The sequence below is a fragment of the Strongylocentrotus purpuratus genome, unplaced genomic scaffold (genome assembly GCF_000002235.5).
Source record: "Strongylocentrotus purpuratus isolate Spur 01 unplaced genomic scaffold, Spur_5.0 spur5_scaffold_8, whole genome shotgun sequence".
NCBI classification, from domain to species: domain Eukaryota; kingdom Metazoa; phylum Echinodermata; class Echinoidea; order Camarodonta; family Strongylocentrotidae; genus Strongylocentrotus; species Strongylocentrotus purpuratus.
This window is the reverse complement of record NW_022145614.1, coordinates 15,127,111-15,271,289: the sequence shown is the minus strand read 5'-3', so window position 1 is coordinate 15,271,289 and position 144,179 is coordinate 15,127,111. Positions and strand designations below refer to the sequence as shown.

Here is a 144,179-nt window from a genome sequence, read left to right as displayed (position 1 = left end):
CAGAGTTACGGGTCAAAGTCTGGATATGATGCTGAACTAGTGCCCTACCTCTTTACATTGCCAAAAAAATGTGACCGAACTCGCTGTTTGAATCGTTTTCAAAAACAGGCCCTGGACTGGAGCTTCGCCATTGGCGTCAGAGCTCCCTGCTGAAGTTAGGCCTGGATTCTACTTCGTAATATTCACCTCAGTGAAAGTATTAATCACATGATTCCTTATATTCCCCAGGAACTGATTAAGGTTGTCGCCTGGGAAGCTAATGCACGGCGATTTAACGTTTATCTGTTTCTGGCCTGGCTGCCAAAATGCAAGCCAAGACAAGAGCGTGTGTACACGCCATGCCACCCCCTGCACTGTGCAGGCGAACACCGCCCGATTTCTCCTATCGATACTCACCTTGCTCTTAATTTCTTTCAGTCCTTTTGCCCATCTATTGCTTCCATTGAGCATTGTCGTGGATCCATTTTTCGCCATGATGCCCACCGAGTCCCGCATTTGAAGCGGGAAATCATCAATTCCGCAAATTGTAATCCTATTGCTTCCTATTTCCTTCCAAATAGGTAATCAAATTCAAGACTGACAGACCGGTGGCTGTAATAATACACACAATATTTACAGCGATGGCCTTATATGTGACGTCAGATATGGACCCAACGTCCAATTACTTCCGCCAACCAGTCAAGTTGGGATCGACCCCTAATTTTTACCACTATTTTTACTAGTGATTGTAACGCTAAAAAATTTATCAACGTGCTCCTACATAGATGGAATAAATATGAGTGTCTGTCATTTCAACAGTTTCGTTCATTTTAATCGTGAATGCTGTGGGCGGGACTATGTTGAGTCATAATTGACACGCCTTGCAAAACTGCCATAACTGGGCGTACAAAATCGAATTTACAGGTTGCCGTTTTTATGCCGTTGAAAGATCAAGATGGCGCCCTAATTGATTGCTCCCATTTCCACCACACCGCTATTGAAACGTTTGGCCTAAGGCTGTTTGCCTACCGGTATTTCCATCATCATCACCATCATCATCATCATCATCATCATCATCATCATCATCATCATCATCATCATCATCATCATCATCATCATTAATATTATTTCAATTATTATATCATCAATATCGCAGCTTGAACAATACTAGTTTCATCTCGTTAGCATACAGAAGCAACTCAGTCAAGCTACAACCCATAGCTAAGCTTAGGTCTCAAATCCTTCTTGTAAGAGTTTTGCGGAACCAAGTAGAGCTGCTTTCTGCAGAAGTTCTTCTTTTTTTTGGTAACCCCAATCTTCTTCAGAAGTTTAGGAAGATTGCTTGTGATTATGCCTAATGCACCAACCACCACAGCGCGCGACTACACATGTCTTGATATTCCACAGCCTTCCCAGTTCTTTTCGCAGGTCACCTTGAAACTTTTCAATCTTTTCCTTCTTTGTCTCTCCGATCCTGGCATCACAGCTACATAAATGTTGATAAAATGTCTCTCTTTCTGTCCATTAATGTTATTTTTATTTTTTATTTCTTTCATTAATATTGTTATTAATATCATTATTATTATTCTACTGCGACTTCTACTGTATTATTATTATTATCATTACCATATTGCTTTATCAATATTATTCTCATCATCATCATCATCATCATCATCATCATTACCACCACAATCATAACCATCACTACAACATTGTTATGATAGAAAATGATAACAAAAATCGTACGCGTAGGCAATATAAACTTTGAAATGTCAAATTCCGATCATCTAATATCATGATAATCAAACAGACGATTAGCTTGTAAAGTCATGAGACTCCTGCCTGACCTAGCTAAAATGTTTATGACTATATTATGCAACATGAGCTAAATCATAGATTTGTTTTGGATCTCAGGCAAAGTTATATGTACCCACTCCCTTTAAGAATTGATATTGTGACCTAATTTCAAAAGGGAATTGTTTTTGATAACTTTTATAGACATTTTCAATTTATTGGCAAAAGTAGGAATCGTGTTCCATTCTTTGGGTGGTGCACAACACTGACAAATGTGAGAACTATAATAATTGGTCTCCGGAAAGATAAGCAGAATATGTTTATTGCAAATGGGAGATTAATGTGGCAGCTAGGATGGAAAAATCTTTCCGAACAAACCAATTCATAACTGTTAAATATAATAATTTGATGGTAACGACAATTTTTTGAAGTTTTAGTTGTTAATCTTAATTTTACATCTTGTTGAATTGAATTTATTGAATTGATTTTTTTTTTGATGCAACAAACACTAAAAATCAAATCACATTTCAGCGATACAACATATACAACACATAACATTTTTTTCTGAACGTGTAAACAATATAATATTAATAGAAATGTTGATAGAAATGTATAACTGAGAAATCTGCAGAAAAAAATATGATTAAAAACATGGTTGATGGTGATGATGATGAAAATGAAAAGAAAACATGTTTATGTATTATGTCTGACATGGAACACTTATACACCTGTATGGGAGTCACAAAATATAGTCGCAACTGAATGACTTGCACTAACAACAATTTTCCCCCTTAAATCCAAACTTGTGGGAATTTCAATAAATTTGTTTTTTTGTAAGTGTTAAAATCATAAAATCACGAGGAATTGTATTTTTCACACGACAAACAATAAATATGGAAGGATTTTCTTTTCATTTGTTCATTTATTTGTTTTATTTTTTTCCATAACAATCTATAGCAATAACAATTCATATATACATTTAAGTTCTTTATTCACACTAATGTTTTATGCATGATATTTAGCTACGAAATAAAAGCAGGGTCGTCACGAGACAGAATACATTTTGTATGTGGGGGGGGGGGGGGGGGGGGGAGGTAACGCATTTACTATACTAGATTAATGTCAGGAAACTTTGCCCCAGTAATCTCTTGGCCGTGTTGACAGCGTCACAAAAATGTGAGATAAAAACAGGAAGAGGGGGAGAGAGAGAGAGAGAGAGAGAGAGAGAGAGGGGGGGGGGGGGGGGGGGGGGGGGGGGGGGGGGGGGGGGGGGGGGGGAGGGGCGGAAGAGGAAGAGAGAGGGGATGATGATGACGACGATAGTGGTGGTGGAGGAGGTGGTGGTGGTGGTGGTTGTGGTGGTGATGGGGAAGGGGCAATTAATGGAAGAGAAAAACAGAAAATTCTATCGTTTTGTTTAACAGATAATATGATACAAATTTCATGACATTTTGTTGAAAACACACACACACACACACACAAAATAATCTCTATTGTGAGACGCAATAACTGCCGTTGACATTGTTGATAACATATGCATATAGGACTAGCCTAAAATCACAATAGAGGTGTTGATCCCGGGGTGTACGGGGGCAGTTGCCTCAAGCCCTCAAATCAATCAAGTACCAACACTGTTTATCCCAGATTATGTTTCTGATCAATGATATTGAGCCACCCCCCCCCCCCCCCCCCTTCTCATCCGAAAATGGTTTGACGTTCAGCTATGTCGTGAATACATCATTTTAGATGTATAATTATTAATAAAAGTAAATCTTTAAGAAATATATAAATTCTAACATTGTTATATAGAATAAAGCGTTACAATTACTATACTACCAGGCATCGATCATGGCCTATTATTATACGGGTAGAATTTTCACTTGTCATATGAATACCAAAATATCAAGTAATGGCGGGCGACAGGAGTGAGCTATCAGAGGCGTTCCCCTTGAAGCCTTAACGATCATCGGCATGTGACAAAAAAATAAGACTGCTGTGACTGAAATCTATATGATTCGGTCAGTATCAATCGTAAACTGCGTTGCGAGCAAAATAGCCGGTGTACATTTCGGACAGCTTCTCCTTTGATATTCGACAAGCCTGGACAGCGGGTACGGTTCCCATGCGATCAACCCATGCCTTAAACTCCGGTACGAAGTCGTCGATGATGACCGCACCGAGAACGTGCATGCGTTCGATCCACGGCCAGACCATGAGATCGACCATGCCCCACTGGTCACCTGCAAACCACAATAAAAAATAGAATCGATTGTGTATACAATCCATATATTTGTTAAACCTATCTAATTTTGTTCAGTAAAGTATTCTTGATGTCGTGATAAGGGCATACCAAATAAATTATAATGCTTATGATATACATATTGATATGGAAAATTAATGTTTATTTACAGATATTAGCTTTTGACTATGTAATTTTTGCGGAAAATAGCATGCTGGCATGGCATTTGTAAAATCGTATATGATGCATATAGCCTTCTTAACGTCAAATGCATTCAAACTGGTCAATGCAAGCATTAACTTAAAATCACGAGTGAAATTATTGTATACAATAGAAAACTCTATTTGCAAGGCATTGTGGTCCATACACGACTACCACTAATATTATTATCATAGAATGACTTAGGTAACATACAAGCTTCTAATGGAGAGCTTTTAAAAATATTTTATCATTCAAAATCCTTTTTTTTTTTAAAGACTATACGACTGAGCTGAATTTAGATACAGACATAATTCGTATTTTAATGGATCAAGGATAAAATGGGTTATTACCACCGAAGAAGTTTGTCTTTTTCGCTGTAAAGAATGCCTGGTACTCCTTCATAGATTTCCTAAGAGTTTCTTTGGCGTCAGCGTCATCTGGATTATAGCCAACCTTGTAGAAGAGTGAGACGATCTAAGGTTGAACCAAAAATAAGATACAAGGATAAAAAACGGAGAGACGTAAATAACTGTTTATGAAAACGCTACAGATAAAGGCGTCTAATTACGAAAAAATTTTCATTTATTTATTTATTTATTTATTTTTTTATTTTTTTTTTATTTATTTATTTATTTATTATTATTATTATTATTTTTTTTTTTTTTTTTTTTTTTTTTTTTTGGGGGGGGGGGGTTAATTCCAGTCTGGCTCTGAAACGTCTGTAATCCCCATTACTGCACATTTTACTAGATAACAGTATGTATGATTACATTTTACAATGTTCTAATCAAATTTGACAGACGAATAAGAAAAGGGTTTTTACCGAGTCAAACTTTCCAACTGCCAATCTATTCTTGGCCTTCTGAAATGGGTCCTTTGCTTTTAGGGGCTTGTCCGGGAATAGGTCTTCCAGGAGATCACAGATTACGAGGGACTCTGTGACAATATTTCCTTGGAACTCAAGAACAGGAACCGTTCCGGCGGGGTTCCGTTCTAGTAGAAATTCTGGTTTATGGTTCAGGTTGCAGTTGACAAGCTCGTAACTGAAAGAAATAATACACATTTTAACAACATTTTCTCGCTCGGTCGCTACGGTCCCTTGCTTATAGCAATAGCAATTGCTAAACATTGTCACAAATCTGTCTATTGATCAACTGAGCAAATCGTCATGATCAATTAACAAATTACGGGTAACGTTCTTCAAATGAAATCAGAGAATTTCCAAAAATACAATTCCAAAGTATAAAATGAAGTTTAAAAAAAAGGTAATATCGAGGGATGTCGGTAAAATGCAAAGTTTTTTATTTATAAATATACGGTAAACCTTATCTCTTATTCGGAGGTGTATCTCAATATAGATGGTTATCCCGCCCCCTCCTTCACCCCCGTCACCCAAACAAAAATCCGTCACCCAAACAAAAATCCCTGTCCAAATTTCGTTCACTTGTAAGTTGTAACCAAAACTCTGACTGTTACTCAGACATTTAACTGTTGAATAGTACAGTCACAACAAGAACAGTGTAGAACAAGGAGTCCAGTTAATATTGGAGAGTTCTGGGTCAAATATGAAATCCTTACGAATTTAGAAGGTCTTAATTTACCCCCATAGTATTCCACGCACAATTCAAAATCATTAATTTTGAAGTATAAAGCTTACTCAATTCCTTTGACAGCTAGGACCAGGAGTGCTCGTTGGGCGAAGGGGCAGAATCCCATGCTGTATAAACGAAGAACATCGGGCTTCACCGTGGGGTTAGCTTCCCCTGTATAATTGATGGAAAGGAAAACCCATGGGAAAGTGATTTTCATGGATATTATGACAATATTAAAGAAATCATAAAGTGGAATGGATACGTGTTTGTGATTTCCACTTTGTCGTTTCGGCCGCCCAGAATATTCTTTCGACTACTTTTTTCATAGGGGCGTAGCGAGGGTCCATGCAGGCATGAGGGAGGGGGCATTGGGGCGGGGGCGGGTTGACCTAGGTGAATTAGCAAGAGAATCGAATAGTGAGAGTGTGAGGGAGGGGCTCAATTCGTCTCCGTAACTAATTACAATAAATTGATCGAAAGTATACAACACATCATGATCATTAACTTGGCATCCATCTGTTGTTTGATAAAACTTTAACAATTCCTTATTTGCCCATTGCCTTTTGCGGACATGGTCACATTTTAGTTGGAATACTAACGGTGTCATCTGATTAGACGCCTTTTGATAAAACAATATATGCATCATAAACGTCATTATCAAGATAAAATAAAAACGTTAGACCTACCTTGCTTGAGGTGTCTTCGTGACATGTTGCGAATGCAGAATAATTTAATTAAAGGAAACAATAAATGCCTTTGCGATACAAAACTGAGAGATGGGACATGCGACGAAATGGTGTTATGTAATTTATGAGTGCCGCCCTGCTATATGATATGCCACTGTCGTAGCTTTACGTGCATGATTCAGATTCAAAACCCGCCGGTGTACAATATGACAGTGACAAAATAATAGTTCTCGCTGTCGTGTTTACCCACGTAATCTGTTCTTTTGTGCTGAGTCACTGTATGTGCTTTGAGAGGATGTATTCGCGTACAGTATTTCGGACACAAGAGGATCGAGGGAATGGCCGAAGTTGCTCTTTGAGCATTGTTCAGCGCAAACTGTTGAATGCATGAAGAATAGTAATACCAATTCTAAAATGATAATCAGTAGCTTTTTTTAATTTTATTAAGGCTGGTATGACAGTGGTCTAATCTATTTAGGAGACCTTTTATATGAGAGATGGCTTTCGGTCAATAGAATTCAAAAACTATTCTAGAACCGAGCCTGCATGTATATCCTATTCAAATCCATCGCTTTATCCTATTAAAAAAACAAACCAACAACCCACCACTGGGTAGCTACCCCATACAAGGGTAAGGAGCACTATTTTGTTTTGTGTGTGTGCCAAAAAACACAAACAAACAAGCATAAAGACATTTACGTACCCCAGAGTAACAATATGTCCACAAACGATTTTCTGTTTAGCGCCATCTATTGTTCAAGAACCTCTACTGCGATCCGCACAACGGATCTGATTCTGCATACTATTCAGATATCCCAATCAGTGATCCCAAAAGATAAAGCAGTTTCTTCGGGAAAACCCTGGCCCTGTCCATTACCTGTACAAATGTATATAAAGAAATAACATGTTTGAAAAAGAGAAGTTGGAGGAAAGGTGTGGAATGTGGAATTTCGGTATTACATAACTAGTGATAGCTATTCAATTTGGATGACTTTCAAAAGCGATTTTATGTTTGATGTCAATATTGGCAATACAGAAACCAAGAAAAGTTAATAAGTAATAATTATCAAGATGAATATTCATGCCTTGATCTTTCCCTTCCACTTTCTTTTTGTCCTATTTCATTTTATCAGTCTGTTGATATATATATATATTGTAAGCAAATTCTATATGCAATGTTGTTAAAATGCTATATTTAAAAGCTCTTATTACCAATCATGTGAAAGAATATGTTTTGGCTAATACGTGATGATACAAATTTTGTCGGGAAACCGCCAACTAATTGATATATTTGTATATCCGTACTGGATAGATATCCCGTAGTCCCATCTTTCTGTGTACAGTGCTTGTAACTTTACCAAGACTGGGCCAATTTTGTTATCATTTTGATGATTCCAGATTCCAGAACCTTGCAGTACACACCGTCGTATATGCTAGATGATCAACCTTTCTGATCGATTCCACAACGTTTCTTTCACAATGCAATCGCATGATCAGAATCAGAACATTTAAAGCAAAACATGATAATCATATTATTTACATGATTCTAATTTAAGAAAAAAATGGTGGTTGGGGTAAGTTTTTATACAGATCACCCAATAGCCTATCAACAACTCTTTAAAGGCATTGTTCAGCAATGTTCAAATCTGAGATGCATGGCCCTACATGTTTTTGATATGGTGTAATATTGAAGCCCTGACAAAAATTACGCTTCAAAAATGATCATGAAGTGTCTCAAAAAAGTAAAAAATCTTTGAGTGACCGGTTTTACCATACTCGTTTTCCCTAGTAGTCTGTAGTGTTATAAAAACCGTTGGGAAAACTGATTTTGAAATTTCGAATTTCAATCATAAATATCTTGATAATCAGACAGGCGATCGGCTTATAAATGTCATGAGATTCCTAACTGACATCAATAATTAATTAATCATAATTATAATTATGATTGCAGCATAAGCTAAATCTAGGATTTTGATTAGAATCTGAGAAAAGATACCCGATCCCTTTAATCATTGGTGATGAAGGGCCTGAAGCGCTACTAAGGAAAAAGATTTCGGTTTTTCTTTCTTCCCTTCCGCCTTTCCTCTCCGTTCGCTTTCGAGTCCTCCATTTTGGCGTTTTAGGGGATGACTGCCCCAATCGCCCCCATGGATATGCTCCTGCCTTTTGCTAAGAGTTGTAGAGAGTAAAACAAAACAATTCAGGAATCTTCGTCCAGAAGTTCAACGGGGTATTGGAGCTAGTATCTCATTGGTATCTCCTTGTTTATTATTACTAGCCTAGATCGTAATGCTCAGAACTTTGATAAAGTCAAGTCAGTCTGTCAGTCAGTCAGTCATATCAAATAATACAAAGCATAGCATGAACGGAGATGAGCAACACAAACAAGCATTATCACCATTATCACTAATGATTCCACGGTTGTCGAGGGGAGCTGTGTAGTATATATACAGCCCCGGTATCGAGGCGAGATCCTGGGGATTCGCTAGCCTGATGGACAGGCATGATTGACACGCCAAAACAATAGAGGCGTTCAGGCTAGCTGCGGATCATTAATGGAGCCGAAAAGAGCCGCGAACTTTCATGAATTGGAATAGATCAGCTTGAATGAAGATTTAAATGGCTGCGCACAATTATGCAGGCTAGACAGTAGACATTATCCACACTTTGGTTTCTCAAATATGTCACAAGAGCCCCCCCCCCCCCCGTAATTTTAACAGGTTTTAGTCATTATATTTTAATACATAATTAAAGTAGCTAATGCGATTACACAGTAAATGTGTCCTTTTTATAATATGATCAGAAAGTATACCCTATTTCTCCCCCCGGCACAAATATGGTTACGGAGTTGTGGGTGCAAAATGACCTTGAAGTAGTCAGATAGTCTGTCTTTAGTTCTCCATTTTTAGACTAGGTCTGGAGGTCTAGGCTTAGACCTAGACATTAATTCTCTGACTGTATTCTGTCCAATCACGTCATTCTTTCGACTTAAAATACACCCACAAGTGATCATGCTCTATTCATACTCATAGACCTCTCTAGTCATATTCTCATTTATCAGACTGGTACTGCACTGGTCCCTTGTTGTTCACGATCACCTTTGACTGGCCAAGAACCCAAGTTCACCTTATTATAGTTTCAACGCTCCTCTCAGCTCCGTTCCGCCCTTTAATATCTCGCAATCTGACACTATTCACACGTACATCGTCAATCCACGTACCGTACTGTAGAATTGCAATTGCAAGTGTAGAAATCAATTGTCGAATACCAATATAATGTCTCGAAAACTTTAATTTTGAAGCCTTTACTATAACCACATTTTACGTTACTCACGTCGGGTCGATCACAATGTTATTATACAATGATTGCATCCATTCCAATTGTTGTCCAAAACCAAACAAGATCATAAAACGGAAATATGAAGTAGGGAGAAGAGGTTAAAATTCTGTCTTGTTTCCAAGGGTTACTGCCAGTGATTATTCGCGCTTTACCTCCCCTCAAACTTATTGAATTTTAAAAACCGACAAGAGATGGCGCTCTTGCATTAGTTTGGCATCTACATTTCCGGCCCCTTAATTTTCAGAGGCAAGCCGACAGAAAATTACACCTTTTCTTAATTATACTTCCAAAAAACAATAATAACCATATGGCTTTCTCGAATCATTCTGATTAAATCTTATTCCTGTATTATTTTCAAAGTTCCTGCTAATAAAAACTCAAAACCTTTTCAAAGTCAAACTATATACACGTAACTCAATGCAATAAAATATGCATAACTGTGGCTCTAACATGCCACAACACCTACATGACACAAAAAACACCTCAATGCCATCATTTAGAAAATACCAATGACAATTTAACCTTTAACTAGCTTATGAATGTCTATACTCCTGATTATTATCAGTTTGTCAAACAAAACCCAACCAATGTCCCTCTTGTGGCTCTTTTTACTATCTTTGGACAAGAAAGCCCGCTTGTGTCACAAAATGAAAGATTTTTGCATAGGTTAGTAACTTGTAAACTCACTATAAATGATGTTGGCACCTTAAGAAAACACTCTGGAATGCTGCAATGCAGCCCTATCTTAAAAAAGGCAAGTACTGTTGACTCCAATACATAGCACAGATAAACTGAATTTTGTTTTGCACCGATATAATAAAGACATGCACAATGAAATCAGGCCTTAGCTATCAATAGAATCTTGGTAACAATAATATGCTTTGGTCGTAAATCTGTCCAACTCTAAATTCTACTCAAACTACAATAAAAACAATGACAATGAGAGCCACAATATCGCAACAAAGATTTAAAATGGTTAAGAACTAGATTAACCACTACCTCTTATTTTAGGGTGTACACTTTCAAGTTCCACTGAATTCAGAAGTATACTGTGGACTAAGACTATCAAACAACTCTCCTTATCGAAACATGTCATCAGATGACTAGTCTTGATTCAAACTCTTGTCACTGAGTTGAATCCCTTTTTTAACAATGTTCGCAATAATTTTGGACTTTCGTTATTTTCTGTCTCTTTCAGAATTTGTACAAATAAACAACACAATCGAATGTCATGTCCCTTCTAACGAATGCAGTAAAGCATTTCTTTCGTGCAAACTAAGCATGCAAAGTGTCGTTTTATATGTACAGTAGCTATGTAACAACAAAGCAAATGACACGATTTGTTCAAATCATGCTATCAAACACTGCCATTTCTATAAAAGAACTTTCCAAATGTAAATATCCTGACACTAAATCTGAACATAGCAAAATTATTTCACCTCTAATTATATACAACGAACTCATTTGCTATAAAACATTAACGTCTTCAAAATAGTCAAGTGTGTACAGTTCTGCCTTCACTAAGCACTATTAATGCCCGTAATACAATTTTTATCGTCTTGTATAAACTCTTTGAAATTTTGTCTCAGAACCAAAATAGCATCTGCTTTAAAATAACCTGTACACCAAATATTTGCGTCAACACAAATATGCACATTATATACATTCCTTGATTCCTAAAAAATCTTTACATTGTATCCTTCAAAATAATAACCCATTGCCTTTTATAATCATGCACTTCACATAAATCTACACTTTAAAAGCAACACAAAATATGCTTCCAAATATCTCATATGACATTTTAAATACATGCAAGATTTTTCTCTCCTGAGTTCCTGACAAATATTTACCTGAAAAGTGGAACATGACCCAAAGTTTTGTATTTGACTTTTGTTTTCTACTCCCTTTTTTCTGTCACAGAAATTTAAATTTAAATATTCATATTCTAGCAATTACATCATAGATGATCAAACAATAATTCATATATTTTACATATTCAATATTTCTATTATCTTCTCTTTCAACTTCTAAAAGACATCTGTGTCACTGTGCCCACCATTTCAAAGGTACATTGTACATACATTTTACACTCCTCAAATGCAATTCACTGAATAACAAAATATGCTTATGAAACTGTTAGAAATAGCATTCAAATTGGCAAGAATCTTTTCTACATGTATACATAAAATGCATTTTCACTGAGTCTCTGTCTATATCATGTTCAAATAATCTGACTTTTTCTTTTAAATGTCCAAAGTCTGAGTTTATTCCTTAGTCAGTCCATGATAGCCAGATTTTGCACAATAATCAAGTCTTTTAGTCTTTTTCGAATCTGCATACTCTGTGCCTCTGCTGCCATCTCTACGGCTTGATTACGCGACAGAATAGAAGGTGCAGAGTGGTCCAACTTGTGACTCCTAGTGAACAAATTCGCGTTTGGTCCAATGAAAACATTTCACTTGGTAAATACATGAAGTGGCGGCGCTAGGCTCGCACCATATATCACAATGATAATCTTTTCTAAAATCAACATTTTCCAAGCTTGTGATCCAACAATTAAAGGCTTCGCGATTGATCCAAATATAGACTTGAGCTTTATTATGGCGGCGCTAGGCTCGCACCACTTATTACTTCACACATATAATTATCACAAACGGACTCCAAAATTGATTTCCAACTTGACTTGCTCCAAAATTTGATGAGTTGGTCCCGTGAAGAAACTTAAAAGGTGTCTCAATAGCGTATATCTCTTATGGAATCACAATTTCACAAATTCAAAGTGCTCTTGAATCTCCTTCCAAGAGGAGACACAGTTTGCTGATGGGTCGCGAATAGGTGCCCGTCTTGGTCTTCACCTCCGCCCGTCGAACCATTCCCTGTCGATCTGGAGTGATGCCGATGATTACTCCCATGAGCCAGAAGTTACGAGGTGCTGTCTCGTTCACTACCAGCACTACGTCACCAACCTGGATGTTGCGACTAGGATGTACCCACTTCTGCCTGGCCTGGAGCTGCGGCAAGTACTCTCTCAGCCAACGTCGCCAGAAGACGTCTGCCAGATATTGAACCTGCCGCCATCTACGTCGTGCGTAGCAGTCGGTCTGCCTACTAACCGATGGGGGTAACATCGGGGTAGCCTTCAACGTCAGGAGCTTGTTTGGTGTCAGAGCCTCTAGATCGTTAGCATCGTCTGAAACCCTGGTGATGGGTCTGCAATTGATAATGCCTTCTATTTCACAGAAGAGTGTCTGCAAACTTTCATCCGTCATGGTCTGCTGTTTGGTAAGGAAGAAGAGCAGCTGTCGAATCGTCCTGATCTGTCTCTCCCATACGCCCCCGTGGTGTGAACCTCCAGGTGGATTAAAGGTCCACTTGATGTTTACTTGCAATAGTGAGTTGCTGAGCTGGGCCTGGTTCCAGCTCTCAAGTTCTTTTCTTAGTTCTTTCTCAGCCCCAACCAAGTTCGTTCCATTGTCCGATCTCATTTCTCTGACTGCTCCTCTTCGAGCAATAAATCTCTGAATTGCTGCGATACAGGAATCCGTATCTAGTGAATCAGCCTTCTCTATGTGTATGGCCCGAATGGCGAGGCAAGTGAACACTACGCCATATCTCTTGACTGTAGAGCGTCCTCTTTTCACTCCTATCGGCCCAAAATAATCGACTCCAACTCGTGTAAAAGGTGGATCGTCCGGTCTCAGTCGGTCTATGGGTAGGTCGGCCATCTTCTGTTGGATTACCCGCCCTCTTTGACGTCGGCACTTGACACATTTCTTGACGACTTTCCTGATGGCTGAAATTGCACCAACTATGTGATATCGTTGCTGGAGTTTTGCCAAGACATAGTTTCTTCCCATATGTCCTGAGTTTTCATGAATGTGCCGCAAGATGAGTTCAGACACATGTCCTCTCTTTGGTAGGATGACTGGATGTTTTGCTTCTTCAGGCAAGGCTGCCTTGTTAAGTCTTCCTCCTACTCTAAGTAGGCCATTGTCCATCTGAGGGTCTAATTTGTAGATAGGGCTTGATTTTCTGACCCCTGGCTGCAACCTTCCTGTCCTTTGGTTGACATCGTGTGCCTGTTTCCTCAAAGCCACAACCTCTACTGGGAACGCTCTGTCTTGAACGTGTATCAGTATTGCTTCCTCAGCTTGTCTAATATCTTCCACTGTCAATAACATGGGTGGATTCTCTCGTGTGTTCTGCTGACCTTTCATTTTCTCTTTCAGCAGCCCTTTCAATTTTAGTAGCCATGCTACTCCCTTTCTGAGGTGGTACCAGTCTGAATAATGGTTGATCAATCTTTCCAGGACATCATCTTCTTCCTCTTTGCTCACAGCAGTGGCCATACATTTGCTCTCACTGGCCGTTACTTCCGAGACCTCTGTAACGTACATCTTCTTCTTCTTCACCTCGGGATCATTGTTTACGTCGTGTGATGCATTTCTGGGTTGCTTAGGCCACTGGTCCTCTGAAGCTTGAAGAAATTCGGGTCCTTCCTTCCAGAATCTCATTGCTAGGAATCGATCTACCTTGACTCCCCTGGAGCATACATCTGCCGGATTCAGCGAAGTTTCTATGTGGTGCCATTGACTTGATTCAGATCCTTCTTGTATCAGGGCAACTCGGTTGGCGACGAATGTCTTAAACCTCCCTGTTTCGCTTTGGATATACTGTAGTACAGAGGTACTATCAGTCCAGAAGAAGGTCTCATCTACTGGGATGTCAAGTTCTTGTTTTACCATTTTGTCTATCCTTACTGCTACCGTGGCGGCTGTAAGCTCCATTCTCGGGATCGACGTCTGTTTAAGAGGGGCCACTCTAGATTTGCTCAAGAGGAATGAGCATTGGACTTCATCCCTGGTATTCACCATTCGCAAGTATGACACTGTTCCATATCCCTTCTCACTTGCATCTGCAAAATGGTGCAGTGTCACAGACTTTGGGTTTTCATACCCCTCTGGCTTCAAACACCTGGAAAGTTTAAAGTCTGACAGTCTTGGGAGTTCTCTTTTCCATGTTTCCCATTTTTTCAGCAGGTCTGGTGGAATCGTCTCGTCCCATCCTAATCCTAGTCGGCAGAGGGTCTGAAGTAAGTGCTTTGCAGGGAGTAGCACTGGGGAAGCACATCCTAGTGGATCGAACAGGGAGCACACTGTTGACAAGATACCCCTCCTTGTGGCTAGCTTGTCTTTCAGCTGAATCTTGAAACTGAAAACATCTTCATCTGTATGCCACAGCATGCCAAGTGCCCTCTCTGTTGGCAACTTATCCTTGTCAAAGTCTAGCTCCTGCACTGTACTTGCTCTCTCCTCCTTGGGTATGGCATTCAATACTCTTCTGTCATTGCTCACCCATTTTGTGAGGTGGAATCCTCCTTTCTTACAGGCTTCTTGTAGGCCCTCTGATAGCTCTGCAGCTTCCTGGACTGTTGAGCTTGAGTACAAACAATCGTCAACATAAAAGTTGCGCTTGATGATATGTGCCACCTTGTCCTCTGCAAAGTCTTCTGCTGTGCGCTTCAGGGCATAATTGGCACAAGCTGGTGAAGATCTAGCCCCAAACACATGAACAGTCATGCGGTATTCCTCAATAGGTTGAGCGACATTGCCATCTGGCCACCACAGAAATCGATGTAGATCCTTTTCTTCCTTTAGCAGTTTCACTTGTGAGAACATGGCTTCTATGTCTGCCATTACTGCTATGCGGTCTTGACGAAACCTTGTTAATACACCCACCAAACTATTTGTGAGGTCCGGCCCCTGTAGAAGATTGTCATTCAGTGACTTGCCCTTGAAAGAAGCTGCACAGTCATACACCACTCTAATTTTTTGCTTCTGTGGGTGATATACACCGTGGTGAGGAATAAACCACATCTTTCCATCTTCTCTAAGGAACTCGTCTTCTGGTACTCTTTCAGCGTACTGTTTGTTCAGCACCTTATCCATAAACCCTGCATACTCCCTATGGAACTGCGGCTGTCTTGCGAACTTCCTCTGCAGGTGGTTGAGTCTCTGCTCTGCCATGGGCCTGTTGTTGGGCAGGTCGACGTCTCCCTTGAATGGCAGTCCGATTTGGTAATGCCCTTGTGTTAGCTTGATGGATCCTTCAACCTTTTCCATAAATCGTTTATCCTCTTTGGATTCTTCGACTTTATCTTCCATCAAGCGTTCTGAAAACTCAGTGTTGTAGAGATTATTTAGCTGTTGCTGAATATCTTCCATCACGTGGACTCTGTGGGAGGCTATCTTGGACCCACTTCTCTCTTGCTTGCAGCTTCCAAAAACCATCCACCCTATGATAGATTTGCAAGCGAATGGTCCGTCGTTCTGACTATTGATAACCTGCAGTGGTTCCATTGCTTTAGGGACGTTATTGCCAATGAGGATGCCCACGTCTGCATTGATCTCCGGCAAGTTTATTTCTTGTAAGTAGGGCCATCTTGCAATGTCATTCCTTCTCGGTATGTCTGACTTGTCTACAGGGATGGGCTGTATGTAGACGTCAGAAAGTGGTATATATGTGTTCTCATTCACATCAGCTACCTCCAGGTCTTGCAGTATGCAGGTCTTGACCAGCTTATCATCTGTTAATGTTTGAAGCTGGATAGTGCGCGTTCTTCCTCTGGCATTTAGTTTGTTTTTTAACTCTTCTGTGCAGAAAGTTGCGTTACTCCCGTTGTCAATGAATGCGTATGTGTGTACACATTTCCCTGTCTGCTTTGAGCGTACAGTCACAGGCACAATGGCCGGTTGGGAGTCCTGCATAGAAGTGCGGTTGGATAACGTGCGCTTTACGTCTGGGAAATTTTCATTTCCAATTTCTTCTCCTTCTGTTTGTCCTTCCAAGCTTTCCTCCTTCTTCCTATTAGCTCCAACGTCGTCATTAGTACGTTGTTTCTCTGATTCACCATTCCTTTTCACTTGTTTCGATGGTGCCCAATCTCTATGAAGAAGGGTGGGGTGTAACCTTTGACAAATCTTGCAGGTCGTCCTCTGTTTACAGTCCCTGGCAAGATGTGAAGACTGAAGGCAGGCAAAGCACAGTCCTTTGGATTTGCAAAATGCAAGTTTCTCCTCATGAGGTTTCTTTCCTAGGGCCTTGCATTCTGCTGTAAGGTGATTTTCCATGTCACAATACAAACACTTCGCTTCCTCGCTCTTCTTCATGCTGGAGCTGAAGCCCTGTTTCTTCCCTGGAAAGGGTTTTGTCTTTGTCTGCGTTTCTCCAGCTCTGGCAGGTCCTACAATATTGCCATAGATAGGGTTGTTGATTATCCGGGCCTGTTTACTAATGAAACTAACCACGTCTTTGAATGAGAGTGGCTCGTCCCGATTCTGGAGTATGCCGTCGACATAGCTCCTCCATCTATCTCTCAGCCTGAACGGCAGCTTTGATATGACCATCTTCAAGTGTTGTGCGTGGTCAATCTCCTGTTGAAGGTGTAGGTCCTTAGCCAAATTGCCTAGCTCAGTCACAAACAATGAATAACTAAGCAGGCCTCCGGATCCTCACCTCTAATGTTTGGCCATGCCATTGCCTTGATGATCATAGAGTCCAGAACATGATGCTTATCGCCAAACTTGCTTTCTAGCAGCATTGTTGCCTTGTTGAATGCTGCCTTGGAATCACCTCCATACATGCAGCTTCTGACCATCTCATTCGCCTTTCCCCTAGTATATTGTTCCAAATAATATAGTTTGTCAGAGTCCTCCGATGTCTTGGACTCTATTACATGCTGAAAAGCCCTCTTAAAGGCGTGGTAGTTCAGGGGATTCCCGTCGAAAGGCTGAATGTTCCTTTGCGGTAAGGCGGACTTCATATGACATTCTAAGAGCATATACGTAAGTTGGGTTTGTTGTCGCTGCAGCTCTACCCAATCAACATCACTATCAGAATTTGTTCCACTTACTCGTACATCTTGCAAATGTTCTCGGTTCTTGCGTCCTTGCGTTGAACTCTCTTCTGAGCAATCTGCATTCTTGACTTTGTGACTTGTTTGGTTCCTATCACTTTCATGTGTTACATGAGCAAAGGTTGGTAATGCAGGTGGCTGGTGAAAAGCTACCGTATCGTCGAACTGCTGTAATGCTGCTGCTTGGGCTGTAGCTGCAGCTAATTCGGTCTCAACAGCAAGTTGCTCCTTTCTTCTTATTAAGTCCTGCTCTTCTTTCTCGAGCTCCTGTTTCCTTTTTAAACTCTTCAACTTTGCTTGCAATTCTGCTCTCTTCATGGCTGTTTCCATCAAAAATTTCCTGGAATGTGATGTTGATTTGCTTGATACTTGAGATACACTGTCATCTACTTCAACCCTCTCCATCGCTGAATGTTTTCCTGCGTTCATTGAAGGAGAGTCAAACAGTTGGTTGACTTCCATCCATGGGTCTCGATCATGCAGTAACGGGTCCATCCGAATACTAGTAGCTGGATCTTGTTCATCCTGCCCTTCCATGATGATCTGATCCACTGACACAACAATCCTAATGTGGGGCTGTATCCATGACGGCTGCTGTCAACCTAAGGCTTTCAAGTATGCATTTCATGTGCTTATTCTTCTATACCACATTCACTGTTGCAGGTTTTCCAGCCTCTTTCCATATTCTGCACCGCTTGTAACTCAGGCGATATCAGCTGCAGCTAACCGGCATATTTCTGATTTCCAAAAACTTCCTGAAATAGCTCCACTAGTAGTCTAGTATGTATGCCACTAGACTAGACCCTCTACTCTAGCCTTCTGTAATTAAGAGCAGTAGCCAGTAGACATATTCTCCATTCTTGGCTAATCTCTGACTGACATTTGTCCATTCAAATCAACCGTAACATCTGGCCTTCTGGGCATCTAAATATAATGTAGATCTGGTCTAACCTCTATAGACTAGACTGGAGTCTAGAAATCTAGTCTTAGTCACTGTAGATTCTACGTCTACATCTCAAGTAGATATTTCAGGATTCCAATTTCTTTATCCTTTTCAACAGATTCCTGAATGCTAACCAGTCTCTTTATTTAACATCGTTAGGCCTTCCTCTGTTAGCTTGTGAAACTAGAATTTTAACTTAGAATGTGGGTGCAAAATGACCTTGAAGTAGTCAGATAGTCTGTCTTTAGTTCTCCATTTTTAGACTAGGTCTGGAGGTCTAGGCTTAGACCTAGACATTAATTCTCTGACTGTATTCTGTCCAATCACGTCATTCTTTCGACTTAAAATACACCCACAAGTGATCATGCTCTATTCATACTCATAGACCTCTCTAGTCATATTCTCATTTATCAGACTGGTACTGCACTGGTCCCTTGTTGTTCACGATCACCTTTGACTGGCCAAGAACCCAAGTTCACCTTATTATAGTTTCAACGCTCCTCTCAGCTCCGTTCCGCCCTTTAATATCTCGCAATCTGACACTATTCACACGTACATCGTCAATCCACGTACCGTACTGTAGAATTGCAATTGCAAGTGTAGAAATCAATTGTCGAATACCAATATAATGTCTCGAAAACTTTAATTTTGAAGCCTTTACTATAACCACATTTTACGTTACTCACGTCGGGTCGATCACAATGTTATTATACAATGATTGCATCCATTCCAATTGTTGTCCAAAACCAAACAAGATCATAAAACGGAAATATGAAGTAGGGAGAAGAGGTTAAAATTCTGTCTTGTTTCCAAGGGTTACTGCCAGTGATTATTCGCGCTTTACCTCCCCTCAAACTTATTGAATTTTAAAAACCGACAAGAGATGGCGCTCTTGCATTAGTTTGGCATCTACAGGAGTATTTTTTAGTTCAGATTCAGAAGTACTATGCATTTTTTGAGGGGGAATGTAAACAAATGACTTCGTGTGTGTATGTGTGTAGGTGTGCGTTTCTCAATGGAGCCCCACATAGTGTCGCATTGTGAACGAAACCGCATCAGTGAACTCGCTCACACACTACTATACTACACTCCAACACACACACAATGCATACACAGCAATAGTGTTTCTGCTGTTGTGGCCCGGTGTAAGGAAAAACTGAGCGAAGTATCATCAAATCCTGCCGTTTTCAACCTTTCTAGTACATGAATTATCTCATTTATAGCATACAGTGAACTCTCAACTACGGATTTTTACACTTTCAGGAGCTAAAAATATATGGTCAGCTAAAATATACGGATATAAACACTTCAGTTGATGCAAGCTTCGGCGCCAGGTGCACCACCGTACCCGTACGTACGCGCCGTACTGAAGTCGTCGCCTTCGTATCTCCGTCGTGCATGCATCCAGCGCATATACATGTAGCGAAGATTCTACGAGAAAAACTGTGTAGGGGTGATCGAACGGTTTGCAGTGATTTGCCAAGCATTGATGTATTTTTGCTTTTTCGCCCATTTAGTATCTTATTCCAAGCTGCAAATCCCAGGAATACGTACAGGATAATGTATAATAAACATTGATACTGCTTGCATGGTAAAGATTCGTTCATTTTTCATGTTTTACGGAGCTGTGACTGAGCGCCTCAACTTCGAAAACCGACGAAACTTGGGTTGTTAGCTCCACATCTTGAAATCGCTCTTCGCCCGCACCGTAGCAGCCGTACGGCATCGGAGTTAGTACATCACGGAGTTCCTGTGTAGGAAACTGGGTCAGTCATTTTCCACAGACGTTGTAAGACGGAATAGGATTGAATTCACAGACATTTCACTCGACGTCAAACTGTGAAACACAAAATGGGTTATTTGGTGCCACTTCACGTTCTTGTAACGCTGGTCTTAGTGTCTGGGACGGTCTCAACGAATCAAAATGTGGAGACTGGTAAGTTCCTTGCATTTCCACTGGAGGAATCTGCATCATGTAATTTTGTGTGTGGATGGATGTTGCAACTTCAACTGGGAGTATAATGATTGAGAGAGTAATACTGCACAGAATTTTTGTGTACCCGCGCGCATATTATTGCACATGTATCATACATAGCTTTCGACATGGTCATTCTGAATCATCGGGTATAATATTAATAATCAAATAGGCTCTTGAAATTTAACATTTTTTGGGAAATGCATTGAGATGGAAAGATGAGGATGATAGTAAAAAGGGGGAAGGGCAGAACAAGTTTCACTGAATCCTATAATGTTCATGTTTAATTTCGATAGAATTAGAAGTGCATATTAAATACAATTTATATCATGTTTTTAATAAAAGTTTCAGGATGTTATGTTACGCTCTTTATGATTTATAATTGATGTTAAGACTTTTTAATGTTTGAAAGTGGTATTTATTGTTCAACAGAATGGCTCAAATGACTACCACTACATGACTTCTAAATTCTACTAGTACTACTTCTACTTCTACTGCTGATAATGTATATAGTATTACATTTACAGTGCTTACTACTTCTACTACAACTACTACAAAACTACTACTACATTTGCACATTCTAAGCTTTTTTTAAAGTACTGAGCACTACTAATGCTTGTACTATTTCTATAGTTCTACCCCACCATAACTTTTGTGAAGGGGAGGGTCCATATCTTTGCAAGGGGGGGGGGGGGGTTGCAAAATATGAAATATGGGTCATGGTTACATGTACATGTATATAAATACAACAATGAAATCTTTGACAAGATTTGACAAAGTACCTTTTTGTTAACTAAATTATGAGAAGGGTGAGTTAATTTGATGGTACTATAGTATAGAGTATAGGGGGCCTCTAGTGCCCACTGCCTACACTCACTAATGAATCCTGCATGTACTTATATTTCTGCTACAATCAAACATTATCATACATGGAATAGTTTACTTAATGCTTATGGAAATCTGTTATCAAAATGAAATTGCTATAAATTGCCACTCGTGACTAATGACATCCATGGACTTTGCTTGGCACATGCATCACATGGCGGAGAGGGGGGGGGGGGGGGTCATAAATACATTAACTATTAAATCATTTACATGCACTTTGTATTCCATCCAGTGTGTGATATATAGATTAAATTGATACTATCTATCCTACCGGTATGCTAGACAGACAGTAGACATGGTAAAATGAGATAATTTGCCTATATTAAAATGGAAAGGTCAACTGCCAAATTGATTCTTCAAAAAGAGCTCTAACAAAGGTTGGCTCACGCCCGGTCTCTACACAACACTCCATAAAATGGGTCATAGAATTGATACGTTAATAATTATTCACAGATCCAGATCCAGGCCGTATTTCATGTCGCCGCTGGAAGGCTTGGTATAGAATAATAACATGAATGGTTTTATGTGAGTTGCAGAGTAAACTGTGAACATACTGTTAATAGCCTAATGAGCATTCCATATTCATCCTCATGAGACCAGCCCATAAAAAGTTAATCCAAAATGATTTGATATGAAGTACAGTGTTTACCTATTTCAAATCGATCATTCATGGTTGCTTATGCAAATTTGGTCAGGCCCCATTGAGCGAGTGGGCTTTGTTAGTCCGAGGGTCATTATGAATAGGTTTAGCGGTCCTCCTTTTATGTGTGCATAATACATGCGCGTTCAGCAGTGTGATTGAAAATACAAGGCAGTGAATACATAGAGGGGCACGAAGAAGCGATCAGTGCACCCCTCCTCAACTCTACTGTAATGATCCCGTATTTTAAGTATGAAATAATCATGTACCCCCAAAAACATTGCTACATTCTGAATTGAGACGAACGTTACAAAAGTTACGAAACTGATTGACTATAGGGGCATGTGTACATAGAGTTGGTTAGGTCAACGAAATTCTCATTATCCAAGTTTTAATATGATTTGGACCACCCAACATGACTTTGTGTTCTTACAGGTGTATCTCTTTTTACGCATTTTTGTATTCAATTTGTCTCGAAATGAGCGTGTACATGGTCATGTAGGGGGGGGGGGGACTAATGGTCTAGATTTTGTTTATATTATGATGGGTTTACACATTTTGCATATTATCCAAGTATTTTTATTTAAAAAGTGTGCGTGGCGTAATTTTATATAAGAGAGATCTCTTTCTGTTCCAAGCATATTACATGTACACTACATGTACATGTGAAACTCTGCCTGAATTGAATGAACCCCTGGATAGTGAACTTCGAATCGATGTAGGTCTACTTTGAATGACATACACGTATCTCTGCGAGAAGAACCCCCCTTACACAGAAAGGAGATTGTATGCAATATAATCAATCATGAGCTGGCGCCATTGAGAGGAAGATGTGGGGGGGGGGGGGTGAGTGCTCTTGCTGCAGCTCTCACTAATTGACCCTTCAGTGAGGTCAACCAAACAGTATGAAATCTAGAAGTTCCTCGGTAACCAAGCTAAAGCTTCGTTCTTGGTATATGATCTAATTCTTAATTATTATTTACGAATATTGATGCATCATGTTTGATATATTATTAGTGAGATTTTAGTAATATATTTTTATTCGGGCCAATACAAGAAAATATGAATTGATCCTCGGCATGCATCGAGCCCTCTTCTCTTCTGTTTTTATTATTTATTTTCAAATTATAAAAGCAGAAACAATCGGGTTTACCATTCTGCACACAGAAGGACAAAGGATTAATTTGTTTGCCTCGTTTATTGATCTCCAGCCCCGTACTGAAAATGAGATGGATTCTGTCATTCGATATTCAAGCAATTATGGTTTTCGAGTAAAAAAAGGGGGAAAGAGAAAGTTCAATTCCCCGCCGTCTACACTCGCAAAATGAATTTCCAGTCATGGATGCATGGGTCCCTCCTTGATTGCAATGGTAGAGTCATCATAATAGAAAGTGATGGGAAGGTCATCATTTTATGCACCACAAGGGAATGCCTGCACACATCCACTGAATAATTCCATTGTTCATCATCCGTTGTTGTGCTCATCATGGATGAACCGTGCATTTCTCCGGATGAACTATGCACCAAGCAAGCAGGGTTTTTGGAGTAACCAGATACCCGCGGTGTTGTCTCCGGGGTTTCTTGTCATTCCGCGTTGACCCGCGTTCATACATGTAGATTGAGACGCGAAAAATGATGGAATGATCTTCCGGCGGCAATAATTGCTATGGGCTTTTTTTTTTTTTTGGGGGGGGGGGGTTAAAAAATTTAAAGTTAGGGTGAGAGTCGTAGTTTGGTTTTAGGTGAGGGTTAGGTTTGGGAAATGTAAGGTTTGTAGGGTAAGGTATGATGTCTTGTTCAGGGTTGTGGTTGAACTTCCACTTATATGCAGAGATGCCAGATTCCAGGCCATATAGCCTGATCTGTCGCCTCTGGCACCACGCTATGGACATTTATGGCTTCCCAGGCTTCATTTTGTACATCACAATCAGATAGGACTCCAACATGTCAAGTATCTCTTCAGAATTTAGGATTTTTATTGGACGAAACCAACTGGAATCCCTGAGCTTAGGTTAGTGCAGGGAATCACCTCGGAGCAAATGTCGCAGGAGCTCGTGTCGTACATACAGCCCTCGGGATGACAGAGGCCTTTTGTCAACCTAGGTCGTGACCTCTCGATGATGAGTACAATTTTGAATGGACATTATGATATGACGAAGCGAGGGGTACGAATGGGTGCCTATAACCATAGGTCCATGCTATAACCTGCGACGATAATGATCACTCCACTGTATACTGAGACCAGTCAGAGGTCAAGTATTGTGACGTCACTATTCGGTTGTGGTTTTGAAGTTCATTTGTGGACGGACTGAGGTGAACGGTGAACCTACAAATGTACACATGTTAAAGGATGGCGATTCCGTATACATTGTATTCAAGTACTACGTGATTATGACTATTTATACGACACATTTAAAGTGAGCAAGTTTATAGGCAATAATGGTTGCGTTTTAAAATGTTCTTTGTAAGTCTTGGTTTGTCATGCATGGGTAGTGTTAACGTATTGTATAGTGTTCTGTTTACATTACAAGCATGTGGATGTGGGGCGGTAAGCCAATATATTTTACAAGAGCACTTACATCGCAGTTAATGAATTAATCACATGGACACACTCCTCTATATAGAACAGACTTATAGGGTCATTTATCAGTTTAGGAACTGCAGGCATTACAACTGCTATTAAAACAAGGTACTTCGAAACATACCAAAATACAACTACATGACGTGCAGTCGTATTCCCAGATCATGTAGAACTAGATTCTGCTGGTCATTTATATTCTTGTACTTGACAACGTGAAAATGGGCTGCTGTATCGTTTTACAATACAATGCTATAACATAATCGCATAAAACAATCGAGATGCAAAGGTAGACAGACTTACATGTAGATTTACTGGTGCGTGTTGGTCTCAACTATGCCATGCATGTCCCGAAATCTGAAGAGTCATGTAATTGTGAGCTGAACTCTGAAGTGAGAAATTCTTACATGTACATGTATGTTGCTTTTGGCATATGACTCGAGAAAAAAAACTAGGCTTTATTTCAAGTACATCTTTTGGACTTACATATTTGAAGGGTCCTCCACATCACTATTGACAAAATCGATTAAAAATGGGAAAATTGCAATAAATATCCGGAAAACACCCTTGATATTCTTGATATTATTTTCATTTTTTTAAATTAAGTATTGGGTGTCACCTATGCCTGGGATGGGAAAAGCGTATACTGATAATACAATGCAAGTATTGACTACAGTGTAAGTAGTTATCGTCTCTAGTCTGTATATAGTATACAAACTACAAAGACGCCATGCATGATTCGAACAAAAAGACCCTTATCATTATCAATGTGATCTTCAATGTTATATCACAATTTAAGATGTGCTTTTGTGCTATCAAATACTAAATCAAATGCTGAATACAATAGTCTTTTTTTGTAAATTCCAAATCTACAAAAGCATTATATCATAATGAAAATAACGAATATAGGACTTTCTCAAATAAAATTATGACACCCTATAATTGTGCTCAGAAACTTGTAAAGTAAAGAGGATATCAAACATAATGGAGACAACTTTCCCAGTAAGTAAACCCTTGACATTCACCGATGGCTATTCCTAAAATAAGATTGGTAATAATATGTTATGCTGTGGATGCATCTCCCTTCAAATTTAATTTGAAATTTCTTTTTAGAATTTACTGGAGGTGTCGATGATCTGGAGGACGTCAGTGTTCCTCCGATTTCGTGTTCAGCTTGAGAGGGCTCTTTAATTTCAGAATTGGACCCTGGAGCACGATTTGGCAAATTAATTTTAGACAACCTGTCGGGCGCCCCTTCTCTCTCTCCCTCCCTTCATCTCCCACTCTCTTACTCTCTAATAAATATGTTACAGTTACACACGCTCGAACAACCATATGCCTCGTTTTGTAAACACAGCCATGCGAGAAGGAGATCTGCAATCAATCAAGAACAAGTGAATATGACGAAAATGGGTTTGACACGGGGGCACTTGCCCCCCCCCCCACCCCCAGTTGAATGGTAAATGTATATCAAATGAGGAAGAAAGAGAGAGAGAGAGAGAGAGAGAGAGAGAGGGAGAGAGGAAGGGAGGGGGGGGGGGGACGTCAGGAAGTGACATGACCCCATTCGGTCGCTCCGCTTTATCACATGTTAATCATCTTGCCCCCACCCCTACCCCTACCCCGTGATTGTATTCACACACCGCCCTACACCTATCGGTGAGTTATGCTTTTAATGGGATACAGGTGTTTTTGCAGAAGATGAATATTTGATCATAAGCAAGATGCATAAGCCTGGGCCTCATACTATGGAGAAATATCGTCGTGAAAACAAGGACGATATGTGTGCCTTCAATAACACACACTGGTACATTTTATTTAGGCCTAGTAGTAGTTATGGATTTCATGAGAATTTCAAAATGTCAGAGGTTTATCAATATTTTGAAAATGCCGTATAAGACAAAGGCTTAAGGACAAAGGAATATTGCGTCTCACGAACCACCTGTAATCCCACACGTATTACATCTTCCCCTTTCTTCATCATCTTCATCTTTGAGTAACCATTCTGTTGCCATGACGACATGCTTAGTCATCAATGAAATCGCGCTCGGTGGACTCTTCGACTTAGTTAACTAGTCTACAATCAGACTGCTAGATATATTCTCGCTCTAGCTATCGTTTTTATGTTATCATAATTGTTTGAATTGCAGCTCATGCATAAATTCTGTAGGGCTGCATGCTCGTGTACAATGTGATGCCGCATACTCTTGATATGGCGTGCCAAAATGGCGATTGCACATCGCAACATGTGGACTGAGGGCAAACAAAAATCCCCACAAGTCTTGGACGTAGAACCATTGCGGCTAATAGTGAAAGTGACAGTTCTCGGCTAGGACACCGTGATGTGATAGGGTATGGAGGGGTTTATTCATGTCGGGTATTAGGGTCAAGAGTGCAGTGTTACCAATTTGACGATTGGATCTGACGAGAATTATTGAAGAGGCTATAGTGGTCACCCTATCCTTTTGACTGGACCACCCTTTCCAATCACCTGTCCTCTTTAACCTAGGAGTTTAGGACATTGTACATTGAGTCTATTCTATTTCTACAGTATGTATATTAATGAAAAATAGAAAACACGATTGTAATGGGGAGAGGTATAGGGGCCATCGGAGAACATGAATGAAGAATTGGTAATTTGCGCATTCGCACCTTTGAAGTATAATCCGTTGTGAACATTTGCCCCTCCCCCTGGCAAGTAAAGGCCATACATGTACCTAGTGTTGTGCCTCAAGTAGAATCTCTTATGGAAATGAATATACTAAATATTCATCCGGAATGTTGCTATTGTTAGCCCTCAACACCTCTTCCTCACCCTAGTACACCCTTCCCACTCCTCAATCCGCTATCATTGCTCGGAGTTTTTAGATACAAAGCTCCATGTCGGACAAGGGTTTTTACCTGTTCAATCTGGGATACCTACCAACGACGGGATTGGATTTAGCATCAAGCTCAACAAATCAAAAGGGATAGGAGAAGAGGGTAAAACTGGGGGGGGGGGGGGTACCTATAACTGTCAAAGCAAAACACTGTTTTAATGCCCAGCGAAGCAAGCAGTCGGAGTGATGTTATTTTTCTGGGGTTGATTTTCTCGCTCAGGATTTCCGCTCGTCTTATCACGTCTCATCACGCGAAAAATAAATGCACCCGAATGCTAAAAGTCAGGAAGAGACTTTTCCTTCTATTCGTCTGCAGTAGATGTAGAAATGTTCCTCACTGATGTGCCCGACAGAGTGGGAAATACGAGACGATCTTGATTTAACACGACATATTTTTTTTTCCCTTCTGATTCTTTTTCTCACGTTTCTCTGGAAGTGAATTTATATGTTTGTACTGTTTTGCAGTTGTCACCCCTCTCTGTTTGTTATTCAAAATGTGTCAACGTACATGTCATAATACAAAGTTATGATTGCATTTGATTGGACTCAAAGGCATACTGTACTCCTTGTGACTGTGTGGTAAACTGCTTTTAAAGAAATGGTACCTATATTCGCCTGTAGGCCTATTTGAGAGTAGATTCAAATATCTAATACATGTATCCTTAAACTAGAAGTTGGGTAAAGTTTACCCAATATTGGGTAAACAAGGGAACATGAATGTTGTTTGTTTGGTAAATGAGTACCCAATATTTCGTACGATCTAGATCATCTTACCCAGCAAAATTATGCATTTTTCCTTCTTTCGCACTGTTGAGTTAAAGTTTACAAATATCCCTTTTAGAGTGTAACCATGTACTACTCAACTAGCTGTAATGCAACAAAATTTGATACCACACACTATTTAACATTTTCCCTGTAATGGGAGTTGGATACATTTCAGAATTCAGATCCTGGACATATTCACTGAATACAAATATTATAAAAACATGACCATGAGATGCACTTACAACTAATTTCCTCAGTTAGTCCACGATTCAGGCGACTCATGGGTGGTTAATGAGTGATATCATGCCCTTATCTTATCCACCATCACAACGCGGCTTTGCATTTTCTCACCCACAAAAGATCAAATTTAAAAGAAAATGATAAGAATTCGAATGATTCACTCCTGCCAGCATCTACACTATTATCATCTTCCAAACTCATTCAATTCGATCCTATTGAAATGCTTCTTTTGAATATCACTAGATCTCTCTTTTTAATAGAATAACAGCATTCAATCTGAAGAATCGGATCAACATAAATCACCCTAAAATTAACATCGATGCGTTGAATGAAATTCAGTGAACAAGTAGATAAGTCGCCCTTGCTTCCATGAAGCAAACTTACACCGATTTCTATAGGTGGGTTCAACGTAGGACGATTTGAACACACATCCCTTTTCTAAGCTGTAAAGTGGATTATTTTCCTTTCATGAGATACAATTGTGTCTACTTTTGCCATCACTATAAACGTTTCACAATCATTTCCCAAGGCTATTGTACGATATATGGCAACATGTTTTGAATATCCAAGAAAGAAAAAAAATCATTCCGACAGCGTTGGCGAAAGGGGGACAGAGCAAATCAGTATGCATGGAGGTATATTTCTGTAGGGTATTTGGGATTTAGTTTGGTTCGTTCATCATTTGCTTTTAGTTTTTGTGGATGCGGGTCAGTGAACGTGTGTGCCATTATTGATAGCTTTGCGCGTTGATTGTGACTTCTTTTGTATTTTATCGAGTTTTATTGATGATATCTCCTGGCGAAACTTCTGAAATTGGGGAAAATATAAGAATGCATCTCTATCTAGGCCACCATGAATATTTCGTGATATTTAATGCCAGTTTCCAAATATGGAAATCGGTTAAACAAGGAATATCGACAGTGCTTGGAAGATCCCCATTTCATGATGAGTCTTGACAATATTATTGGCCTCTTGACAAGTTTAATGATATGTTGGGTATTACTAATACCATTTTCCACAAATTTTATTTCGATACCCAATGATGAATATCGATCAAATTATGAACATACCTCTGTATGAAAATACACATTTATGCATATGCACCACATCCAAGGAAGATAATATTGTAGTAGAAATATTTAAAATATGAAAAACTTTTCAAGAGCAACACCATCTTCTGTCACATGAAAAAGCTCGCAATAAAAAAAATTAAAAAAAAAAAAAAATTACACTCCTGATTAGGAAACTAAAAATACATAGGAAAACTAGCCACACACAGCGTGATAAAAAGGCGTTTCCTTGTTTTAAAGGTTGTTTTTTAGAACAAAAGTGCAGTGGCAGCTTAGAGTTGTCTTGATGTGCGGAAACTTCATCACATCAAAACACCTCTGTCTTTGACTGACAGTCATATTTTTCCGTAATAGAAAATTGCGGCGCAGATGTTTGCATGTTTGGAAGATAATGAGAATCAATACAATGTGCGTATCTTCACGTCTTTCACTCGCCCGTCTCTATAATCAATGTGAGGGGGATAAGAGGGGCTACTAAATATTGAAGAAGAAGAAGAATGTAATCATTATGAAAAAAATCAAATGAAGTAAGATTCCAATGATAACGATTTTCAAAATTGGTTATTTGGTATCAACTATCACACATGATTGTGTTCATGTTGCATTAGCGCTCATTCATGGGATTTTAGAGCCAAAAATAGCTCTTATAATGTTTTTTTTTTGTGGGGGGGGGGGGGGTCTACCCAACTCTTTCAAGAAATGTTATATTTGTAGTTGGATAGCAATTTGTGGATTCTAGTGGAAAAGTTTGTTTTAAACGCTTTTTCATTCCATGCAATGTCTGTATTTGCGAGCATTTTTCATTTTTCATTAAAACAAAAATTCATCTCAATATTTTGGACATGCCTCACACATAGTACATGTATGTGCTATTTATTTCGCTACTATCAACGCCCGTCATGAAAATAAAGTCATCACGCCATTTTTAAAGTCAGGTACATATAATTATGTCTGAGAGATGAGCACTGATAGGCCTGAAGCCGGGTTATGAAATACTTTATTATCGTTTTTTTTTAATGTTTTTTTTAAGGGAATTATCCGCAGGGTGAAGCGAATCACATAACATATTATTAATGTCAACCCTGTCAATAATGGCATGCACAGCTGTGTACACCCATTTGCAATACTCATTTTTATGCATACCCTTGGGCTCTTCCACACCATACTTGTTTTTGGAATCTCTCTGTTTCCGATTTTGGCTGAACATGAAGGAAATATCGGAATATTTCATATACAGGTACTTCTATTTTTTTCTCTCGCTGGCTTGTGGATGAGCCCCAGGATACCTGTGCAACGAAAAGATGATTAATTATCTATCCAGTGAGCAATGTTGGTTTTTAGTCCGTTTACTTTTATTTGTTGCACGCGTGAACCTTACAGATAAATCACTAGTTAGTATAGAATCTTCCTGTATTACACTTTTATCGCATTTTATTCTGTAACAGACATCGGGCCATCTTATCATATGATAAGTTAATATAAAAGTTTTAAAAATGAAGGCCGGTAGTTCGTTCGTTCGTGTCTCCTTAGATCAAGATTAATGTAATCTTGATCTTCGGAGTAGTTGCTACAACCGGCCGTGTCAGACACGTTGCCCCGGGGTGCGAGATAGGACTCTTGTAGCGTGCCCCCATTTAGGCCGGTAGTACAATTAATAATAATAATTAAAATTAGGCCGGTAGTACAATTATTTTTATTATTATCTATTATTCATTATCTACTGCAGTACATCATAAATATATAAGCATAGCGTTTCGTTGGAAAAAGACGCAGGAGTAAAGCATATGGTAACTAAAAAACAAAATATGTTTCTGTCAATCATCATTTCAAGATATGCCTCATTGATATTGATATGAACCGTTTCGAAAAGTCGAGTCGATTTGCGTCTCTTGAGGCGATTAGAAACACGGCATGCACATGGGTTCAAGTACATGTACGCGCATGGGTAGAAGGGGCGGAGTATTGAATACCTAATGACACATTTTTTCATCAAAAAAAAAAATAAATCTTGACTTGAATTGGGGGCATGGACTTTCAAATGGATTGTATTGTCGTTACAGAAGTCAGCGGTACTCTTTTCGTCGTGTGACGGTTGTGAAAAGTCGTTGTTCTCGAAAGAGGCAGATGATTTTAATTTTCATTACCTGTCTATCAAACTTCAAATGAAAACCGTCAGTGAGTGTCCAATAAACGGCATTGCAGTTTTTTATCGTCCACTAACATCTTCGAGAGTACGTCAATCATTCCTGATTATGCTGATAAAAAATATGAAACTTGAGAGATCCTTTAAAACTGTCATAATTTCACCAACTCTTGTGGGGTTAAGGGTTTTTTATTGGTTTGCTGTGAATCTGTACTCTGTCGCAACTTTACGACGCAACCAAATCTCGAAACATGTAATTAAATCGATGCTGCGATGAAGATATTTTGCACTCATTGGGAGAAGGAATAGGAAAGTGGAAAATATGATGCCCCCAAAATATGGGATTCCAAGACTTGTAGAATCCAAGATAAGTTCACAATTTCAGTTTTGTGGTGAAAGGATGGGTGTAGGCTTGATCCCCCAGTCGTTTTTTCAAATCCCTGATGTAGGAATCTGATTTTGCCTTTGCTCCAATGCTTACTACATAAGGGTCCCCATGGACATTTATCAAGAAAAAGGAAAGAGTGTGTAATGTACAGCTTTCAAACATGAACTAGGTTAAGTGACGAAATAATATCTTTATTACTCCAAAATGCGCAGTGCATCGGAAGATTTGCTCTTTCCTTTGTCGCGTTTAGGTGAAAGTGCGATTCGTAATTCGGAGCCGCATTCCCCAGCGCGATATTGTAGACTCCACACAGGCGCTTCAGGGAGATCAAAATTCACCGCGCTCGAGCGCGAAAAATGGAAAGGCATCGGCGGTAAGTGACTATCATTTTCCATAAAAGTATGATAATATTGCAAAAACTAGAAATGACAAGTCCCGGGCATATTTTGGGGAGCCTTGGATCTCGGATGACACCGCACATTTTTATTCATATCTCCCGTTTCACACGCGCACTTCGGAGTTAGATTGGCAAGGCAGAGAAATTGAGACCGAAGATTGGTGCTGTGCGTACCTTATCAATGAGGGTAAATGATACCATGGACACGTGTCCTGCTCTTGGCTGCTCGCATGCTATTGGAACCAATATGAAGGTGTACAGCCCTCACCACCTCTATGTCCTTTCTCATCATACTTAATGAAAGCGATAACCAAATTAGCCCACTCTTTTTTTCAAGGAAAAGACAGCGACCGAAGGTGCGTCTGCTATTGTGTTTCCTAGAACTTGTAGAAAGAAGTAGAACGGGACACTGCTGTAGCAGATGTGTACTTTGTATTCCGCGTTTATAAAGCCGTTTAAGCTATAGATAGATATTCTTGCAGTATTTTAATTAATGTATCCATTGAAGTTTGACAATACGGGTCAGCCTGTTCCCACCAGAATGACCAGGAAGGCACTACCAAGTTGGACAACTTCAAGCGACAGATCTAGGAGAACTTGCCTGTGGCGCGTAGACAATTGTTCTCCTCGTAGCGTGTATCTGTCAGAGACAGAAGCTATACGAGCTGTCAGGTTATAGAGAGCCAATCACCCCAGGCACAGATTGGTCGCCCTCAATGGTATAGAGACGGTAAAACGAAAAATAGTTCCCCCGGTACAGACGATCATCTTTCTCGAGCAAACATTTTTGATGACGTTGAGGCGCCCCATCTTCTCCAGACAATATTTTCGGAGGTTCTACAGAATGATACAAAATGGCGACAACCATGTCCCCGACAACCCCCTCTCTCCTTCTCTGTCTGTCTTTGTTTTTACTCTGTGGAGAATATTCATGTTAAGCAACTCTTATTGGTATAGCTTGGGCAAACAAAAATCATCAGACGAAGATGTTCATAATTACTCAAATTATTCTCCGCTAGAGACATCAGTGAAATAAAACCCTCCAAAGTCACAGTTTGGACGGTGAGGCACGAACTGTAGCATTTTCCATAAAAAACATGCATGTGTACGTTTGAGGTCTTTGGCCGGTGAAGCACGTATCAGGAATGGATGTTAACGTCAATATTATTCCCTGTTTACAGAACAAATATTGTTTCGTGAAGTATTTTGTGTAATTAAGTGATTTCCCGATTGGTATTTTGAGTTCAACCTGGTTCCATGTCTGAAACTTGTTAGCAAAGTCGGCCCTCACAGACTTCAACTTTCAAAGTTCATTTGCCCTGCATTTCTAAATCAGAAATTCCATATAAATCATAGTTACTGCCTTTACCAAAGTTGGAATATTAGAATCATCACAATATTATGTATGTTTGTATAGTTTTCAACAGTGAACTATTATAGTCGTTTACTTTAGTTTCATCTGAGTGTAGTGATGAACCAAATCAGCACAAGTGACTCGACCGGGCTACACTCATGACAAAGTGTACACCGGTATACGTGATGCACTACCGGTCGTGTAATCAATGGCCACAATCCATACCTTGACAGATGAGGGCATGTGGAAAATTCGGTATGCACGTGATTCTTCTTTCAGTAATTCCCTGATTTCTTTCTGGTTCGATCAGCCGTTCTGTGACCGTAAACCGCCAGTAATTATGATTCAGTCATGTGGCAAACGAGTTTCCAATTCATAAACTCGCTGGTAACAATGTCGGCTTATAGCAGTGTCGCTTCTCACGCGAAGCCAAAGGGATCCTTTTGATCTGCCGTTTTGTCTCCGTGTGCATCGTACTGGGATGGTTTAGCCCCATGTAGTGCTTTCTTCTGCAGCTTTCGTTAGTTACAAGTGATGCCAAATATGCGGGTTAAGTAGGTCCGTGGTTAAACATAGGAGTTCATCCATGCTTTCGAAAGTCACAAAAGTTTAAGATGCAAAAAGGAAAAATAGGAAGAGAGGGGGAAACACCCCGTAAAAATAAGTGTAACACATTGTATCCTAACCCCACCTTTTATTTGTTTTCCATGATATTCAGCATTTATTATCTGCATTTCATTGTATAGTTTGAATGAAGGAATAAGTGCTTTCCAAGACCTCTAGAGGACAGGATACTAATTTCCTCATCCCTTTGCTGTGGGTTTTGATAATTATGTCTTTGTCCCGAACATTTCGATTTAGATTTGAGAGCCGAAAAGAAGATATTGTACCATATTTTCTCTACGTTTAGGTACTTTTGGCCACACCACGTAACCGACTCCACACCTACATGTATACTCAAAGCTGAACAATCCTGGACTTTTCAGGATAATGTAATTTTGTGTTGGGTCTGATGTCGGCCTTGTCGGTGTGACGGACTGTAGGAGTCCTTTTTTGGACATGTGTTGGATGTCTGCAGATTTCTTATAGCGATATGTTTGTATTCGATGCACTGGCTGTTCATTTCCCCTTTAAGCGAGTGTTCCATTCACACGACGCCCCCTTTTGAGTGGCGCTAGAGGGCAAAAGCATTTTGAATTTATCATCAATAATGTCAATCATTCTTATTTTGTAACGATTTTATTGTAGACCCTGTTTGCACTTAGTCCATATTTCGCGGCTTTATGGATGGCTAATCAATTTGAAGATTGTCGTGATTTGCTGAACGATAGTGTTATCGTCATGTTGGTCTCATTGTATTCCATGGACAGTTCGTGGACGCTTCACAAACACATGAGCCCGAATACGCCGCCATTTTGACATCGTGTAGACCCAGACCAAAGTGACCACGATCATCGATTTGAACCTAAAACTGTTGAGTCCTATCCTCTGGACAAAGGGTCGTGTCATTATTTCGGCCAGGTCAAGACCGAAAGTACGTTATGATTTGAGGTCACAATGGATGTGCAATACTGACACTGGTTAGAGACACGGGTAACTTTACTTCAGTTGTCCAAAGTCCTGTTTTAAAACGCTGTAGTGTCAAATTGATGTTCAATAATTGTTTAAAGTTGATTTTGAAGATTATAACCAACCAAGAATGGCAAACTAAATGGGATTCACGTAAGAAATAAGAGGGTGTGTATCAGGTATTTTCCAGGAATTTTGGTGGTGCATCTACATGTGCCGAATCCAAAGCATTTCGAGTATCCAGTTTCTTTCCTCTCAGAATCTTAAACCTTCCAATAGTAGGATCGATTTAGTGTGGCTCTGGAGCCTGGCGAAGATGAAATGAAATCGGCGAATCTGTAGTCTGTAGAGTGCTTGTTTCTCATCGTTTCTAGCCTCTTTTCAGCAGTTTATCTTTCCTTTGAAAGACCTTAGGCTAATTTGTTTGTTATAGTTGACTGGTTCAGATAATTCATAAAGAAAGAATCCCATTGTACCGAGTATAGTGAGAGCAGGTAGTAAAGGTTCAAGTATAATGATATTCAAGTTAGCAAATAGTGTAAAGGTGTCATTACAAATGTTTTTCTTTTTTTCCAACGTGTATAATGTAAGAAACATCGCGGCAAGGAGTGGAGCCTAGACTACATGTGTTATTACTCTTGATGTAGCCGATGTGCTCGGTGGAACTATTTTTCTAGCAAAATTGGAGAGGAGGGCTGTGATCGATTTGGACAGCGAAGTAAAATCCCGATAAACCCGGACGCCTTAATCTGACAGACGACTGGATCTTACGTTGGGACACTGAAGGGATAAGCCACCCAAAGCTTATTACACAATTCAATCTCCTTTCCTCGGGTTCTAGGGGATATTCACGCTGTAGCAACCTGATTAGCATAGTCGAACTGTCTGTCCCTTGACATTTGCAATTTGCATGTAGCGGTTTTTGCCGAAGCCGTTTTAATAGATTATGCCCAACAATTTCCAATAATTTGAAAATTTCTACCGATGATTCTGACAAGTCAATTCTTACCTATAATGAATGACGTATCCCATGCAGAAGATGTCGCAAAACAGTCAAGACGTGTGTGATTTATCTTACTCTCGACAGGTGATGACACACCGGTGTCATTGACCTCGACTAATGGGGTTCACCTGACCCGGGGATGCTTGTGGCGGTCAAGAGCGTCTTATCGACTGTCCAGGTTGAGAAAATGGAGGAATGGGGGTATTGGTTAGGTTGACTTCTCACTTACTGACGAGTAGTGTGATATGTGATAGCCTCAAGGGTTTTATCTGTATTTTGATTGGTGTACATTTTCATGAAATAACCAACAATGAGATATATGTTGCTTATTTGTTTCACGATTCACGAAGAAAATACAACACATTATATTATCCATTATCAGGATACACGCTTGTGTTTAATTTATTCATAATTTTTTCCCAGCAAACCATGCGTTGTTGACCACATTGCTATGGCAACATTGTTGTTCAGTATCGTGACCGTGCACTGTACCTATTTCATTAGGCAACGGGACTCTGAGGAGAAGGCCTTTGACCATGCATGCAGAGTCAAACTTGGTCCACCCATATGTTTGGAATGGGAACTGACCGTAAAGTCGAATCAATGTTGTTCCAATTAATGCAATGGGCCCCTGTTCATAGGGATGCAAGCATGCCTGCTGATTTCCCCGTACAATGTATGCCCGAATATCCGAACCTTCATAACAAGTTGTAGATGCAATTCTATCAAATTAAAAAAATGCACACTCTGTTGTAGCTATTAATCTTCTGTAATGGCCTATGTAGAGGTGTTGTGGACTAGTGGATAAGTCACCCGACTGCAGATCACAAGGTACGGGGTTCAAATCCCGCCGCAGCACTAATGTCCTTTGGCAAGACGTTAATCTACATTTGCCACTCTCCACCCAGGTGTAAATGGGTACCTGATATGCTTGAGCGCTAGTTACTTTGGCAGCTCGGCTACGACCAGGGTAATATGTGTAAAGCGCCATGAGCGTCAGAACCTGGCGGATACCGGCGCTATATAAATAGCCATATTATTTATTTATTATTATTATTCCCATTTAGGTTAATTTTTTGAAGTTTGATGTGATAATTTTTTTATCTGCCAACAGAGATTTAAATGTAATTCATATGTGATTCTATTTATTGATATTTTTGGAATCATATTTATCAAGTTTCTTACTGCACCTCATTTTCTGCGATACCAGATGAGATTAAAAATGATATTTAAGAGGTGTAAAAAGTTGACTTGGTTGATTTCTGTGTTTGTTGATTGATGTTCTACAAACTAGTTACCTCATTTGGAGGTTAAGGGGCATCCCCTCCGCCTTGTTCATGAGTGGTATTTCGTATTCCGCCATAGAATGGCCTGGAGTATACACAATCACATGTCAGACCAGGGAGGTGAGACTATATTTGTCTCACCTCCATGCATGTACGTAGTGCTCTGGTATTAGGCCTAAATAGTATGCCAAACATAACGAGCAATTCATTCTCTCTGCTGGAAGCCGGCTATTCTTACCTTTATGAAAATAATCGGTTTGCAAGTAAGATGTATGGACTCTAAAGGAGGGCAATGTCCTTTTGATTCCTTCCAGTTATTATAGATGATGCATCTTTTAAAACAGGTGGGGTCTTAAAGGGGTGCTTGCCCTAATAAGTAGCTCACTGAAGATCAATGGCCCTCTATTTGCCAACCTTTCTTCCCAGAACAATAACCCGACACCCTCCTGAGCTCAGGTGCACAAAAGAGGGGTCAATAAATAGTGGGTAATGATTATTACCCCGGTGAAAGGCCTCCGACCAAAACATGCCTGTTCACACCGCTTGCATTCTGGTCTTTCTGGTCCTTTATACATAGCCTTTGATCAGGTTCAAACTTACCGACACCTCGTCCACAATATGCCGAGTTTAACCATGGAGATATAAGCTTTATATCTCCATGGTTTAACCTATGAGGGATGTGTGAACTAAATGTTGTGCAGGACAATAAACTTCATGTAAATACTTCCGACTGTTTGTGGGAACAAGCTGCAATCGTGGGGTGTGTACGCACTACGCGTAGTAACGGTGTGTTTACCTATCCGCTCTTTTCTTGGTATTGTCCGTGAAAAGCATCATAAAACCTGACTAAGGTTGAATTACTTATGCAAATTTAGGGTTGTGGGACTGGCGGGAACTGCTCAGATGTTAGGCACATGCTAATTAAAAACTACAGGTACTCGCGAGTTCGCAAGCGCGATTCGGTTTTGACACTTCAAGAGTAAAATAAAGCTCATGATTACTTTATCCAACGGTACAAAGGCTTGACCATGGCATGGTAGAAAGGGCTAAACTAATCTCTCGTCCTCTTACAAGTCCACGTGTATAATTGCATCTGTCGTACATACTAGGTATTCCTGCATTATTTTATGAACTCTAAAACGTTACTAACAAATTTTCTGTACTACAATATATAGGCTATACCTGTAGTTTAGGCCTAAAATATATACCCTACGCGAGTATTTGTCTGTCTTTGGCATTCCATCAAGTTTCATTGAATTTCGAGTCCTGATAAAAAAATTAATAGTTTTTAAAAGAACCTTTAAAGCTATTATGTTAAATTGTCAAAAGTGGAACAAAAACATATTGACGCTAAATCAGGTGATAATTACGGTGTGTAAACTAGGGAATTAAATGACTTGGGAGAGAATGATGAACTCCATCTTCAGATTTCGGGTGAAGTACCTGCTCAATGGTTATTGCTCGTTGCCACTGGAAGTGACATTGACTGCTTATATTATGGACATTCACGGTTATTGCTGATATTTGAGAAAGGTGTACCACACAATATTTCCGCTGTACCGGAAAGATTTACGTACGTCGTAAAACAAACGGCGTGGCGAAGTAAGGGGGGGGGGGGGGATATCGAATACCCGGTATGTCCCTGACCTTAAGATATTCCAATTCGTGTCGATTGCTTTCCGTTATTGCTATCTGGTTTCTTGATTTCTCAGTGGAATTCTATTCGATGCTTGTGCACGAAAAGTGACTGGGAAGTTTGAGAATGGAAGGGGCAAAATGAAGATGCTTTATTCATGGAGGCGCTCAGAAATAGAAAATTATTAGAAGGTATGTCTAAAATGGGGGGAAAGACATATAAACGACAAATCGTGGTACATACCTAATAGAAACAGAGGGTGAAGTACCTGTGGGTCTATATTATTCTCGTGGTATATAATTATGTACATTGCAAATTAGAGGTAGAGAAACGTGTACTGAAGTCAAAAAGCGCACGGGAAAAAAAAAGAAATGACAGAGAGAGAGAGAGGGAGAGGGGGAGAGGATGGCTGTCGCCATATAGCATAGGGAGTCAAATACATGACAATGATGTATTCGTATTTTGGAGGTGAATGATGCCAATTCCCATTCGGCAGCATTTTCATCCTTGTTTAACAGCAATCTATGCCTCGTTATTCCTTGGAGGGGAATTCAAATATATTTGACAAAGTGAGAACGGCACTCCATAACTAAATTTGTCACGTTTCCTTCTGGCATAAATATTTTTTAATGGAGCATCTCACGTTTATCCCTGATGATTTTACTAATGTATACTTTTAAACGACACACTGTATGAATACGAATGTCTTTTTAATGTTGGTAGAACATGACTGGGCAGTTGTAGAACCTTTCAAAAATTGTCGAAATTTTTCACACGATTCTTGCCCGAAAGTTATTCAGTCATCATACTTGGACTACATAATTTTCTCTGTGTGTGGAAACTACCAAGTTGGATGACGTATCTGACTATCTGTAGGCTCGTTCTTTCTGGTGATGGCAGCGTAATGACTCTTTCAAACCAATGCTCAGTCAATGCCACTGCGGTTGAATAAATCATGAATGCACTGTCAACGAATAATTACTCTTGAATCACAAATGGCTCCTCAGCACCGCAATGTTTAAATGTTGTACTCTTTTTGCTCTATCACTTACGATGGTTTGTATGATGCTGATCGTGGGTCGCGAGAACAGAAGCGGGTGATCCTATGTTTCTGTTGCTTTGGGAATCACCGCATGATTATTCATAGTCTTCAATCAACATACCGCTACTGCATTTTCAATTATGTCAAGTAACAGACCCAAATGAATGACAGTGACATTTTCTTGGGTGTCATGAAGGGGGAAATTCCCGCGGCTCTTTTTGGCTTCCGCCTGATACGTGTGAAACATTAGTTTGAAAGTTTTAACTGTCAACATTGTACATTTACTATTTAAACACTCCCTTGACTATTTTGACTCGGGAGTACTTCGACACGTTTCCTTTTCTTTTTTTTCCTTCTCTCTCTTGAGCTTTTCAAAAACATGTTTTCATTAGGACTGTAGTCTTCATGACTGTTTGGCGGGGAGATACAATATTTAGACGGTATGTTAAAAAGTCTGAACATCGCTATCCGGAATGACTTGATGACATTATCATTGACTTTGACAACTTGCCATATGTACCAATGTTAACGCACCGTAACGCGTTGACATTGTCGATTTTCTTTCTTCTCTCTAACTTGTCCCGGTAACAACGATTTACCGCGAGGGGAAATGAAGGTGGCTGGAAATTCGGTAAGCTTGCTTCACTTGAGGAAATCACGAAAGCATCGTGACTTGAGTTGCTTCTTCCTTCTCCCTCTCTGTCATCTCTTATTCATGAGGTCGTTGCATCTCAGAGGAAAGTCGAATTTGGGACCGACGTGACTGATGAGTCATACTTTGTTAAAAGAGGGCGCTTCTTAAAGATCCTCAAAACTTTCCCGAGGACATTGCTGGCTGGATCTTTCTGATGAATCTTTGGTTTCCCATCCCACTCCAAGTCCTCCTCCACTTTTGACACGTTCTTTTTAATTAGAGTGCTCCGACTTTGGGCGAGATGTGAACGTCAATAAAAATACGAGATGTTTATAGGAGGTCCCCAAACTGAATGAGCTATGTCATTGTTTTTCCTCTTCCCCGTTTTCCCTCAACTTCATCTGCTTTTTGTCGTTTTCTTCTACACCGCAGTCACAGGTAAATCATTCTCGGTGTAATTAAAGATATCACCCGGAGCAAAAAAAATCCGAGACCTCCAAAGTCATGAACGAACACAGATCGTTTATAGCAAATTACTTGAAAGTTTCTATTACAACGACTGAGTGGTAATGCTAGGTGTTTTTATGATTGAGATAACCTTAGTTCGTGTACGTCATAAAGGGATTTCTGTACTCATTAATGTATAGAGGATATAACTCAAAGGGGGTGTTAATCATTGATTGAACAACGAGACGATCTTGACAAAGGGCCACATCATGGCAACAAAATAATGAGACTTGTAATCCCATGAGACCAAACTATTTGCATTGGAGAATTTAGTTTTATAATGGAAAAGGTGAAAATGAGAGCATAATGGCTTCATGAGAAACCAGACAGCACTGAGGTCGCAAGGTAGAGGTTCATGAGTAAGGATAGGACTTTCCTATCAAGGGTTCTGCTATTGCGCTGACGTGGTGTTAACCGTGACTAAACTGAGACCATACTTATTTGGTTTTATTTCACCCAGTTGAACAATGGACCCATGCATGGCTTTTACACATCCATTCCTTTCAGATCATTACACATATGTCTTATGGGAAACAATTATTCCTTTAATATTCACGAGGTGTACACATTAAAATGCAGGAGAAAGCCACATTGACCGCAATAAGAAGGGGTTTGGGGATACCTTCCGAGTCCGCAAGGGGTTGAACGACTCTGCCTGCATGTGTGTGTGAGCATGGTGAGTAGTCGTAAGAGACGTTGACAGGATGACGAGTGCTCTCGCCTACAATCTCTTGAGTCCTTCCTACCTGTAACCTCTTATCCTCCGCAGGTGAAAGACATTGGCGTAGGCCAAATATTTGGGAGGGGGAGATGGTGAATTTACATGCAGGTACAAGCAGTTGTCAGTCACAATGTATGTTGTAATGTCGCCTGGGATGTAATACTGACATGTTACGTATACAGTGACTACAGTCGCATGCAAATGTCCATCGAATTGGTACTTGGCTCTGGCTGTCAGTTCAGCTCAATATTTTATACAAACTAGAAAAATTGCTTTTTAAGATACACATGGGCCTTTATGTGGTCAATACACACCTACCTTATGAAGCAAATGTTCTTGCTGTTCTCTGCACCATCGCAATGTCTAATAAAACTACCTTGATAAAATCATCATTGTTCATGCAATCCAGGTTTTTTTAGCATCATTCTGTTTGCAGGCGATCTGGAAAATTTATTGAAAACGTTATTTTGCACTAGTCCCCATGGGATTTTAACTTGAGATATATATATACTCCAGCGTTCTGAACTTTTAAAGAATCTGGTCATCGCAAGGCAATTAAAATATAAAATGGCACGAGGGTTAGGCATTTATAAGCGAAACAAAATAATATGCAACATTTATAAAGCCTTGGATACTATGTTTCGAAGCGCGTAGGAAAACAACAGGAATGAAATGGAAGGGGGGGGGGAAGTATGTAATAATAGATCCTTTAATATTGAGTTATGTTTACGCGTTCGATTTTGATGCTGTTTCAGGAGTTGCGTTGCAAGGATTTATGAATGACGTTCGATTCAATTCAGATATTTGGTTACACACTTACCAGATTGTATACATGCAGCTGTAAAACGCTCACCTTTGGCGAGTGTGCAATGAATTATAAGACAAGATCCCCAAAGGATGTACCCCAGCACTGGATTCATTTGAAGCAATTGCTTTGATGGCAGTGCATGACAACTCGGTTTTCAAATTTTCTTAATTAGTTACGAGAGGGGCTTTCATTCCTTAGGAACAGGAATACCTATGAATGGTAATATTTTCAGCTGTCCCAGATAGAGCGAGAAGAAGAAGAAAGGACGCAACAATCTGGAATACCATTGTGGAAATTCATCCTGGACGACTCGAGGCGAATGTGCTATCTTGTGGATGCCTCTAGTACTGATAGTGAAAACATTCATGCAAATCGATACTTGTAATTAATGGTGGAATCATGGGGGTGTTTATACATGAAATTGTTTCTCTAGGGGTCGCACTGCACGCGCCTGGCGCCTGTCTGCGACAACATAATTGCCGTCACTGCCCCCTCTGTTATTCCCATGCTTTCCCCATGTTCAAGGCAGTCCCATGATTCCATAGTAGGGGACGGGACAAATTGCGACTCCTACATGTCTTGGAGGTGTCTTACTCATTCTGATTTCCGAAAGATGTTTGCAGGGAAAGTTTGTGATTAATTAGTTACATCTCCATGAGTGCATCTTACCGGAAACCCTCGTGGCGTACCTTCCACTCGTGTGACTATACGCGCTCGCGTAGCAGCACGCGCGCCAAACAATCCGGACGCAGGCGTGCACATTCTGTAATATTGAAGGTGACAAAGACAGTAGGCTGATATTTATAGAGTAAACATTTTAAACACGAGCAATCGCGCTTGTAATCTCTCGCGATATTGGTCCGAGGTGAACCCCCGAAGAAGGTGATCGCTCACTCTAAAAAAAAAGAGAAGTGTGAAATTAAGAAGGAACTGTGCTAAGACGACAGTTTTAGACGATTACAAAGATTTGAATTCGTGAGAAAAGATATTCAGGGAAGGTAATTAAGCGTGACCCCACAGGCAATGCCGTTGTTACAATGGTGCTAACGTTTTACACCTTTGTCTTGGCACGTAGTTGATCGTGTCTCTGGGTATAGCAACCGTTGTCAAACGCATTTTTCCTCCTGAGCAATTTTCAATTAAATTTGCGATGGATTTGCGCTACAGTTTAGAGAAAAAGTAACTGAAATAACTGTCGATTCTTAAAAGTACACTATGACACCTACAAAGCAAAATGACTTGACGCCTGAACAGCAATTTATATCCCGTACTATTACAACCGCTGGTGGGATTTTGAAATATTATTGATTGATTTCTCTATGACATTTTGAGGTAAATATCAATTTACAGTTTGCTGGTTGACTTTTGCAAATTAGTGACTGTTATGAAATTCTGAGTGTGAAATTTCACGAGGTATCAGTTGAAAATGATATAGATATATACATGTATATTATTTTATATCGCCTACATGTGTTGGAGTAACATGATGTCTATTTTATTATTGTTTTTTGTATAGTCATGTTTTTGCATCAATGTTCATAATCTAATATACTATATTGATAGAGATGCCACCAATCAAAATTTATTGTAGAAATCATCTTTTGTCACGTTTCTCTGGATAAGGGACAGAGAGGGATTTTGTGTGGTTCCTTCCCTAACTGCTCTTTAGAAATATAAAAACATATTGTTTTAGGATAAATCGAAGTAGCATATCTCATGTCTCTCCTTAAAAGCAGAAATAGGAAAATCTAAAAAAAGCCTTCAATTTATTGATGATGACAGACGTCAATGTAATGGAAGAGAAGAAGAAGAGAAGCGGCTTTAATGAACGTCAAGAAGGAATCGGCGCGAAAGATTATCTACGCTCGGAAGACGACACAGGAAACAGAAGTCGGTCGAAATGCGTGATGTTGGAGGGGGTAATCCAAAATGACAACAATTTTGAGACAAATCTCACGTTCCGATTCTCGTTATTGAATTCTTCGATTTTGCCTGGACGGAAAATGAGAAATTGATAAACTGCCTGTCATCGGGAGTCGTTCATTAATTCTGTGTGTGAGGGTTTTGAGCTTCCGTGATGTTCTTGTGTTCGAGAGTGAGCAAGATTAAAGAAAATCATCATCATCATCATCATTTGCCCATGGCCATGAGGGAAGAGGTAATAATTTGGTTGTGCAAGTTTGGTATTTGTCTTGATTTAAAATCGAGTCATTAAGAAGAATGTTATTGTATAAACCTGACAAGGTTTGTTGTGCCTACATGAAGATGATATCCAGGATACTGTTGACAGGGAATTCGTTTGCCCGTATGGTGATTCGAATTAAACATGTATGTCAATTACCATGTTGGATCTACACGAACGGGATTTTACCTTTTGTAGTCCATTCTATTTAACATAATATGAAATTGCTATTGATCTCCTGTTAATTAAGGCTAAGTTTACTATAGGTTTGAACCATTGGCTTTTAGGGTGACGCTAATGCACAAATACATTCATTTATGTATTCTTCAGGAATACATTTTTTTTAATGCGCTTCCTTTTTTTATAAATCAATCCTTCAGAAGTTGATTGTGTGTTGTATGCAACCCGACAGTATGCTTCTGTTTTCACCTTTGATCATTCGCTCTCAACCTCGCACACGTATCGATAAGACCCGTCAAAGTTTAATGCACTTTTGATATAATCATTGCCAGAGATTGGGAATCGCATACGCCCTCAACCATAAACATTCATCGGAATTCCTTCTCTGCTCATTAAATCAGCTTGGTATAAATAACGCACCGCATCCATGCGGCAGTAATACCCGATTAATGTATCTCATGGTGCCAATACCATCCTCGATAAATAAGAAAAACAAAAATTTATTGGAATTTGATTACGCCAGGGGCGGGAAAATATAATGAACTTGGCAGCCTTCGCCCCTCATCTCTAATGAGATCATGATAGTGCCGAGGCACCCGGTGCCTCAACCTTTTTTTTTAATAGTTTTTTTCTTCAATGTCCTCTCTGGTGGCGATAATTCGAGAGGATGCTGGTTGTTTACTTGCCGTTGAGGGCCCAATAAATGGAACGCCACTCGTGCAGGGGTGGAAAGAAAAACATGGGCAAGATGAGTCACGAATGATTTGAAATAATGCATCGGAAGTAATGTCACCTGCCCATGCGCGCGCTTCACTTGCTAAAAGGGTTAAGATATTTCGCAATTTGTTAATGGGGAAAACAGAATAGATGATTGGTTGAGTGACGTTGAATATGGGTAATTTTATTTTGTTCGTGATTAGCTTTAATTTTGTGAATTGGCCGGGAGGAATTTAAACGAGATGGATATTTGTCTGTTTTGCACTGAACTTGACATAGCTGTTGCATCTCTAGTATTATCGGCCATAAACGGCCATTTTCTAAATGACGTCATGTATTGGTACTGATGGATGGGGGAAAAGAATTAATTATTAAAGATTTACCTATACTTCATGAAGGATCAAACATTTGTTAATCCATTAAGCTGTTAATGATTAGGAAGAGGTAAGGGTTATAAATAACGTTTAATCGAAATTTGCACTTTCAGTATCAGGCTGACGAGAACAAAATATGAATGAATGGAAGCAGACACAAGGGGATGCTGTTTTTCTCCGCCGGCCCCTACCGGATTCGAGGCACGAAAACAGGGTCCCCGATCTCACCTGATGTACTTAAATGTGGAATTTTAAAATGCATTAATGACACCGTTCGCGTAAAACTATGACCTAGATTCCTCTGGTGTAATTATGAGCAGTCTGACCTAAATTCCCTTTCATGTTATGCCCCTTAAGTATGATCTGGCCTCAAGAAGTACTTAGAGTACAGAAACCCCTGGATAAGAAAGACACGGAAGAAGAAGAAGATAAAATTTGTAAGGAAGATCTCCTAGGAATAGGTAATTGAAATGGCACGATTTCCATTCAGAAGTTCTAACTCGTGTGTACTCACTGGGGATTGGGAGGTTTGAATTTCAAATAATGTGCCTTTTCTTGTCATCGATGTGAGCTAAAGCTAGGTAAAAGTGCATAATATAGAATTATGAAATGTTTAATCTGAAACGCAGAAGAAAAAAAATCGGGAGAGGTAGAGGGAGGGGAGGGGGGGGTCAAACTAAACAAGGCCTCTACTATTTATCTATTTTGGGGTATTCCTAGACGGTTCATGTATTCATCATCTACTTCATTTCATTTTAGACTCTTGATGAAACATAGCTATATTACCCGAAGCAAGTGCACCATTATTAAAAGTATCCAAGAGACAGAATTGCCACCACTTTTATTATTCCTTTGATGGTAAGGACCATGCGAACTTCCTTGGGGCTAAAATGTCACTTTTTCTGTAATACCTTTGAGATTATGAATCCTAAATCCTGCCCATTGCTTTTACAAACGCGATACCCCACTTTGATGACCACAGTCGGAATAAATCATCATATTTATGATTATTGACCCTCTGGATCCTAATGTATTTACACCTAGAGAATGTATCTTTAGGTACATCCGTTTAATGTACTGTAATATGTTTTCCTTTACTGTCCAATGTGGTAGTCCCAAATGCATAGGCCTACGTCGTAAGTTTTAGAGTTCATGTCATTTGGATCAGGTATTTCTGGATTATTGAAACCACTAGGTGAATGAAACACCTGGCAAGGATCGCATCCTTCCTCTTGAACCCCCCCCCCCCCGTTTCCATCTCTATTCCTTTGACGTTCCTGTTTCTTTCCTTCTTACTTCTTCTCCTTTCTGTACCCTCCTCATCACTTTTTTTTCTCGCCAAGTACATATCCATGCTTTCTAATTTCTTTTCTTCTACCCAATCATCTCCCTGTCTCGCTTCCAATCCCTTCTGTCCCTCCCTTCATCACTTTTCAAGAGCGGATAAGAGCATTAAGATGCACTCCTCGGGCAAGTTTGGCACTTCCCTGGTGGCGCAATATATTGTTCAATATTTGATGAGAGATTGTCAATAAATAAAATGGTGTCAGTTTCAAGTTTTCCCATGTGCCGGAGAGGGGGTGGTGGGCTTTCCGAGGCCAGCGAAGTGGCTCCTCCAGAAAATGAGCTACAAAGTAACTTTCCAGTTTCGTCGTTCTTCTCCCTCTCCATTTCTTGGCAGGATGTGATATCAGTGTTTACTAACAAATATCTCTTACCTCTGGTGGCTGACAAGGTGTGGGTTCCGGGGATTTATTTCATATATATCCTTCTCTTGGGCATACCTTTAATGAAAATGTTAGAACCATGTCATGGGGAGCAAATATGAAGCCCTCTATTTATTTAGTACATGTGCCTTTTTAATGCCGTTCCACAGCTTCCAACAAGCTTGGTTTCAGCGATTTATGACCTACTGCACGGTCATGGACACCATCTCCCTTTAAAAGAGTTCCTTCGCTCAAGCAAGAAGTTGGCTCAAGTCTTCGTCGAGAATCCAGTTGACTGGTTCGAATTTCGGGCCGCGTTTCACGTTCCCATAATTCGTGGAGTGCTGAATGGATAAAAGGGCGATCAGAGCTCTGTTCAAATCTTTGCTTGACGCGCAACACTCTCCAAGCGTAGAGATCAGAGCAAACACAGCGATTGGATGTCTTACGTGAATCTCGAGCAGGAAGCAGGGTACTCCGTATTCCTCGAGTGCAGAACCTTCATACACAGTTTACCTGGGTAGCTGTATAAGCTTACGCGCACTCTCTGCGATTCCCGTGCAGCGGCGCGCACCCGAGTTTACCGATTAGCGCACGAAAGAGCCCTCGGGGTACTCTTCCCCGCCAAGAGAGAACCTCAGGGTAATGGTGTTCTAATGACCAGTCGATAGCTTACTAATGACATAAGCCTCTTATGTTGTACATGTGGTAGTGTCCAAACTCTTACTACCTGTCAAACGAAGGCGCGGTGGGTTTAGACAGAAGTGTCCAATCTCCTTTCATCGACTCGTCATTCAAGCCTTCTCAACCGCTCTACTGATAATATATTGCGATGGAGAAAGCGATTTGGAGGGTTACTGGACATGGTCGAGGCTGTCCTGTTGATAAAACCATGTAATCTCCGTTATTATATCATGAGAGGTTCATGGGTCATGACCAAAATAAAAATCGAAAACCCTCTTGTCAATCTAGGCAACGCAGTCCCAACTACCTAATTTTATTGTCGTATATTCAGAAACAGTCATGGTATCTTTATTGGTTATAAACATTATGCAGAATTAGTTAATGATTTTTAGAAGAAGGAAAGGTGAGGTAATCAGTGCATGGACCTAGACACCTAGTCCATAATCAGTGGCAGGAGTGTATGTTCAGCAGGAGTTTCGAGTCGAGTGTTGGAAACATGTCTCATGAGCATTCACTACTAAACAAACGCTGTTCCGTCAACTCAGCAGCTCTTCACACTGTGCTGATTAACTTAAAAATAACCCAGTGCAGTTTACACGAAGTAAACACCTACAAATATCTTGAGTGGGGACCAGCTAAAGATCGGTCGTCTGCAGGTGAAGTAGGCAACTCTGCTTGTCATCGGCAAATGCAGTCGTATTGTTCATATTTGGTTCTCTAGATCATGTTCTCTAGTTCCCTGTACTCATTACATAGTATTGGTGATTACATACATACCTAATGGAAACCTGATAAAAAGCAAATACACTGAAAAGCACCAAACATGTTTATGCATGAGTGTAAATAAGGACTCTTACAGTATTTATGTCTTACAGTATATTTTCGAGACTGAACAGAATTACCTCAAAGACTCTTGACCGTGACTCTGTTTTGATTAACATACAGTATGTTTAATCGAACTTGTTTTGCACAATTCAGTTGTAGTCGTGAACATCCAACATTATCTTTTTTAATATTTATTTTTAATCCGTCCATCTATTAATGTGTACTTACTCAGGACAGTTTGTAAGGGTATTCATTATTCAATAGTAAAGGTGTCGCGGTTTAGTAGTTAATTCACGATACTCTCAATCCTAGGTTCGAATCCCAGCCCTGCACTACGACCTTCGGCAAGACATTATTCCACATTTGCCACTCTCCACCAAGGTGTAAATGGATAGTTGGATACCAGGCAATTGCTGGGGGTATTAATGGCAGAGCCCTTGCAATTTGAAATTCGTAATGTTCTCCTACATAAGCACCATGATAAGTTGTATGATAGTTAATGTAGATTTTATAGAAACATACATCGCTTCAGACAATAACTTGTGGAAAAAAAAATCATCCATGCTTCGCAGGTTCTTTGACATATATCTTTAGGAGGCTTTGTTGTCATCTGAATTGCAACCGATAAATAACGAAAACCAATCATGAACTTCAAACCGCCAATTGTAAAAGTAATGATATATATCACAGTGCCCACACAGTCCATTTGGTCTGGGGGCCAAGGGGGCATGTTTTCTAATTTTGCGGTAGCTGGCTCATGTGCACCGACGACAGAAATCAATACGCACGCCTTTTGGCAAGGCTAGACGCGATTGAAGAGGACAGTCACTTTGGAGCAGTATATTGGTATAGATGTTGATGAAGGTGAGAGCGAGTAGAAAGAACAGACATTATTGTGATGTAGAATTGTTTGGGAGAAGATTTATTGGATATTTGTTCGGAGGGGAAATGAATCAAATGCACCGACGAAGCTATTAGAAAAATGGCGTAAGAAAAGGCACCGGCTGATGAAAGTCGACAATGAGAGAGGGGGAAAGGCATCCCTTAGCGCGATCAGGGTAAGATGTGGAGACAGGGGACTCGTGAAATGAGGGGACCCCCTCTTGTTTGAGATTAAACAATCAAGTTGGAATGAGAGCGGCTGCTTAAATGTTGCGCAGGTAGCATTCTATGTAATAGATTGTAAGTGATGAGTTCGTGTTTGGGATAGTCTTTCCGGAGGGATAGCATTTACCATGTTACTCTGAATTCAATTTAAACTCCATTTAAGGCGACCGCTTCGACCCTCTTATATTATCTCCCAATGATTTACACGATGATTTAGTCAATATCAGGCAAGATATCTGGTTATCTGTAGGAATACCCTGAGCAGGCATGACAAGAAGGCCGCCTCGGCATCAGCTAATGAAATTTCAGCTCACCTAATGTCTTTTCCAACGGCTGCAGATAAAAGAGCCGCGCATCCCTCTCCACGCCTCTCTAACAGTGAACTTTTAAGAAATCTTCTCAGTCTTATGGAATCAGGATCAGCTTGGTTATCTAATCTGTTTGTGTACGTATAAGTATCGACTTGATGAGAATTAATACATGAAACGATTAGCCGAGGTTGTGGCAGGTGGATGTAATGGTGGAGACTAACTGTCTGGCTGAGGTAGTATACCTTCGAGATATCCATTCCCGTTTGTCCTAATGTTTCTGTGGGTGATCCTGCAATATTGAAATACAGAAACACCAACCAGAAGACATGCTCTATACATTTCGTTTTATCATGTTTATATTTTCGGTTGAGCGATGTAAAGAAACCTTCAGCTAACGACCGTTTGTCCTGGTAAATAGATGCAAATGATACCACAACCGAGTGTGTGCAACTCCTCAATATTTTCGACAGTTTTCAATATTTTCATTTTCAAGTTTCTTTCTTTTGTTTTGATCTGTTTCGTTGTAGTTGACGAGAGTCTATAGTTTACTCAACCCAATACCATTCAGTAAATTGAGTTTGGAAATTCTAACAATTGTATAACCATTGAGAAGAAGGAAACTGTATAGTATTTCGAGCGTTTCCTCCTCAATGGCAATTAGAACCGGCATCTTTGAAGCTCGGTCTTGTCTTGTCACATATTGGTTAGAGGAGGCTAGCAAGAGTCTCAGGGTGTGCGTGAAGTATACATTAAACGACCGTTACAGAATCTGTGTTTTTTTTTGTTCTTCAGAGAATCTGGCCAGGATAGCTGTCTCCACCTGTGAAACATTATAAGCTCCAAAGTAATCGGCCCTACACCACCGTACATGTCTGAAATCAAAGAAATAAATGAAAATCAAAAATAGTGAATAACAATAGTAATAGAATGGACACAATTGATATGAAATAATAGTGAATAATTTTTAACGGATTTTCCTCAAAATTCGAAATGAGAGCTGTTTTTTGTAAATTAAGGTAAATCGCATACTCTTTGAAGTTGAATGTTGGACTGAGCATTTTGCATCGTTTGCTATACGCAGGTATTGGAAAATGGGAAGTAATGAAAAGAAAAACTACGATGAAAGATTTTTGTTGATGCAACTCATCTCGATGGCATGCACAGTAGTTCGTCCATTATGAATCGGAAGCTGGGCTCCCATCAAGGCATCGCGGGCATCCTGGTGGGATCCCCAATAAGGGAATGCTGTCTTAGGGTCGTACGAGGTCACGTGGGTCAGATGAGGTCACGCATCATTGATAGGAACTGATAGTAGATTTGTATGCATATATCGGTTCCGTTTATTAGCAGTGAGACATGTAACTGCACATTGTTTCAGTGTATTGTTGAAGCAATGAGAACCGTTATGTTACACTTTGTTCTTTAACGTATAACACATCCACTCTGTTTCAAATAATCTTTCATTTTAAAGAGTGCTTTGTCGTTCAGAGTTATCTTTGAGTTATATTTTTGTAACCAAGGTTGTAGAGCAGCAAGCAGATCAAGAAACCGGGGTGTTTTCAGTCATTTTTCAGTGGTGCTATCTACTTTTTTTCTTCAAAAACGGGTAACATTCATTCGCGAGTTCAGTAGTTCAGTCATGTCAGTGATCCCGATTTCAGGGAGCACACACACAAGCTTGGAGACAATCCTTGAGGGAAATCTAAAGTCAGCATGGTCAGTCGTGAGACATGTTACGTGAACCCAAATAAACAAAACAACATCCGTACTCAGTGTGTCAGGTGTCTGTAGAACAGTAAGGTTACCAAAAGATTGTGAAAACTTGGGAATTTTCTTACATCCCACACAATTATTGAACAAAAATAATATTAACATTCAGATTATTATCTGCCATGTTGTGAAAAGTGGCATCTTGTTTCCTTTCCCAATCCTGCCTTTTTGCATCAACATTATTCCTTTTCGTTTTTTCTTACCACTTCGGGCTTCTGTTTCATTTCTACTTCTCATTCGAGACCCAATCAGTGGGATTTAAGTTCCTTCAGGTTCATTAGCCTCTTCCCGTCTAGCACACGTCTGGTATTCTTGACAGATGAATCATTGTCAAGTACAACTCCTTTTCTCCTCTCTAACAAACCAACCACTGCTCGAGCAATATAGCGCCTTACCGCGATACGTAGCTTAGCCCTCAGAGAAATATGTCCTTATTGGTCTCTTTTGTGGTTTTTGTGGTATTTATGAAATAAAGATAAAATCGGAAAACGTTTCATTTTGCTATTTCTTAGCTTGGAAAGAGATGAGAAGGCAGTGCAATCATGGACAGACTCTTTTAAAAGTGATTGACGTAAGAGCCGAAACGAAAGACGAGAGAGTTGAGTGGTGCGGGAAGAATGTTAAAATAACTTAATTACAATTATTATACATTATGACACAATCCCCAATGATAAATGTTCCAATCGAAAATACAATCTGAATAATTACATTCCACGTCAGTCACTTGAGAATTGTGCGATGACTAGAATTGAACAATTTTTTTTCTAAAATCACGGTACATAAACATTGATTATTCGACAGGAAACATTATTTCATCTGCAAGATATCAATATGTGCGCTCTTGGAAAATACATGTACTGGGTAAAGCCGTAATTATGAATACGATCAATATTTTGTCTGATTGGTAGTTGAAGGAAGGAATCAACACGCATTTACAAACTGTATGTGTGTACAAACTACAAAGTACTTCTTCCATACAAAGCACTTCAAGAAATACAATAAAACATTGGTCAGTTCTCCCGTTTTCTCTCAAGCTCGCCGAGTTCTTAGATAGTATGCCTTTTTTTTAGGACGGAAGTGGAAATTTTCTCGCTCATAACTCTCTTGATATGAAATATTTTAAGCGTCAAACCTGCCACCAGCTATTCTGTTATTTTCCCGTCAATGTCTCGACCTAAAAACCACTTGCTGGAAGGAAAGTTTTCGTAAATCTTCCTCCCGCGTATGTTAATGCATCTGAGACTTTTTTCTTTCTTTCTGGAGGACACGAAGGGTTGGTTCTTAAACGCCAAATCCATGGGCGATCATTTCTGCGGTGGAACCACCAGCCCAGGGGGACATTTTGTTAAGTGTTCTGGGCCCAGAGGGACCTGTTAACAACATGAGGAGAGCAATAGTGAAGTTACTGAAGAAGGGTAGGAGAGGGAGTGAAGATTGGAGATGGGGTCAGTATAGGAGGAGAAGGGGAAGAGATAGAACAATCTATGTAGATGTACAGAAGAGGAAGATGTGAAGAGGAAGATGAAAACATGAAAGGAGTTAGAATGGATCTGGGTACTTGGAGTATAAAATCTCTGCCAAACGGGACACAGAAATATAATTCTAACTGAAAGCTGGCTCTTCGTTGGACCATTTTATAAGCAACCTTGATGCACAATTAATGCCTCGTTACGCATTATTTTATTCACCTGCGTGTTAGGTAGGACAAGCCATAATGTTTGTCCTACCTAGCAACAATTAATGTAGGCAATTCGCATTCTGACTATTGAAATACAATTATTCGTAACAGGTGATAGCTTAGGATGATGAAACCATGGACACAAACGAATATAATTTTATGTAGAAGAATTTTGTATGTAACCCCAAAGTAGTCCCATTTACCCATTATGAAAGTAGGTATGGTGGTCGATCTAGATATGACTTAAATGAAATGTATGTTTTCGCCCTTAGAGGAAATAGTGTATTTCCTATGAAAATTTCCTAAGAAGTTGATACTAACTTCATTTTTTTAAAGGCGATCCTCCGGGCGTCCAAGCGCCCCTCCCAGAGCCCCCTCCCAGAGCCCCCTCTCCAAGTCCCACTCTCCTTTATTGTCATGGTTTAGTTGTAGTTATACCAGTACTTCAGCACGAACGAGGATTGAGATGCTTTTACAGGAGGAAGAAAACTATTCAAGGACTCGTAGGAGAATGACCCCTTTTTGCGCTTTGGGTGTCGAGAACATCGGCAAATGATCGGAATACCTAGCACACCTGAGGGTATACATGGTAAAAGAGGGTGTACATGGGATAAGGAGAAGACAAGAGAGCAGAAAGTACCGGAACTTCGAGTGACAGTGATGAAGAGTTGCGTGGAGGACGGAGGAGAGGGAAGGATTTGAAGAGAAAATGTAAATCAGGAAAAATATAAGTGAGCTCGAGGGTTACCCGCAAGGTATCACGAAGCTTTGTATGATAATAATGTGTCATTAGACGTCTGGCGTTCTGGTTTGGGAGAGAGAATATTTTAAGCTCTTTTGCAAGTCTTGGGAGAGAAAGGACCTTGATATAATTTTGCGTGATGTTTGAAATCTACTTTAAGCTTCAATTTCGACCAATAATAAATATAAGACTGTTTTCCAGAATTTAAATCATCCGGGTGTTAAACGCATTGGCCGTATTATTCTTGAAAACATTTAAAATCATTTACACGAATTTCTGCTTTATTAGTCATAAAAAGGCACATCTAAAATATGGAAAAATAAACAATGAAAATCCTATTATTTGACTTAATTCTTGAACATACATAATCTATGAAGAAAAATTGGCGTGGTTTAATGAGTTCAGAACTCGATCTCACATTTTTCATCTGAGGGTATTTTATATTTCTAAATTTCACATTTCGTCAGCTACCCGCAAGAAGGCCGCAAGAGTGCAGACAGTGCATGGCAGTAACGACCTTCTGCCTAGTTATAATCGGCAATGTTTAATTAATCACGGATATAGAATTAACCTAGTTCCCAGTACCTTTGCACAGCGGGTAATACAACGTGAAGGCGAAAATTCCCACTGGTAACACCAAGAAAGGTGAATGCAATGTAAAATACGACGTCGTCAATCAGAAAGTTGCCTTTATTCTCTTGTCTGTTGAAGGGTGGCTCCGTGAGTGAATCTCCCTGTTCCGATAATCCCTTAGTCATTGATTGTCGATGTGATGAGGTTAATGGGGAAGGGAAGTCGGCATCGTGGAGATCAGTGTCGGATGGAGATCAACATGAGGATGACTCAGTGGTTGACGTCCGGGAGTATCGACATCTTTTCTCTAGCGATTCATGTTCGTAAATTACTACACGCCAAGTCATACGTGAAGCTGAGGCTGAGTGTGTTCTTACTTAGTACCTTAATGAGATGCATAGAACAAAGCAACAGAGAGAACCTACCTTCACGATCACAGACTGTAAATTATATGTTGATGAAAGAATGCCATGGTGGTTAACAGGCCTTTTAATTAATTACCTGCGTGCCATCTGTGATCAATGGAGATCATTAACATACAGTCTGACATGGAAGAAAAAACAGTACCACAATGCAAAAATAGGAGAATACAGCGCCTGTGCATCTCCAAATGCAACATGTATTTATGTCCACAGTAACACCAGAAGTGCTAGTTAATGATGTTAATGAATGCATAAAAAATGAGAAGTTACTAAACTTAGGGATTCTTTTCACTTCTTGTTACCCCCTTCCCCCACCCCCATGTACATGCCTTCTAAAAGTTATGGGAGAAGCTTTTGACCTCAATCTTTTCTTTCTGGTGAGACAGAAGTCGGCGGGCTTTATGACAATCTCGTCAGTCGTGAAATCATAGTTACTTCGAGGGGGACAGATAAGGACAAGGGTGGTGTGATATGACTCTTGACCTTAAACCGCTCCATGTATCTCATGAATGTTTGATGAAGCGACATTAAAACGTTCTGTAGGGTTGGAGGCCAGAAGGGCGTATACTCGCAGACACTGAAAACTAAATCTTACATTCGGCGTCGCTCGCTAAATTCAAAATGCAAAATCTCTGAAGTCGACAAAGTGATGAAAAACAATGTTTCCTCCTTGTTGAAGCCATTGAGTTTGCTTTTACCATGTCAATGCAACTGTACGGGTGTGTATGCATGTAGTTCGATTCTAAAATCTCTCCGTGGTGTAGATGTAGTCGGACCCAATGTGCAGGCAGGGCAGAAGCATGGGGGTTAATCCAAGAACGGAATTGAGTTTGTGAATACTTGACCCAAATGTGCGATGCAAGAACCTAATCAGTTAATGGCTGTGAGGGTTGTATCATATTTCTAATAAATTCCCTCTGCAGTGCTTGAACACACTATAGAGATTACATTGTTGCTATTTTCAACTAAATATGCTTTGAAGTGCTCGATTTTGCCGAGTGATAACGCGCATTGAAGTTTATCCCCACTAATCACAGACATTGTGGACGACGTGGAGATTTGCCTATATGTAAAATGTGTTTCTACCATTTTCCCCTGTTCTTGTTTATTTAATTATATATACTGCATCTGTTTGTATCTAAGCAGTTAAGAAAGATGGCAGGCTATTTAAAACATACTGTGTACATGCACGTTTTTGCTAGGTTGGAAGAGATACTCATCAGAATCGAAATGAAACGTCTAGGATTAGCATAGTGAACGTTATTAACATCGTTTTGTTTGTGCATTGCTTCAAGAGAATAGCAAACCTTACGGTTTCCACGACTGTTTTCGGCGCCGAACATTCATTCTTATCCGGAATCTCTTACTTTTATTCATAGAAGCACGATAGAGCGTCGATTTCGTATCAATTCCCACAAATCTTTCTTCATTCATCCCAAATTACACGAATTTCGTATTCCAATCAAGTCAATATCCTTGTTTATGTTGGCATCTTGTTGGTTGTTGGGTATCGGTCCAGCCCCTGCAATTTTGTTTTGGCAGGTTGAAGTACCTGAATACCCGACCAAATTATCCCTAACCCAAGTTACATTGACAGTCGGATAGGTGAAATCTGCCTCCCCATCTCGATTTCAACAACATAATCTGAAATCCACAAGTAGAGCGAAGGAGTATCTTGTCTCTTCCTTATTGGCTTCTAATTTGTAAACCCGAATATTTAATGGGAAACCAGCTATGTGAATGATGTTTTTGAAATGTCTTCGATAAGTGCTTTCGAGTTAAAAGGTCATTTATTTACAAGGTACGGACACCAAGCGATACAGCTTTCCCGTGAGAAAGAGGAACGGAGGTATGAAAAAGGCAGAGACGGGGAAGGAAAATAAACTTTCTTATTTGCAAGATCACATTTCGATTTATTTTTCTGTTGTAGGCTATGTATGCTTCTCTGAAACCTACAATTATAATTAATTTCAAAGCATTATGTCACACATAGTCTCATTTAAGACATACCAATTTTCTAAAAAATGTCCTCTCCCATGTATTTTGAAAAACGTTGAAGGGTTTCTATTGTTCTGATGATTCTTATACGGTGTATTTTCGCTCGGTAATGTTTATAAGAAGTGGTGGAAAGGCTCAGTTTCTCAAGGAGCAAATGATCATGTGGTACTACACGCCGAACAATCTATTCACATCAGTGGCTCCGCTCCGTGAAGGGGTGACGAAGGTCAAGTCCTCGCGGGGTCACTTCGATCTAATGTCCAGTTCAGGTTTCCACCACCTGCCCGCATCCCCGTGGCTTTGCGGGTGCGAGGGGCGTTTGATTGCTTCTTGTGTTCTAAGGCGGCTAATGATTGTAATGAGGAGGTAGGAGGTAGGAGGATGGATGCCTGTGCATTTCATCCTCATCATCCCTCCCATTCACCGTCTTTATTTTCATCTCACGTCGTTTATCTTACTCCCGCTCCTTTGCCATCCACCTATTCAGGAAGAGTCTGTCGGTTTATGGTACGTAGTCTTGAGTTGAGGTTGGCCTACGGAAGTATAATCAAATAGTTTCACAGTAAACAACGGAATCCTACCATTTCTAATGACATTTGTCGAACGAATGTGATAGCAATTATTTTAGGCTGGGATAACAAGCATATAAGTGAAGACAGATGGAGGGATTGGGACCGACACGTCTGTACATTCCACCATTTCCTTTTTTTTCAACGTGTGCACTAATTAGCCAGTGTTTGAAAATTTATTTCGATTTCGCTGTTTCCAGCAACCCTTCATTGTATGGCATGAATCAATATAGTATTTTACGCAATTAATAATTAAAATGACATTTTCCATCGCAATAAAATTCATTACTAGAACTCGCGATTCCTTGTCCAAGCACTACCACAATGTTCTTTAAGACTGTCCTCTCTGTTTTTTTCCGCAAACCCTCGTCATATTTATCCCTTTTTACCAAAGAGGATGATGAGAGACTTTTTGAGTGTTGGATTTTATGTAGCGTTTATCGATCTAATTCGAGATGTAGATGAGCATTGATTTAGGACGTAGCCACTTGTTCTTGCGTTCCTCCCTTCGCACATGGCTGGTGTACCAAGCGTGGCATCTGGCGAGGGTATCTCTCTAAGGTTACGTTACTTCATACATATTTCGTCGCTGCTTTGAATGGAAATTGAATGTGTAGTTCTTGTGGCTATCACTGATTCGTCTATATGTTTCCAATGAAAGTATGCCGAAAACTATCGCAGAAACTTTCGAAAAATCAACACGAGGTCACGAGCATGTGTAATTGAGTTTTTACAAACGTGTAGCAATCAGATAGGATTTTTACGTCTGTGGACCGACCTTTAACGTCAGCATCCGAAAGATGTAACTCAGTTTCGAACCTGCGTCCTCGGCTGAATCAGTTTGTCAGTTTGTAACTTCCATTGTTAGCTGGATTACAGGCGCACGCCACAATGTGGCTTTGTCTTTGTCATCGTTTTGCAGTTATAGTTTCCAAGTTTTTAGTAGGATGTCTTTCCGTTTTACCAGCCCTACCAGGTCCTAGGAATTCCTCAACGAGCGAGAGGCGTTGATAATAATGGCGCTTATGACAACTCATCTCTTTTCTGTCTAGTCGAGATGGTCGTGCTTTCAATGCAAAGACGGCAGAAAATTGCTTCCTCTCTTTGAGCAAACCGAGTGAGGAACTTCTCGCTTTTATTATGAAAATGTCACGTTCAGGAGGTAGAGTTCTATCAGGTAGGAATTTGTCGTTAAAGACACGGTTTTAACATCTGTCGATCGAAAAAGAAGCCGGATTTTTCAGTTTTTATTTCGCCTGTCATGCGTCACAATTTCACGCTAATGCGTTACAAGGTCCGTTCCCATTAACCAAAATAATTCCATCATGTTTCTTGAAACATCCTCCAAAGACTTTTTCTATAGGTTATTGTAGTTCTCTCTTTGCGCAATTACCGTAGCATCATCGTTGTGGCCATATACACTTAAAGAAATTACTCAAATCCAATCTAGTTTGGCAAAGAACCGAGCTTCTTTGAACTTTGAAGTAATCCTGCAAGATACTCAAGTTTTTGCACCACTGCTCGTACATCCTGAAATGAAATCTTTAAAAAAAAAAACGTGCACAGTGTGGAAACGCCCGGGTTACGAGGAAGATGCATTCCGCTTTCGTGTTCTTTAAACTGCTTTAGTGCGCTTTCGACATCGTCTTCCGTGCGAAAAAGAACTCCATTAATTGTTAACATTAAAATCGATCCGAAGGACAGCTTCGTTTCCGTTGGCTTGAAGGGGGGGGGGGGGGGTAATGAATATCTTGTCTTTGAACTTGAGGTGTCTAACTATTTTTGGTCCATGGTCTAACCAGCAGAGCAGAGCCGAACATTGCAATTCCCAAGGTTAAGGTTTCGTCATAGCTGTTGGAGAATATTTCGTGAATGGAGTGAATAAGGACATTACTGTGGCTCTTTCCTTATAAATCCTTTTATTTTCTTCGATACACTGTACATGCAAAGAAGCATCGATCTCATCGTTGAAAACAATGAAAATTGTGAATGGAGAAAAAAAGCATTACTCTGTACACATTAGATAACGATTGATTTGTTGCTGTATGTCAATCAATTTGGATAAAATACTCATGTGTCCATAATGGAATCGCTGTCTTTTGATTTAAGCTTGTTTCTCCCTGGCCCTTTGTTGCATAATTATGAAATGCTAGTAGTAAAGGTCAAACCTCATTCGTATGTTGTGATCATTTCGATTAAAAATGAAGCAATCCCAAGAAAGAGCATGCTGTTCTTTTCCCTGTCTGCAGAAGCCGTTGGTACGCACTGTAAAATGTCTTCGTGTTGCAAAACTGTCAAACTGATTTGTATCTACCGCATTAATGTCAACCCAATCGCGTTCGATCGCAATTTATGTCCAATTACCCCAGGATTACGTCTATTTAACCGATTTTTCGCTCTGTAATTAAAGATCAATATCTCAACTACAAGGTCTCTGCATACGAGAAAGATGGCGATATAAACTTTGTACTATCATGAAGTGTTACATTGCAGTAATATGAGATAACTGCGTCTAGAAATTAGGTGTCGGAGGAGGCAGAACGGGGTCGAAGTGGTGTACAAACTGTCCTTGAAATTGAAATCTAATTACTCATGCGTTCATGTCATATTTGGAAATTGTATTATATTTGTAAATCGTATAATGTCGGAATAAAATCAGTTTCGCATTTTAGTTCTAATGCTCTAAACCAGTGAAAGAAATCGACTTAAATATGTCAAGGAGCGACTTGTCTACCTCCTCCACTCTTAACTTGGCACCACTTATCAATTTTTAGGGAAGTCATGTTCAGTGGAGTAAGGATTGTATAGCATTTCTATGAATAATCATGATGCGGTGTGAGTTACTGTACGGGATTGACTGATGGGCCAATGGTCAGGTATACGATCGAAATGAGCAGTGGACCCACGAGTTCATTGTTGAATTAATGTCTTGGCTGGATGATAATCCGTCACCCTGTATAGATACTTTGATTTCAGTCAGAGATGCATAGCAAGCAATCAACACCGATTATCGCAGGCAGGCGAGGGGAAAGCGTCCGTGGAGATACATGGTTTCGTGTCATCTCGTATCAAGGGCAATGAACGGGGTGGTGCAATGTTTAAGACACAAAAAAGGGAAGTCACTTTGACTTTGCATGGATTAGGAAAAAGCATCTGACGCGAAATAGAAGAGCTCGGAAAGCATATTGGTGTCTTTTAGAAATCAAAATTCACGGAAAGTGATATGCATACAGAGGGTTGGAATGGTGGACATCCTCTTTTGGTGCATTGATTTCCAAGTCATGCACATCGGAGCTTGATAGTCGACGATACCGACATCGAGCTTTCCAGAATTCGCCGTCGCACACTCGATCCGATCATGCAAAGCGAAGATAAAATGCAAATGAGAAATCTCGACGAGCGATCAATGGGAAATTATTGGACGATTTAATGCTTCATGAAGATTCACTCCGGCGACATTAGTCATGGAGAATTGATTTCTCTCACCTGTTTTTTTTTTAAGTGAAAGGTGACGCCAAGGTCGCGTTAGGGACGACATCCCACGTACAGTATCGCCTGCCTAAATTTATGCACTACAGTCCTGCGCGTCCAAATCCCTGTATTGTTTATGACCCTCGAAAATCTTGAAACATGACGTTGAAGAACAAGGAATAGATTTCCCTTTGAAAGGAATCTCCCAATGTTTTATTGACTTACTAAGGAATATTTCTTGAGTCACCCGTCTTGGTCGATTCACTCTCTGCCACCTGATAGCCCCGTCTGTGTGAAAATTTTGGTAGGCTTACAGCTCGCTAACGATTTTTAAAGTCTTTTGTTGGACATGAGCTTTGGTAACTTGATCCCCGCCAACACGCCAAAATATGTAATTCGTGCTACTGTATCTTGCGGCCCTTCAGGCACTCGGTTCGAGTCGCATGGGCCTTTCCCTGTCCCACGCTGAATTTTACTTATCAGCAATCCATTTCACAAGATGGTTTTTAATCCTCACCATAAGCTTCTCATTTTTCATCCTGTCCGCCAAAGATGAAAGAAGTAGAAAGAAAAAAGTAAGACCGGCCAACAGATGAAAGCCGAGGGTGTGCAGGTGCGATCGAGGTTTCCGTCTAGGCTTTTAGTTGAAGAAACCACAACTTTTTTTCATAATTTTCTGGGAGCACATTAGCTGGTGTCAAGTGGAGACCGGAGCAGCTTGTGGACCAAGGTTATTGATCCAATAATTTCTCTATTATGGACATCGGTTGTGGCTTGTCGACAATATCCGATGTGACTTGGAATATCTCAAACGAGATTTTCGTACAGCGGTGTAGCGGATTAATTACCAGAGCAGTAATATGCGGATTATGAGATTTTGTTCTTGTTTAAATCTCCTTGCGATCGTCTCAAACATTGTGTTAGGATACGAGCGAAGGATGAGTCATGTAAGGATGACTTTCTCTTACTTTGGTCTCATTTTTGTTTTATCTTTGATTTTGATTTTTCTCCACGAGGAAACTTTTCGTAGATGTTACCAGATTAAGATTAAGTCACTCTGTGAAAATCACTACGACTGGTTCCTGATAAAAAGAACATTAATAAAGAGCGGAGGAGATGAGGAAGGACATGGGAATCGATTAAGATTAGAAGAGAAAGGCCAGTCACTGTCTTCTCCGATGACGATTCTCTTCTTTCATTAGTTTTTTTTTTTAAGGACTAGGTTGTTATTTTAATACAACAATTCTGGAATGTTCTTTTTCTTTCCCCATGTACCACGCCACGACTATATAGACAGTAGTGATGCGGAATCGTCTATCGAATACTTGAGACATCCGTCATCACATTTCTAGATGGTATTTCCATCAGATAAAATCAGCTAGACATAACGTACATTTTACCCGCCGTGAGTCACGTAATAAATGGATGGACGAATTAACATAATTGCTTAATTAACATTGAGTCGTAAATGCATGTAGCAATTAGCCATTTTCGCGTTCAGATTCCGTGCGTGGTCATGCTTGGGTGTACAGTAACACTCAAGGATGGGGTATTGGTAATTGCTCACAGCTAAACATGGACTAACATCAATGTCATTGATGTTACCTTATCTAAAAGCATTTGGAAGTGATATGGGATATTAATAGAATGATGGTTAATGCAATACGTTAATGCGTGATTCTGCCGGCGGACATCCTGCAAAGAGAGACATTTTAATGGACTTAAATCCACCCTGAAGTAGCCGGTTTGATTTGTTTATCGTGTTAACATAATGGATTTTGAATGTGAATACCACTGAGAATTTCAACATGACCATTATGTTTACTTGATCAAAATTTGTCCAGGTTTTGAATGTACAAACTTGGTTATCAACCTGGCCCACAGTTTTTCATGTCTATTTTTTTTCTTCTTTCGGCAGTTGCACACTCTTCATGAAAACATACGGATTTGACATCAACATGATAGCTCAGTTGGTGACCCGGGTTCGAAATCAAGTCGATGCGCTAGTGCCCTTTGGTAAAGCCGTCGGCCGTCTGGTTGCTTACTTACAAGCATTTGTGCTTTCTTAGCAGTCAAGTAAAATAACCACCAATAACCAAACCAAAACATACTTGGAATCGTCAATGAAATCTTGATTCAACTTATTTGATATCCCAAGCATGCAGATATGATTAATCCCCAACGAAGACAGATTGTCCCACTGACAAACTCCTTCGTATTCCTTCTGGTGATGTACACCCGCGTCCCGGAGACGACAACAACAGGTCTAAATTTAGTCAAATTGGTGACAGAGTGAAACAAATCGTATCTGTTCAGGGTAAAGTGGTCATTCGTCTTCAGGCGTCCGCCGGACTAACGAACTTCGGTCAAGTATACCCATTTACGAAACCGAGATAATTCATTTTGTTTCGACAAGTGGTTACAACTAACAAAATAGAAGTCAAATCAAAGGGTAGGGGGTAGAAGTATAGGTGGCGTTAGTCAAAGGATCTGAAACGTTAAAGAAATTAATTATGTTCGATATAAATGGAATTATCGTACTATTTAAGGACTGAAGTTCTGCTAATCTTTTTTAGTTGGCTTTATCTATATTAATATATAAGAAATAAATAACGCTGGGTGTTTGTGTTGCAAATTATACAACAAAGCAACGATACCTTGTAACTTTTTGTAAAAATGAGAGGTGGCGGTAGGGGAGGGGGCGTGGGCGTGTGTGTTTGGTCGTCTGCGGAATGTGGGATATGTGTTTGTGTTTGAGGAAGGGGGCAAACGCATTAATCAGTAGGATAAGCTTATTTATTATCTGGGTGATTGCCGACCCCCCCCCCCCCCCCCCATCGCCCTAAACGACGCCGCGGGATATGGGGTAAATTGGCTTTCTGAATATGTTTCACCACAGCAGCCTAACACCAAACTACATTTATATGCATTGGAAGAAAATGCAGGACTGTGTCACTTTTCAAGTCTCCATCCATGATCCATCCATCTGTCTTCTGGTAACAACCCCAGTACTTTGCCTCATTCTGTATGCATACACACTTCTCCGACGTTGTCACACTATCACGTTACCACATATTTATTTTCATGTCGGGTAGAAAATATGGAAACCCGTTGTCAACATTCTGACGAATGTGAATCAATCCAGGAGGGAGAGAGAGAAGCAGTTTAGCACTCTCATAGTGCTTGGAATTATGTTCCGACGTTAAACCAGTCATCCAGAGAAGAGAGAGAGAGAAGGAGAGTGTGTGTGTGTGGTGGGGGGGGGGGGGGTGGAGGGGTGGTGGTTATAGACCAGAAAACATACATGTCACAGCATATCGACATAAAAGGGGATGTTATCTTATAGTAATTTCTTGTCAAAGCCAATTCTATATATACTTCTTAAACATTACAAAAAGTAAGAAAGCAAATTGTAAACTCCAACGATCAGGAATGATTTCTGAAAATCAGGCCATGTTTGTGTTTAAGCTGCAGCTGCTCAACTTCAAGGTCGATATCTGGGCTCGTCTCTAAACAAAAATTGTTTTGGTTGAGATAAATTCAAGCCCCTGTCATAAATCATGCACCAAATAAATGAGAACAAACCCGTCTTCATGCACATTCAAGATCAGCCAGATACAGATCTAATGAATGTTTGACATTAATAGATATCTACCTTTGGATGTTATTTTGAGGGAAATATTTCATGTTCATGTCTCGAAAGTTTATTTTGAGAATTTATGGGGGCGTCTTATATTTTAGATATGAACGGCATCGTAATGATTCTAGAGTTCTTTGTGAAACAATCAATACTTACTAAATATTGAGATACAAAAATTCAATATTTGTATTAATCCGGAAAGTTAAGAAAAAAATAGAAGCTGAATTGAAAAACATTACAATCATACAACATCAGGGACACAGACAGGACAGGGAGCGGTTTGCTTAATTGATTAAAAAAATAAATACAAAATTGTTTCCCCGGTCAAATCCAGTGCTTTGTGCGTGTGGTTTTCTTTTATTAACCAGCCCTATCGCTATGCATATAGACCTCGTTTTCAATACTGTTCAAGTTGCTAGAGAAAATACATCAGCGTAGCTTTTGCTCTTTGGTATGTTATTGAAATGGAAGTGAGATGGATATATACCACTGTAGAACTAAACTTCTTCTTTTCTTCAAGATCCTCGACTTTAGATTGAAAGTCAGTATCGAGAGCACACTTGTGTTGAAAGGAAGTGATGAACCTGTTGGCACCCGGGTTCCGCTCATTATCTCTCAATTTCGCACCTGCAAGAGAGAAAGGTAAGGGGGACGGAAGGCGGGAAATCATTGCCCATTTGGGACCTCGTCAGGGTGGTGATGAGGAGATTGTCAAGGAGATTGAAAACGGGAAGGATGAGTGAGAGGTCACATCATGGAAGTAATTCCATTGACAGGTTTCCATCTCGTCTCCCCATGTCATCGCATCAACCGTGCCATCTATCCCCAGACCCGATCGGCTCGGATCGACTTAAGATTCACGACACTCGGCAACGATTACGTTGTCCTCTCAATATCCCCTCATCATGTTCATTAAATAACTATCAACGCCTCAAAGACAGTTTCATGTCGTGGGTATGGTAGTTACCGACAAAAGTCCTCGTTAGTTTGTGTGTTGCACACTTGCAAGCACATCAGAAGGCGGAGACCTACACCTCATCTGAAAATCTCGTCAGCTTTTTTTTTAGGCCGGATTGATCCCTCGACGGAAGATGAAGTGAGGGGTCAAATCGATGCCTGTAATTCTATCAAACGGATTCTATCTCGCAGTCGATCGCGCTTGAAAAGTGCCGATAAGGTCATCGTGAAATCGTGACAAAATGAAAGAGAGAAAACAAAACAAAGTACAATATCAGTTGAACCTTTTTCTCTCAAAATTCAAAGATACAAGCCTTTGAATATTGGACTTCTGATTTAACAATAGTATAATGATATTCGGTTCCGAAAAAAATGAAAAGTGTAACTGTACAGATATGAATTTAAACGGTTAACATCAGTGTTGATCTTATGAATATAATGAGTCCTCTCTGCCAACCGAAATAATAGGATTTCATTTTTCTTTGAAGGCTGGCAAACGGGAAATTGTCCCTGCAGACAACGGATCTACTTGCACTCCATGATGTAGATCTAATCATTCACATCGGAACGAATGTCGTTGTTTATTCTGAACCGAATTGGGGTTTCCGTCAACATTTCGAACTGACGCACATGTATGCAAAGTCTAATAAAAATATTATCTCTCTGAAGATTTTTCATTTCTATCCTTTTGAAAATCTCGTTGAGAAAAAATACGGTCAGATTTGATAGTTGTTCCGAAACGCAATTCCACTTTCCAATAAAATCGAAGTTGCGAAGACAGATCGCCTTACCAATTTGAAGATGGCGGTACGTCCGGGTTTCATTTTAGCACCGAAATTCCGACTTGCTTTCGCAGCTGTGGAAACGATACTCGCCCAATTTTCCCTGGCCCCCTTTCTTCATTATGTACGGGAAGCCTACACCCCTTCGACACCCCATGTCTTCCTTTAAGGTATATTATCTAGGGCTTCACCTGAGTAAGGTGTGCGTAAAGGGGAGGTGATGTTTTAGAGAAAAGAAAAGACGAAAGAAAGAGTTGGAGCTTGACATCTCGGCAAATAAGGACGAAGAACATCTTTTCAGAGGAAAAAAACTCCAGGCCAATATTTGACCTGCATGGTTCATTTTAATGGAAACTAACCTTGTATAAACTGTGTAAAAATGTCAGGGGCGAGGATAGCTTGTTGATTGTTATTATATAGCTATTTTTTTTTATTTATTTGAAGGGATTTTTTAAAATCTTGCAATGAATGGAAGAAAGTGACTTGTGTTTTATGAAAGAACATTTTGTTGACAATTACGATATCAGTGGAAAAAAGGGATTTTGGAATTGAGAAGTTCTCACAATGGGGCTCAGAAACTGCTCTTTCCAAATTCCAAGTTCAATGGGGGCTGACACCAGTTAACCCCCTTGACCCCATCCTGATGGTCATTACCGATCCTCTCCCCTTATCCCCTTTGACGATGGGAGCTCAACCTTCATGCTGCCGTGCTGTTTATTCGCTACCGGCCGCTCGAGGGTAGAGATCAAAATGGGTAAGCCCGCTGAGTGACAAATATAGCTCATTCTGTGCCTTCAGCACTGCGGCGGATGGTGTGAGGAATTTATAATGTGAGAGATTGGAAATATGGCAGTGCGATGTATTAAAGCGGGTGCGAATTGCTGCTTCAATCCCCCCTTTCTTAGTGAAGGGTGATAGGTGATGATATTGGCTTATTTGAATTACCATACCGTTTATGCATGTCAATGTTCATATCTTTATTCTCCATTTAAAAGCTACACAGATGATACATCAAATATAATGGTATATCATTTGAAGTAACTTTCTCGAAATGATATGAAAAATAATGTACCAACATACCTGGGCTTTCTGCCATCATCCATAATACCAAAACCGCATTACTTGGCGACTCTCTACCCTTGATTTGGTGTGTAATAAGCACTATTCTACGTCATATGCATTGAGGCATATATTTTAAGTGCCCTCTGCCAGTTTTCTCAAATCGGTAAAATTCTGAAGTCGCTACTGAAACAAGAGATGTTTGACATTACAGAAATAAATGAATAATTTTTCACAGAGCGAAAATTTAAGTAAACCACTAAGTTTACATCTTCCGTAGATAGTGTATTGGAAATTTGTATTCGAAAACCAATTAAAAAAAAACTCTTTTATCAAATGTCTTTGTTTTTTTCTTGGGGAGGGGTTACATTGTGTCTCACCAGGACATTCCATTTCTCACTTTCCAACTCTCTTTTATCCTCCAACTATATTCGAATTTCGAAACATGGTATGCCTTGATGATGCTTCAGATGGAAAATACGCTGTGACATGTCAGTCGTTCCCTGTTTAACAAACCAAGTTTGCGCTGTGAGTGACTCTGGCATTGCTCTATACCTCAGTCGATATGAAGACAGTTCATTACTAATGACTTGAATGAAAAGAGCCACAAGTCACATTCACTCCAAACCCATACCGGACACGAAGTCAACCGCCAACAACTGTTGCGATGCGTGTTTCCGTCGTACATACACGCATCAGCGTCGCATTAAGGATATTCTTTCCGCATGTTGTCGTTACGTTGTAATGAAGGATGTAAAGCTTGGCAGGAAGGGTGATCGATATAGTTACGGTGGCTGGATTGTAGCATATATTGAATTGAGAATGAGGGGCCCCCCAAACCATGTACGTCGCTTCCGATATTATCATTAAACAAGGCATGGACAGGAGTGGATATATACCTCGAGGTACCTGCGTTGGAGGAACAAAACAACGACAACATTTCATGTTAATTCAGTATCATTCAGTGATGGATAGAGGCATGCATCAGATACACGTACTACAATACATGCTTTTTTTGGACATACTTGTCGTTTTGGGGAAGGAATTAAGTGTGCTCTGTCTGAAGGCTCCCCTTTTCGTGGTTTATTTCGAATGTTCTAATCGTTCTTTGGAACTACATAATTATGTCATAAATTTAGTTCATTACCGCTGTCCAAATAAGAGAATCTGACGTAGATAATACTACATGTACATGCATACACATTGCGTGGAACTGTATGTGGTCTTTCAGTTCTTACTGTTTCGCGCTCTCTTACATGCAATATCAGGACCCCCCCTCCCATTAACAAAGTCATAGAGTATCGGATTGAAAAGCATAGCTACGCTTACATACAAAACAAATAATCTGATTTTCCTGCATTCTCCTACTTTTATTGGCTTGACCTTTCCACTTCTCATGTACCAATTCATGAAGTTTCTGATTAAGAATCAGGAATAAAATTACGAATATCATGAGATGATAACGATTCTTATTTTAAAAAATCACGATAAAGATGAATGGCAGAGGATTCAGTCTAGGAAACTCGTGGAGACAAGTGAGCTTACGCAGTAATTCCACGGTTGGACAGAAGCCGTGGAACTGCCAAGTCCCTGCAGGTCACATCACGGCATTCTGCAAATTAAATAAACAGACATTAACTCTTCAACTACCGTCCTGACTGTACCAATGACGCAGCATATTCTCTGGCATGACTGTTGTAGTATCTCTGTGGTGATATACATGTACATACCGTTGATTATTTCGACGTTATGTGATGGCACTCCAGGCTTGTGACAGCTATAATTAGTCGACATCTGCAGAAATATTGTATTGACAGCTGACTGCAGTTCATCTGGACTGGCATCCTACCAATGAATGTCAACCTTCTGACACATTAACTGCCAGCCAGCTCAGTTCATGGACGTTAGTGTGTTCGTGTTTAATCCAATCGTCGACTTTAGATGATGGAATAAGTTGTTTAGCTATAATTCTTAAACTTATAAATATGCCACAAGGTACAAATTAATGATTGGGCTGTTCTGAGGCACTATGCATTACACTGGGTTTTCAAACTTACATTCTTGGAGGAGTATCTATAATTGGTCTCAAACTATAGTCAGATGGCTTTCGCTCTCGTACTTTTAAACCATTTCCAAGATACCAGACCGTGGTTCAAGACATTCACCCATTCTCAGTCGGTCTCTGCACGCGTCGTTTCCTACCTGATGATTCACATTATTATCAAGACATTACGTTTTCATGCATGTTTATTTTATCGACATCGGTGCAATGTTGCATGAAGCTAAACACCTTCCCGTCTTGCTGGTGGGTTCTTGTGACTTTATTCCCGACTTGTACATATTGTGTTGCTTTGAAGGTACACTTTTCAATGAATGAAATTAAAGGTTCTGAAAGAAAGTGCTTTTAATCGAACAATCGAAAGTCTGTTTTGCTGCTGACCGAAGAAAATCTTTAAAGTTGCGGTCAGTAGCAGGAGGTGTGTTGATTATGCCTCTACCTCAGACTTACAGGCGACGACGTGTACCTCTAAAGAGGAACGAACCCCTGGGCCAGACAATGCCGCAACTTCCGAGCCAGGAGCATTGACCCCTCCCACCCGCACACAGCTCTCTCGTTAACTTGCCATTAAGCAAAGTCTGTTTTCATATTGCTAAAATATCCATAATGCCGAATTAAAGTGACAGATGCCCATATTTTCGCTTCGCTATACAAACATACGGCAATGTATGGTGGACGTGAAGGCCCCATTGAACAACCGTACTTACTGCGATTTTTTTCTCTCTCTCTCTCTCTCTTTTCCTTTTCCTCTCTATTTTGTTCTTTTGTGGCACGATGAAGTGGATGCCAACCTGGGTGCAGATAGAAAGCTGCTGTATCAACACATCATTCACTTCATGTCATTTTTTTGACATGCGGAGTCGTCGGGGCGACTCGTTTTCTATCAAACCGGTTTAAACTCAGAATTATCGTCGTTCGTATAGGCGAGACATAGCAATGATGGCGATATGAGCTGTGATGGGTGGTGTTAACGTTTCCAGGTTATGTGATATCATGCAGTCTACATTCATCCATTTCATGTGCAGAGGACGCAGGTGGAGAAAGACCTAGCAGGGTTGACCCAGTTCGGATAGATTGAATTAGGCCAACACAACGTGTATGCTAATAACATTGATGGTTTATGTTCCTCCATGTTTTTCCCGTCGTAAACGAAGCAAAAAAGCTCCAGAACTTTGCTTGCGTATCGAATAAGCCAGATTATTTTAACTAACCTGAGAGGTACCCGTAGGGAAATGGGCGTTATGAGGGACTGATCAACCATTATCTTTACCAACACGGATTTTAATGGGTGGGCGCGTAAGAAATGAAGCATGGTAGATTCTTGTGGCGTACAGGGAATGAAACGGGGGTTCTCTCGACACACGCAAACGACTCGGGGCAAACTGCCATCACAAGCGAAACTTAGAGGCCTTTGTTGTGTTATGGACAGGTATTGGGTGTTGAGAAAACACGTGAGTCACTTCAATTTCACTATGCCTTCTGACGCTAAATTATTTCATGTCGTAGTATCGAAGTCAAGTGCCAATTTTGGCTTCCCATGTCTCGAGTGTAGTGAACTGGGCTAAGAAAGTACACATGGGTACGGTCGCCTGCGGTTGGACATTACCATCATCAAAACTGGATGTTATTCTTATAAACTGGCGAATTGATTGGGTTTCATTATCCGTTTAATTTGCCTCACCCGAAGTAATATTTCGACTTTTTCGAGCAATAATTGGAAAATGGAATACAACCCAAGACGAGCTATTTTGCCTATTTTTTAACTTGAAATTGATCTAGTTTATCAGTTCGGTACTGTACCAACAAGAACCATTCTATCCTTTGTATTCTGGTCATCGACAAAACAAATGAAACTTCACTCTCAAGACAACACAGACTCGGAAATATCACCATCAAACATGCAAGTTTTTTTCTTCCATTTTCTCTATATTCTCTGTCTCTGTCTGTCTCTCTCTCTCTTCACCGTTCATCCTTCTAGAAAGAGCACATGAATCACATCTCACAACACCCATGCATGTATTAATAAGGATCGCGTTGCAACGGTCATCGTGGAGATAGACAGAAGACTATCATGTTGTTGTATCAACTGCCTATGCCGAAGTTGATCCTTCAGAGACACACTCACACACTGATTTATTAATCAAGAAGAGACTTGAGAATAGGAAACCAAGATTTCCCCAGTGTACTCATGATACTCCTCACAGCCAATTGAATTAAGACGTTTATGGATACACTACTTCATCACAGGCGAATGTCCGGCGTCCGAGTTTTGATGAAGGCAATAGATCGAGAGACTGTCCTTAGGCTTTGCGTGTCTACGCTTAATAAATTGAATGTCCTCATCGGTTTACCTAATTATCTCTCGTCTAATGAGTTGAGATAGTCACAGTCGTTCACTGTGTGCAATCTGCGCGTCTTATATTAGGTAGTCGAAACCATTTAAAGGAACGGCTCAGACAGTCATGGGGAATTCAATGAAAGTTTGGTCAATCGTGCCAGGTATTGGCTCTATGGGTAAATCGTTTCCCTCCAACCAGGGAGTAGTCCAATGCCTTTATCATAGTAGATTCCATGTTTGTACCGTCGTCACGAATTTGGACGAAGGAGGATTTTCTATGAATGGAGTAATTTTCAGTCTGTAGGGTGAGCTTATATTCAGTCCATACGAAAGGCAAACAAATCTATGCATACGACAATTTTCTGTAGTCATCTTTGTTTTTATAAAGGAACTATTAAATAATAATTATGCAAGGGCTGTCGTGAATGTTGACATCTTACTCTGAACCTGCGCATATAAAGTGTCGCCAATTCTTAACGTGATGTGATGCGTTTCCTAATTCAGCGTATCTCGAGACATTAAACATTAATATTTACCCTACCCCCCCCCCCTTTCCTTCCTCTATGCATCACCCTCTCTTCTCTCTTCCACTCCCTCTTTATGTTCTGTCCCTGTCGCTTTCTGAACTTCTGTTCATTCTCAATGAATCAACGAAACATATTTTCCATACACAAACACCCATCTTCTCTTCATGCGTGGCAGCAAACGAAAAGGCCAACAGCAGACAGAAGTACAGAAGAACAAAAATAGGCATATTAATTTGCGAAGACCATATCCAATGTCTGCAAGAGTGATAGATTTACAGACTTGAGACAAGGGCGAAATAGATACCCTCGTAAATCAGGAGGGAAAATTGGGGGCCCCTCATAAAGCGGGAAGGTTTTATCCCATATGGATGAACTTTGAGCTGTCCACGAATATTGGAAGATATGATCGTAAATATTTTAACCCGATTGGTGACTGCGATCTCGAAGTTCACGAAAAATCATTCCTGAAAGATTGTTCTTTTGATATTTTTAATAATGTTCCCTGTGACTCATATCTCATTATCCGACCGACGAGGATAAACGGAAAGATTAGGTCCCGTTTCTCTACGACCGCCCCGTCCGTCGTAAAACTTAGATGAGAGAGAGCGACAAAGTAAATGTGAGAGAGACAGAGAAGAGAGAGAGAGAGAGAGAGAGAGAAAGGGGCGGGTATAGATAGAAAGTGAGAGTGAGAGAAATAGAGAGATAGAAAATTGGAGAGATATCGAAAGGGATGATACGTCATACAAACATAGATGGAGAATTTGGAGAGAAAATTTGATTTGGAGAAAATATGAATTCATAAGTGAAGGATATTTAAAGGCAGATAATACTGAGAATACAAATAAACGAGACTGAAGATTATCTCTTTTACGAGCAATGCCGTGTGGATTGGTCGTATAAAAGACAGCCGTGCTATTTTTTTTAATAGCTTTAATTCCTGCAAGATGCATCATTTCTTACTGAGAAAATACATAGTTCTGAACGTGCACTCAGAATGCAATGGCAACAACTATGTAGGTATTCGTGATTGGCGAATGCAGCGTTTTGCAAAAGGCGACAGTGCAATGTGTGTGGCTAGTCCGTGAACTACGAATTATGAAATATGAGTTTTATGCAATTATGCATTGACCGCGTGGGCATAAGTTGGCGCCGTTATTATGTTTGTGGATATAATGGATGTATTTTAGTTATTATTCACGAGAACATTCACACGTTCTCTGAAATTTATCGCATTTTCAAAATATCGTCCACTGGCCGCCAGAAGGCCATCACACTAAGAGCTATGAATGTCTATGGGGGTAACGGCTTTCTTGCGGGCTGCCAACAATGTATTGCTATTTGAAATTCGTCTCCAAATCATCCATCATTCTTGGGGTTGAGAACTGAATAATTTTGTAGCGGGCAACTTTTTAGAATACGTCGAGTAGTTTCATTCAGATATGGAAGCAGGCGGCCTCTATGCCTCACTGTAGACCACACCACATCGAAGTGATTTACATAATAATCACATGGCCGCGAGGTGACCCTAATATTTCTGCAGCATGAGCGTGCATTTTGTCTCCAGTTAGCTCAACTAGCTTGGAATAAATTTGAGGTCTAACCATCATCCCTCGCAACCCATTTTCCCCAGTCATCAATTCAATTTCCACCCCTAAACTATGCGTCATTCGCCGAATCAAATTTAAAAAAACTACAATTTTCACTCATCCGTGTTTCATTCGCCTTTCAATCTTTACCCATATTCACGTTAATTTACCGATATTAGTTTTATTCACTGCGTTCACTTTGTGTTGACCGCAATATAGCATTTGGGGGTAATTAGAACAATATGATTTTCTGCTCCGCGTGCTCTGTTGTGTTCTTATACACAAATCCACAATGAAACGCGCGTAGCCAGAGGGCTTTTATATGGGGGAGACATGGTGTTTTCCCTGCCCACATTTGCTTCGCCGTATAGAGCATACTTCACCCATTATGATACGGTATACACATTAGAATACGATCCTTCGTAAATGTTACAGTCGTAAAGACGTCAATTTAGATAGGGTAACGAGAAGTGACACTGTCATGAGTGCTTTACATTAAACTTGGCTTATGTTCAACAAATATTCATGTTTGAAAATATCAGACATTAAGGCAGCTTATGATAATTATGATGTAATAATTTTGATGGATTAGAGAAGCGACACGATTTTTTTTCTCTATAATTATGATTTACTTCTTCACTTGTTTTATTTTGCATTTCGAAACAGGATAAGAATAGATCATGAGGATAATCAAATTTATGGAAAGGTTAAGATTAAACAGAATCTTATTTTGCACACAAATCCTGTGGGGCAAAACTTATTAGTTAAAAGGTCCTAAGTAAATTAGTAATATTTTCATTTCGACAATACATTTCGTATCATATAGCTTCCCCAAATTACTCTTTAATTTCGATATGGTCACAATGTTGACGGGCATTGAAACGTGGCGCCGTCACATCATGTTTTCACATGCTGGTAATTCGTATTGGTCGTATTGAGATGGAGGACAGAAATAGAGCCCGTAAAACGTAAGCGTCTGTCTCTGTAAACAATAGCTTGACCAATTGACCGTGCTCTAAACCTTATTAATCATCCTATTTATGACTATGATATGATATGATTAATCTTTACTGTACATAACCCCATTTTTCGGTCGCCATCCGCTGCTATTTTAGCCTTCAGCAGTAGACGGGAATGCATTGCGGGCGCCACATCGAGACTCCCAAGTGAGGCTTTTGTACGCGACCGTATCCTCGCACGCACCATCGCAAGAGTGTGTCTACTTCGTAATGGGCAGTGTGAGACCTCGTGGATGACTCACTGTGTGTAGTGCCAGTGAGTGTGACGGTGTGAAAACTGTCCCCCGGCGAAAATGTCGTCCACGACTACAGCTCAGACAGGAGAATGATGTGGATTCTCCTCCAAAGTCATGTCTGTGGATTGAGTAGCTTCTGACCTTTATGAATAAGATATGAAGAGTTAGATATCGCTGACTGTATGTCTCTGCATGTTGTGGTGATACCATTAATGCAATTGTACAATCTATGTAATGAAAATGTTTTGAATTCATGTCAAGGAAACACAACTGTATTTTATTTCTAAAATTAATTTGTATTGTTTGGAATCTGGAATCAATAAAAAAAACTATTGAAAACAATATATATAGACAGCCGATCTGTAAAGTTGTCAACGTAAGAAATCAGAATGACATGATTTGAACATTTTGGATGCAGTTTCCCCTAAGGAAAAAAAACAACTATCAACTAATGAACAATGGACTTTTCTTGTTTTCAAGCGTATAATGTGTGTGGCATTTCTGCCTCAAAATGCAAATACTGCTTTGATTTTTAAGTCAGTTATTCACTTCAGTGATAACTACTGTCAATCAATCACCATGTCTTAACCTACAATGTCCTACTCTTGATCTCGGACACAATATCAATACCACGGACGTCTTCTCATCCATCTCTCCATGAAGTTAGATGCAGATGCGAATGAAAGACGTGTCCATTATGTGTAAGGTCAGGCAACCCTCTCTGTATTGTCATATGGTAGTTCTATATGGTCACTCCTGTTTGCTACAGGAAGCCTTCAAAGGAACTCGGGAGATATTGGTGTTTGCTTTTCGATTTTCCACGCCATGTACTTCGATGATTAACCTGCTTGTTCTCAAACTCTTCACACCGTCAACTTTATACTTTGCATTTCTGCCCTTCTTGTGAACAATGTGAAAGGGGGCAATGACAAATCTTGATATACTTTAGCTTATATACACATGAATAAATTGTGCATTTTCTGAGTTAAAATAATATATATTTGTTTGCAATAATGAATAATATTGTACAGTTCAATGTATAGACTCTAGCTAGTTATGTAAAGTATACACATGAGTGTTACGTGAACATTGTCTCCCATTCCTGGATATCTACATTCCTCTGAATCAAAGCACGTTTCGTAAACTTTTGCAATGCGAATGATCTTTAAACACACGAGCATCACCTTTTGACACCTTACACCAAATTGTCATATTTGAAGTGACATTAACCTCGCAATAGTTGGGCCAACATCATCATCATCATCATTATCATCGTCATTTTTGACGTCATAATTCAGGGCATGGATAAGTTTAAGTTTCCGTTGTAAGTTTAATGTGCTCTCGACTTCAGTTATAATCCGTACAAACATCTATGGAATGATGTTTTTCTCCTCCAACGCTCCCCATTTTCTTCTACGCCCAGCATCTCCTCTCTCGTCGAAATTTTATACGCAATTACTGCCAGTCATAATACTAATTTAACATCGTCATTTGGCTTACACAGTCATCTTGATAACTGGGGAGAGGTCATGAATGTCAAAAATTCATAATTTCCTCTCCAATACACTCGGCCATGCATCAGTAGTCATTGATGTACGTTCAAATCAGCTAATCATGCAGACGAGAATATATGCCTGATTCGACGATTGGACTCGATCAAGTAAATGAATCGTGATAAATTTCCCCTGCAACCTTTGAGGTTATTATCATAAGCCGCCCATTCTATGCAAATGCCCCTTAGTTTTTTTTAAAAGAAATATTCGTTGGTGAAGTCGCAATGGTTAGTAGTTTGTTGATGGTTCTTCTAAATTATAATTATAACCTTAGAAATTAATCAAACAAACAAACAACACAATGTCAATGCTTTATGCTTGGTCTTCCGTCATAGTTGAATAACTTTTAATCTAACAGGCATTCAAAGCGCTCCCACTTTCCCAACATTTCCTACATTGTTAGTTGACTTAAAAATATTTCCGTTTCTTTCATGTCTTGAATACGTGCATTTACGATAAAGAGACAAAATGACTCATATAATATATGACTTAGACAAGAGGCTACTACCTTGAGACCAGTACTACTACGAAACGTTTGAATTTTGTTTTCCGTTCCATTCATATTTTTCATTTCATTTTTCCTTCAGGACTTTATTCCTACTTTTCTTACTGTTCCTACTTGTTGGCCATCTTTAATGAAATATAATGTAGTTTTTCATCCAGATACGTAAATTGAAACATGGCATTACCCATAATAATCTTGTGATAATAAATTTAATTTCTTTTTTGTCTCTTACAGTATTCATTCAAGACCGTGTACCCTCCCTCCTGTGCATGCCAAAGAACTCGAGTGACTCCGCGGGAAAAGTTGCCTCACATTATGACGTAGAGAACGAGCCGTATGGAAGCGACATGGACTGCACCTTCACAATGAATGCCAAACAAGGACAACGTATAAATATTAGGTGAGCCTTTCAATATTACTTCTCGTTAAAGTTTAGGAGGATGATACAGGGAAAACCCATGAAAATAAATTTCGGCTCCTCTATCTGCTTAAATGCTTTGTCATATTACCTGCTTGTTTGATTGTTTTTATTTTAAATATTTTTTATAATGTATTTCTCTTGAAGGATGGTAATATAGGGGATCAGCCTTGACAGGCCAATGACCTTTGTTGATCCCTTGCATCCACCGCCCTCCATCCTTCTTTCACAGTACCATGTCAATGAATGTTTTTATATTTATATTGTTTGATTTATACTCATTTGTTTGTATATCTTCTAATGTGTTTTTAAAGAGATGTGAAATAAAATTGAATTGAATTGAATTGTATTGAATTGAATCTAAGATCCCCCAAAAGTGTTACATGTATAATTCTTTACCATGCACTTCAAAGGGATCTAAGACCACACAGGAAGTGTCATTGAACTTCGAGTAATAATAGTTTCTTGCAAAAAGCCCTGTCTTAGATGTACACCCTGTTTTGATCATAACATAGGTCTATTACAATCATCATTCCAATTCGATTATGAATATGAAAACCATGTCAACGGCAGTACATAGCAATTATGTCATGTTAAAAGATGAGTTATGTTTCATAAGTTCATAATTTGTTAAGTTATTGAAAGAAGATGATTCTGGAATCTGCATGTGGTAATCTTTTCTTCTTTGCTCGCAGGTTCGACTATTTTGACGTCGCAAGATCGTACGACAGCCGCGAGGGAAGGTGTCGGTCAGAAGGCGATTCATTGTCCATCTACGAGTCTGGAAATATCTTCCTTATCAAGAGTAACATTCTGACGCCAGAGGTACGACTTTGTGGCGGCACCGGCAAATTTCCCGATGACTACCAATCGGTTAGCAACGTGGTCACTGTACGATTCAAAACGGACGAGTACCCGAGTCCAGACAACGGCATCAAGTTCACATATACAGCCTTCTTACAGCCACAAGGTACACTACACTACACAAGTCATTAAGAAAGATTTAAAGCCCCGTCGCACTAGTTTGGCCAGGAGGGATAAGACATCCCTGCATGGTCACTGGCAGGTGGTTATCTCATCAAATAAGCTCTCAATATTATTAACATAAGAAAAAGAGGATCATGGGGGACCAACGCTCACCGATTAGGCATTGTTTGCAATATAGGGGGCGCAATTAGTTATAAGTAGTGCAGTGGGGCTTTAATTAATTGACAAAAAAATGAGGGAGGGTGTAGTTCTTTAAGGTTTAAAAAAAAAATATATATTCAAGATCATGTTAGATTGTTTGGTACATAACAAAACTTTTGACAATAATAGGAAAAGTCATCAATATCATGGCTAGATGATGGTGAAACTGGACCAACTCAAATGGTAGATTATAGATGTAATTGCTAAAGAATTTTTGTTGTTCTGGGCACTGTTTGCTCTCCCACAGCTTTTCCTTTGGAATACTGTTGTTTCTGTGAAACACAAAAGCACATTTTTTTAGGATCAGCATGTAAATCTAGTGGAGTTACTGTAATGAAAAACATGTGAATCGGATGATCATGGATTCATGACTGTGCCCTCATTTAATTTGGCTCTGAATGAAATTTTAATTTTTCTGTTCCCCTTTCCATCACAGAGCGAACTCCAGAGTGTTTCATGTGTAACGATGGCACGATGTGTATAGACCCCTTGCTGACGTGTAACGGCATGCCAAACTGTAATGACGATAGTGATGAGGAACCCAGTAACTGTAAAGCATGTAAGTACATGAAAGGGAAGCATCGAATATCACAGAATACGTAGACCTGTTTACTAACATAGGCAAATGTATGGTTTTATCTTTCCTGGGGACCTATTGAGGAGTTATTACATTAACCTGTTATTAATGAATGAATTACAATACTTAGAATCCAGTTTGCTAACATTACTTGTTGTTATGTCAAGCAAGCCTCGGCAAACTTTTAGGTTGTCAAGAACAACCTTTGCTTAAAGAGTATGTATAAGATTTGAAAATGTTAGTAAATCGGTCTATTATGGAGTATCAAGAGTGTAGTCCTGAGGTTTATTTGCTTCTTTGTCGATGTGGTTAGATCCCAATGCTGATGAACTCCTGTGATGCCTCTTGAATCTTCATAGGCTCATCTACCTATTTCAAGTCATTCCCTCTAGTTTCCTTTCATAACATCCAACCCAAATTACAATTTGAAATTGTACATTTGTAATATGTTATTGAAATTGCAAATTTGTAATATGTTATCTATAATTTCTATGTTGGCGTTACATATGCTCGTGCCTCGCCTTTCTTTATATTTTTATTGTTTATCCTTGATTTGTTACTTGATTTGTCTTATTTGTCCTTATGCTATATTTTTACCAGTCTTCTGAGTGCATCAGTTGGTTGGGCGGAGGGACCTTCACGGTTACAGTAATTAAGTTTGCTCTCTTCTTCCCTGGCCGCCATCTTTTGCACTCAGAATATTGCTACAAAAATTTGTATTTGCACATTTGTTGTCATTCCAATTTTGTATTTACCATGTTTATATTGTTAAATTGTTATATTTCTTGAAAGTGCCGAATAAATAATACAATACAATACAATACAATTGGGTCCTTCAAGTAGGGGGAGTACAGAGTTATAATAGCTGCATTTACACTGGAACCAAAAATCATTGGTTTTTCTCACATGTTGATGTTTCGCCAGCAGTTGCTATGCAACCACAACAAAAAAAAAATCAATATCGAAAAAATCCACCCTAGAGTGTTATTTTTGCCAAAGTCTGCCAAAGTTTCACTGATGTTTGCAGTGTAAATGCAAACTTTGGTGAGATACAATTTTTTGCTCACGTGACTCTACTCGCTTCCATGCTAACACATGCAGAGCATCGATGAGTGGCGCTTGCGCACTACTCAGCCCAAAATCGGTATGAGCAGACTTCAATGTTTTTTATGGGTTTTTCCAGTAGTGTAAATTGTAGTCCAAAAAGTGGATGATTTTTCTAAATGGTGTTTGAGCTTAATGTCTTCAATTTCGTTTGCCTGTAAGAAAGTTTTAAATATGATGAAGTCATTCTCCTCCCCTGCAAACCTTTGCTAAAAATTGCAGTTAAGTCATTCCCTCCCCTACTGCTGTATTGCAGTTAATAGTAAGAGATGTTGTTAAACAGACCTGTTTTCTAATGTTCTGATTGCATGAAGCAAGATCAACTGTAGCAGAAACATTAATACTATTGTTTTTTTTCTCTATCTTTATGTTCTTCTTCTCTTCTATTTCCATGCAGCTACCAATATTTTTGAGAAAGGTATTGAAACGCTAGGTGTACCCGTCATGGCAGCGATAGGTGCCGCCGTTGGCCTTCTGCTTCTATGTCTCATCGTACTATGTATTGTATGCTGCTGCTGCTGCTCCAAACGAAACAACCCCTCAGACCAGAAGGCACAATACAGGGCGCCACCTACGCCAAGACCCGGTTCATATCCTTCCCACAATTCCAACTACTCATCCTATTCATCGCAAGCATCAAACGGCAACACCAACGGCACGGCGGGAAGGCCCTACCCTAACTTTCCACCCGGCTACCCTCCTTTCCACAACGGGGGATACAGTGTAGGGTACAACTACGAGAACGGGAGGATGGAGTTCCCGCAGAAAGTCTAGGGACAGCACCCCTCGGCCATATTATGACTATCACATTGCATAAGAATTATGATGTACTTTTGCACTGTAGCATATATCTAATTTAAGAACTCACCTTTTTCTATTATTTATACGTACGTTCGTGGTGGAAGTTATTCTGTCAATTGGAAAAATGATGAGTTCGTTTTTTTCTCATATAAATGGACATTTTATTTTGTACAGGAACTGCTTGCTCACCATGTAGTACAAGATTAGAAATTAGCGGGATTGACAGCTCACTAACGCTTGTGGAAATGTACATAGAGGTAGCACTCGGCTCAAAGAAGGTAGCTTTTGTATTGATAAAGTCATGTAACAGATAAAAAGTCTATAATACGCTATTTGCTCAGCTTTTTTCATTCAAACAAATTATATTCTACAAATTGCCAAAGATGTAGAATAACTGAGATGTTTTTCTTTCCTCTAAGGCAGGGAAATATCCGTATAAATGCCAGCATCATTGTTTTCATGTGATATTGCTTGTGTATCGACTAGTGTATCACCTAGTGTATCACCAAGGCAAAGGAGATGAAATTTTGCAAACTTTATCAGTTATCGTGGGAAACTTCGTATGTTTTGTACTTAATGTTTACACATGGGACCAAGGTTTGTTTACCTGTTAGTATTTATATGCCTAATGTCATACGCTGTATAGGATCGGATTAATTATATCTCTCTTGCGAGGGAAAACCTTTGAAATGAAAGAATAATAACAAACAAATATGAGGAAAGATTTTAAAGGGGTTTAGTTTCAATGTTTAGAGGTATTGCCAAATATTTGAATCACATATATCGTATCCCACTTTATGGTACAATAAACATTTGTGGCAACAAGGTTGTTGAAATCATAAATGGCTCAATCTTGGGCCAGTGACCAAACTTTGTATTTCATCTGGCTATTCGCACAGAAGCATTCTATCAAAAAGTGTGATGCAATTCGATTGAATCTATGACGCTAGTATAAAGAAAAGTTCTTCTTCCTTATCTTCATTTTTTTTCTCATGGAAATTGATTTTCCAGAAGAGGCGAGCTGTAAATGTATACTGAGCACTGACCAAACAAAATCGTCACAGAAGACAAAAAGTAACAAGTTACATTCATCATTAGCATTCCCTTCGTCTGCACGATAATATCAACACGATTTTTGTTATATCTTAAGACGCTCAAGAATGATACAAACACCATCTTTCATTTCCTTTGAATGATATACTAATGTACTTTGCTGACAATCGAATATCTCTTAGCCGTCTATGGTAGGTTCTGCAGGCTTGTATGAAAAGCGTTTCAAAATAACGGAGTAAGCTGTGAGGAAACCACGTCACGATGTTTATTATTCTGCAGCGCCGCTGAGGCAAATAATTACATCCATCTTACAAAGTATCAATGCGCTGAAGCAGTGGATGATATAAATAGTTTCCATCGTGAAACTCTTCCGGAAATGGAGAGAGGGAACGCACGGTATTTGCACTTTGAAATAGGATTATCGCACACCGCCGCGTCGCATTGTCCAATAAAAATGCGTTCTTTTCTTCTAATTGCATCAAAAGCGTTTTGTGCACATTTACAGCATAATTTGAAAAGACGACTGTCATGTAAAATCCCTTACGGTTTTTCCGACTGAACAATTTTGCACATTAAAAGGATACAGCACACGCGTGGGAACACAACATGCCAATAAAACGGAACCTAATGATGAAAATATTGCAGTCAACCCTGCGATGTCTTCAGCTGTGCTTGTACTTTTATTGTTTATTTTGTCGTGCGCTGACGCTTGTTTTGATTTAAGAGGACTGATGTAATGTTTTTCATGAAATATGTGATGCCCATTGCGCACGAAGCGTCATTTTGCTGACGTTACGTTGCGGCAGTCACTAATGAGTGGTCTTTGACGCACGGAATGGGACTGACATCTCACACCAAAAAAAAAGAGTGCGAAATGTAACGCTGCAAGGAATGTGTCAGTTTACTGGCGTACGCGCTAATTTGCTTCTGTGATTTGCTTGGCGCACGCGCATAACGCAAGCAAAGGAAATAGCGTCTCGTGTACAATGGGTGTAAAAGAGCGTATACTGTCATGATTGCCGAAATTTCTGTAAAAGATGGAAATATCTGTTTTTGTAAAGAACCTTTCTTTTTTAAATGTATGCATCTGTAATATAACAAGACTGCAGTCAGATAATGTATTCGTTTTTCGACAGCAATGAGCGTTACTGTTGAATATCGGGAATATGGGATATTAATCTATCTTAATTGTAGCATCGAAAGAATTTCAATTGAATTTATTCTTAACTTATTTTCTTTCTTTCATCTCAAGATCGCCAAAGTTCTCGGGCTTAAAGACAAACTGAGCCCAGCATTAATATGTATTCAGCTAATAAATATATTGCCAAATCTTTATCGCATGTTCCACATTTTAACCATTTTTCCAACTCTTTGCACTAGACCTTATCTGTAAAAATGATATTTTCCTGCTTTTATTTACATTTTATCAGGGGCGTGTGTTTTTGATAGAGCACTGTAGTCGGGTAGTGTGACAACACATGTAACATTAAATGCCATTTTAACTTATTGCTTTATTTAGATGCATCGCTAACAACATTAGAAATGATTTGTACCTTTTATACTCGAGGGAGACTGATGACTTATTGCCGTTTTAAAGCTCAACCTCGGCGCGTCGATGCGCTGATATATCATATTTTCGATGGGTCGTTGATTATAATTACTTGAGGATAAACGGGAGGGTGGATCTCCAAATGCCATTCATATCGTAATGGTACTTTGGAACTCATGATTGTTCACATTTCTCTTCTCCTTTAATCCGTCTTTTTCTTCTCCTTTATTGTTCTTCTTCTCTCTCTGTCTCACCGTTCTCTGTTTCAATTCCTCTATTCTACGTATACATAACAGGTTTAGCTAAATTTTATATGTGAACGTTTGTCTGTCTTTTTTTATCATTACATTGTATAATAATTATACAGTTTGGAATTAACCATGCCACAATTTTTGAGCGAGTCTATATCAAATGTTGATTCTTCGCACGTCGCCCAAAGTGTAGCTCTAGAAAACCTGCTAGTCCAAACAAGATCGTATTTGATATTAAATGTACTATATTTGTAAAACTACGTTCATGTAAAATGTAAGATAGTCCAGAGTCAAATTTATCATGCCTCTAAGTATGCTGAATACGTAGACCATGATGTTGTGTAGGATACGATATGTAATTGTATTGGACATTATAAACTGTTTGTAAATAAGAATGTGTCTTCGTTAGAATGTGAATGAGATTATTGTTACCCTAGATGCTACATGTTGATGCAAAAAATGAACTTTTCTTACTCCAAAGGCCTGATGTTTTGTTCACTGATGTCTGAAATTGTTCATGATAGATGAATTGTCCTGCCATTTTTTTTGGATTATCCACCAGTGCTTGTTTGAAATGAACAATTAACTCTGCATTGTTACATGGATGCTGCCCTATGAATTCGGCCTATGCATTCGTAATACTTTAATATCGCCATTCTGCTATGATTGCTTTTGTGATGGTCAAGGTTAACGTGGTGCTTGTACATGAAATGCAATTATTTTCTTTTTTGTTCATTAATTAAGAATGCATATTAAACACAATGTTCGTTTTCGTGCATTTGGTTGGTTTAAATGTATGATCAAACTGTGCGTTGCTTTTCTGGCGCATAAAGTCCATCCATTCAAAAGCATATTTTGTATAAGTGGTTCTTTTAGAAAACGGGTATATTATGTATTATTAACATTGTAGTGTAATCGATAATTTTCATTATATTTTACTTTGTCAAGTGTCAACAACTTCACAACGACGTAGTTACCCCTTATTGTTTGTTATGTGGACCGTATTTGCCAGAGGTAGGGCTGCTTTGACGACTGGTGCGATCTATGACGCACGATGGAAGGGGGATATCGGAAGGACATTGTCCCTCTCCCCAAACAAAATATATATAACAATAATGATAATAAAATGAAAATATAATGAGAATAATTTTGTAATAACAATAATGATAACAGTGTACCCACTGCGGTGAATTACTGGGGCATGGGATGAACGCCCTCTACAGACTTGATTAGTGCAGGTAATAGCACTTTCGAAATAACGCATCGTGTGCAACTTGAAATGAAGTGCAGATATCTTGCAGAAAAATTGCATAATTTAAACAAAAATGGATTACTAAAAAGGTACAAGACAAGATTAATCAAGTTTTAACACTTATCCAATCAATTAGTTTTATAAAGTTCACATAATTTTGCTGTGGTACTATGACTGGTCGATGTTTTCCGAGTAATGTGAACATTGCTTAATCTAGGTTTCAGACCTCAAGCGGAATCTCACTTTGCTTCTTGCGTGTCGATATTGTAACTCTTTTTACTCTTGATATCGTTAAAGAAATCATAGTTTTTGTTTCAGACTGTACACGTGACAGTGTTATTATTTTCAAACTGAGACTCTTTTAATGAAATCCAATTAGGATTTTTTATAATTATTATAATGGAATCTTAGGAACAGTATAGATACTGTTATTGTTTTAGTATAAAAACCTATTTTACTTGTGTTAACTTGTTCATTGTGAGAATGAAATACGAGATTTGTGTTCACGTATACAGTATAAATAAATACTGTTAATTTCTATTTGCGATTGTGATGTTTTTGCAAAATTTTAGGTTTATTTCGTTGTACCAGGTCTATTTTGTATTCATTCCCGTCTCGCTTTGTAATTTAAAAGCACCCCCTTTAAATGTATTATGCATTTTCTAAGTTTTGCATGTATCAATAAAAACAAGTTTTTGAATTGTACATAAAAAATAACATCGTCCTGATTTTGGTGTAATATGTGTTGCTTATTTCTACTGATTATAATTATTGTATGTACGTGGACGCAGGGTATCCGACGTTCTCTCTCTGTGTGTGTGTGTCTCTCTCTCTCTCTCAATGGATAGTACGATAAGCGGATGCGGAGAGGGTTGTAAGAAAGTGGGGGGGGGGGGGCAATGGGATGATGGGGATAAACGTAGCAATATTTAGGGATGGGAGTTTCCTGTTGATTGAGAAGAACGTGGTGGAAGATTAAAGATTTTGTTTGCTGATGAGGAGGAGGAAGAAGTAGAGCATGATGACGATAACGATGATGATGATGAACATAAGCGTGTTTAAAAATGGTAAATGTAATGAATGGTGATGATGATGAACGTGATGGTGATTAGGAGGAAGAGAAGTTGGTGGTAGTAAACGCTGATGGAGATCATGGGATAAGGTTCATCAGAAAAACTAAATAATTGGGATGGTGATGAAGCTATCAAATTAAAAATTGTGATTAAATAATACAAAGGCGAGAGTTACTTTAATGACGGTCCTTTTTTTTTGTATTGATAACCCGAAGGTCTTCTTTTCCAATTGATATGATTTTACATGATAATAGTAAGGTACAACAGAATCGCAAGTGTATTAAATTAGAGAAAGGGAAGAGAAAACATTGAATGTCAGATGGTGATGGTGTTGAGACATGAAAGGAGAAATAATGGGATAATAATTGTCAGAATTACATGCATTATTCATTAAACAATAGTGATTATGATGTGAATCCGGATGATGGCGGGGGTGATGTCTGATGAAAGTCACGTTGTAACTGATGATGGGATAATGTTCATTGTAAATGTGAGATTAATGATAATCCAAATGATGATTTGTGATGAGGATGGAGTTGATGATGGTGGCTATATAGTAATGGATATGGAGAGAATATAATTGTCCAGACTCGTGCTGAATGACCTTACAAAATAGGAGATGTTAATAATTTTATTCACACTAATCACATTTATGATTTGAATTTGAATTTGAATTTATCATCACGTCACTAATAAGTACATTGATAGATAGTGAATACAACGTTCATACCTCTTATTTGGTAGCTGGAGCTACCAACTAGCAACATGGTAATCAAGGTTTTTCCCCCGAGTAAATATTTTATTATTTTAAATTTAATGCAATCCCAAAATTTGTTAGCTGGTCTACACGCAATGTAATCTTCATATTGTTCAATGAACGTATATATATATATATATATATATACACTATTTACAAATTTACAAATGTAGCTTATAATATATAGCTCCAGAATCAGTGTTACAATTTGCAATCAGTCAGTTAAAGTCAGTAACAATATAAGATTAGAACGTAATGGTCCATGACCTTAGAGTAGGCCTCTATATGTTGTAAAAAAAACTCGTCTTGCGACAAAGATGAAGACTTCGTTCACGGATTAGACTTCCTAAATAAATCCTCATTTATAATGAAGGCCTTTCTATAGGCGGCTCCAAGGTGAAGAAGGCAAAGGGGCCACCCCACCCCTACCGCAAAGCCGACCCCAAAGGAGAATAGAAAAATACGTCCACTGAAAATTATTGCCAATAAGAGAAACAAAGAGGGCGCTATGATAGTTCATTGGATGTGAAGGGAACTAGGAGGATGGCGTACTATAAAAGCAGGATAGGATACTTACTAGTAGTGGGTATGCATTTTCTAAAACGTTGACGTTTTTTTTTTCCTGCATGCTGCGTCTAGGCCTATTTCTTTTAATAATATGGATGATTCAGGGAAAGGGTTGGGGTACTGAATAAAGAAATAATTCAAATGAGAAATCTAACAATGAAAATGATGGCGCCCAGTGATCAAAGGGGGTAAATTTGCCTAAAGTGCCCAAATGTTTAAATTTTGTCGTGTTTTGTCCCTTCAATGTTATGAATTAACGTCATAGAATATTGATCACTGATGATAAAGACTCGCAAAGAACAAACGGGGCAGGTATCTCTTCTAAAGGGAACATAGAAACGGTCTACAGTCAATAATTTTAGATGGAAAGTAATAGCAACACACGAATTCATCTTTTTGATGTCGAAACACAGCGATAAAGTGTTTGAGGCTCTGTAATAGTAATAGCAACACACGAATTCATCTTTTTGATGTCGAAACACAGCGATAAAGTGTTTGAGGCTCTGTTAGCCAAATATGTCTCAGGTACTAAAATTATGATCGTAAGGGGCCGAATTTAACATAAGTTATTCATGCAATATGCAAGCACCAATAATAGTCAGATTACATGATTTATTTCTAAAGCTATTCTAAAGTAAAGGAGGAGGAGGAGGAGGAGGAGGAGGAGGAGGAGGAGGAGGAGGAGCTCTATGCCTAGGAAACACCTTCCATTTAAAGGTTTATATATTGTTTATGTACCCGGTAGGCTATTTGTTTTAAAGGGCCCACTTTTCAAATTATTGGAGGCGGAGGGAGGGGGAAAAGGAGTGGGAAGTGGAGGACGATCGAGTACGGGGAGGAGGAGGAGGAGGAGGAGGAGGAGGAGGAGGAGGAGGAGGAGGAGGAGGAGGAGGAGGAGGAGCTCTATGCCTAGGAAACACCTTCCATTTAAAAGTTTATATATTGTTTATGTACCCGGTAGGCTATTTGTTTTAAAGGGCCCACTTTTCAAATTATTGGAGGGAGGGAGGGGAAAAGGAGTGGGAAGTGGAGGACGTTCGAGTACGGGGAGGAGGAGGAGGAGGAGGAGGAGGAGGAGGAGGAGGAGGAGGAGGAGGAGGAGAATTCAAGAGGGGGGGGGGGGGGGTGGGTGGCAGATTGACGAATCGGGATGAATATCGATATCTAGGTCACATAGAATCGATAATTGCTGGAAAAATGTCAACTCGCTGGACTTGGACGGCTGAAAATGTTTCTATACAAAACTGCTCAGAATCTCAGGTAATTATAAATGATGAGAGGAGTACGAGACGAATGAATGAACTCACAATTTTCATTAATAACATGATAAGTAGATATGAAGCCCGGAATTTACCTACGTATTTTGTATAGTGCCCCACGTATGCCCATTGATGTTAGTAAACATACATGTATTCCGCTTGTGTCTAAACAAGTTTAGTGGCGCTAGCGCTGGTGTACTTTTGTATAATTTTTTACCCGTAACTTCGGCGTGGAGATACCCTACTAAAACATACCGAAAAATCAACTTAATCTTCATCAATTGTTCAAATAATGGTCATTATAAAGTTGTTCAATTTCTTACTCCTTTTGAGTTTTGTGTCAATTTCTTATCTTTTTTGGAGTATTTTTCTTAAAAACAAAGACAAGTTTGCACAGGTTTCACGGCAAACCGCTGAATAGTTACAATACAACTGCAAACCATATACGGCGAAGGGGTGCGGGCCCGCGAGCATGCGTGAAGTTTACGGTCACTAACTTCAGGTACAAACGTAAGCTGAAATTTCATCTACTGTACACTTACAGTGAATAGATCTGATATTTATTAGGCCATGTAAAATTGATTACATGTTGATCGTCCGGATTTTTTGAAAAAGAGGAGGAGGGTGTACCATGTTATTTGATATTTGATATTTCAAGATGGCCGCTCAAAATGGCCGCTCGGTACATTTTCCCTGACAGTCGAGGCTATTTTTTTTCAAGATGGCCGCCGACAATTTTTTTTTTTTTTTAATCAGAAATAGAGCCATTTTAGCAGTGTTTTTCATGTTTTTTTTCTTTCAAAAAAAAATTCAAAAAAAAAATTCAAAAAAAAAATTCAAAAAAAAAAAAAAAAAAAAAAAAAATAACAAATAACAAAAAATAGGAGGCGGCCCCCAAAAAGGAAGCGGGCGGGGACGATCAACATGAAATCAATTTTACATGGCCTTAATATTCAATTATACTAGTCTAGATCTAGGTAGCTGGATTAGCATTGCCCCCCCCCCCCCCCCCCCCCCCCCCGCCATGTTGTATATTATCCTCCTTCCCCTATTTCTTTTCCATTACTTTTCCATTATCTTTATTCTGTTTTCTTTTTTAGTCTACCATATCTTGTAAATTAGTGGTAGATCTGATATTTATTTATAGTCTGTATAGGTAACTAGATTAGTATTGTTAGTCCCCCTCCCCCTGTATTGTAACCTATTTCTTTAAAAAAAATGTTGTTTCTGTAAAGGTGATCTGTGTTTTAACAAGCTGTGCTTTTTAACAGACCACCTCTTTTTCCACATTTGTTAAAGTCTTTATAACTGTTTCATTGTTAATGTATTTATGCTAGGTGACGATGAACTTGTTACTACTGTTCCTGAATGAAATGTTTTTAATGCAAGTGGAAAGAAATAAATAAATCTTGAAATCTTGAAATCTATGTGGGCCCACCCCTTCCTCGGTATGCACTAATGGATACAAAAGTACACTACTTTTGAAAGTCACTAGGGCAAGTTTAGTTTAGGAGTCGGCTACAGAATACCGGTATACTGCTCACCTTCTTCTTCGCTATAAGTACAGGCCACCGTCTGGTGTATTTCCGTATTCTCGTATATTGAATGTCACTCTCATTATATTCTAAAAGTTTCGTCAGAATGTAAACAAAATGACACTGCACAATTGCAAATTATATTGTAAACATGGCACTTGTTTCTTTGGACTGCTTTGCATGAAAAATCACAAATCAAAAGACAAATTCAATGATATCACAATATCAATGACAAAAACATTATGGTGACATGCTGGACTATTGCTATACAATAAAAAATGGTGAAGAACAATCTGATATGAGGCTTGTGCGCTGGTAAATTGGAAGGAGTGCAAAAAATTAAAAATTGAATTTCCTGTTAGTATCGTATAAAGTCAAATAGTCTAGTCTTGAGCAACATCTTGTTGATAAATGTGTAAAGTCTGACAACCATAATGAACCGAAGTCACATTTGTAGTTTACCACTGTTGTATGAGAGCTACGTTAACTCTCATTTTGATAGTTTGTACTTTGTTGCTTCCCATTTAATGGAATCTTTGTATTTTTTATTTACAGGCCACTGCCATGGCACTGGATTCAACTGGAGATTTTGTACTCTTGGCAGGGTTGGTATTCCTTCTTTAACATTTGAAGTGAGATTTAAGATATATCCTCTAGAAGTGAAGTAGATACTAACATGCACCTGGAACATAAAAAGGCAGTTTTAGGGTATTGTTGGTACATCTGAATTCAGATGGTAAATACACTTACATGTATCTGATTAAATCTGTGAGCTATAATTAAGCATAATTAATATGCACTACATTCAGCTCAAGATATTGTGGTTCTGCGTCTATGCAGAATATTTTAACTGTCATGCATTTTGTATGCTGTAATGACTTTTATGTACCACTACATTTCACATGAATACCTGAAATTTTGCCTTTGAGAAAGTTGTAAAGATACCTACAGTGTAATTAAAAAGAAAAATGACCAGATATTGAATTAAAATCTACCTACATGTAATATATTTGACTTAATATTATAATTTGAATATCTATCCTGCACGTAAGTCCAATGTTATCTGAACTTAAAAATGAGCGTACAGCATTCAGTATTTCGTGACTTTAGAACATTCAGATCACAGGGTAAATATAAAGAGATAATGTGATATAAAAGAAATAAGCAGAACAAATGAAAATGCAAGAGAAAGAGATAAGAAACATCCGTTGAAGTCATAATCATAGTTTGTCTTGTTTTCATTGCCAGGCGGAGGGGGATAGATGTGCTGTGTCTATCGGACATTCCCCATTGTAAACCACAGAGGGTAAAACACAAGACGACCATGAAATGGGACATCAGTGTCGCAGAGTGGAATCCTCATTCAGAACAGAAGAATCAGTTTGTTACTGCTGTAAGTAATTGTGTTTACCAACAAGATATCATTGTGTGCCGCGCAGAATGGTGCAAATATAAAGTTTGGTCAAATCTTTTATTTCTGTAGTTGCATAATCAAGGATTGAAGAATAATGTTGAGCAGTAATAATCTATTGTTAACAATTTTGATGATCTAGCAAGCAAGTAGTGAAACATGCGTTGTAGATTCAATTACAGACAGGTTAAAACTTGATGAGTTAATTTTTTTGGTGGAAATGTACAACCTCTGTCTGTGCATATGCTTATGCCCTTCTGCTAGGTAGAAGTGTCGTAGTCGAGTGGTTTAAGCACTTGACTTGAAATTCAAAGGTCGTGGTTCGATCCCCAATACGGCACTACTGGCAATTTGACAAGGCATTAATCTTCATTTGCCACACTCGACCCAGGTGAGGTGAATGGGTACCTGGCAGGAATTTATTCCTTGAAATGCTGGAGCGCTGCAATGGCAGCTAGGCTAAAGCTGGGTAATAATTAATGCGCCTCAGAATAGAATTTTTAGATAGATGGCGCTATAGAAATGCCTATAATTATTATAATTAGGCAAACGTTAATATTTAGGATTAGGAAGCAGCAAGTTGTAAAATCTTGTAAAAGGTACCCTTGTTGTCATTCCAGATAATGATAAAATGTTGAAGAATAAGTCAGAGCTTACACAGGATGATACATCTAGTGCTCAGCATTGAACAAAAGTGTCAAGGGGGGGGGGGGGGGGAGGGGGTTTCACAAAGATCGTAAGTCGAACTTAAATCTAAGTTGGACCTAAACATTATGGAGAGCCATTTGTAGCTTTAAGATGAAATATATTCTAATATATTCGGGGGGGGGGGGGAGGGACATGTCCCCCCCCCCCCTCAATTTTTTTAGGGGGGTATCATCCCCCCCCTAAAATTTTGAAAAAGCGCATAAAAAAATGAATAGCAAGTATTAAATAAAGAGTGCAACACACTTTTAGGCTCTGGCCTAATAGTGCAACGTTTAGACATGCCCCCCCCCCCCCCCCCCCCCCCCCCCCCCCCCCCCGTCAGGAATAGAAATCGTCGCCCTCTGTTTATGTGCTAGTGCACTGTTTAAAAATGTTTTTTTTAAAGGTATTGCAGTCCCTGTTGATATTGTGACCTTTGTACTTGCAGTCTAACCAAGCAACTGTGTTCACACTTCTGAATCTTAGTACATTCAAACAATGTTTGTTTATCATCCAGGCAATTTAATCATTTTCCTCTTAACTTTGCAATTTGTTTCATTCAAGCACCTTTAGATTGATGTGTTATCAGATCTACAGATAAATAGCCTTTTTTTCACTGAGAAGTTGTTTACATAAATGTAGATTTTTTGTTCATGTAACTTTGATGTTTGTACTTGCAGTCCAACCAAGCAGCTGATGTGTTCACACTGAGTGAATCTGAGTACGTTCAGGCCATGTCTCTCAAGGCACACACCAGGACAATCAGGTGAGAACTGGGCATCGTTTCCCAAACCGTCATTAGCGTATTAACATAACGGACAATCCCATTATCTAATTATCTAATTCGACATGTTTCGGGGGCATGTTGGTGGATTCGTACTTCAGTTGGCTACGTGAAACACTGCCCCTGATTTCTAATCATTTTAAGATATATTGTTTGTTAATCAAGTTTCTTTTAATGAGTTTTTGATACATGTATCTATCTCAAGTACGTGTATTATTCATTATAAGAGATAAAAGGACTTTGAAAGGCCACAAGAGGATGCATTATTAGTTGTAAATGACCTTTTATGATTTATTTTATACCCATGGTATTATATCACATTATGAAGAAACACTTTGGAGTTCACTACAATTGCTCTTCTAATAGTATCATTATTATTATTATGGTATTATTAGGCGCCACAGATTTATTCAACTGGCATTCGGAATGCCTCCAGAATGCCCTCGTTAGGCTTTCTGGAATGTTTCCGGAATGCCCTGATTCTAGAAGCATTCTCAAAAAATTGATGCGATTGGGGCCTTTTTTTATTATTATTGTATCATCATTTATTCAGCGTAGATAAAATCAAGAAAACAGTGAATTCAAAACAACAGTAAGGTTGGGAATGAGTCACAAGGATGCCAGGACTGAAAAGAAAACGATTAACTAAATAACTATAACTTGAAGGTCTTCTTTTCCAATCCATGTAACTTTATATAATAAAATAGCACAGATAAGCAAGATATAACAAATCTAATGAATTGCAAGTTTAAGAAATAAAGAAAAAGAAAACAATAACTTAATAATAATAATAATAATCTTTTAGTCCACTCCAAATTTTATTAAACCGAAATGAAAATTCTTTTTGCCCAATTGATCGTGAGCCCGGCAGCCAATGAGCAGCGCCAGATCGACGTTGCTCTATTCCTTATTGTTGAACGTCAAACAAGGTAGCAGCAACTCCCATCTTTTAACGTCTTTTGGTATGACGCGACCGGGGATCGAACTCACGACCTCCCGGTTGTGAGGCGGACGCTATACTGACTGAGCCAACACTGTCACATTATGTACATTTATAAGCATCCCCCCAAAAAGAGAGAAAAAAAAGAAGAGAACATATCCATTTTACTCAAGCCGATCATAACATGACATGAACCTGGAGAGGGATGCTGTGCGACTGAATACAATTTGAACAAAGTCTGGAACTAATAAAACTACTGAGGGTGTCAAATATGGAGCAGACTTGGATTTAAAAGAATAAAAGTGCATGATATAAATTATGATAAGCGGTGATCAGAAATAATGGAGTTTATTTTGAAAAAGATTGTAAAACATTTACATAACAATTAAAAAATGACATCAGGGTAATTTGTCTGCAGGTATACACAGACTTGTGTACAGCAATACTTATCATTACAACTTACAAGGCCAAAATCTAAATACAATATCATTCAGAACATGACCTACATGTATGTTATCATTTGTTTACAGACTCGATCCATAATATTTTACCCCATATTCTTTTTTATTGTGATATCAGTACAAATAATAATATTTGGGAGCTTGAAATTTCTAAGCTGCTTTTTATATACAGGTACAGGTATATGTGTACTTTTAGCATAATACTTTATTATCCCAATCTCATCAGCATTATCTTAAAATCACTGTTTTATCATTTGTTGACAAAAACAGTTTTATGTTTTCTATATAAGATCCCTTCATATGTAATTTTCCCCCTTTTTAAAACACATCATTACTGTGCAATCTTGCCATTGTGCTAACAGTTTACCTAGAAGTACATCCTATGAACTTATCATCATTCATATCTGCCTTAGGAGCCTGAACTGTTATTGTTTGAAGAGGGCAGCAGACATGGTATATTGATAAGGCATACTTTGGGGGGGGGGGGGGGGTCTCTATGTCCTTTCTATGTATATTGTAATTTAGTCTGAAAGAGAAAGAGAGAGTGTGAGAGAGAGAGAGAGAGAGAGAGGTAGATAAAAGACGGATATACAGATAGAAAGCCTGTGGGGGGGGGGGGGGAGGGGGAGGGGACAAGAAGGGGACAGGATTGTAAAGGAATGTAAGTAATGACTGAGTAAGAAGGAGTGAGACAAAATAGAGAGAAATGAGATTCATAGAGGGCAAACTTTGATGTGTATCTTACATTCACATGCACCTGTACAATGCAGAAGAGATTAAATTCATGTCAATGTCCATGTAGCTCATTCTTAGTCGAAATGGAAAATAGAAATAAAAATTTTACTGTCTTACAATAAAATAATCTGCTACATTTCTGTAATGTTGCCACTTTCCTTTGAGGTATACATACGATACAAACACTTATTAGGCCTATGGTTTGTACTGATATCAAGCCTCCTTTATGATTCCCCATGAATGAAATATAGAAATATACTCCAAACTCGGCTTACATGCACACTTATACTTCAAAAGATTCTCTGGTTTCCTTTGAATATCCAAGCTCAATCAGTATCGTGCTGTGACTGAGGCTGAGGAATTACAATAAACATCTCCTTATTCTTTTGTTCATCTGCAATTCTGCATATAACTGTTCGCAAATAGTTACTAAATTCCCTTTTGTAAAAGTTTCCCCACTTTCAGATTTGGTAGGATTAATGCACACTAACACTTCAAAACATTCTCTGGTTTCCTTTATGTATACAAGCTCAATCAGTATCGTGCTATAAACTGAGGCAGGAATCACAATAAACATCTCCTTCATTCATTTGTTCATTTACATATAACTGTTTGCAAATACTTACTAAGATCCCTTTTGAAAAAATTTCCCCACTTTCAGATTTTGTAGGATTATTCTCTTTGTCTGGCATCACTGCCTTTCAGAACCTCCAATAGATTCACAGCTCAGTGAACATAGAGCCTCAAATAGTTCCTTTCATTTCTATCAAACGAGGCTTCAAAAGAAAAGAGAAGTAAGGCGATTAATAGTGAATGCCATCCGTGGCTAAATTTGGATTATCGAGATGCGCCTCCCTAATACATTTGAATCAGAGGGAGGCACGTAACTCTAACCATGAATAAAAGATTGGGGGGGGGGGGGCAGGCCAAAGTGTCGTAAAAAGAAGTTACATGTGTACATCAACGCGTAGCTTTGGATAACCATTTGGAATTCAGCTTTGACTCAAGTGAGAGGAGGCACTCCTCTTCACTCCTCTTCAAGCAAAACAGGGAAATATCTGCTCACTTTTTGAATTTCTGCATCATTTTTGCACTGAAAGTAGATTAAAGTGGACATTGTTTGCAAATCCCACAGTGAACAGTCATCAAACTCTGTTTCCGAGATGTGCGAACTCTTTCACAAATGGATACAGGCTTTGGACATTTTTGCCGCCTGTAAAATCCATGATACTCTGTTGAATTGATATGTTCATCTCAATAAACAGCTGGAGCATTGTTTCTTAGATGTTGAAAAAGCTGCTGTATAAATGAAGAAGTGTTAGAAGTGAGGACCCTTTCATCTGGAAGCATCTTAGCTGTGCATGGCTTACTGTATGAATAACTGCAATAGCATCGGTATACTAGTCGATATTCATCTTTCTGTTGACAGGCTATGGCAAGAAGGATGTGTGGATGTTTAAACTCTGTAAGCTTCTCATTCCATAGCAACTTCACCGAATTGATGTTTCAGACTGACGAAATGGCATTAGCAGTATTGACTATTGTGTTATTCATATGAGCCATTTTAAGAAGCTTTGACATGAATGTGATATGGATATGTGATCCTGTGAGCTTTTAATGTGGAAGGAACATTAACATTGCTGAAATAATGCTTCAGTTTCAATAACATTATGGACACCAAAATCAATTCATCTGCATCATCAATAGAACTCTGATCTGAATCAAGACAGGATCTTAATCCCTGCAGCCTTTCCTGTTGAGAAAAAAAAAACATTGCCAAATCACTGGTTGGCATCCATGTATAGCATTCAAATTTTGTGAGAGTAATGGATTTTTGCAAATCATATTTTAAACATTATTCTTGCTTTTCTTCAAACAGCGTTGAGACATTTATCATGCTGATAATCAGTTTAGCCCTTTTCATAAACGAGATGAAACAGATTCAATCTTTTAAGTACCATTCAACATTGAGTGAACACATGAATCATACTCATACTCATGCTCATCATTCCTGGCAATAGAAGAGTTAATAATTGAAAGTTTGAAACAGCCACAGAACCTCAGAGGATAACGGTGAACCAGGAATCTATTTTCCACGATGTGTAACCCCTTGAAGTTTGGTCTCGCCAACATTTTTCTAATGGATTGATGACAATTGGAGCTCAACGAACCAACCCATGAGAGCTTTTGAACATGTACTTCAGTGATCATGCAACGTCCTTCAGGAAATCTTGCATTTCACTCTTGCTTGCCCACTTGTTAAACTTTTTCTGCCTAACTCTGTCATTGATTGAGTGGAGTACTTGTTTGCATGCTGTCACCATCACCTTCCCTTCCCAACTTGTGAAATACGCTCCGATACGCTCCAAAATACGATGGCAGTAGTTTGATTTTACATCATGTTATTTTATCCCCTGTTGGAATCGCAGATGGTAAAGGAAATTAGAGCCTGCTGACATGAAAAAAAGTCAAAAGTACACTTCCAGGCGTTGAGATTCGCAGAATATGTTTTCCAGCTTTCAATATTTTCATTCAGTGATAATTGTGACTCTTATCTTGCAATACATCGCACATGTTTACATTTCAAAATCCATATTACCTTTATATGGTACTGCAATCAATAAATAAATACATTTTTATCCTGGGAAGAAACAATCGGTCCAATGACTTTAGAAGGACTTTGTAATCATGTCATTTTCAAGTCCATAGTTTATAAAATTTTGATAATGCAAAGTGTACATGATGTCAAATGATACAGGCAACAATCAGCGATTCATTCATGTGCATTCATGTTCCCTAAAATTGTAATCATACATACTTATTTGTTTGGAACAATTTGTGTTTGTTAAGATTTCATTGATGTACTTGAGGAAATTCTTTCTACAGCAACGCACATTAGCTGTGTATAATGACGCATTGAGTCCTTCATGTAAAAGGTAATAAAATTGAGGAGCCATTGATTTACTTGATCTTGGATGTCGGCAGTCTAGAGTTCTGTCAGTGATAACAGTAATCTTCATTTTGAGTGCATATTTCATATGGTAGATACGTTGAAGGTAACTATGAAATGCCAAACTTTGGTCAAGTTTTCTGAAAGAGATCTTTGAAGGGGATTGTGACTATATTGTGAACTTACTTTACATTAAAAATGAGGCGTCATTCAGTTGCTGAGTTTTCTCACAGGGTGTCCCTGCTTAACGAGCGGGAGAACCTCGAACTTTGTAGAACCATGTCCAACCTGACCCTTGCCAAGAAACAGAGTCTTCAGAGCCTTGAGACGGAGATCCTGAAAGTGAAACTGAAAGCTAAAAAGCTCAACCTGAACGTCATGGATTATACCGAACGCAAGCAAGGAGTGAATTACCAGTTCGAGGAAGCCGATGAGAGGAGAGACGGTGAAGACCAGAAACAGAGACTGTCTTCCAGGGTGCCTCTCAGGAGACACTCTATCAGCAGTGAACAAAGGCATGTTTCCTTTAAAGAGGATGAAGTCCAAGGACCGGTCCAAGGATCGGTCCAAGGATCGGACAGCCCTTCTATCCAGAGAGCGTTATCTGACAGCGGTAGAACAAGGTTCAGTAGGAGTTCATACCCCAGGATTCCCTCTAGGAGTTTGTCCATTGATTTTCTCATTCAAGGTAAACCTGTAAGCTACCCAAAGACCAAAGAAATGATGGTCAACAACTACATCAGCAATAATTCTGAGAAGTCGAAGACCTCAAGGACGCCATCCCCTCGGAAGCAGCCATCTTTTAGCTTCGATGCTTACTTACCTTCGCCCGTGTCGTATAATGACATGCAATCACCCTATAAGCTGCTCCATTGCATTGGGAAAAGATCAATTAGCAACCTCGATAGGCGAGATTCCGGTGGCAGCATGAGGAGGAGAAAGTTCATGGTGACCCCGAGGAGAAGTTCCTCCAGTTCATCATCCAGACCAAAGACTGCTGGAAGTAGGCCCTAATCAGAGCCTCAATTATTTTAAGAACATTGGGTAGTACATGGGAGTGTCGTGGTCGAGTGGTTTAAGGCGCTTGACTGGAGATGCGAAGGTCGAGGGTTCGAATCCCGACACGGCACTCATATCATTTGGCGAGATAATTGACCTGCACTTGCTACTCTCTACCCAGGTGTTAAATGGGTACCTGGTAGGATGCGACCGTCATTGTTGGTCAAACAGTTTTTGAGCATCAAGTAACGCCTGGCTGGAATGCTCCCCAGGTAGTGGAGATTGTGCACACAGTGTGTGCAGGCAAACACTGAATCCACTGACCGGGGTAATAGTATATCTGTAAAGCGCTTAGAAATATTGTATTAGGCGCTATGTAAGCGGAATATTTTTATCATTATTATGAGACTGTAACACTCGTTTTAAACTTACAAGTAATTTTGAGCCTGTTTATTTTGTTCTTTGAACCAGAAAATAGATTTTTGTAATTGAATTGAATCTTCACTATCTGAAAAATAAATGTAGCAGCCACATGATAATAAAATATACCTTTAGAAAATAGAAATGATAGATTTCAGAAGGGTTAGGTATTTTGAGAACACTCATTGTAATAATTTGAGGCGCATAAGTGAAATTATCCCCAATAGTACATGCTAGAGAAAATGTATATCTTTTACCAAAGTGTTTTGTTCCAGGTTTGGGGTGGAGTCTACATAATTCTGTAATTCTTAGTACAGCTGTTATCTATATGATCTATGATAATCGCTTCAATCAAATTAAATTTCAGTACAGTTCAATAAATTGTGTATTCTGCAAACATGCAAAGGTAAATATACAAAAATATTAGAGAGATTCCATACATGTTGTACAGACATTTAGAGAGGATTATTTATTAGCATGCTGACAATTACTTGGAGAAATGTGATGAATTCCTGACTAGTTTTGTAGTACAGTCGTAGGGCATGATGTATGAGTGGTCAGTCAGAGTGACCACTGATTTTACTTTTATATGCATGACAGTAATGACACAAAATGGTGGCATGCCATAGGGGCGCAAAAAAAGTACTTAAAACCATGGTGATGCTGTATTTTGATAAAAACATTTCCAATAAGCGAGTAAATGAGGAAAAACGTTTCCGATGACAGCATGTCATACGGTAATGACAAGTATGTTGTATGCTGGACATCTGTGAAGTCAGTGCAAATTTCTTAATGTTACTTTTTTTTTCCAGTTTTGAATAAAATATGGTGTATATCATCAAAACTGCACACAGGGTATTAATAATAGACCAAGTTGTGTGATCAAATTGCAATTAATTTAATTAAAAGCTGACATGTGTTGTATGGACAAAATCATGTCTTACAGACAACCTCATATGATGTACATGATATGCTATGGAATCGGTTTCTTCAAAAGTAGCACAAAATAAGTGGGCAGACAACTATCCAATGTATACCAAGCATTCTATGACAACATTTCTGTCTCATGGCAACCCATACATGGTTCAACACAAATAGTTGCCACAATTGAGAGAAATTGTTTCCTGACCTAGGCATCCAATACTGATGGTGGGGGGGGGGGGGGAGTGGTGAAAAGATGGTGAAAAGAGAGCAAAAGACAATTTTAGTTAAACTAGTACTATAATATGATACTATCAAACTAACTGTGTACATGTACATGGTGCATCATTACTGCCTTGTCAAAACATTCAAATTAACTATGATAGAGAGACTTCGTTTATTATAATATCAGAGTTTACTATTAATCTCTATGGAGCTATATTTGATTATATATTTGTATATACGATTACTAGTACAATTAAACATGTTGATAGATGCTCTTACAGTGCTTAGTCTAATAGCCAATAGATACAAATTTTTTAAAAAGAAATGTGCAAAGAATCATTATAGGCCTACCCCAAAAGGAGCGTGGACTAGCTAACAACTTCATGTAGAGAAACTAGTATTGGACACAGCAGCTGTCCAATCATCAGCGCTCACGATAAGCCCTGACCAGTTTGGTACAATTTGCGTACAGTTCGGTACAGATTGCTTACAGTCGGCGTACAGTCTGCGTACAGTCTGCGTACAGTTCGGTACAGTTCAGTACAGTTTACGTACAGAGTGCTTACAGTCTGTGTACAGTCTGCGTACAGTCTGCGTACAGATTGCGTACAGTCTGCGTACAGTCTGCATACGGTCTGTCTACGGTCTGCGTACAGATTGCTTACAGTCTGCGTAAAGTCTGCGTACATTCTGTGTACAGATTGCGTACAGTCTGCGTACAGTCTGCATACGGTCTGTCTACGGTCTGCGTACAGATTGCTTACAGTCTGCGTAAAGTCTGCGTACATTCTGTGTACAGATTGCGTACAGTTTGCGTACAGTTTGCGTAATGTACAGTTGCGTATAATTTGCGGACAATACAGCGTTCAAACTTAAGTGGGTCCCTGATACTTTGCTGAGTTTTCATTTGAAACGATGCTCAAACTTGCACTCTGACTATGATGTTTCCTTACAAGATGTTCAGAAAAGAAAAAACGTAATTTTATAACTAAAATGGATACAGTAGACAGAGCTGCCAACCATTCCGTTTTTGCCGTAATTACTCCGTTTTTTACTCCAAATTACGGTATTACGTTTTTTCTTCATAAAATACGTTTTTTAATAATTTTTAAATATTTTTTTTATTTTTTTATTTTTTTTTACATACCGCATGTCAAACAACTGCCCTAAAATGGTGATTGATCACAAATTCAATAGAAAATAAATTTTAAAACATACTTGAAGAGAAAAATATTCTCCAAAAAAATGAAATGCCGATAATACCAAAATAACCACCAAAAAAATTACCTGCTTGGATGGAAAAAAACAACATGATGAATGAACATTTCTGCATTGGAAGTGTGTCGCGCGTGGTTGTAAGTTTTGTTTTTATGAATTCCTTTTTTTTGCCATCATGATTCCTTTTTTTGGTCGTACAAGGTTGGCAGCTCTGAATAGATGTCTATGCATGTATCATCAAAATGAGCATGAGCATGATGTTCAGTATTTTAGGTTATGGAATTAAGTTAACAAGTTGAACCCCTTCTTAAATGAAGAGATCTTTTTGAATGAAGAAATTAATTTTGATGTTGCAATCTTATCCATTATATAAGATAATTAAGCATCACATTTTTGTATGTGTTTTGGTTTGGTTTTGTATTTGTATTCATTGTGTGCAATAAATATAACAAAATTCCAAACTATTATTGACTTACCCTTCTCTATTTTTACGTTTCCAAAAGTTTTTCAAAGTTAACATGTTTAGGGGCTATAGCAAAAAAAGTAAATACATAGTGTACTTCTTAGACACTATTATTGAAGAAAAAAAAGTTTCTCTCACAGAGGCAAAAGTGAAATATTTGTAGGTCAAACTTGCAAAGTTTCAGTCTTGGTGCGTTGACAACATGGAAATAATTTTTTTCTTCAAAATTGGAATCTCAATTTTTCTCAAGTGTTTGATGTGCATGATTTTGAACATTCTCATATTCAACTTGAATACCATTCACATCTCCTGATCAACTGTGTGATACATTTAAATGAGGCACTAGATCCACCAAATGAATTAAACATGAAAAACATACCAGTACATGTTCTTTCCTCTACAGCAATTCTGCGACAAGATTTTTCAAGGTAGTTTTTAAAAATAGAAACACAAACTCAATTACACCATGCCTTTGAAGCGTAAGAACACAGCCATTTTATTAACACTATCAACATTACTAAATGGCCCCTACCAAATTGGTCTTATTCTTACTGTGATATCGACAAAGGAATAAGTACGGCAACAGAAGTTTCAGAAGAAAGAGGATTAGGTTTTGAAACACATTTAAATAGTTTGACGGAGAGGGAATAAAAAGGAAGGAGTGGACAGATAAAAGAATAGAGACACAGAATTTAGGATCATCAGATTATATGTCGTGGCAAAAAATGCAATGTTTTTTTTCTTTTTATGTAAGTGTATGGCAATTGTGTGCAACAAAGAACTTGCACATTTTCACTGGGCTATGTGTTATAGGATACAGAAATGTCAAGCATTATACACTTTATGTCACCAACGAAAAAAGACATCGGTTTTCCTGCGTCATATCTAAACAAGCCTCTAGAGACAGAGTACATTTATGGAGAGGATAGTCCTACAGTATAGAGACAGACAGAAAGAGAGAGACGGAAAGAGAGAGAGCGAGAGAGAGAGAGAGAGAGAGAGAGAGAAAGGGAGGGAGATAGAGAGACAGAGTGAGAGAAAGAATGAGAGGGGGGGGGGGGGAGAGTGATACATATGCCTACACTTAAAGATAATACAAAGTTTTGGTATGGGGTCATAAATTTGGTTCAAATGAACATTTTGGAAGCATATGCAATCCTACAATATTCAGTGATCGTTGTCGAGGTTGAAATCGAGTCTAAAATTATGAAATTGTAAATAATAAACTCTTTATGTTGTATATAATACATCCACAGGGGCATCCAAATATATAAAATTGTAAAGAATCACTATGTACCCAATTTTCAAAATTTCCCAGTACTTTGTATTACCTTTAAGACCTTTCATGGACGATGGACAAAATTGTCTCTAATTTCACAAATACACAGTCCCCTTCATGTTTTACTAAGCATACTTGATTATGTACAATTTAATTAGCTTCTGGGTGACTAATTGTTCTCTACTAGCAATACATCACTTAGTAATTTGCCTTGACATTGACTAGGCTGAGAGAGTGACGGAGAGAGAGAGAGAGAGGGGGGGGGGAGGAGAGAGAGAGCGAGAGAGAGAGGGAGAGAGAGAGAAATTAAGAAATATAGAGAGAGAGAGAAAGCAAGAAATAGAGAGAGAAAGAGAGGGAGAGAGAGAGAGAAAAAAAAGCAAGAAATAGAGGGTGAGAGGTAGCGAGAGTCAGAGAGAAAGCAAGAAAGAAAGAGAGAGAGAGAGAGAGACGAGAGAGAGAGAGAGAGAGAGAGAGAGAAAGAGAGAGAGAGCGAGAGCTCACTTCCCAGAAGTGGAAATCCTGATTGCATTTTCCAATGTCTTAATCATTTGGAGTGTATGAGCATGGTATGAGGTTATGTAACAAAATCATTAAGTGGTTGGCAGATGGCATTACCCATTCATATTCTGTTTCAAACAACCCCCAAATTACTACTTGAATTGCCAGTAGGTAATCATGGCATTTTCTTCTGCTTTGTGTTACTGGAGAGAAAGACAATGTTGCTCAAGTGAGGATACAGATAATATTCGCCATCATGTTGGGAATGTATTTTGAACAAACCGATGAGGAAAAACCATGAGATAGCACTCTCGAAGGAACAAATTTGAATGGACAGTAATCTTTTTGAACTGCTGGTAGATGCATGGATGTCACAGTTATGGAAGAGAAATGCACCGTTTTTGTATGTATTGTTACAGAATAACGTTTTCACCAATGTTTCTTTATCTTCTGGGGATGAGAATCTTTGCTAATTTAATTGACATGGAGCATCAAGAAAACCTATCACTCTCGAGCATATAAATGAGACAGATCTTGAAGTTAAATTCCATTGTCTGCATTTTATGGAAAGCTTCTTTTAATATATGCTCATATCGACAGTTTCATATCAGGCATCACACTAATAATTTCCTGCATGTACAGTGTAGTACAGGGGATTTGTTTTAAATGACAATGTATCGTTTTTAATAGGAAAAGGGTTGTATCTTCCCACATGCTACCACTCTACACAAAAATTGCATAGCAACGTCACATAGCATTTGGTTGCTAAGAGAGAATATTGGTTGACTTTTCCAACTCCAGGGCAATGGAGCATAGAGAGGCTGCCATAAATTTCTCACTCGAGAGTGATAAAAATCTCCTCCACCCCATCGGGCATGATATAGTCTTCTTAAAACAGACTTTTAATTGATAACCGCATCTGCATCAGTTCCCATGGTGTAGATAATATTTGTTATCCACTTGGAAAATGGACTTGAATAACTGAAGACATGTCATACTGATACCAACCTTTGTCGGAGTATCAGAAACGATAAGTAATCTTTGACCTCTTGACTTGTCATATAACTGGACAAGACCATTGAAGGAGTCATACTTCTCCAATGTAAATCTGTAACTCTGCGCTAATGGTCATTAGAGTCAGATATTAAGTGTCGCTCAGTGTTTAAACTTGATAAGGGTTCTGATAGCGTAAACCAAAACAGTTTACTTAAGTCCAAGGGGGTGGTTCATCTGATATGTGGTCAATTTGTGTTCGGAGGACGATTCTGGAGAGGCATTGTTTTTTCACTCAAGGAAAATGGAGACTACACAATAGTGCTGTTCTTCTGGCAAGGATGTGTTGTTATTGCAAGTTATTTTTACACTGTGAGAGGGATAATTTATAAGTCATTTTGTGACAGTGATTCTTGCATTGTGCTGCTTCATGGTCGTTGGAAGTGTATTATCTGCAGAATAACACAATTTATCAAAAGACTAATAGTGCAAGAAATTGATTATTTCAGTAGAATCTGCGGAACCGTCTACTAAAAATGGATTATTCTAAGTGAACCGAGGCCGGTTCTTGCACTTATATGCAGTATACCTCAATCAGAATGCAACGTGGGCATAATGGCATGTCCCAAGAACCTCGCAAGTACAACACACCCAAGGATCAGGTCGCTGAGAGACTGAACCTGACAGAGGGGAGGCGTCTTAACCTCAAGACACGCTACTACATGCACCAGAAACAAAATGCAGAGCACATTATGAACCAGAAGATCCACCGGGTCAGTGAGGTCCTGGATCATATTTCCTTGTCAAGCGGGAGCCTGGGAGGGCAGGAGTTTATCTCCGAGGAGGTGACGGCACCATGCTTCATGTATGGAGAAAGAGTGGAGAGCCGTAGACGGTACAGCAAGAGAATGGCTCTACTGAGATATTTCCTGGAGCGTCGCCCCAAATCTCCTCAGGGTTTAGGGAGGGTGTCGATGCTTGGGGAAGGCAAGCGGGAGGTTGACAAGAGGAGTGCAGATGAGATCTTTGAGGAGATTCTTGACAGGATTGAGTCAGACTCAGAAGAGGAAGATGATGACAAGCTGTCTTTGCCCAACTCTAACAAGCAGAAGGAAGTCAAAGTTAGGTGCGGTACAGCAGTAGTAACAGGTTCACCCAGGATTCAACTGTCACCTACAAGAGGAGGTGGAACGAAACCAAGACCCAGGACTGCTCCATGTTGGGAGTCGTCAAAGCCCTTCTTATCACCAGGAGGGAATTCCATATGGACCACATCTACTAGCTCCATCCAAGACATAGGATCCTTGTCTCCACAAATCCTCTTGGAGAATGGCGGGCGATCACCTAGCCGGCAGGATGCCTACATCCCATTCTGGGCAGACATGGACCCTGTCAATCAAAGTAACATGAGATTGTCCAGGGGTAAATCTCACAGTATTGTCAGCTCCACCTCCTCCATTCATGGATCACCTCGCCATCAAAAGGAAACCCTCCAGCAAATCAGCATGTCTTCCATCTCTTCCGCCTACAGCAGTTCATCTGGTCGAGCAAGGAACAAGCACCCCTCCTCTCCCCGCAGGACTCTTCCCAGCGAGCAATCACTCCGGGTCGATGCCTTCTTCTCTCCACGTCCCAAATCCTCTGTTTCTTACCGCCTGACCCAAGACGATGAAAAGAAAAGTGTTGATGCATACTTCAAAAGCTCTGATAATCCAGAGTCACCGAGTGATGATCTGGAGGGCCTTGTCTTGCCATCTTTGCCAACAAGACATACCCGTTCATTTAAGAGACCTACCATTTATGCTCCTACTATAGCCAGTAGGCAGAGGACCATCAGCTCTATGATGGTGTCAGCTGGTAAAAGGAGAATCAGTGTTAGTTCATAGAGGAACCTCTTCATCAGGGATGCCATATTTCAGACTTGTTTTTATGATACAGAATATATGTGGATCTAATATTTCTTGGTTACTTTCAGGCTTTATCAGTAAAAGCAACTTGTATTTTTGCTTTATGAGTGGTGGTTAGTGTTACTTCTCCTTCACAGGTTATTACCTCTTAGCTCAAAACTGCCAAAAAGTTCGGAGAAGAGTAAAAAGGAAGGAGTGGATAGATACAAGAATAGAGATACAGAATTAAGGAATTAATAAAATATGTTGAACTGCTCAGACTGTAGCTTTTACATCTTAAACTGCTTGGAAGTGAATGTATGAAAGATTGAAACAGCCATTATTTAAACATTTCAATTCTGTATATGGGTGGTCTATAAAGAGTCCATATATGTGTGTGTCTGTGTGGAGCCTGAAGGATGTTCACTCTTTGTAATATCATGCATTTAAGTTGATACTTTGTTCGCTCCAAACAGACATATAGGCCCGAATTCACAAAGGAGGTTTGTCGACTAACCGAGGTTTATGTGCGTCATACGACGCGTTTTGACGCATTTTGACAAACCTTGTTTTGTAAAAAAACAAAAGGAGGTTTGACGAAACAAAAGGAGGTTTGTCGACAAACCTCCTTTGCGAATTCGAGCCATATTGTATGTATGAACCATTTAGACAATCAAAGAGAACCTCTTTTGTATTTTCCATAGTTTTTTTCTTCTCAGACTAGAATGTTCAAATGTAGCTTCGTATTGCATACATTTTTAGATTTCTTCATGTTATGCTAAAAATGTCGGTCTGAAAAATAATCAATATAATGAAACATGAATAGGAAGAATTTTATATGCAGTATAGCTCGCTTACTCGCTTTTGATTTCTTTCTCTTTTTATCGATGGAACCATGTTTGTTCATCATGATTGCTTAGACATGTAACCACTAATATTGAAACATAATACATTTTCATTTTGAAATATGTCTCTATGAAATCAGAATTATTTTTATTACTCAGTACGTATTATTAATATCATATTTGTCTTACTCTTAATTCATTTACATGCCCCTCCTATGTAAGTTCATTTGAAAAATGTTTTTTGGTGCATCAAATATTTCAAAGTATGAGTCTATTTTTACCTTTTTTTAGGTACATTAATCAAATATGATGTACTTTTGTGAACTAAATGTACTTGTAATTTGACTTGCCAATGTAGAATGTTAATCTATAATTAATCTATAATTAATGTTTTAAAACTAATCAAAATCGCTGTGTAGAAGATTCGCTATGAATACATTTATGAATATTATCACAATGAAGTGTGTCACTGAGAGTTTGTCTTATGGACTAATTGAAAGATGGAAGAATGATTTAGAGGCTGGTTAGGCATTGGAATGGATGAATAAATGGGTAACTTGTAAAGTGACTGTAAAGTGATTATTGTAGAGTGATTGGTTGATTCATGGACAATGCTTTGATTGAATAATGAATGAATTTTTTTATTTTTTATTGATTAACTGAAGGTTTGATTGATTTATTTTTTGATGGTATTGATTAGTAGATTGATGTTCTGACTGATTGGTCAATAGATTAATTGATTGGTTGATTGAAGCATTGATTGGTTGAATGACATGCATATAGGTTGATGTATTGATTGATGGGTATTGATACATTGATTATGATTGATTGATGGCCTGACTGATTGGTCAATAGATTAATTGATTGGTTGATTGAATCGTTGATTGGTTGAATGACATGCATATAGGTTGATGTATTGATTGATGGGTATTGATACATTGATTATGATTGATTGATGGCCTGACTGATTGGTCAATAGATTAATTGATTGGTTGATTGAAGCATTGATTGGTTGAATGACATACATATAGGCTGATGGATTGATTGATGGGTATTGATACATTGATTATGATTGATTAATGGCCTGACTGATTGGTCAATAGATTAATTGATTGGATGATTGAATCGTTGATTGGTTGAATGACATGCATATAGGTTGATGTATTGATTGATGGGTATTGATAGATTGATTATGATTGATTGATGGCCTGACTGATTGGTCAATAGATTAATTGATTGGTTGATTGATGGCCTGACTGATTGGTCAATAGATTAATTGATTGACTGATTGAAGCATTGATTGGTTGAATGACATGCATATAGGTTGATGTATTGATTGATGGGTATTGATAGATTGATTATGATTGATTGATTATTATTGATTAATTGATTAATTGCTTACTTGATTGAAGGGTTCATTGATTGACATATGTATTAGTTGTCAAATGGATTGACAGACACGAATTGATTGACTGAGTGATTGACCAACTGATTGGTTGAGATTGATTGATTGAAGAATTGATTGGTTGATGCATTGGTTTATGGATTGATTGATAGAAATTAATTGATTGATTGATTGATTAATTGATGGACCAACTGATTTATTAATTTACTAATGATTGATGATTGATGAATGGGTAGTATTTAACAATATATTTTTGTTTTGTTACATTTTTGAATATATTTCAAATACCTGAAATTTTCTACCATCATTTTTTCCTTTTTTTCTTCTCTACGTCTTTCCTTTGTGTCATCTAGTGACTTGAACTGGTCTGTGTTTAATCCAAATCTCCTAGCAACAAGCTCTGTTGATACCTATATCTACATATGGGATACAAGGTAAGAAGCCAATCAATATGCTTCAAGTTTGTTTACTTTTTGTCCCCTTTAAGTTCAAATGAAACTAAAAGTTGTACAAATATAAATGTTAAAATCACTTATCTAGTCGTCCAGTTGATATAAACTCTTTCTAGTCAGGCCAAATATTCTGATTTGTCAGTATAAGAAGTTTTGATTATCTTCTTGTCATGCCATCCTTTTTTGTGTTCAATGAATGTGTAATCTCTTTTCCCCATTATCTTTGAATACATTTGATGTAGTCTGTTGACTACTTCCATTCAAGTTTCATGTTTATATTTGAATATATTCTTTTATTACCCTCAGGGAAAGCAAAAAACCTGCTTCAGCGTTTTCTACTTTTGGTGAGTCTGGGAAAATGTTTCATTCAGTTGTTAAGTTAATGATTTCTCTCTATTTTTCAAGTTTTCTTTAATTTAAAACTTTAATCCTTCGTTATGTATTTCAATTAGCCAATAATATAGTAACTATAGGTTAATCTTCAATATGTACTGTGAACACTAATTTTATATTTGAAGCATTTGTATATTGCAGACAAATGTATTTGGCAAAACACAGTTGAATAATTACCAGGAGAAAGAAAAACTTTAAGAAAGACAATTTACTTCTAGCACTTCATAAACATGTATTTACCTACATACTGAGTGACTTACATACAAGAAATTTTCAAACAGATTAAAGAAGCAGTAACAAACAATACTTAGTAAAAACATAAATTATTTCATCTATCTTATCCAGCTGGAGCAGGACAAGTGAAATGGAACAAGAAAGATGAGCATTGCCTAGCAACCGTCCACGATGGTGACATCAGGCTATGGGATAAGAGGGTAAAGCCATTAGAAAATAAATTTTTTGGACAAGAATTTTAGAACTATTTGTTGTCTGGTGCTAAGATGGGGTTTGCCTCAAGACTTGCTCATGCCAAAGTTTTTTTTCTTCTTCAAAATTATTATCTAAAATGTGGAAATTTAATAGTATTGTTGAATTTTACTCCTTTGTAGTTTGGAATGGTGAAAGCACTGTGAGCTCCAGATATAAGTCATAGTTTTACAACTGTCTTGAATGCATTCTCTCTCTCTCTCTCTCTCTGCCTGTTTGTCTCTCTTTCTATCTCCCACTCTCCTTGTAAACATATTAGTCGAATGTATCTAAAACATTGTTTTTCTGTCATACTTTTTTCTTCAAATGTGTGTGTCTTGTTTTGTTTGCTCATATTTACATATGGAGAGCAACACAGTTTTTTCACCTTTCCAAAATACACAGGAGTAAAATTCATCAATACTATTAAATTTCCACATTATAGATAATAACTTTGAAAATAAAACATGAACTTTGGCATGAGCAGTGCAGTACATTTCGACTCAGGTATCTTCTTATCAGAGGGGGGCCCTTTCAATGAATCTTCTAAAGTTATCCTTTCTCATGTTTTTTGTTCTTCCTTGATATCACAGAAAGGGAACCAGGCAGTGAAGTACATCTCAGCTCACGTATCCAAGATCTACTCATTAGACTGGGACCCTAACAACCAATCACATCTTATCACAGCGAGCCAAGATTGCTCAGCAAAGGTGAGAAATAACTTCAAACTATTTTATTCAAACAATTACAATGTTAGATGCTGCTTATAAGAATGGGCTTGTATGGTGATGTAGATATACAGTAGGCTTACTTTAGCAACATGTGAGAGAGGGGGAGGATTGAAGATTCCTGAAAAGGACTGTCGTTAACCTTTCTTCGAGCTTATAGTTATAAAGAGAACTATAGTGCCGGTTGGAGAGGATGGGTAGTAGGAGGGGCTTGACGTTTCAAACAGGTTGACTATTCATCGTCAGGAGTGGGAAATAGCTGGCGTGCATGGGCTTAAGTCACTGGGTTGCAGACACGGGGGCGCTATAGTTCTCTTTAGAACTGTAAGCTCAAAGAAAGATTACCAACAGTCCTTTTCGGGACTACACACACACTCAAGAAAGAAAGATTACCGACAGTCCTTTTCAGGACTCCTCAATCCTCCCCCTCTCTCACATGGTGCAAATGTAAGCCTACTGTATAATGTTATTTCACATTTTGTTGAAATTGGCTTCTTAGGGTCCCTACTACAATTTGAATAAAATCAGTCTTCGCTGTTTGTTTTGAATATCCTCAAATATCAATATTTATTGAAAAATGGGCTACGGTCTACGTTTAGTTGCATTTTTAGGAGTACACTTTAATTTGATTTGATAATTCAATTGCCAATTTATTTAGCATTATGTTGTTTTTCTCCATCGTGATGCCTTGGATCTGATACAATTTCAGGTTCTACTGTTCTTTGGCCTTTCAGATTTATTATCTAAGAAATTAGATATCAATTTTGTACATTTATTGCATTTGTGTTGATCTTATGAGTATCTCTTCATCGTAATTGGATTCAATTAAATATCGTATTAAATATTTGTTTTGCCTTAACTTTTAGGTTTGGGATACAAACAATGAGCAGAAAGCAGTACTTGAGATCAGAACAGATGCTCCCCAGTGGAAAGTCAGATATACGGTGAGTGGGGAGTGTTCTACAAGCTTCTCTATGAAATATATACAGTAACAACTGAATTATTCATACCCTTTGTAAATTTGATGTTTCTGAATAATGATGCTTATCATAACTCAAGAATGAAAGGTGGACTGATTGAATCAGGGCCTTTGTTGAATACTTTTAGATTTAAGGTTTAATATGTCACATTCTCAAGAAGCAAATATTGGGACAAATCAATTTTTCACATACTTAAACAAATACAAAACTTGGCAAGGATATAAATAATGTAGTTGTTCGCTGTATATGTATGTCTGTCAACCAGTGGCATATCTAGACTTGATAAACAAAGTGGTAGGTTCCCTACTTTGGCTACCAAAGACATCTTGCACCATGCCTTTATACATGTGGACCCATTGCAAGTTATGTATTCTATATTTTTTGTGTCTTCACACCTTGGGAGTGTTTGCTGGCTCCTTCCTATTTAGTTTGTGTAGGCCTATACTTAATCAACTATAAGAGATACATTATGCATCCACAAATATGTAGTTTTAAGGAGTCAATATTATGCATATGAGTGTTTAACAAGTATTGCATCCATAGGAATTATCCCTCCAAAGTGCCCCAACGGTTCGATTTATAACTTTCTGCATTATCCATCTTTATAGCCATTCGGTGATGGTCTAGTAACCATCACCATGCCACAGCTACGGCAGAGGGAAAAGAACCTGTTGATGTGGAGTCAATCTAACCCTGCAGCTCCGATCCATTCCTTTACCGGTCACAGTGATGATATCCTGGAGTTCCAATGGAGACCTAAAGATGGTAATAATAATAATAATATTCAGCTTTTATATAGCGCTTAATACATCTCAGACGGCTCTAAGCGCTTTACAGATATACTATTACCCTGGTCATTGGATTCAGTGCTTGCCTGTACACACTGTGTGCACAATCTCCACTCCCTGGGGAGCATTCCAGCCAGGCGTGACTTGACGCTCAAAAACCATTTGACCAACAATGATGGTCGCATCCTACCGGGTACCCATTTTAACCCCTGGGTGGAGAGTAACAAGTGTAGGTTAATATCTTGCCAAAGGATATTAGTGCTGTGTCGGTATTCGGACCCTCGACCTTCGCATCTCGAGTCATACAATCCTACTACCGGCATTACCTACCGGTATAATGATAAAGATAACTACAGCAGATGCATACCGACATGATAGCAATATCGACCAATACCAAGTGGAAACAAATCTCTTATATAACCAAAATGTATTTTTATTTTTTTTATTTTATTAAAGGTACTAATAACACAAAGTTTTGGTATGGGTTCATGAATTTGGTTCAAATGAACATATTGGAAGCATATGCGATCCTACAATATTCAGTGATCGTTGTCGAGGTTGATATCGAGTCTAAAGTTATGAAATTATAAATAATAAACGCTTTATGTTGTAAAGCTCCCTCTCAAGGTCAATATATTAATTAAGCTATAAAACAATTTGTCTTTACTAAAATCAACCAATTAGCTATTCCTGTTTGGAAATTATATATCACAATTACATATTCTGAGATTTTCATGGTCGCAGCTACCATTGTACGGCCTTTGGCGCTATTTGAAATTCAACAAAATTTCCTGGGAGTACCGGTAAATTTTTATACCCGATTTTTCTCGAAAGCAAAATGTGTTTCAGATGGTAAATTTTCTAAAGCTTATAATACATCTATAGGGGCATCCAAATATATCAAAATGGTAAAGAATCACTATCCACCAAATTTTAGAAATTTCCCCAAACTTTGTATTACCTTTAACAAGGATGAAAGATGTATATTGTTGTAATTTTTACAATAAATAATTGATGTGTTACTATTCTTATTTTTTTGACGTATTTTTCATTTAAACCTTGTTTGAGAGAGAACTGCAAATTGTCCAAAGCATCAATGAACCAATATGAAGAATGAAATTTTGTGAATGCATGGTGCAAAATGTATTCACTATTGAGCTTGATCCTACCGAGCTATAATAGTTAGACATATTTCTAATCATGCTGAACAAGAAAGTAAGTAACATATATTTGATGTATGTTGAGGGAGGGTTAGGATGCAGAGTAAGATATATGATTGTATCGTAAAAAGTACTTCCAAGACACTTATTCGTTTGTTCGTCTCCACAGTTTCATCTTTTGATTATCACATGGTTACCTGGGCAAGGGACTACACCCTGAGAATATGGAGAGTGGAGCCTTACTTACAGAGGGTGAGAAGGAATACTCATTTGCAATTTTATGTTTTATGCAATTTCATTGTGAAAGAAACAGCCTTGAAGTAATACTGAATGGTTTATTTCGTAGTGATTAAGAACAGTTTTGGATTGTGAGGTTTTGGAATCTTCAAAATTGTACCAAATTTACTGAAAATCACAATCTATGAAGAGCACTTCACACAGAAATAGGGTACTTCATGTAGTTTGTGACACCAAAAATTGGGGCAAAATTGTAAAATATTTCTTGTCCTATGTGAAATGGACCGACTGTATGAAAGCACTTGGAAAGGATTTCCCTTCTTAGTCAATTTCTACAACGACATTCTTTCATGAGGCATAACAAGAACTTGAGAGCTCACAATAGTTTTTCACACTTATCAAAATCCAAATGCAACTTTCTCTTTAAAACTCAGTGTTGTACTTATAGCTACTTGCGCCCTCTATATAGCAAACAATGCCTAATTGGTTACCATTGGTCCCCCATGATCCTCTTTTTCTTATGATAATTAACAGCTGAGTTGATGAGATAGCCACCTGTCAGTGACCTTGCTGGATGGTCTAATCCCTCCTAGCCAAACTAGTACAGACAGGCTTTAAAACTCAGTGTTATGAATGTTGAATAGTACCAGGGATGCCAGTCTTCAGGCAATAGCCTGAATTCAGGCCCTGGCGAGTTATTTCAAGACCATAGTTTAGGCTTTTTTGTGTACAAAATAGCTCATTCTAGGTGATTTTCAGGCCCTCTGATCAATTCTAACTGGTATCACTGAGTCACATTAATTTCTCGCCCTGCAGCTGTGCGGTGTTGAAGTCCAGGACCTGAACCTGAGTGGCTCCAGCGAGATAGAAATCCTTGCCTCTCCTCCAAAGTCTGGTTCCTCCTTGAGCATGGCATCCTCGGCCTCGCCCGCCAGGCAGCTCATGGGGGGGAGCAACGACCTCATGGGCGGAGGAGGGGTCGGAGACCAGAACCGGTCGCTCAGTGATCTGGATGAATCCATCACATCTCTGGAGCAGGAGTTCAAGTCCCTGGCACGCATCACCCCACAGACTACCATTGAACCTGTAAGTCATCTGACTTCCTTCTTCTCTTTCCCCTCTCTTTGTTTTCTTTCTTTGATCCCCACTTACTCGGCTACCCCCTCCCTTTATCTCTACTTTTTCTCTGTCTCCTTCCCCTTTCTTCACCGCACTTTCTCAGCTCTATCTCGTTTTTCCTTTGTATAAAATGGTTTATCAAATCTTGTGGATTCTGTTGGCCAAGGATCCTCCCTTTGATCAAAATTGTTCATCCTTTTTTAGAATATTCGTGAATTGTTTATCCTTTTTTAGAATATTTGTGAATACGTTGTTTGTTGTTGGGGCTCCGAATGGCCACCACCAAAGATTTTTTGTCAATTTCTCTCTTTACCTAGGATCTCGGGAGCCGAAGTTACCAGAGATCTGCATCCAGTCATCATCACACTGATTCGTGAATATGTTTGTTGTTGTTGGGGCTCCAGATGGCCATAACCAAAGATTTGTTATTAATTCCTCTCTTTATCTAGGATCTCGGGAGCCGAAGTTACCAGAGATCCGCATCCAGTCATCATCACACTAATTCGTGAATACGTTTGTTGTTGTTTGGGCTCAGGATGGCCATCACCAAAGTCTTTTTGGTCAATTTCTCTCTTTACCTAGGACCTTGGGAGCCGAAGTTGCCAGATATCTGCATCCAGTAATCGTCACACCATTCGGATGAAGATGACCTTCCCCCCTCAGTACCCGGTCAAAGTGAGCCCCAAGCTGGCCATTATATCCCCTACGACTCTGGATAACCAGACAAGGATGAAAGTACTAGAGGTAGAGTATTTTATTGCTTGGTTGATTCATTGTTTATATTACCTTTGTGCTATCAAAGGCATCATTTAACAATGCTAAACCTGAGATGCATAGCCCTACTGTACGTATTATCAATGTCTGTGATATGGTGAAATATTGAAGCCCTAACAAAAATTGTGCTTCAAAATGATCATGAAGTTAGGGTTAAAAAAAAATTTAAAAAATCAAAAATCTTTGTGTGACCGGTTTTACCATACTCATTTTCCCCCAATAGACTGAAAGTGTTATAAAAACCGTTAGGAAAACAAAAAATACAATTTTGATTCCAATCATAAATATCTTGATAAACAGACAGGCGATCGGCTTGTAAAAATCATGGGGTTCCTGACTGACCTAAAGGTTTATAATTATCATTGCAGCATGGGCTAAATCCAGGATATTGTTTCAGAATCTGAGACAAAGATACCCAATCCCTTTTAAGAAGTCAGGTATATCAGTAGAGGTTTCGTAGTCGAGTGGGTTAAAAAAAATTGACTGGAGATGCAAAGGCTGTGGGTTCAAGCCCCAGCATAGCACTAGTATCCTTTGACGAGACATTTATCTAAATTTGCCACTCTTCACCCAGGTGTTGGAAGGGTACCAATAGACAGGAACTCCTGGAATGCTGTGAGCACCAAAATCGTTAGCCTAGCTTGAGCTGGGGTAATATTGTACCACTTTACATGGGCATCACTAAGGTTATGGCAATTTGTTCCCCGCCATTCAAAGTGAACTCTAAGCTGACTTTCATGCCACCCCCCCCCCCCCCCCTCCCCACAATCCTGGACAATTGGACCAGACTCAAATTACTAGAGTTACTAGAATTTTGTTTGTTTGTTTTTGGTTTTGTTGTTTTATTAATTGATTGAAAGGTCGTTTATTTGACTACAGTGCAAAAAATGTTATATTTATTCGTTAGGAAGCTCCAGGCCAAGAAAAGAATAATGATGTGTAGGTAAATCAGATCAATTTTATTTGTTATAGTTTGTCCATAAACTTCATGAAGATTTAATATAGCCACACGGGAGAGTTGATGTGCCCGGCATACGATACATGCTCTAACAACAATTGCTGTCCAGTCAGTATCCTACATTAACAATAATAATAATAGCTCACATTTTATGCGCATAATACTTTGTTTCTAGGCCCAGCACATATTATTACCATGGTCATCGGATTCAGGGAGCATTCAACATTAACACAATTCAACATTAACACAATTCATAATGCAGAATAGGGCAGTCTCTGTGATGACTGAGTCTGTATCCTTCAAATGTCCATACTAATCTTTGGATTTTTCATGCACCATCGATCCCCTGAGGAAGAGGGATGAATAGTTAATTATTCAAGCATTTAAATTCAAACCACCTTCCAGGAAATCAAATGTATTTCATTTTTATTTTCTGAAGGTATTAAACCATTCCTGTATGCAGCAAGTGGAGTTAGAGAGGTTCTGTATATCAACCTGCTTTAATCAACTCATCACCATCCTGGAGGGATTGCAGGTGAGAAAGAATTGAACGAATCGAGGGGTCAGTGACACAAAGACACAAGTCCATTTTGGCCATTTTTAGAAAAAGTGCTTTATGTGTCACTGAGCACTCGGAGTTAAGTCTATGTTTCACTAGCCATTGACTTCAATGGGGTGTTGGGTGGAGTTAAGACTTTGTATTTCCTGGAAAGCCAACATTTTTCTGAAAATTTTGATATCAGATACTCATTTTGACAAAATACGGAGTCACGTCTTTGTGTCACTGAACCCTCGGAATATTGTCAGCTCAGAGCCAGAAGGGCATTAAATACTTATAGATACATTGCATATATATAGTTAAAAACTAAATTATTCATACCCTTACCAAGTTTTGTAATTTTTTAAGTATTTTGACAAATTGATTGTCCCAATTTATGTTCTTTGAGAATGTGACATATTAAATCCTACATCTAAAAGTATTGAATAAAGACATCAATGCCACCAGTCCACCTTACATTCTTGAGTTATGAAATCACAAACAAAAAAAGAATCACGTTTACAAAGGGTATAAATAGTTTAGATGTTAACTGTAGGTCTACTGGCTCACTCCAGGCAAGATAAGTCTACTAAAATTAGGCACTGCTTTACAACTTCATACTTTCTTCTGTCAATTATTGTGACATACAATCATTTGTTATTCATTGCCTGTGTTGGGTATTTTCCTATCATTGTTGCATTTCGCAGTTTTGTCTGATGTACTAATGCTCTTCCATTTCATTCAAAACCTAGACATACGTACATATGTAACTTGGGGGGTGTGTCATAAAGCTGTGCGTAAAGTTATGCATGACTTTACAAATAACTTGAATATGAAGAGCTAAATAGGATTCTCAAATCCTTTTAATCGCAAAAGCTAAAGTTGAAATATGCAGATGTAGATTTACCTTATCATTATTAACAAAATATTTTAATGCAAAGTGTATTTTTGGCTACCATTTAATTGAGATTATGGGAAATACAGTCACTCTTTGTTAAAATGTCAGGAAAAACTTTGGGCATCCCATTTGGCTATTCATATTCAAATCAATTGTAGAGTCATTGGTAACTTTACACACAGCTTTATGAAACACCCCCAGGTTATAGGAAGACATTTAAGGATGGTTATAAATTCAAGTTGAATGATGCACATTAACTTTAAATGTTGTGATTAAACATTGTAAAAAGATAATTGTTTCATGAAAGGAAGCCTAGATTTTCTCATCATCAAGAGATTTTACCGACTGTAAAGCTCCATGATTATATGAGTATATGTGTAATTGGGTTTTTACAGACGTGTATCAATCATATATGATTATTTACGTCTGGGGACCAACCTTTAAACGTCACCATCCGAAAGACGTGACTCAGTTTCGAACCTTCTTCCTCGGCTGATTCAGTTTGTAACTTCCATTTTTAGCTGGATTACAGGCGCACGCCACAACACCCCGTTATAATTGCAGTTACTTTAGTCTAGGTTTAAGCTTTCCTGATTCATTTTCTTTTCAGCTGAACTCTCCAAGTGCAATGAATGGGTCATCTACCAAGGGGTCATCTGGGGGTCAGGTCACTTCAAGCTACGGAACTGCTTCGGATAAGAACATACCCTTCCCTCGAACCTCAGGGGCTAGATTCTGTAGCACAGGTAATGTTTGTACAGCAAAAATGTAGTGGCACGCAAAGAGGCGTCCGGAATACAAAGTGCATAATATTATAATTTTGCCACATAGAAATAGAACCGTAATGTTTAGATATGGAGATGGTAAATGCCTATACAGTCAAACCTGCTTTAGTGACCACCTGTATAGAAAGACAACCTGTCTACAAAGACCCCTTTTTTTGTTTCCCTTGAAATTAGTTTCTCATTGAAACATGTACTAAATGAACCCGTACATAAAGACCACCACCTGCCTATAAAGACCACTTTTCTTGTCCCCTTCGGTGGTCTTTATAGACAGGTTTCACTGTATTATGATTTTTTTTTTCCCACATAGAGGTAGAACCATATTGTTAGGATATGGAGATGGTAAATGCATATATACTACCTCGATTAGGGTTAATATTCAGAACTGTCAAATAAGAAACTTATAAGTCATTAACATCAATGAGAAATATTTTGATGTGTCTTTTTGTGCCTTGATCTTTATTTCTACCCGGTAATTTCTCCATTCTAGTACAGTACGTATCACATTATGATATAATGTACCTACACGCTTCAAAAGAGCTTTGGCAATTGTTATAGTACCCTGGCTTTAGCTCAAGCAACCTCACACAAAGAGTTTTTAACCCATTCACTATGAGATTGAGAGACAGATGAACCGAGAGAGAAAGAGAAGAATAAGGGATTATTTATTATATTTTGTGACATGAAGAATCTGCTCATCCTTCAACAATGAAGAACATATCGAGGGGTCAGTGACACAAAGACGTAACTCCATTTTGAGAATAAGTGGCTTATGTGTCACTGAGCACTTGGGCCTTAAGGAGTTAAGTCTATGTTTCACTTGCCATTGACTTCAATGGGGGTGTTGGGTGGAGTTAAGTCTATGTGTTTCCTGGAAAGCCCACATTTTTCTGAACATTTTTATATCAAATACTCATTTTGGCAAAATATGGAGTTACGTCTTTGCGTCACTAAACCCTCGATATGAATAATGCTGTATTCCTACCATCCTATTATATTTTTTTCTTTTCATTCAGACAAACTAGTAATGTTCACCAGACCCAACAGTATGAAGAAATCAAGTACTATCTTCCAGGCAACTCCAAAGTATGTCAAATAGCTACTCTTTAATGTTTACTTTTCTTTAAAACTGAAATATAAATTGAATTATTTAATAAAATGGATCAGTCGGTGAGTCAATTATTCAACTTCTAAGGAAAACCTATAAACCCATATACAATATATATATCACATTGTATGGCAAAAAGTGTGAGAAATATAGATTCTGACATATAGAATCGAATTTGACAACCAAATGTTTCCAATTCTGAAGTAAGTCGAATAGCTACGCTTTAATGTTTACTTTTCTTTAAAAGAACATCTGCAAAACTGAAATATATATTGAATTATTTAATAACATGTATCAGTCGGTGATTCAATGATCCTACTTCTAAAGAAAAGCTATAAACTAATTCTTACAACATATATGTATGGAAAAAAGGGTGAGAAAACTTAGATTCTGACTTTATACGATAGAATTTGAGCCATATTTGGGGACGCCCAAAGTTTTTCCTGACATTTTAACAAAGTGGGACTGTATTTCCCATAATCTCAATTAAATTGTAGCCGAAAATACACTTTGCATTAAAATGTTTTGTTAATAATGATAAGGTTATTCTACATCTGCATATTTCAACTTAATCTTATGCAATCTAAAATATTTGAGAATCCCATTTAGCTCTTCATATTCAAGTCATTCGTAAAGTCATGCGTAACTTTACGCACCGCTTTATGAAACACCCCCCCCCCCCCCCCAGGTCACAAGAGTGAGGATACTGAGGAAGACTGTTCCACATCCCGTGCAAAAACAATCCATCATCTATCACCAAGCAGAGAACGTTTTTGAGGACTCGTGTACAAGCATTGCTTTTTAGTGAACCCCTTTGTTTCCAATATGTACTTCTAAATTTGTTGTAAATGTTTATAATTGATTTGTAATGTTTTGTTGGAAATATACATGAATTTAAAAAACTCTCAAGCAGATATTTACCTGATGATTGCAAATTTGCTCGAGGATTATAGGGGATTAAAGCATGTCTGAAGTGTACAACAGGGGGCAGATCCGTTGCATTGCCTTCCACAATAACGAAAAAAAAATTTATATTGAATTCTTTGTTTCACAGGAAGCCAGTGTAGTGCAATAAACGTTGCTATTCAGTTTATTTTTTCATTTATTTATTTATTAGTCTTGTTTTAGTAGGGTGGCTCCATCAGTAGTTCAATACTTTTTTCCATGGAGGCCCTACAGTTGAAACAATGCATTCAGTCATTCCAGTTAAATAGTTTAATTCATTCTTCCATTTCTTTTCCTAGGGCGCTGTCGGCACTGAGTCAGCACCGAGGGCAGCAGAACATCCAAAGCACTAGGAAAGAGAACCAAGAAGGCTTATCAATCGCTAGGTTCTACAAAGAAAGAGAAAATGTAAGTGTTAACTCTTAATGGAACCCTTTTGTCTTGAATGGATGATAATAAATAATATGCCGATATTGTAAAGCGCATATCGCATGATATAACGTCTCCAAAGGACTTTGGGTATTTTGATGTTCCTTTCAGTAGTCTACTTTTCGTAATGTAACAAAATGTATGCATTTTCCTTCTTGAAGCACCTTTTATGCAAATTACTTCATTCACCCGTTATGAATAAATGTATCTCAATAGTAGTAATAGTTATGAAAAGTTGCAATTGATACAAATCAATCACAAGTCCTCTAATCAATCCCAAGTTTACGGTCTCCTATCTCTTACATGTATGTATGTAGTTGCGATTGATATCAATTACAAATAAGTTACAATTAATTGCAACCCTTTATGATACAGGGTCCAGATTCATACAAACTGTTGAGTAACACAAACGAGTAGATAACTTAAATGTACGGTAAAAAGCGAGGTGTCTCAAGAGAAATGAAGATATGACAGACACTAAAAAAAAACAATGGCATATATGAGGAGCCCCAATAAAATGCAAAGCTTGTACAAGATCGGGCTCCTAAGAAGAACATTTTTATAAAGTCTGATTATCAGAGGTGTCGTGGTCGAGTGGATATCACCGGACTGTGGATCTAAAGGTCGGCGGTTTGAGTCTCGCAGCGACACTAATGTCCTTTGGCAAGACATTAATCTACATTTGCCACACTCAACCCAGGTGAGGTAAATGTGTACCTAGTAGGATTATTCCTTGAAATGCACTGTGCACTGAATACCGGTACGGCTGCCAGAGCTAAAGCTAGGGTAATCATTTCCAAAGGTCTTTGGAAGCACATAGAGATGTTATTTCATAACGTATTATGCGCTATACAAGAACTGAATAGTATTATTATTAGAATCACTAAGGATCCATCAGGTTTAAGAATAGGTGAAACCTGCATAAAATTGTATATTGTATACTTACGACATGCGTATTCACCTACCTTCAACAGAAACACAGAAGAGGAGGTAAGCATCGCAGGAAAAACTCTGATGTGACTCAGATATCGACCTCCACATCGCAGGCATGTGGTACGGTGTTCGTCTTCGATACATCCTGTCTCCTGCCCATCCACCAGAAATTAGCGGAAACTTACGTGTAAGCCATGCAGGGTTAAAATGATGACGATTTTGATGATGATGATGGTTATGAAAATGAAGATGTTGATGATGATGGTGATGGTGGTAATGATGATGGTGATGACGATGGTGATGATGATGATGATGATTTTGATGATGATGATGATGATGGTTATGAAAATAAAGATTGTGATGATGATGGTGATGGTGGTGATGATGATTTTGATGATGATGATGGTTATGAAAATGGAGATGTTGATGATGATGATGGTGATGTTGATAGGGATGATGATGATGATATTGCTGCTGACGATGATGATGATGATGACTTTGAAAATGAAGATGTTGATGGTTATGTTGATGGTGCTTGAGATCACATCAGTAATTTGTCTTATCAATCGAGTTCTTTAATATTCAAAGTGATGACAGTGGTTATGTTGATCACACTCAATTCCAAAAATACAACCATCAAGTCAACAATGTTGCTGATGAATCCATTGAAGTGTTTCTTTAAAATATCTGAAATACACAAAATGAAAAAGCCAAATATTTGTTTTACCATTTGTATGCTCGAGTGGCTACTCTTAGACTTTCCACACAATGCACCACCATAAAGACATTATTAAGTTCTCTCTCTCTCTTTCACTCTCAATCTTTCTCTCTCTTTCATTCTCTGTATCTCCTTGTCTCTCTCTCTCTCTTGTTTTCTCAGGTTGATTCCTGATGACGTGCCTAGGATGTGTTCTCTCAATGCTAATGCTGCAGCAGCTGTAGGAAGGAAAGATCTATTGCAGGTGAGATGACTGAAGTGGCCATTTTTGTGATTATCAAAGACATTTGGTTTACCTTGTAATTGAGTTATATAAATTCTTTTTCCAATTTTGAGATGATAATGTTCAGATCAAGATCAGAATATGCATTGTTCTATGATTTGCTTTGTACAGGTATGGTCTCTGGCCTACCTTAATAGCAGTCCTAAGTTGTTGGATCCATACCTCTACCCTGATCATAAAAGGCCCTTCACTAAACATCATAACATTGATCCTTGTGTTTCTTTGTGTATATATATATATATATAATATTTTGCTTTCTTTGCCATCATTCTTAAGTTGATTTTGCACTCCTATCATGTGTTTCATTGCCTACATGTATCTTGTTCATTGTGTTTCTTTGTACAGGTATGGTCCCAGGTCCCTTTGCTAGCACTCTTAATTTGATTATTCTACTTTTTCATGAGAGACCAAGAGCTCATTGACCTCCATGTATCTTGTTTCTTGTGTTTCTTTGTCCAGGTATGGTCTCTGGCCTCCCTTGCCAGCAGTCCTAAGTTGAGTCCATATTCCTCCCCTGATCATGAAAGACCCTGGGCAAAACATCCTATGGGAAGACAATTACTCAAGTCTCTGTAAGTCAACACTATCTTTCTCTGTCTCCATCTCTTTCCTGTTCACTTGCTCTGTATTTATCATTCTTATCTCATTCTCTCTCTCTCTCTCTCTCTTTCTCACTCTCTTTCTCTCTCTTTCTCACTCTCTTTCTCACTCTCTTTCTCTCTCTGTCTCTCTCTCTCACACTCTCTTTCTCTTTGTTCATTGCTGATATTGTATTCAAATAGTCTCCAAATTTAATTCTATTATCATATTTAGCAATTAAAAATGCTGGACAGAGGAAGACAATGGCTCAATGTTAACCTGAATATTAAAGAGAAATTTAATCACAGGTATGTTGAAAGCCATCAAGTTTTATGAAGTCAATTGTTGTTTTCATTCATGATTTAACTGTACTATACCTTTACTTTTCAGGGTTTTACCGATTTTATCTATGATTTTTAGTTTAGAATAGCGTCTCTGTATCAAATTTCACTATTTTAAACATATTTGGTGTTTAACTCCACTGCCCTTTCTTTTCTTCAATTCAGAATGGACCACTACAGCTCTATCCATGATGTCCAGACGTTAGCCATGCTGTCTTGTGTGTTTGGTGAGAACACCAGACCCAGGGGTGATGCCATGAATAGTCCTTCCATTCAGAGGGTGGGTCAGTGTAGCATTATTTCTTCACAACCTATGCATACGTTTGTCTTGAAAGACCAAAACTTCTCCTTTCTTGTATTTCTTCTTGATCTTGTTTATAATTTTGTTCTTGTTCTTGTTCTCCTCCCGTCCTCCTCCTCTATCTTCTTCTTGTCCTTGTCCTTCTTATATTTCTCCCCCTGGACTTTCACTCCTTCTCCTCCTCCTCCTCCACCACTTCTCCTCCTCGTCGTTGTTGTTGTTGTTGTTGTTCTCTCCCCTGCTCCTCCACATTCTCTTACATGTCCTTTCACTTGTCCTCCTTCTGTTCCTCCTTATTCTTGTTCTCTTCCCCTCCTCCACGACTTTCCCCTCCTTGTCCTTTACCTCCTCCTCCTTTTCAACTTTCTCCTCCTTGTCCCTTCACTCCTTCTCCTCCTTCTTGTTCTTGTTTCCCCCTTATTTTGAAGATAAAGTTGAACTTAACCTTCTCTTTGACTCATTTTACCTGTTCTCTTTGTTTTGCAGTTTTTTGTGTCCCCTGATTCTGACTCCATGTTCAGCCCAGACTGGATAATCGACGGCTACGGTCATTCGAGTCTTCCCGAATCACCTGACGACTACAAGTTTGGCCAAGCCAGAAATCCAGAAGAGATGGAAAAGGACATCCACAGAGCCAATATGCAGTGAGGGGCCATTTACAAATGATAGTAGTAGCAGTGTTAGCAGTAGCAGTAGCAGTAGCAGTATAGTAGTAGTAGTATTTGTTGTAGTAGTAGTAGTAGTAGCAGCAGTAGTAGCAGCATTAGCAGTAGCAGTATAGTAGAAGTAGTAGTAGTAGCAAAGTAGTAGTTGTAGTAGTTGTTGTTGTAGTAGTGGTAGTAGGAGTAGTAGTAGTTGTTGTAGTAGTAGCAGCATTAGCAGTATAGCAGCAGTAGCACCAGCGGCGTTAGCAGTAGTAGTAGTAGTAGTAGTGGTAGTAGTAGTAGTATAGTAGTAGTAGCAGCAGCAGCAGTAGTAGCAGTAGTAGTAGTAGTAGTAGTAGTAGTAGTAGTAGTTATTGTAGTAGTAGTAGCAGTAGTAGTAGTAGTAGTAATCCCAATCGCAGCAATAGAAGTTCTAGCACTAGTGCTCACAGTAGTAGTAGCAGTAGCGAAAGCAGTAACAGGAGAACTTTAAGTCTAGCAGTATTAGTTGTATTGGATAGAGAAGTAGTAGATGAATTAGTAGTACATGTAGTGATATCAGCAGCAGTAGTACAAACAGCGGTAGTATTAGCACTAGCATTGGTAGCATCAATTTCAGAACTAGCCTTAATTTCAGAACTAGCCTTAGTAATAAATCCTGACTGTACTAGTTTGGCCAAGAGGGATTAGACCACCCAGCATGGTCACTGACAGGTGGTTATCTCATCAACTCAGCTCTCAATTAACATACAAAAAGAGGATCATGGGGACTAACGGGCACCGCTTAGGCATTGTTTTCTATATAGAGGGAGCAAGTAGCTACAAGTAGTACAGTGGGGCTTTAACACTTGCAGTAGTAGCTATATCAATAGCACAGCTAAAAACACCTTGATCTTTTTAATAGTGAATGTCCATTCTGCTTATTTTGTTGTCCATTCTATAGGCTGATCGATCCTTCACAGAGACACCAACTGGACAAGTTCAAGAAGAAGTATGCCGACATCCTGTACAAGTGGAATCTCCTAGACGCCAGAGCAGAACTCCTCAAATACATGTCATATCCTGAGCGATCCAGGCGCTCTCAGCTAGGTTGGATCATCTGTCAATGTTTCATTTCATGTTGACCCAAGTACATGTAGGACTATGTGATAGTAGGGGACCTATAACTTTAAATCCTATCCAATGGGCGTCCTCTACAAGTGCATGTAGATTATTCTACATGTTGATGCTAGAGCAGACCTCTTTTGATATATGTCGTACCCAGAGCGATCCAGGCGCTCTCTCAGCTATGTTTTGTTGACTTTTTAGTTTATTTTAGTTTATTTTTAAAAATTAGCAAGAAGGTATATGATGGGTCTTTTTTAGATCTTTTCCATGCCATTTACATAAAATTTACCTGTGTGAAATCTTTTTCATTAAGCAGTCCTGTATCTTTCTCATTTTGCCTGAACAGCATTTTGTTGATGAATACCACATGTCACTGAAGACTGCTTTCCTTCTGTCCTCTGGATCGTCTTTCTCATTCAAATCTACTCTAGTGACCACCTGGAAATAGTGACCCCCCCCCCCCCCTGGGTGACTACATGTACCCCCCCCCCCCCCCCACGTGTCAGGCCACTTTATATTGTGTCTCTGAAAGTAGTCTCTCTGTTTAATCAGCATTCTTTTTGGAAGATTGTTTCCTTGCAGGTTTTCCAGACTTTGATCTAGAACGCTCTTTTAATATATTTTGCTCACTCTTTCCTTTCAGATTTCTCAGACTTTGGTATCGTGTGTCGTAGATGTAAGAAGAGGTCCATGTCGGTTCAGTGCAAGGAGTGTAAGAAGTATGCCTTTGAGTGCTCCATCTGCCATGTGGCCGTAAGAGGTGAGTATAATCCCACTCAAGAACTATACAATGTGTTACTGGAAGATGAAAGTGTTTAGACTGTCAAGATTGTGCTTGGACTGAGAACAGTGTTTGGACTCTGAAGAACGTGCTTGGAGTAAGAAAATTATGTTAGGACTGAAGACAATGTGTTACATATATTTACACCAATGGTATTACATGACATATCGTCGCTGTATTCACGTAGTGACGGTAGTGAAAAAAAATTGCATATACTTTGCGTTACGATTTTCCTCACTACCATCACTTCGTGAAAACAGCGACAATATAAATCCCTACAGCGTCGTTAGGACATATGTAGTTAAAAAATGAGTCATTAAGTAGACATGGTCATTAACAGGACATTTTTATGTCCTGTTAGCGTTTGAACAATAGAATTACTGCCCTCTACGTACGTTTGCAAGCAGAGGAAACTTATAGGCCTCTCAAGAAACAATAGGTTTATTCATTAGTTTAATTAGTTATATTGTTTTTAGAACGTATGTCCTGTTAGTGTACCATTTAGGGTTAAATATAGATGTCCTGTTAATGTACCCTGTAAGGTATATATGGGCTGATCCATGTCCAAGCTGGGCTTTCAAACTATATCAGTCATCGGATATATTAAATTGAAGATGTTGTTCGTAATGTACGGGACAAAATACCTTGGACTTGACTATTCATGAATCTGAAGTATTGATGGGAGGATCCACAGTGCATGGGTTCATTTTTGTCTAATTTTAAATCTCTAAGAAGAAGAAGAAGAGGAGGAGGAGGAGGAGGAGGAGGAGGAGGAGGAGGAGGAGGAGGAGGAGGAGGAGGAGGAGGAGGAGGAGGAGGAGGAGGAGGAGGAGGAGGAGGAGGAGGAGGAGGAGGAGGAGGAGGAGGAGGAGGAGGAGGAGGAGGAGGAGGAGGAGGAGGAGGAGGAGGAGGAGGAGGAGGAGGAGGAGGAGGAGGAGGAGGAGGAGGAGGAGGAGGAGGAGGAGGAGGAAGAGGAGGAGGAGGAGGAGGATTGTATAGCGCATATGACATTATGATATAACATCTCTTTGAGCTTCCAAAGGACGTAGCATATCACTACCCCAACTTTAGCTCCGGCAACAGTATAGCGCTCAGTCCTGCACTGTACTCAAGGAATAATTAAAGGAGTACATCGTGCCAGGAAGCCAACTACTACACCGTGGTCGAGTGTGGCAAATGTAGATTTAGATTACTGTCTTTCCAAAGGCCATTTAATAGTGCTGCAGCAGAGATTTGAACCCTGTACCTTGTGGTTCACAGTCCAGAGCCTTATCCATCGTACCACAACACCTCTGTAATACTGATACTTTGACGGTGAAAAATAAAAATGAGTTGTGACCTTAAAGAGAAGGTTGAGTTCTGGGAAGAGGTGAAAAATAATTTGTGAGCGTTATCATTCTTATTATGCAAGTGTGGAAGAACATCAGATAAGACATGTTCCCTGAAAAGCATGGCTCTTCAAATGCCTTCATATTCTAAATATGTCATGTACATCGTAAAACTCGGGGGGGGGGGGGGGGGGTAGGTTTTTTACGCCACGTGTTCGTGTAGTCCCATATACATCTTTTTGTGTACAGTGTTTGTAACTTTATCAAGACTTGGCCAATTTCTTATCATTTTGATGATTCCAGAACCTTGCAATACACACAAATTTTTATATGCTAGATGATAAATCTTTTCTGGTCGATTCCACACCGTTTCTTTCACAATGCAATCGCATGACCAGAACTCAACTTCATCTTTAACATAAAAAAGGAGGCAGAAGATCAGTGAAACAAATAGAATGTCATTGAAGCAAAAGGGCAATGTTGTATGATGTTGGTTGTAGGGTTTCTGGGATCATAGAAATATAGAAGGTTAACATATCGTTGCCAAGCTCAGAGTCAACATGTTTTGTGATTTTTTTTGGTATTTATTTAGCTTGAAGGTCATTAAGTTTATTCTGTTTACAAAAAACGAAAAAATCTAAGTCAGAGTTCTGTGGGGTGTTTCACAAAGATCCCAAGTCGAACTTAACTCTAAGTTGGACTTAAACATTATGGAGAGCCATTTGTAGCCATAAAATAAAATATATTTAAAAGCAAAAATATGAATGATTTGAATCGACATTTTGTACCTTTTAAAATAACTTTTACAAATTATTTTCGAAGATGCTAACAGCTTTCCATAATTGTTAAGTCCAACTTAGAGATAAGTTCAACTTAGGATCTTTGTGAAACACCCCCTGGTCAGGGACTCGCAGTTCAGAAGAAACAGGTTCAAAGTAACTCAGGCTCAAAGTAACTTTGCATTGTTTATCACAAGTAGATGAATTGTTTGGACTAGAAAATATATATATTGTACAAACTAACTAAAACCTATATTAAATCTCATTTATAGAAACGGATAATAGGTGATATAAACAGTTGGGACCACTCATCTGATTTCTGTATCTTTCTTGCTTGTTACTCAGCTATTGTGTATTTTTTCCTGAATTGTTTGGAAGGTAAAATTCATATGTATGTTTAATGATGATTTAACTTGGTGAGAACTTTTTTCCTGTTATTATCTCATTTCTAAAACTCACGGTTGCCTAAGAAGTATACAATGAGAATATATATCTGAAGAGTATAACTTGTTATACAGCAAGTTGGTAGTAATTGACCTGGTTTTGAACTGATTTAGCAACTTTGATCATGAATGCCTATAAAGTTTCTTGACTGGTTGACCCCATTGATGCGTTCCTTCGTCATGAAAATCCATGAAAATACTGTCAGAATTATCGTACGGCTTCACCTTCTTCAAATGAAGGGCTAACGAACTCCTGCTGGGCCAGTGTCACAAATATGTGACAAAAAGGCTATCTACATGTATTTTCAAGCACACATTACGCCACGAGAAATATACAACATAGTTGACAACTGAAATATTCATTTCCATTGTAAATTTGACGTTTTTGTTGTTGTATTTTTCGTAACTCAAGAATGAGAGTTGGATTGGTTGAATTAGAGCCTTCGTTGCATACTTTTAGAGTTTTAGATTTATTCTTTAATGTGTCAAATTCTCACGAAACGTAAATGGGGACAAATTAATTTTTCACATACCGGTACTCAAAAAATGACAAAACTTAGTAAAGGTATGAATAATTTAGTTGTTAACTGTACGTGCATGATTATCAAATTATAATAATAATAATAATAATAGCTCACATTTATAATGCGCCTAATACTTTGTTTCTAGGCGCGGAACATATTATTACCCCGGTCATTGGATTCAGGCTTACCCGCAACACAATGTATGCATATTTTTCACTCCCTGGGGAGTATTCCAGCCAGTCGCCATTTTACAAGCGCCATTTGCTAATCCAACCACATTAACTTTCGCATCCTACCGGGTACCCATTTTAACACCTGGGTGGAGAGTGGCAAATGTAGATCAATGTCTTGCCAAAGGACATTAGTGCCGCGGCGGGACTTAAACCGCGGACCTTGGGATCCACAGTCCCGTTTGAATAATTTGCAACTTTTATTCCATCACAACATAACCTGTAATTTCAAGACTCTTTTAAAAATATAAAATTACATATCATTAAGATACTCAAGCTATTCAAAATCAAAGTTGATTTTGGGATTTGTGTAAATCACAATATGAAATATCACAAAAGGAGCCTTATCCATTTCCATTTCCATTCACAGTTTTTCTTTTTACATTTCTTCTCTTTATTTCTTTTTAAAACGTTTCAATTACATATTTTTGTCAAAAAAAGTCAAGATGTACGTGATTTTGGAAGTTGCTCGAACTCTCGACTTTCTATGCCAGACACTCCTTGTGAAAGTGAAGGTTGAGTACTGGAGAGGGAAAACATTTGATAACAAGCCTTTTATCCAGTCTTAACCTTTATCTTCAATAAACGAAGCCATAAAGTAGCCTGTAATGCGTCAGTTCTTAAATGCTTTTAAAATTCTTGTTTCATAAGGTAAAAGTTTCATAAAGGCCAATGCGACAACACTGGATTCACTTGAGAAAGGGCAAGGTTATGGGATCATAGGGGGTTTCCCCGTTGATTAAAAGAAGATTCAGGAGCAACAAAATCTTGAGATTTCATTTTATCTTCAATTAATGAAGCCATAAAGTAGCCTGTAATGCGTCAGTTCTAGGATTTCTTAAATGTTTTTGATATTCTTGTTTTATAAAGGTTAATGAGGCAACCACTGATTCACTGAAGAAAAGGGCAGGGCCATGAGATCTGATGGTGGTTTGTGGATTAAAACAAAATCACTTTCACTGTACACGAGGACACATGACACATGTACAATGCTTGTTTAAAGGTTTAAACCCTAACTTAAAGTAGATATTCATTGATTTTAAAAACTAACATTATTTTCATTATTGCAAAGTTGAAACTTTGATTCAACAAGGTTATCAAAATTTAATGCTTGAAAACATTCAAAGTAATGATTATTATAAATTACAAAACGCTTAGATACAGCCCCGGCATAGCACCTGAAGAGCTCTCCGCACGCTGCTGAGATGTGTGAGATCACAGTATGGACATGATTTGCACAAGCGGACGATGTCCCATGACATCTCACACATTTTCAGTGCCTGTGTTTTCGTCTTTTCTTGAGTCCTTTCACTTACTTCACTACCGCCAGGCTAAATGTATAATCTATTGCCTCACTCTAAACCCCGCGCATGGTTTTATTTTGATGACAAATGCAGTGATACAAAAATAAAGGAATCTGTCGCTTGTAAACAAAATAAGACACCATTGTATATTCAGCTGCACATACCGCGGTATATTCGGCGTTCCAAGAGGGAACAAATGCCGTCCTTAATATCATTCCGGGGGGTTTTCAATTTGAAAGTCTGTTTTCTTTGATTGTTAATTAACCCCTATCCTGTGTATTTACAAGCAAGAGATTTTAGTTATCAGAATCGGCCATATCCCTTTTTGAATCGTTTGACATGCCATTACATTTATATACAATAACATTTTTTTTTTTAAATTGACAAATAATAGCTTTGCAATTATGTTCATTCTTTATGGGATGTCGTCTGCTTGGGCAGTATTGGTCCATATTGTGATGTCATTAAAACATCGTTATTTTTCTGGCGATTCTCTCGTATATCCCAGCTGCTATGGAGGTGGTTGTTTTTGTATTTTTATAAATCACCCGATATGTAGTTGACCTAAAACTTGTACGATGTCCATCTGTTAGCTTACCAGTTTCTAGTGATACATTAGTTGACATATTTGTGATTTTCTTTGAATTTCACCTTTAAGAAACCTCCTAGGTTAAGTTGGGCTTTTATGTCTGATCAATCTTCATCTACATGTACCTTCATGTTTTACTTTAAAAATTGAAAACCTGTTTTTTTATGTTCTCTTTTTCCCATTCCTAGGTGCCTCAATCTTCTGTTTGTTTTGCGGCCATGGAGGTCACACACAACACATGCTAGACTGGTTCAAACTGGAAAAGATGTGTCCCACCGGATGCGGCTGTGTGTGTGAACGCGAGTCGCAGAGAGCGTGTGAACAGGATGTCTCGTGCTCATCCCCTATCATGCCCACCGTTAGTGCGAAGAGATGATAGTTGGATGTGCCTCAGAAGAGCATGTTCACGCTTGACTCTACATTTAAGAATATGATGTTTACTCCACGTTGATGCCGACCAGAACGTATCATTTCCACAACCTATCACGTTAGTGCTAAGAGAGTGATAGATAATTGGACTGTTCGTCCATATAGTATGAAGAATGTTCACACTAAATATTAAGGTGTTTCAGCGTTTTTACACTGCAATACCTTGTACATGCAAGAACAGGTGTGGAGCATATTCATGCTGTTATATATATATTTTTAATAAGATATGAAAAAGGAATGTTTCACGCTCATCACCTATCACACCAACCATTAGTGCAAATAGCACGTTCACGTTGAGAGGACACATCAGACTTGGCTTGGCTGTATGTATGAAAGATGTTCGATGGCTGTGTGTGAACAATCCTATTGCTTGATACCTATGATATCATACAAACTCTTTGTGTGCTTAAAGGAAGTACAGTCAAACCTGCTTTAGTGACCACCTGTCTACAAAGACCACATTTTTTTGTTTCCTTTGAAAATGGCTCCTCATTGAAGCGTGTACTAAAGGAACCTGTCTACAAAGACCACTTTTTCTGTTTCCCTTGGGCGGTTGCTATAGACAGGTTTGACTGTATATAGATTTCATTCAAGAAGCAAATCACATCCAGTATTGGCTGATGCATAAATTTTAAAAATATAGAAATAAATGTATTTTAAAGAAATTATGTTGTCTTCCATTATGAAATAGTCAAGTTAACTAGGAACAGCCGTGGTAAGATGTTGGTTTTGTTAAACTCAGGATATATGAATTTGATGTGGAGCAAGCCCGATCATGCAATCTTGGCCCATTGAAAACCAAAAACCGAGGTACACTGTAATTCAGCTGGCGTCTATGGAGAATGTGTGTTTAATACACCATCAATCAAATTGTATCAACAAAGTTAGGATACATGCACTTGAAGGAGTGTTGTATCATATTTGAGTAGTTTTATCTCTTGAATGGGTATGCAGAAGCTTGAGCACCGGGACAGCATTTCATGTTCACTGTATGTCCTGTATCTTGTGAAAATACAATTTTATATCAATGGAAAGCTGTATGAACGTAGAATACAAAAGCAACTTAAAAACTCATTTTATGCACCAAACTCATTTTATGCACCCCTCCGAAATTCCGGTCAACAGGGGTCATATTTGCTGCAGTTTCGGTGACAACATAATGTGTGGACCCGATCAACTTGCCTATACTGGAGTGTTGGCTCAGTCAGTAGAGCGTCCGCCTCACAACCGGGAGGTCGTGGGTTCGAAACCCGGCCGCATCATACCAAAAGACGTTAAAAGATGGGAGTTGTTGCTACCTTGTTTGGCGTTCAACAATAAGGGATAGAGCAACGTCGATCTGGCGCTGCTCAGTGGCTGCCGGGCTCACGATCAATTGGGCAAAAAGAATTTCCGTTTCGGTTTAATAACATTTGGAGTGGACTATAAAGCTCAGGCGATAAGCTGTGCTTAATCATTGCAAAGTCAAGTTTTCAGGTCAAAAAAGTTCTGAATTGTTAAAGCTTTAGGTTTCAAGTTTTTCAGATAGCTATTACTCTTCTGACAGACACTAAAATAACGTACAAGTGATATTATTGTAATCTATGGCTTATCAAACTTTCTGTTGATATATATATATATTTCATCTATTTCTTTTTTCACTGCCGACAGTGTAGAAGGGCACAGAATTGAAAATATCACATACATTTTTTATTTTACTTCATGCACAAGCAAGATTCTATTTCAACTTCCCAAAATTATATTGTGAAGATATCAATTTAAGTAATTGATACTGATGAATACCTGTGTGATAAGTATGAAGTATTGATTGCATTATTTTCTTATAATCTGTATCATGTTGATATCCAAAGACTTTGTTAATCAAAACTGAAATATATATATATATACACATATTAAAACAAAAAAAGTTGATAACATAATAAGAAGCATTGGATTTTTATTTTTAGATTTACATTGCATCTGTCTTTGTGTATGTATTGCTAAAGATTGAAAGAAGTAGTGCAAAAGTGTCTGAAAGAAAAAGAAAGAGAATAAGAGAAAGAGAGGAGATGTAGAGCGAGCCATAGAGAGAGAGAGAGTGAGATAGGAGATGTAGAGCAAGAGAGAGAGAGAGAGAGAGAGAGAGAAAGAGAGAGAGAGAGAGAGAGAGAGAGAGAGAGAAGGGGGTTGTGGTTGAGAGAATGAAGTATGGTGCAAATTGGTTGAATGTATTGTATACATTGGTAACTCGTTAGATATGCTTGCTATAAAATGAAAGCTTTCTTCAAAAGTGATGATGATGATGTTGACTTCCCACTGGTATCTGCCTATGTTTTGGTAATCACGGAGCCAATGTATCTCAATCTTAAAGGCTCATACGGTAGTCGGTTCTTTTTAATCAGACAAGAAAGTTTTTTTTCTCTTTTATTATTGTTTATAGAAGTACATCATGTTAGTTGTGTGGGGGCATCATCATTGAGTTTGAGTTTGAGTTTGAGTTTTGAGTTTAATTAACAACAATAATCACAACAAGTAAAACATAATGTATCAATAATGATTACAGAAGATATAACAATATAACACAAGATAAATACAATTACACATACACAAGATATAACAATATAACACAAGATAAATACAATTACACATACACAAGATAAACATTGTTTTACAAAGTATTTTATATACAAACGAAAGGAAATCTATGTGTACACTTTTGTTGTTAATGGGGTACCAGAAGTTAGCACAAGTGCTAGTCGAGTCTAATTTCCTGGCTTTGGCAAGAATTTTGTTACTATACTATATTACATATATATATAACATTAAACTATATAATGAAAGTAAACGAAGCATTAGAAATCTGAGTGATCGAAAAGGAGATTGACATTGCCTAAAGTTTTTGTTTTGTTTAAACTCTGTTTGATCGTTTTCAGATTCCTTATTCACTTGTCTGAAATCTCTGTTTATTTGGGGTTGTCATACAGAGAGCATAGAATTGCTTCACTTGCTAAATTCAAGTTTTGGTAGCCAATATGCGTTAAAAAAGGTACACAAACCTGGAAGCGAATGATGCTTGAGGAAACGTTAGATCACCCATTACCATGCACACGGCTAGGTGGACGAGAGATTTTGAAAGGATGTGGACAGTGTCATAAATACCGATACAGGTACCTTACCCCGTCAGTTGAAGGACAATAATAAAATATAACTCAATATATTAATAAAAGAGAAAATGAGAAGGAAATGGGAGGTGGCACATGTTGTACAGGCAATGTAAAAGGAATGTGATACAACACCCTTCCACGCCCTATCATTATTCATATATAACCCTTTTCTCTCTCGCATTTCATCTGTAGATTACCGCAACTTTCCCTTCTTATGACGCTGCTATTGACGCACGCTATGCATTGTTTGTGGAATGTAAATTGTGAATAGAAGATCAAATATTTTGCATCCATTAACGTGATAAGGCAGAAATATGATGATTTCACGGTATTTAGTCTTCTATAGTGATACATTGAAAGGATTATTTTACATGAATAATGTTAAGATGTATGCCGCTATGTAACCCTACGGCTATCATATTCATGAATATATTGTTCATTTATTTCCATTCACATGTAATGAGAAGTTAATAATCGATTTATGTAAAGTGCATGTGCCTATCATGAGGAAACCTAGGAAATATGCCAACGTTCTTGAAAGTTCTGAAAAGCAAAGTCGCCTGTACAAATCCGTTTTCCATCAAAGTCTTAAAGAGTAGTGCTGCTTAAATACTTTGGTTAGAGGCAAGCATAATTTAACTAACGTGAAAGAAGACTTATTGGATGTAAAGTGCTTTTTCTAATTCTATTTCAAATTAGTGAAAGATTGTTGTGCAGATTGATAAATCCACAATAATTGTATTCATATAGAATAGTACTCAATGATTTATTCATTTATTTCCATTTCCAACAAAATAGAATAAAATACATGAGATTGCATTGTACATACATAGTAAAACAATGAAACTTCACAATTATATGATATAATTGCAATTGGTCCACAGTGTATACAACAGGCATATACAACAGGTTAGTCATGAAGGGGACTGCTGAAAAGCTAGGCTTGTAGATTGCAGCCCCCTATAACTTATAGATGCAAAAATGTATATCAATAATTAATAAGGGAATGTACGAAAACATTTATTGAACTAAGTAGTTAATAATAACTAACTCGCAATAATTGATGGGAAAATAGCTCACTTTCGAGTGGTTCGAACGTACATGAGTAGGCCTATATGCAACGACAATAAACAGACTTCGACAGCTTCATTCTACATCGTGTGCCCGAGTTCCCAATTCCCCCTCCCAAGTTAATTTTTAGAAGTGTTTCAAAAGCAGCAAAGCATCAGCTTTCTGCGGTTTGAATAGAGAAGAATATCGAATATGAGGTTACGTTTGATATAAGCAAAACGAAATTGCAACACAATTATAATCATTCTTAAAGCAAAGGACTCGATGTAGGGGCGTGGCATTATTCTTCTTCCTTTTTTTTTTTGGGGGGGGGGGGAGCGGGAGCACTTTGCCCTTGTACTCACCCCTGGTTCTGCCACTATAGTTTCGAAGCGAGGTGTTCGTTATCTTTCTAGGTAAACGGGTATATTGGATTGAATCGATCTTTATTTCATACATCATAAAAACATCATAACAAACATATAAAATACAAAACATAGCGTACAAGTTAAAGAGAAACATTTACAATTGAATACAACAACACAAATATATATGAATATGGAGACAGCTACGAAAGCCAGGAAAAGGGGAAAAAATATCAGAATGATTGTGATATGTTATGAATGACTGCAATGAAAGGAAACCAAAATATATTACATACAAATAATATAGAGAGTGAAAGATTTTGTGTTACGGGGGCGGCAATCATTTTAAGTTTCTTTTCGGATTATTAAGCTTTAAGACATTAAATCTATTTTCATCTAGCTCATTAAAGGGTATTGTCCGTAAATATAGTACCTCACGTTGACTTTCGATAAATCCAACGTGAATAAACGCTTTACATAATTGCCACACACCAGTAATTACCACTCTGCAACGATGTGTAATGAACTAGAATATTCATAAAAAATAATCACCTTCTCAACTTGTGTCTCATCTCATGTAGTTTTTACAATTTTCTCATTTTCTCCTCCTGAAAATATTAAGGGTGAAGTTCGGTATTCTATATCTGTTTTGCTTTAGTGGCTGCAATTTGGAGTATCCATAAACATATTTTAAAGGGACTTTCATGGTGACATTGTTCAGATGAGGGGAAATGGTGCTGAGGTACATGTAGTGACTTCAATGCTAAATATACTATTAAAGATAATCTGAAAGGGTGAGTGAAAACAGACCATCATTAATGATAACAATTCGGGGGGGGGGGGGACTGATCCGATCGATTCCTTAATTCTCCCAACCGTATTCAATTAAACTTCAGGTGAATGTTAATCGTCAAAAATCAATGAATTAGCTCTATAAACCATTCAAACATTTAAGTGTAGACATTTAAAAAAGCCCGTCTTATTTTCATGAAATAACGTTTGGGATAATTTACTGTTAGCTGGAGTTACACATACAAAGAAACCATAAATATCTTTGTGGTTTGAGAATTTGTTCACGATTTTGTGCATGTTAGTAGGCTAATATTTCATTCAAAAATGTTACTCTACCTACATCAATGACAATGTTTGCGGTTCGCTTTAAGCCTCGTGTGCTACTAAAACAATAAAAACTGAAGCCCCCATAACAAAAATCAATTCTTGACCAATCCCCCCCCCCCCCCCATGATACGGAATGTACCATATTAAATAGTTAATAAAACAACCTCTGAAGGCTCGAATGGGCGAGTTTTTGTATCAAACATGTTTGAATATTATTCTGTACACGATTATGAGACTTTAAAGATACTATGTCCTTTTTGCAGCCAACATAAAATTCTGTAGAACTTTGCAGGAACTATAAATATGTCATGTATGTCCTATCTGTGACATTTAAACACTAGCAGTGTCCTAATATTCAAATTATACAAGGAAACCTGTTTACTTTCTAGACTTCACTGACACTATTGAGTGACCGACTGGCTTTTTTCATCTTTGATAATAACATACATAAAATGAGCTGTAAAGGGTACATGAGCATTTGTCTCAATCATTAACCCACTTCTTGTAATGGCCAAAATTAAACTGATTGAATCTTTGCGAAGCATAAAACGTACGACAATTCGGGACAATGGCCTGAAAAATCAGACTATTACTTACTGGCTCTATAGCTCCTAAGTCGATTCGGCAACTAATAGTCATTATTTTCTCACTTAAAGACATTTTCAGGCCCCCCCCTTTTTTTTTAAGGGAAGTTCGAAATTAGTATTGTCTTTCAAATGCTGTTGGAATTTAACCTTTTCATTTTTTGGCCTGCAAATGGGACATAGTACCTTTAAAGGGCTGGGCTGAGTTTAATTCTCCTTTAAGATCTATTCGCATGCTGTCAGTTTTCGTTGGATGCTCGATTTGTTTGTATTCATGAAGTCATGTTTACTGTCGATGATATCCGGTTTAAGTTTGACATATTATGTTCGGTACTCGCCATTATGCAACGATGTGGTTGACATGGTGTATACATACTCGGACTCCGATCACGCATGTTTAAGTTGACAAGGTTCAACCCATTGCCGGTACCCAGATGCATGGGGGGGGGCAAATGTACCCCCTCCCCGTTAAAACACAATCTAGCGTAATTGGAGGACAAAAACTATTAAAAACAAGTTAAAATTTACACCAACAAAAATGTTTGTGTTCCGCCCCGTGCCCATACCAGCCAGAAAAATCCTGAATCTACCACTGCAGCCCCTCTCCTCCCTCCTTCACTCCTTCTCTCCTCCGTCCTCCCTCCCTCCCTCCCTTCCACGTCTTTCTTTTCATGATTCAATTCGAACTAATGGTTTGTGTTATAGTCAAAAGGGTCCAGGATTCTGAATTGAGAATATTCATAAAAACACGATCGAGCCAGGTAACTTATTTGTAATCTGCATACGCCTTTGTCATGTTTCTCGTGAGAATACCCAGTACATCTCCAGAGGGATGACTCTAGGATTGTCAGAAGAGGTAGGGGTGCAAATATCCCCTAGAAAGAAGAAAAAGAATATAATTTTACACCAACAGCAAAAATCGTTAAATACTTAACTTGAAGACTTATACAACGGGTGGTATAAGGGGAAGGGGGTTAAAGGCAATGTTTTCCTTATCTCTTTATTTTCTTGTTCTTATTACTTCCAAGGCCGAGGGTGTTGGCCCCTTCTTATTCATTTCGTATTCTGTATGCATAAGGGCGATTCCGTGTATGCCGTACGTGATACCAGGACAACATTCCTAGTCTGCACATAATCCTGAAGAGTTTTTGTGCGATCATTGTATTCGTGGAATCAGAGAGAAAAATATAGGCATATCGAGAGGTTTATCTTCATGTGCAGCATAATTAATCACGCATCTTCACCGTTCGTACGTTGCCCTAACATAAACATGTCGTACTTGCCACTTATCTTACTGGTATTAATCAAGAGTGTGATCATACCATCCCCCCCCCCCCCCATTTTTCAAACTACGTTTTGACTTGGCAAAACTAAAATCTCTTCTTTTTTTTTAATAATCGAGATCCAATTCATACCACGCTTTCCTTTTAAAAACAGGTTTTTAAAAAAAACATGGTCTGCGTATGAAGGATTTAGGCCTATTGACAGGAAGTGAACATAAGTTGTTTTCTTGCCGATTAAAGCCGGTGTTAGATTTGTCTAACGTCATTGAATTTGTCTTTTCATCCGTTGCGTTTTTGGGAGCTTTGCAACAAGAAACCAATCGTGGTCCTATTTGGTGACCCAATTTAAAGAAGGGGTTCATTTTCTTCACCCCTATCGGATTTACCTCCCTTTATCAAAAGTCGGAGCGAGATTTAAAAAAAAATCCTATCATGGATTTAAAGATAAAGTAGATTTAAAGATAAAGCATCAGGTAGGACTTGAAGATAGAGTCATGCGATTGCATTGTAAAAGAAACGGTGTGGAATCCGCGTTCAGAAAAAGTTGATCATGTAGCATATAAGTATTGATGTGTACTGCAAGTTTCTGGAATCATCAAACTTATATAAATTTAGCCCAGTCCCGGTAAAAGTAACAAGCACTGTATACATAAAGATGTATATGGGACTACATAAACATGTGGCTTAAAATGAGGCCCTCATTTTTAAGCGGTTACAAGTCATGTCATTATGTAGAATATGAAGGCATTTGAAGAGCAATACTTTTCAGGGAACATTTTTTTCTCTGATGTTCTTTCACACTTGCAAAATAAAAATGGAAACGCTCACAATGTTTTGCTTCATCTCTCCCCAGAACTCAACCTTCTCCTTAAGGAGGCTTAAGACGAAATTGCATTGCATATAAGTACACAGTCCTCAAGCAAAATCTCTCAGTTTAATCTACGCAGATACTTTATAGTACTTCAAGCCCTCTTTAATGATGAACTCTTAACTTATAACGAAAGATTAACATGCAAAGTGCAATAAATGTGGGACGTCGAAACGAAGTTATTTATTAAACCTTCATGATAAAAGAAATGCAGTAAACAATACCGAAATGTGAACGCAAAAATATCTGTATTTCATATACCAATATTGATCACGCAGACCATTTCTCTTTTTCCCCACACCCCCTTCTTATTTCCTTCAAATATGACGACTTATATCCATCACATTCTTCATGACTCAACTTCTACCGAACTGGGAAGAAATGTTGTTTGGTAATATTGATTTAAAAT

General features: G+C 38.6%; 6 protein-coding genes across 6 annotated transcripts in view; 2 read left to right on the top strand and 4 right to left on the bottom strand.

The window, feature by feature from the left end:
- LOC587966 (partitioning defective 6 homolog beta) overlaps window positions 1–835 on the bottom strand; it is a 20,524-nt gene extending 19,689 nt beyond the window's left edge. Inside the window, exon 1 of the mRNA XM_787670.5 lies at window positions 397–835. Within this exon, the coding sequence (XP_792763.3) occupies window positions 397–495 (99 nt within the window). The 5' untranslated portion in view covers window positions 496–835. The remainder of the gene's footprint in view (window positions 1–396) is intronic.
- A 2,272-nt stretch (window positions 836–3,107) lies between these two features.
- LOC578378 (glutathione S-transferase omega-1) lies at window positions 3,108–6,647 on the bottom strand. The gene is made up of 5 exons (XM_778549.5): window positions 6,492–6,647; window positions 5,871–5,976; window positions 5,037–5,256; window positions 4,564–4,687; window positions 3,108–4,013 (listed from the first exon to the last, which is right to left on the bottom strand). Exons 1-5 carry the CDS (start codon window positions 6,514–6,516, stop codon window positions 3,799–3,801), a joined length of 690 nt encoding a protein of 229 aa, XP_783642.2. The 5' UTR covers window positions 6,517–6,647; the 3' UTR covers window positions 3,108–3,798.
- A 5,957-nt stretch (window positions 6,648–12,604) lies between these two features.
- On the bottom strand, window positions 12,605–17,236 carry LOC100889640. The gene has a single exon (XM_003731795.2). The coding sequence runs from the start codon at window positions 17,234–17,236 to the stop codon at window positions 12,605–12,607; it is 4,632 nt and encodes a 1,543-aa protein (XP_003731843.2).
- A 68-nt stretch (window positions 17,237–17,304) lies between these two features.
- Window positions 17,305–18,282, bottom strand: LOC115920255. Its single transcript, XM_030975660.1, has one exon. The coding sequence runs from the start codon at window positions 18,280–18,282 to the stop codon at window positions 17,305–17,307; it is 978 nt and encodes a 325-aa protein (XP_030831520.1).
- Window positions 18,283–78,990: 60,708 nt separating this feature from the next.
- Window positions 78,991–87,691, top strand: LOC752684 (protein shisa-5). The gene is made up of 4 exons (XM_030975234.1): window positions 78,991–79,181; window positions 79,895–80,169; window positions 80,824–80,946; window positions 82,466–87,691. Exons 1-4 carry the CDS (start codon window positions 79,051–79,053, stop codon window positions 82,840–82,842), a joined length of 906 nt encoding a protein of 301 aa, XP_030831094.1. The 5' UTR covers window positions 78,991–79,050; the 3' UTR covers window positions 82,843–87,691.
- A 2,837-nt stretch (window positions 87,692–90,528) lies between these two features.
- On the top strand, window positions 90,529–136,619 carry LOC100894008 (GATOR complex protein WDR59). The gene is made up of 25 exons (XM_030975659.1): window positions 90,529–90,631; window positions 92,721–92,770; window positions 93,414–93,558; window positions 94,944–95,029; window positions 111,642–111,722; window positions 112,047–112,084; window positions 112,479–112,567; window positions 113,192–113,308; window positions 114,193–114,270; window positions 114,915–115,071; window positions 116,424–116,506; window positions 117,308–117,712; window positions 118,193–118,354; window positions 119,782–119,877; window positions 121,389–121,524; window positions 122,580–122,649; window positions 123,916–124,024; window positions 125,020–125,165; window positions 125,859–125,940; window positions 126,439–126,551; window positions 127,065–127,179; window positions 127,687–127,844; window positions 128,788–128,933; window positions 129,595–129,711; window positions 135,118–136,619. Exons 1-25 carry the CDS (start codon window positions 90,569–90,571, stop codon window positions 135,303–135,305), a joined length of 3,030 nt encoding a protein of 1,009 aa, XP_030831519.1. The 5' UTR covers window positions 90,529–90,568; the 3' UTR covers window positions 135,306–136,619.
- Window positions 136,620–144,179: the final 7,560 nt, after the last annotated feature.

Bases quoted from the DNA above. Each gene is read 5' to 3' on its own strand.
- LOC578378 (XM_778549.5), bottom strand. From the start codon at position 6,516: ATGTCACGAAGACACCTCAAGCAAG. The intron at 5,977-6,491 runs GTAGGTCTAACG...TCAATTATACAG, and splicing joins ACGAAGACACCTCAAGCAAG to GGGAAGCTAACCCCACGGTG. The intron at 5,257-5,870 runs GTAAGCTTTATA...TATTTCTTTCAG, and splicing joins CTAGCTGTCAAAGGAATTGA to TTACGAGCTTGTCAACTGCA.
- LOC100889640 (XM_003731795.2), bottom strand. From the start codon at position 17,236: ATGGTCATATCAAAGCTGCCGTTCAGGCTGAGAGATAGATGGAGGAGC.
- LOC115920255 (XM_030975660.1), bottom strand. From the start codon at position 18,282: ATGGAAGGGCAGGATGAACAAGATCCAGCTACTAGTATTCGGATGGAC.
- LOC752684 (XM_030975234.1), top strand. From the start codon at position 79,051: ATGCCAAAGAACTCGAGTGACTCCGCGGGAAAAGTTGCCTCACATTAT. The intron at 79,182-79,894 runs GTGAGCCTTTCA...CTTTGCTCGCAG, and splicing joins GGACAACGTATAAATATTAG to GTTCGACTATTTTGACGTCG. The intron at 80,947-82,465 runs GTAAGTACATGA...ATTTCCATGCAG, and splicing joins ACCCAGTAACTGTAAAGCAT to CTACCAATATTTTTGAGAAA.
- LOC100894008 (XM_030975659.1), top strand. From the start codon at position 90,569: ATGTCAACTCGCTGGACTTGGACGGCTGAAAATGTTTCTATACAAAAC. The intron at 118,355-119,781 runs GTAGAGTATTTT...TATTTTCTGAAG, and splicing joins CAAGGATGAAAGTACTAGAG to GTATTAAACCATTCCTGTAT. The intron at 122,650-123,915 runs GTATGTCAAATA...TTCTTTTCCTAG, and splicing joins ATCTTCCAGGCAACTCCAAA to GGCGCTGTCGGCACTGAGTC.